This window comes from Ictidomys tridecemlineatus, chromosome 4, assembly GCF_052094955.1.
Source record: "Ictidomys tridecemlineatus isolate mIctTri1 chromosome 4, mIctTri1.hap1, whole genome shotgun sequence".
Lineage (NCBI taxonomy): Eukaryota > Metazoa > Chordata > Mammalia > Rodentia > Sciuridae > Ictidomys > Ictidomys tridecemlineatus.
This window is the reverse complement of record NC_135480.1, coordinates 62093522-62237700: the sequence shown is the minus strand read 5'-3', so window position 1 is coordinate 62237700 and position 144179 is coordinate 62093522. Positions and strand designations below refer to the sequence as shown.

Below are 144179 nucleotides of genomic sequence, written 5' to 3'. Positions count from 1 at the left end.
GGGTCTCACTGAGTCGCTTAGCATCTTGCTTTTGTTGAGATTGGCTTTAAATTCTCAATCCTCCTGCCTCAGCCTCCCAAGCCACTGTGATTACAGGCATGAGCCACCGCACCAACTTAAAGGCAACATTCTTAAAAAGAGTCCTGATAATTTAAAACAATATTTCAGGGAACTCGGCGCTGGGGTCGTGGCTCAGAGGTACAGTGCTTGCCTAGAATGAGGCACTAGGTTCAATCTTCAGTACCACATAAAAATAAAATTGAGATATTGTGTCCACTTATAATAAAAAATAAATATTAAAAAAACACAATATTTCAGGGAACTAATCCACTCTAGGCATGACAGTAACATACTATGAATAACACTTCATGCTTCTTTGCCACCATCACCTCTGAGTAGCTACCCCTAATCCTTGTCAGTTGAAAAAACCCTTCATTAATTATGAATAACAATACATTATTTAGAGTGTTTACAATGTGTCAGTATCTGTGCCAAGTGCTGTAGTGTACTATCCTATTGAACTTTCAGAACTCAAAGAAACAGAAAAATTATCATCCTCAATATATAGATAAGGAAACTGAGGTTCAGAATTTCTCAAAGTCATTTTACTAATAAGTGGTAGAGCTAGAATTTCAAGGCAGACAGTTTAGTTCTAGACCTTGTTATTCCAACCATGGCCCTTAGACAAGCTACCAGTGAGCAAACTGTCATCAGTCCACAACAAGAAGTACCAGCCACTAAACACATGTTAAGTCAGGTATATTTTAAAATTTATTTTATTTTATTTTATTTGTGGTGCTGGGGATTGAACCCAGGGCCTTACGCATGTAGGCAAGCATTCTGGGCTATATCCCCAACCCTCAGGCATTTTTTTTTTTTTAAACAGCAAGTCTTTCTTGATGAAGGAAGCAAAGTATTAATATACATTTTGGCATAAACTCCTCAGATCTTCTTGAAGTGGAATTTTGAGAATCATCATTCTAAATTACTATGCTACTCTTCTACTTTGAACTGACAATACACTTTATCTTCCATGTACAACCTGCCGTATTATAAATATTTCTCGTTGTGTATGTATGCATGTATGTGTGCATTGTGTGAAATCACCCTAGTATCCATCCCTCCAGTGAGAATGTCTAGTGTAGTACCCACCAGGAAGCAAGATTTTTAAAGTAATTAAATCAATCATTTCAATTAATTAAAAGCACTTTCATTAAACTTTAGGAAATGTATACCCCACAGCTGGACAGTGTAGTAGTCATATGCAAAAGTCTGAATGACTCCCACGTGGCAGTCCTTGTACTAGGTGCTGAAGAAACAAAGAACACAATCCCCATCTGGAAGGAATGCACAGTCAGACAGAAGGGGAACTGACACTTGAACAGATCATTAGAGCCCAGAGCTCTGAGTGACATGACAGAGGTACATGTCAAGTGCTGAAAGAGCAGCCAGCCCTCTGGGGCATCAGAAAGAGATAAAGTACATTTTTAGGCTTACGAGTATTGAAGTACTGTCAGCTGTGAGAGCTAAAGTCACAGCATATTATCAAATCTTCTGAAGAGCACTTTTTGCATTTGCACTCTAAGTTATAAAGGTTTTAAAAGTTCAAATTGGGCTTAAAGACTTAAAATAAGACCCTATATAATTAAAAATATGAAGTCAAGTAGACTCCCATAAACAAACAACTTAATTGGTTCTGTGAATTTTGGCCTTTTCAAATCTCTGGTTTCCCCGTCTATAAAATAGGAATATACTAATATTTTAGGTATAAGAAAGTGTAATTTTTTCATATAATTTTTACACATACCATGCAGTGTACTACCTTTCCAGACTGGCAAACTAGATAAACTATTATTTATTAAACATTTTTTAAAAATCAACTCACTGTTTTAAAATATTTTTTTAGTTGTAAAGGGACACGATATCTTTATTTCTTATTTATTTGTTTTTATGTGGTACTGAGGATCGAACTCCGGGCCTCATGTGTGCAAGGAAAGTGCTCTACCACTGAGCCACAACTCAGCCCAAATCAACTCACTTTTTTTTTTTTAATTTTATTTTTTTTGTTTTCAGTGGACCCAACATCTTTTTATTTTTATTATTTTTATGTGGTGCTGAGGATCGAACCCAGCGCCCCGCACATACCAGGTGAGTGCGTTACCACTTGAGCCACATTCCCAGCCCCTCAACTCACTTTTTTAATAAGAAACTTGAGAAGTAAAACAACTTGGAACTTTATGTATTCTTGATGAGAAAGTAAAATGGTATAGCCACTTTGGAAAAGTTTGGAGTTTCTAAGAAATGCAAACATATACTACATTTGCCCCAGCAACCCACTTCCAGAGAAATTACTTCATTCATAATTAAAAAAACTGGAAACAACACAAATATCCTTCATTTAGTGGATGGATAATTTGCGGTACATTTTTCAGTGAAAAGCTACTTAGCAACACAAAGGAACAAATACTTAACACAGGCAATGACATAAATGAATCTCAAATACATTATGCTAGGTGAAATAAGCCAGACTCAAAAGGAAAAATGATGTATTTTTCCACTTACATGACATTCTGGAAAAGCAAAACTATAGAGATAGAAAGTAGATAGTAGTTAGCCAAGACTAAGGGCAGAAAAGGGATTGACTACAGAGGCAGGAAGGAACTTCTTGGGGTGATAGAACTTTCATCATATTTTATATTTATTATCATATATTTCATATTCATAATCTTGACTGTGATGGTATTTACTGTGTACATTCGTCAAAGATGATAGAACTACTTACTAAAACACTGCATTTTACTGAATGTAAATTATACCTCATTAAGCCTGACTTTATATTATGACTATAAATGGAAATCAGCTGCTATAAATTGAAAGGTTAGTTAAAAATAAATACACAGGGCAGGGGATATAGCTCAGTTGGTAGAGTTCTTGCCTCACATGCACAAGGCCCTGGGTTCAATCCCCAGCACCACCAAGAATAAATACAACAAAAACAAAATAAAGTTGTGAAATTCTAGCTAGATACTAGTGCTTGCCAAAAGATTCCAAGCCTGAAGTCCCATGAGTTACAAAGATTTTGAAGGGCTAGATCACTGTTCAGGACATACCCCCAAACACTCTGGGAATTTCTCCTTGATACAATTAGATTGAATGAGAATTAAAAGGGAAGAAGTTTTAACCATGTTATTTAATGTTATTTGAGGCAAACCACAGTACATCCTATACCGTTTTGAAACACTGAGATAAGATATGTAAAGTCCCTGGCCTGAAGGAAAGAGTAAATATTAATTCTCTCCTACAGTTTCCTAGGAAATCCAAAGCATACATGAAAAGAAGAACTGGCAAAGAGTACCTAAATAAATGGAGAAAAATACCACACTAAGATTTCAATTCTCCCTAAATTGATTTAAAGATCAAGGACAATCCTAACAAAATTCCATCAGGCAGTTAGTAGAATGAATTGAACATTACATTTCTATGTTCATATATGAATACATGACCAATGTAATTCCATATCATGTACAACCAGAGAATGAGAAGTTGTACTCCATATGTATAATATGTAAAAATATATTCTACTGGAAGGTATTATTAAAAAGAACAATTTTAAAAATTCTATCAGGATCTTTTTCTCTAGAAATCAACAAGTTAATTCTAATTTTATTTATTTATTTATTTATTTATTTATTTTGGTACTGAAGATTGAACCCAGGGATGCTTAACCATCGAGGCAAGTCTCCAACCCTTTTTTTTGTGTTTGTGTGGGGGTTCTGGGGATTGAACTCAGGGGCACTCAACTACTGAACTACATCCCCAGCCTTATTTTGTATTTTATTTAGAGACAGGGTCTCAATGAGTTGCTTGGCACCTAGCCATTGATGAGGCTGGCTCTGAACTCACTACAGGTGTGTGCCACCATATCGGCTCCAATCCTTTTTATTTTTTATTTTGAGACAGGGTCTTGCTAAATTGCTTAGGACCTCACTAAATTGCTGAGGGTGGCTTTGAACTTGTGATACTCTTGTCTCAGACTCCCAAGCCACTGGATTCTTCTATGGAAAATTAAAGGACCTGGAATAACCAAAATAATTTTGAAAAAGAACAAAGAGTTTCAGTAATCAAGCCAGAATAATCAAAACAGTGTATTAGTGTAAGCACTGATGTATAGAGCAATGTAACAGATGTATAAATCATGTCCAGAAATCAACCTATACACATATGGTCGATTGGCTGCTAAGAAAGGTGCTAAGATAATTCACTGGAGAAATCTTTTTTTAAAAATTTTTTTATTTATTTATTTTTTTCAGTTGTAGATGGACACAATACCTTTATTTTATTTGTTTTTATTTTTATGTGGTGCCAGGGATCAAACCCAGTGCCTCACGAATGCTAGGCAAACGCTCTACTACTGAGCCACAACACCGGCCTGAAGAAATCTTAATTTAAAAAAAGAAAAGAAGCAAGTGTAGTGGTGTATGTCTATAATCCCAGAGACTCCGGAGGCTGAGGCAGGAGGATTTCAAATTTGAGGCTAGCCTGGGCAACTCAGCAAGACCCTAAGCAACTTGGTAAGACCCTGTCTCAAAATAAAAAATAAAAAGGAATAGGGGTGTGGCTCAGTAATAAAACACCTATAAATTCAATCCCCAGTACCACCCCCCAAAAAAGAAAAAAAATATTTTCAACAAAAGGTGTGAGAACAAGTAGATAACCATATGAAAGAAGAAAAAAGAGGAAGAGAAGGAAGAGAGGAAGGGGGAGGAAGAGGAGACAGACGTAATCTCACACTATATACAAAGGTAATTCAAATGGATCAGAACTAACTATAAAACTTAAAACAACAGAACTTCTGATCCAAGCATGGTGGTAGGATAGGTCTGTAAGTCCAGCTATTCGGAGGCTTAGGTAGGAAGATTGCAAGTGCCAGACCAGTTTGGGCAATTTAGCAAGACCCTCTCAAAATAAAATATGAAATGAAATTGGGGCATGGTGGCACAGACCTGTAATTCCAGCAATTTGGGAGGCTGAAGCAGGAGGATTGGAAGCTCAAGGCCAGCCTCAGCAATTTAAGAGGGACCCTTAGCTTTTTAGCAAGACCCTATCTCAAAACAAAACAAAAATAGGACTGTGAATGTAGCTCAGTGGTAATGCATCCTTAGTTCAATCCCCAGTACTAAAAACAAACAAACAAACAAATAAACAAAAAACCCAAAATGGGCTGGGGATATGGTTCAGGGATAGAGTTCTTGCCTAGCATGTGGAAGGTTCTGGCTTCAATTCCTAGAGCCACATTTACACACACACACACATACACACACACTTTTAAAAAGAGAACAATATAAATTAAAAAAGGAAACTATCATTTTTTTGTAGTTGTTATTTTGATACTGGGGATCGAACACTGGGATTATAACCATGGGATACCATGCCCAGCTAAGAAACTGGTATCTAAATAGATAAGGAATTTTCATAACTCAATAACAAAAAAAGTCATTTTTAATAAGAACAAAAGGTCTGAAAAGATATGCCACCATAGAAAATATACAGATATCAAATAAGGATATAAAAAGATATTCAACATCATTAGGGAAATGCAAATTAAAACCACTATGAGATACCACTACATACCAACAGGGTTTCCTTAAATTGCTGATACTGGCCTTGAACTTATGATCACCTTGCCTCATCCTCTTAAGTCTCTGGGAATACGGTGTGCAACACTGTACCCAGCTTAAGGGACTTTTTAAAAAACTGGCAATATCAAGAGCTGACCAGGATGAAGAGTTACTGGAACTCTTACATTGCTAGTGGAAATACAAAATAGTGAAGCCATTTGTTAGTTCCCTATAAAGTTAAACAATCCAAAAATCACATTCTTAGCTACAGAGCCAAGAAAAAAGAAGACATATGGTCCTTGGAATTTTATACGAGAAGGCTTATTTTGGCTTTATTCATAATCACCATTCCAACTTATTGGTGATTCCTCAAGGAAGTAAGCCAAGTGTCCAAATGTACATCAACAGACAAATGGATATGACAGTCTAACCATTTAATAGAATATTACTCAGCAATAAAATACTTGTAAAAATTTGTATACCTATGAGCCAGGTGCAGGGGTGCATGCCTGAGGCAGAAAGGATTGCAAGTTCAAAGCCAGCCTCAGCAATTTAGCAAGGCCCTAAGCAACTCAGTGAGACCCTGTCTCTAAATAAAATCCAAAAAAGGGATGGGGATGTGGCTCAATGGTTAAGTACCCTGAGTTCAATGCCAGGTACCCCCCCTCAAAAAATGTGATACTTACATTCATAGCAGCATTATTTACAACAGCTAAAACAGGGAAGTAAGCCAAGTGTCCATCAACAGATAAATAGATAAGCAAATCGTAAAATATACATACAGTGAAATATTATCCAGCCCTAAGAAGGAAAGAAATTCTGACATATGCAACAAAATGGATGAATTCTGAGGACATTACACTAAGTGAATTACGACAGTTACAAAAAGACAAATACTGTATGATTCCACTTATATGAGGTAAACAGTCAAAACACAGAGACAGAAAAATAGTATAGTAGTTGCCAGGGGCTGGGGGAAAAGGGGAAAGGAAAATTGTTATTTAATGAGTATAGAGAGAGTCTTCATTTTACAAAATAAAAAAGGTTATGGAGATGGTTGGTGGTGATGGTTCATATCATTTTTTGGTACTGGGTACTGAATTCAGAGATGCTTAACAACTGAGCCACGTCCCCAGCCCATTTTATTCTTGACTTTGAGGCAGGGTCTCACTAAGTTGCTTAAGGCCTCACTAAGTTTAAAGCTTTAAACTTTCAATCCTCCTACCTCAGCCTCCTGAGTTGCTGGGGTTACAGGCATGTGCCACTATGCTGGGCAATGAACTGTACATTTGAAATCAGTTAAGAGGTTAGGTGGTAGAGCAATTGCCTAGCATGCATCAAGCCCTGGGTTCAATCCCCAACACTGCAAAAATAAAAATTGAAAAGTTAAGATGGAGCAAGGTGTGGGTGGCACATACCTATAATCCCAGTGATTCAGAAGGCTAATATTCCCACACGACAGCCCCCTGGGAAAAACGGAGTGACAGTGTGGCTCAGGAGGAGGGAGGGAATTAGCCAAACATTAAACCTCTCCCAGAACCTCCTTTCCCAGTAACAATGGGACTCAAAGGAAAAAGCAAACTTTCATCCCTTCCTGGGTTCATCCCCAGCGTCTCCACAAAAAGCAAACATTCATCCCTCGCAACCACAGTGGGTGTCCTGAAGAGAGGAGGTAGATACAGAAACGCTGGGCCCTGGACTTTTACCCTTTCCCATTGCCAATGAGTCCTAGAAGGAGAAAAGCAAATAGTGAAGCTCTAGCTAACAATGGGTCTCAGAGGAAGGAAGATAAGCAATGAAAACCCAGTTCTGAGCTATTCCCAGTGACAAACTTTTTACAACTGCCTTCCTAAGTTAAAATTTTAACCTGCACAACTAGGTCGGAACAGCACCTCTGTAGTCTTCAATGATTAATTCACCCTTATTGTAAACTATAAAACTCAAGACTTCTTCTGTAACCCTGGGGCCATTCCGAACCCAGAAAATGAGCCCTCCCAAGCCTGACTGATTGACTTCACTGTAGAATAAAGGAGAGCTTGCTAATCCATTTGAGGTGCTTCCATCCTGGTTATTTGTGTTTTCATTATAGTACAAAAGCTGTGTTGGTTATTTTTGCTTACAGGGAGGATCACAGATTTGAGGTCAGCTTTGGCAATTTAGCAAGATCCTGTCTCAGAATAAAAACTAAAATGGGCTGGGGATGTAGCCCAGTGGTAAAGTGACCCCAGGTTTAATCCACAGTATGCAAAAAAAAAAAAAAAAGTTATAATGATAAACTTTATATGTATTACCAGAATTAAAACAATAAAAACTTAATCCAAGCTACTTGGGAGGCTGAAGAAAGAGGATTATAAATTTGAGGCCAGCCTCAGAAACTCAGCAAGACTATCTCAAAATAAAAAATAAAAAGGACTAGAGATGTAACTTAGTGGTAAAGCATACCTAAGTTCAATCTCCAGTACCTCAAAAAATAAAAATAAATTAAAACTTGACACAGAAACAGAAAAATAGTATAGTAGTTGCCAGGGGCTGGGGGAAAAGGGGAAAGGAAAATTGAATAACCATGAATAACTCCCAAACACATCATGCTAAGTCAGAGGCCAGAGAAATAGCTACATACTGTGTGATCCCATTTACGTGATATTCTGAATAAGTTAAAACAACAGGGACAGAAAATCAATCATTGGTTGCCAGGGAACTGAGTAGGGCAGGGGAAGGAGACTGACTGACTATACCAGAGGACATGGAAAATTCTATGCTAATGGAATATAAATTTTGATTGTGACAAACTATATATCTAAAAAAAAAAGGTGAATTTTTCTGGGCACAGTGGTGCATACTTGTAATCCTAGTGGCTTGGGAGGCTGAGGCAGGAGGATCGTGAGTTCAAAGCCAGCCTCAACAAAAGCAAGGTGCCAATAAGCAACTCAGTGAGACCCTGTCTCTAAATAAAATACAAAATAGGGTTGGGGATGTGGCTCAGTGATTGAGTGCCCCTGAATTCAATCCTCAGTACCAAAAAAAAAAGTGTGTGTGGGGGGATTATACTACATGTAAATTATTCCTCAAAAAACATGATTTAATGAAAAAGATAGAGGGTTGGGGATGTGGCTCAAGCAGTAGCGCGCTCGCCTGGCGTGCGTGCCGCCCGGGTTCGATCCTCAGCACCACCTACAAACAAAGATGTTGTGTCCGCCGAGAACTAAAAAATAAAAATATTAAAAGTCTCTCTCTCTCTCTCTCTTTAAAAAAAAAATGAAAAAGATAGAGTATGCTACATCAAAAACATCCACCCAAAGGCTCCTTTCATACCTTTCCTCGACTTTGATGAAGAGATGGTTGCAGAGGTTATGAACATACTGGGCATAATTCTCTGCCAGGGCCATGTCGTATGCAGTTAAATGAATGTTTAAAACCCCATATTCAGAATCTGTCCCCAAATTAATGGGTCTCACTTCCACTTTTCCCTTCTTCTTCTTGGACTGGACCGAAAACAAAAAGAGAAAGAAAATAAATCAAAGTATTGTACAAGAAATCCCAATCATACCATTTGGATCTTTTTTAAAAATTCAATCATTCAAATAAATTTGTTCACCATTTTTCTCTCAGATTACCCTACCTACAAGCTGAAGTTCTCTTGGGAAGGAATGGGTGGCTTCCCTTAACAGTTTGGGTAACAACATCAGGAGAGAGAAAATTACTGGCATTATTTTAACAAGAATACATGTGACTGTCTTCTGCCATTACCTTGTTTTGAGACTCTCTTCCCATTTCTAGTTCTGTTTCTCAATTTGTAAATTGATGTATTTATATCAGATTTGTACTGGGGATTAAACGCAGAGCCTTATACATGCTAAGCATACACTCTACCACTGAGCTACACCTCTAGTCTAGATTAAAAGATCCAGAATCTAGACTTCATATATGAATTAAGAGGTATATGAATTGAGCCGCAAAATATATATGCAAAATTTTACATGTACATTTTTCTGAGAAGAGAATCCTCAGCACTCATCAAAATCTTGAAGACATCAACAGCAGGGAGTCCCAGCATTCATTCTCTTGCAGACCTCCTAGTTCTTAGATTCCACAACTGTCTCTACATCCTTCTTGCTGAGAACTGAGAGGCAGAATAACTATTTTAGTTCTACTTTTATCCTTCATATAAAGTATTGCCTAAGTACATATCAACTTGTACAGATTGTTTTAAAAAGATAGAATGAGGCCTGGGAAAAGATCTTTACCACACCATAGATCAGGATAAAGAATGCTTCTTTACTGAAAATAATCTAACCTAAATGTGCATCAAAAGAGACTTGTTAAATAAATTAATCTGCATCCCCAGCTCCTTTTTTGAAATTGTTATTTTGAGGCAGAGTTTCACTACATTGACATCCTCTTGCCTCAACATCCAGATAGCTGGGATTATAAAGATGTGCCACATGCCTGGCAGGAATTTTTTAATATAATAATATAGAAAGACCTTTAAAATAAATTAAATGATAAAATCACACTGTAGAACAGTGTGTTCAAAATATTGCCACACATATAGTGTGGGTAGGAGAAAACAGATGTATGTATTTGCGTGTGTGTATAATTACATATATACTTGTTTGCTTCTATATCCAAAAATTATCTCTAGGGATGTTCAAAAATAATTATATTATTGGCTTCCTGTGAGGGGACTGGGTGGCCAGGCTATAGTGGGAAAAAGAAGCCTTTTTAACTGCTTTTCTTCTATATTTAAAAATTGGGGGCTTGGGATTACTTGCCTAGCATGCACAAGGCCTTGTATTTGATCCAAGCCATTGAAAAAGAACAAAAAAAAAATCTACTACATTTTGGAAGATTTTATTGCAACATAACATTTGTACCCCAAAATGCATAAATAAGTATACAGCTTAATAAATTTTTACAAAGTGAAAATATCTGTGTGATCAGTATTCTAGACAATAAACAGATCTTTTCTGGTACTCCAAAAGGTCTCCTCCTTTTCCCAAATTGGTAATCATTCTTCTATTTATATAACCATATGGTTATTTTACCTAATTTTGGATTTCATGAAAATGAAATGGTATGCTACATTCTCTTTTATGTCTGGCTTCTCTCATTATGTTTGTAAATTTTGTCATGCATTATATTAAACAATAATGGTCTTTCCTTCTCAATGATCTAGCAGTCCACTGTACAGATATACTAAAATGTATTTACCCTTTCTACTCTTGGTGGGAATGTGGGTTGTTTCTAGCATGAGGCCATTATGAACAGCATTGCTGCCAATGTTCTTGTATTTATCTTTTTTTTTTTTTGTAGTTGGACACAATACTTTTATTTTATTTATTTTAATGTGATGCTAAGGATAAAACCCAGCACCTTGCATGTGCTAGGCAAGTGCTCTACCACTGAGCCACAACCCCAGTCCTTGTATTTATCTTTTACTGAAAGTATATATGTGTTTTTCTTGGGAATATATATGGGAATTGAAATACTGACTCATAAAGTATGCATATCTTCACTGTTAACAGATAGTCTCAGACAGTTTTACAAAGTAGTTTTCAATTTAGTCCCCTACCAGCAGTGTATGAGAGTTTTAGTTGCTCTGCATTCTTGTCAAAACTTAGAAAACAGTACAGTAAGGCTTTCTGGTTGGTTTGTTCACTTTAGTCACTTTGGTGTATATGTAGTGGTAATGCACTGAGGGTTTTTAAAATTTTAAATGTTTATTTTTTTTAGCTGTAGTTGGACACAATATTTTTATTCCATTCATGTATTTTTAAGTGATGCTGAGGATCAAACCTAGGGCCCCATGCATGCTACGTGAAAACTCTACCACTGAGCCACAACCCCAGCCTGCATTGAGGTTTTGACAAACATTTCCTTTATGTTTACTGAGCCTGAGTACCTTCTTATGTTTATGGCCATTTGGATATTATCTTTTATTACCTGCCTACTCATGTATTTTGTCCATTTTTATTTTCTGGTTGCTAGGAATTGAACTCAAGGCCCTGCAAATGCTAAGCATGTGCTCTACCACTGAACTAACCACTTTGTTCATGTTAAAAATTGAGTTGTCAGGGGCTGGGGATGTGGCTCAACCGGTAGCACGCTCGCCTGGCACGCATGTGGCCCGGGTTCGATCCTCAGCACCACATACAAACAAAGATGTTGTGTCGGCCAAAAACTAAAAAATAAATATTAAAAAAAAATTGAGTTGTCTTTCTCTTATTGATTTATACAAGTTCTTCATATAGTCTAGGCATAATCACTTGCATGTATATGCAAATATCTTTGCTTTCTCTCTAGCTTTCCTTTTTACTATTTTGTATCTTGATGAACGTTCTTATTTTAAGTTAGTCCAATTTATTAATTTTTCTTTTATGTTTATAGTGACTTTATGTCACTATGTATAGATATTCTTCTATTTTGTCTTCTAGCAGCTTTATTTATTTATTTATTGTGGGGCGGGTACCATGGGTTAAACTCAGGGGCACTCGACCACTGAGCCACATCCCCAGCCCTATTTTGTATTTTATTTAGAGACAGGGTCTCACTGAGTTGCTTAGCACCTCCCTGTTGCTGAGGCTGGCTTTGAACTCACAATTCTCCTGCCTCAGCCTCCCTAGCTGTTGGAAATACAGGCATGTGGCAATGCACCTGGCTCTAGCAGCTTTATTTTAACATTTACACTTAGATCTATGATTGATATTTTTTTTTTTTTGGTGCTTGTGATTGAAACTAGGGATCTGTGCAAACTAAGCACATGCTCTACCACTAAACTACACCCTCAGCCTATAATCCATTTTTAAGTGATTTTTGTTTATAGTATGAAACAGGAATCAAGAGTCACTTTTTGCCAGGTGAAGAGGTGCTGGTAATTCCAGCAGCTCAGGAGACTGAGGCACGAGGATTTCGAGTTCAGAGCCAGTCTCAGTGAGACCCTGTCTTTAAATAAAATGCAAAAAAGGGTTATGGATGTGTCTTTAAATAAAATGCAAAAAAGATCATTTTTTTTCCCTCATAATCATCCAGCCCAAATGACGGAGTACCACTGTACTGCAGTATTACCTTTGTCATATACTAAGTGTCCTAAGTGTCAATAGATATGTGGATCTATTCCTGTAGTCTTTATTTTATTCCCTTGGAGAATTTGTCTATCCTGAAACAATGCCATATATTTTTAAAAAATATTTATTTTTTAGTAGTAGTTGGATACAATGCCTTTATTTTATTTTTATTTATTTTTTTGTGGTGCTGAGGATCAAATCCAGGGCTTTGCATGTTCTAGACAAGCGCTCTACCACTGAGCCACAACCCCAGCCCCTGAGACAATGCCATATTGTCCTAATAAATGGAGATTTATTTAGTCTTACTATTGACAGAAATACTTTTTTAAAGAGAAAATGGGCACTGGGGATGTAGCTGAGTGATAAAGTGCATGCTCAGACCTTAGTTTCAATCCCCAACACCTAACAAAACAAACAAAAAAAGTGGGGGAAGAAAAAAAATCTGTCTCTACTTATGTCTTAAGCCACCTCTATCTAGGAGCCAATAGCCTACAGGCTGCCAGAGCATCTGGAATGGTCTCTAGCAGCCGAAGACAGCAGGAACCCAGTTTGCACTAGCACGGGGAAGACACACAAATATTCCATTCACAAGGCTAGTAATACTGACAATAGACCTGATCTCGAAGGGATGTTCTGAGAATTGAACAAAATACTATATGTAAATCTGTGACACATATTTAAACATTCAATAAACATTAATTTACCCAGGGTTTGAGCCCCAGTGCTGGGGAGAGAGGAACATGGAGGGTGAGGTGGGAGAGAGAAAGAGATTTTTGTCCTGGTTCTTCATTTTGTGTAGACAGAATATAAAGCCGTGAGAGATTGAGAATGTCTTCCAGAGTCACACAGGCAGACAGCATAGAGCCCAGACCTTTTCAATACATCCTCTGAAGTTGGTTTTTTGTTTGTTTTGCAGAGGTGGTGGGAAGGGGTAGCCAGGGGTATTCTATTATTCAGCTAAATCCCCACCCCGCCTTAAAAAATTTTTTTTATAGTTGTAGATGGACAGCATGCCTTTATTTGTTTAGTTTTGTATGCGGTGCTAAGGATAGAACCCAGTGCTTCACACATGCTAGGCAAGCACTCTGCCACTGAGCTATAGCCCCAGCCCATCCCAAACTTTTTTTTATTTTTTATTTTGAGACAAGGTCTTACTAAGTCACGGTGGTTGTTCTGGAACTTGCAGTCCTCCTGCCTCACCCTCCCAAGTTTCTGGAAATACAGGCATGTGCCACCACACCCAGCTGTATTAGTAAAGTTTTTAACAATGGTGACCAGACCAGGGTGCTAATTTCTAGAGAGATCAGTCATCAAGGTGCAGGGCCTTGTTCTCTCTTGTTCATAGCCCACCAAGCCCAAGGCCAAATACAACAACAGGACTTCTCACTGTGACAGCACTGCAGTTGAGTTGTGAAGAATTCTAAAGTCTGAATGCAATGAGGAGAGGCTAAAATTTTTCAACAGAGAGGAGAGGAACTTCCCTGAAGTCCTAGAAGGCTTTTCTAATTAAGGAAAATCCTAGGGCTCTTCAAAGATGTTGTTTTGGGTGAACAGAGAAAGAAAGCTGATTCCAGTGTCCCTCTGAACATCTCACATGCTTTTCCATGATGGCCTAGATTTGTTTGGACTGATCTACATCATCAGGAGCTCATTGTTATATTATTATTGCTCAGTTCTAAGCCAGGGCACAGCATAGCCAGCAAGAGCTTAACTGCATATAACATCAGGTTCTAGTTTCTGTAATTTTACCTGTACAAGTTTTCTCACATTCATCCCCTCCTTTGTTCCTACTGAGTTCACACCTTCATGAATGCCACAGGGAGTTATTAAAGATATTTTTGCAAGGGATGTACATGAAACAGGGCTGTGTTTTGGGAACCCCACACTGACTGCATATAGAAGATAGCCAGGCAGAAAAGAAGGAAGGCTAGGAGAAAGGTGGTAGGAAAGATGGGCTACTGTCCACCATCAAACCTTCGAATTCCTATGACTGGCCTGGATTTATTATGGGATGGCCTATGGTAGCCATTCTTAAGACCCTGCAGTATTATATTATGGACCTCTAAATGAACTCTGGGATAAATTACCACTTTTATACAGAAATGTTCACATTATTTTACACACACACACACACACACACACACACACATGTTACAATATATAAGTATATATGTGTACACATATAAGGTTACAATAGTAAGGAAATGGCAAAGGTAACCCGTTTATGTCCAGTCAGGGCTGGAAAGTGGGTCTGTAAACCCAACCCCAGACTCTCTCTGATTTCAAAGTGAAAGATGAGAGTATGTCTATTACTATTTTCTCTCTCTCTCTCTCTCTCTCTCTCTCTCTCTCTTTGTGATACTAAGGATTTAACCCAAGTCCTCCTGCATGCTAGGCAAGTACTCCAAGTATTCTACCACTGAGCCATATCCCTAACCACAGGTGGCACTCTTTAGGGTGAGAAAATTGGAAAGGAATTGCATCATCCTAATCCTCAGACCAAAAGCCTGATATGCCCTGCAGCATACTCAGTTTCCAAAAGTTTTGGTGATAAAAATTTTAAAATTTACAATTTGGGACTTGAATGATTTGCTGATGGCACTCTGAACAGTCCATAATGAACTGTGAGCATGTTTATGACTCAATGTCATACATACATATATACAGAAGGCTTGGCTCTGATTGGGGTGGCAAAGTGGCACAACTTGTGGCTGCATCAAGAGCACCAGACTCAGATGGTAGCCAAAGAAAATCTGGACTCAAATCTTAATTATCTGCTTAGTCACTCCATGACACTGAGTGGCCACCTTAGACCTCAGTTTCTTCATCTGTTACAGCAAAGGTTATTGTGAAGCTAAATATAGTGAATTAATATGAAATAGAAATAGCATAGACATTAGATGGATTCTGAGCAAATACTAGTTTTGGAAATCACTAGTCATTTGGGCAAGTCATTTCATCTTGCTGCATCTTAGATTCCTCAAACAGGGACTTTAACAACCATAGAAATTCTGAGGATTAAATTAAACATATTGGGCTGGGATTGTGGCTCAGAGGCACAGAACTTGCCTCACACATATGAGGCACTAGGTTTGAGCCTCAGCATCACATTAAAAAATAAATAAATAAGTAAAATAAAGGTATTGTATCCATCTACAACTAAAAAATCATATTAAAAAATTAAACATATCAATTATAATAGTGTAAAATGAAATGATGTTTTTAAAGCCTGGCACATAGTAGTTATAGCACCTGGTATAGAGTACTCAATAACTGAAATTTTAAAAATAGTAATATACACAGTTGGGCATGGTGGCTCATGCCTATAATCCCAGTGACTCAGGAGGCTGAGGCAGGAGGATCACCAGTTCAAAATCAGACTTAGCAATTTAGTAAGGCCCTAAGCAATTTAGGGAGACCATGTCTCAAGATATAAAATAAAAATGGTATAGAGATGTGGCTCAGTGGTTAAGTGACCTTGGATTAAATCCCTGGTACCAAAAAAAAAAAAAAAAAAGGAAAGAAAGAAAGAATCACAAATAGTAAAACCAAACCACATTCTTTTTAGTGTGATAATCTGGCCTAGGGACAAGATTGGACTCTTACAGAAATATCTCAATCTAGATAATCCCAAATTAAATAATGAGAGAACTAAGAGACAATTCCCCTTACTTTCTAGTTCCAATATTACCCATCCTGTGCATATATGATCTTCAAGTCTTTGCAAAGGCTGCATACTCCCCTTTTCTAATGGATTCTCCTTACCCCTTACCTCTGGTTCTTTAATTAGGTGCTTATATCTTCCAATCCCATGAGTGGGCTTTGTTTTATAGGGCCGGCTGGTAGTCAGTAGAATGCCATCTAAAAGAGAAAAAATAAAACAAGCCTATTTCTAAGCTCTTCCAAGGACTGACAGATCATATTATAGGAGGCAAATTATCCACTGAAGGACAGAAAATATTTGGGGCCAGAGAGCAATTTGTTTGTTTAAATAACCATAGGTATTTCTTGATTCTAGACAAATTCTATTTGCCCTCCTTTTCTCCCCTTTTAGCCCATGGAATATATCCAATTCCCACCACCCATCTTTCTTTTGAGAAATTCTCTCCTGCAAAACTCATTGGGGATAGGAGAACAAAATACATTTTCATAGGGCTCTCATCTCTTCTTGTTCCTTAATGGCAATAACCTTTTTTGTTGGGACTTTATAGATACAGAGACAAGTAGCGAAAATGTTCAGTAAAGAAGAGAATCACCAAGTTCTATAAAATTTATAGAGCACCTGCATAACATGCACAAGTTCCTGGGTTCTAGCCCCAGCATCATAAACAGAAATCATCCAATTTGAATTATTTGTGTTAATATGTTAAGTGAACAACAATAACAAAAGACAGAATAGTGTACATGCATGCTACTACTAGGTTAAAAAAAGGAGGATCCCTAAACCGGGAGAGGTGGTACATGTCTGTAATCTCAGCAATTTGGGAAGCTGAGGCCAGCCTAAGCAACCTGGCAAGACCATCTCAAAATAAAAAAGACCAGTGGTAAATCCTCAGTACCAGAGAGAGAGAAAGAGAAAGAGAATATCCCTATATACATACTTATTGTGGTAGAGAGGTGCCACCAAAATTTTCCTTTAAGGAAGTACTTGCTGACCACATCTTGCTTCTTGCTTTCATATAAACATATTACACATACAAACATTACCTTTTAATCTTATTATCCTCATTTACAAATAAAGAAGCAATGGTAGCTCAAAAAAAAAAATGACAAAATGACCAGCAAATGATACAGGAAGAAAGAGACAGAACTGCCATTTAAATCTAGGTTTTGGGGCTAGGGATGTGGCTCAAGCGGTAGCGCGCTCGCCTAGCATGCGTGCGGCCCGGGTTCGATCCTCAGCAGCACCACATACCAACAAAGATGTTGTGTCCGCCGAGAACTAAGAAAAAATAAATAAATGTTAAAAAAAAATAAAAATAAATAAATAAATCTAGGTTTATCTGACTGCACAGCCAGTGTTCATAACCAATAGATTAAAACAACTGAATTTCCAGAATACAAAATCTGGCTAGATCTGACCTTTCTTGGCTCTGGTCTCCATTCCTTATCTCTCCCCATTCACTGGAACTAGCCATGCACAGGTCTGCTTGTCTGCCTGTCTTTTCTGCTGTCTCTACTCTCTGGAGAAGCCCTCGTCCTAGGTTCCTGCTTCTTTTCCTTCTGGCTCCTGTAATCCTGTCCTCATCTCCTCAGGGTCATCACTCTATCAGGTGGTAACAAAAATGATATTGAGAAGTCTGACATCAAGTGAAAAGGTTTCTTAGGTCCCTATTTTTTGTTTCTATTGTTGTTATTTGGTACCAGAGATTGAATCCAGGGGCATTTAATCACTGAGCTACATCCCCAGTACTTTTTATTTTTTATTTTGAGATATGGTTTCACTAAATTGCTGAGGCTAGCCTGGAACTCATGATCCTCCTACTGCAACCTCTTGAGTCACTGGGATTATAAGTATGCACCACTATACCCAGATAGGCGGCTGTTTCCTAAAATGGGCTTCCAAGGAGGTCTGTTCTGTGCCAGGTCAATCAGAGACAATCCTTGTTTCTAGGCTTTCTTGAATTTACAATCTACATTCTTTTACCAAGATATCCCTTGGTTCCTTTCCATGATTATGGACTAGTCCATATTTACAATTACATGCCAACAATTGTGTAGACACTGGGACATTACAAAGGTAAATAAAATATGCTGCTTTTTCTTGAAACATTCAAGGTCTCCTCAGGAAGGATGAGGATTTGTATACCATAAGGGGGGTATACTTTTAAAATATTTTTTAGTTATAGTTGGACACAATACCCTTATTTTATTTATTTATATGTGGTGCTGAGGATTGAACCCAGGGTCTCACATGTGCTAGGCAAGCGCTCTACCGCTGAGCCACAACACCATCCCTACAAATTACTTTAATAGAGATGTGCGCAATGTTGTAGGTACACAAAGGAAGGGATAATTAACTTTGCTTTTGAGGTAGGGGTACAGGGTGCAGGGGAATAGGTTCAGAAGACATAATAGCTGTGTTCTTAAAAGAGGAGCAAGAGTTTACCATGCAAAAAGAAGGAGATCTTTCCTTGCTAAGCTGGTGAGCTGGCTTCAGACTTGGGCCAGCTTCCTGAGTAGCTGGGATTACAGGCATGTACCACCACACCAACCTGAGGGAGGTGTTTTCAGCTAGAAATTCCCAAAGAGTAATGAACATAAATGAGGTATGTCCTAGGCTGCTGCCCCAATTGTATCTCTCTGAACATAAGACCTTTGAGGCTTTGAGCTCTAGATCCTTCAACCTGGGGCTCCACCCAAGAGGCTGATATCAAAATTTCTTTAATGGGGACATGATGATCCTCAGATCAGAACCTTAAAAATGAGTCCTATCTAACATAATTTTACTATCTCAAAATATGACGTCCTAAAAAGCAATGAACTCTCTAAAGTATGTTCACTCACTCAATGAATACTTATTATTATGCATCCAGGTAGCCAGTGACAATTGTAACATCAGAGCTATGTAAATGATACACACGAATTGTGAAACTATGCAGTATATAACTAACCTACTATGTGTGGAGATCTGACTGGTACCAAGCACTACCCCAGAAGCCAGAGTTGAAACAATGAACAAAGTCCATGCAATACAGAACCTATCATCTAGGGAGACAAAGAGTACATCAATGTCGGGTGATAAGGGCTATCTATGATAGGACCTGCACATGCAAGGAAGGAGCACTTTAGTTGATGAGGGATCAGGAAAGGCTTCTTGGAGCAGATGATTTTTAAGTAAAACTTGAAGGACAGGAAGGATTTAGCAAAGAGAAAACAAGGTATAGAGAGGAGAAGGACCAGAAAGAATTTCAAAGCAGAGCATGAGGAACAGGATGTTAAAAGATGAACTTAGACAAATAACCAAGGCTTAGGAAGAGCTTATTTATTTATTTATTTTATTTTTTTTTAAGAGAGAGTGAGAGAGAGAGAGAGAGAATTTTTTAATATTTATTTTATTTTTTTAGTTATTGGCAAACACAACATCTTTGTTTGTATGTGGTGCTGAGGATCGAACCTGGGCCGCACGCATGCCAGGAGAGCACGCTACCGCTTGAGCCACATCTCCAGCCCAGGAAGAGTTTAATTATTGAATACTTATGATATTGGATACAACAGTGAACAATGCCAACAAAACTCTGTTTTTAGAGCTTACAGCCTAGTGGAATCACTAGTGGAATAGTCACAAAATAAATATAAGATACAAATTTTCATAAGTGATAAAAAAAGAAATCATAGACAGCTATGACAACACAATAAACATATCTATTTTAGAATGGAATATCAGCAAAGGTTTCTGAAAAAATGACATTTGAAATGAGACCAGAATTCAGAAGAAAATGGTTAACAGTGATTATCCTCAAGTGGAGAAAGTAAGTGGCTAGAAGGAAAAGAGACTAACTTTTTAGTTTCTTTTGCACCTTTTAAATTTTGTTCCATGTAGATGTATTATCTATTCAATAAAATAAAATAGGGGATTTAACAGGCAAATAGTTTATTGGATAAAAAAAATGGAGGATGAAATTTTTGAATAACAGCATGTGAAAAGACCCTATTATGGGACATAACTAGGCATATTCAAGAAGTAAAAAGGCCATCAGTGTGACTGAAGCAAAGAGAGAGGGACACACCAAAGAGAATAAAGTGAGTGGTGGGTTGGAACCAAAAATGCTGGGCCTTATTAAGCGTTTAGATTTCATCCTGAAAAGAAATAAACAGGAAATCTTTATGCCTGGTATGCTTTACAAAGATCCTTCTGGTTACTGTGTGAAAGGAATGAGGAAAAGGAGTATAAATCGAAGAGTTGAGAAATTAGAAACTGGAGCAAAGTAATTGTTGTGGATCTCCCTGTACCCACATGCACTCCATTCCATCCCCTAGAACTGACAAATTCTTCTAAAATACAAATCTAATTATGTTGTTTCATAAATTCAACCACTTATACACTGCACATACATATTTTTTAATTTTTTTAATATTTATTTTTTCAGTTTTCAGTGGACACAACATCTTTATTTTATTTTTCTGTGGTGCTAAGGATCGAACCCAGTGCCCCGCGCATGCCAGGCGAGCACGTTACCGCTTGAGCCACATCCCCAGCCTGCACATACATATTTTTAAAGTACTTAATATATGTTTGACATTACAAAAATAACAATGAGTGAAACAGAGGTAGTCTTCGCTATATTTTTCAATGTTTGAATGTTTGATGGTTTTCCACTACCCAAAGTGGGAAGTTTTAGGTAAGCATTTAAGAATCTTGATTCTAAGGTCTGTTTCAACTCATTCTCCTACTCTCCTAGATCTTTAGAATCCTGTTCTTCAGCCAAAGAGCTACACTTCTTACTCTTTATAAAAACTGAAGTTTTCTTGTCTCTTTGTCTTCCCGAGCTGTTCCCTTACTCAAGGATTGTACCTCTCTAACAGTGAAATTCTACACAGACTCTGAGGTCAGCTCAAATGTCACCATCTCTGTGAAACTCTTCTTCTGCCCTAACCATACAAAGATCAAGAGTTTACCTCACTATAATAGCTCTCATGTCTGAATTACATAATAAAACATTTTGTGTAAATAGAAAAGAGAATTCAAGCAGGGCATGGTGACACACACCTGTATTCCCAACAACTTAGGAGGCTAAGACAGGAGGATTGAAAGTTTAAGGCCAGCCTCAGAAACTTTGCAAGGCCTAACCAACTTGGTGAGACCTTGTCTGAAAATAAAAAGGGCTAGGGATGGGCCTGGGATTGTAGCTCAATGGTAGAGCGCTTGCCTAGCATGTGTGAGGCACTAGGTTTGATCCTTAGCACCACATCAAAATAATAAAATAAAGGCATTCTGTCCATCTACAACAATAAAAAGGGCTGGAGATGTGGCTTAGTGGTTAAGTGCCCCTGGGTTCAATCCCCAGTACAAAAGGAAAAAAGAATTCAGAGTTGCTAGTCACCCTCTTTAAGTACATAAAAATTCAATCATCCAGTGATTTCAGAAAGCAGAAGGAAAACTGATATTTGAGATAATGATACATCTGAAGTTGAAAGGGCCACAAATGCTTGACTCAGTCTCATCTGCAAGAATTCCTTGGCAAGGAGACATTTTCAAATTCAGTTTGGGCAATTCCTATAATTAGAGCAGCTGGTTAATTAAAAAGCTGGTTCAAACCACTGTTAAATTAACCATTTTCCTCCTTAAATGAAAGGTTTGTTTCAAATTACCAGTGGTTAAACTGTTTAATTAGCCAGTTGTTTTAATTGTAAAATGTGTAAGTTTGAAAGCCTCTGATTTCCTGTAAATTCAACTGGATTCTTTCCCCTTGCTTGAGTCCTTAAGCTGGGTTTCCTTCAGTCACTTTAACATTGCAACCTCATGAGAAAAAAGAGCAATCTTCACTGACAAAGACATAAAATCTCATATCTCAAAAAGAGGCTTTGAAAAACTTTCAGTTACTACAATTACAAGATACTGATTTCTCCCACTTGGCTTCTTTTTCTTGTATATATGCCAGAGAGAACTGTCCTTCAATATCTTTGTTTTCTAGACTAAGAATTAAACCTGTCAATCTAGAATGGAAATAGACAACTTTGTTTAATTATTTCCCTTTTGAAAATGGAACAAAAAATTTTAGATTTTAGCAGGGCTATGCAGGTAGGGAAAGGGGGAAAAAACTGGGATAGCCCCAGCCAAAACTCTAATTACAGGATATTCTCTCTATCCATTAGACTATAAGTCCCTCAAGGGCAGAGAGAATGCAAGAACCTGGCAAATGATGTATGCTGTTAGTATATATTAAAATAAATAAATAAATAAATAAACACCATGAATGGTTCTTTTTACTTGTATTGAGCACGTATCTTTATTTATTTGTTTGTTTGTTTATGTGTTGTTGGGAATTGAACCCAGCATTTAACACATGCTAGGCAAGCACTCTACCACTGAGCCACAACCTCAGCCCCCATAAACGGTTCTTGAGTTAGTTAAGAAGATAATCTGCAATGATTTGCCCTTGGCAAATTTCTCCCTGCAGCTGCCCAGTTTTTTCCTTCAAAAATTATCCATACTCCTTATAGTTCTAATGATTTGGATTTGAATATACCATGTCTCTCTGACTCTACCTTTTTGCTCACACTGTGATAAGAGCACTCTAAGAACTACTCATTTTTAGCCTCTTCAGACCTTTTTTAATATATTTACTTCTACCTGTCTACTGTGCTTAAATTAATAAGAAAAATATGGTTATCAGTACCAGGCCTATTTATGGTTTAGATATGAGGTATCTCCCAAAAGCTCCTGTGTTCATGCAATAATGTTCATAGGTAAAATGACTGGATTGTGAGCTGTAATCTAATCAGTTCATACTAGTTTGAATGGACTGACTGGCTGGAAACTGTAGGCAGGTGGGGGGTGGCTAGAGGAGGTGGGTTGCTGGAACCCAGGAGTTCATCTGCCTTCGGGCCCCTACCACCCTCCTCTTTCTGCTTCCTGGATGCCATGAAGTGAGCAGTTTTCTTCTGCCATGTCTTTTGGCCCTGACCTGCTGCCTCTCCTTAGGCCTAGAGCTATGAATTCAGACATCTATGGATGACACCTCTGAAACCGTGAACCCCCAAATAAACTTTCTCTCCTCTAAGTTGTTCTTGTCAAGTATTTGGTCACAGGGGTGCAAATCTAACTAACACATGGCCCATCCATGTGCAAACCTAACTATCCACATGGCCCACAAACAGAGGCAGCAGGAATGGTACCCACGGACCATATATACAGAGTAGATGAATAAATGTAAAATTAGGATACTGCTCTCTACTCTTCTTTTCTGAATATCTTGTAATTCAATTTGAAAATTTCTGGTGTTAAAGATATCCTAAAGAACATAGGGGCTGGGGATGTGGCTCAAGTGAGTAGCACGCTCGCCTGGCATGAGCAGGGCACTGGGTTCGATCCTCAGCACCACATAAAAATAAAACAAAGATGTTGTATCCACCGAAAACTAAAAAATAAATATTTAAAAAATTATCTTTCTCTTAAAAAAAAAAAAGAACATATGAAGGGGCTAGGAATGTGACTTAGTGGTACATCACTTCCCTAGCAAGTATGAGGCCCTGGGTTTAATATGCAATATCCCCGCCACCACCCCATGCACCCCCCCACCAAAAAAAATGTATATGAATATATATGAAAAATGGCAGGATTGGGGTAAAACAAATAAAAAAGCCAACAATGCTATCTTCTCTCAAGTAGAATTACCTTGGCAAGCCAACAGTGGTTAAGTTATTCTGGGCCATAGGGCTGGGGTTGTGGCTCAGTAGTAGAGCACTTGCCTAGCAGCGTGAGGCACTAGGTTTGATCTTCAGTATCACATAAAAATAAATAAATAAAGATATTGTATCCATCTACAATTAAAAATATTTTTTTAAAAAAAAAAGTTATTCTGGGCCTTGAAGCCCTCTAGGAACTGGTATTTCCTGAGCACAACTTAAAAAGAGCAAAAAAAAGGATAAATGGCCAGTAATATATGTTGAACCAACTAATAAGTAAAGGCATACAAACCACAAATAGTCTTTTAAAACTTATATTAGTAAATATTAAAAGTAATAATACTCAGTGTTGATGAGTATATGAAAAGATTCTCAAATATCAAAGTAATATTAAATGATACAATCTTTCTGGAGAACAATTTGGTACTATAAATCAATAGTTCTAAAAATATACATTTCCTTGACCTAAGAGTTCTACTTTTAGAAATGTATCCTAAATAAATCAGACAAGGGCACAAAAATTAGTGTACAAGGATGTTCTTCATAGTGTTGTTTACACAGCAAAATCTTAGACATAACTTAAATTTTTCCAAATAGGGAAATTTTGAGTATATTATGCAATTATCCCCTACCTTTTTTTTCAAAAGGATCCCTATTAGATTTATTTCAATGGCACTTTACATGCCATTTGATCTCAGCTTTAAAAACAAAACAACTGGGTGGTAGAATGAGACAAACTATATAGATAGATAGATAGATAGAGAGATAGATACACACTCACCATATATACACTATATATACACTATATATATATATATACCCTATATACATGTATGATTACACTACTGGTGTGACTCAGCACCATGTACAGTCAGAGGAATGAGAAATTGTGATCCATTTGTGTACAATGTGTCAAAATGCATTCAACTGTCATGTAGAACTAACTAGAACAAATTTTAAAAAAATAAAAAATTAAATAAAATAAAATAAGCAAAAAAACCCCAAAACAACCTCAGAATTAAGTAGCAAACAGATACTAATATATACAACAAAACTATGTATAGGGGGCTGGGGTTATGGCTCAATGGTAGCACACTTGCCTGGCATGAGTGAGGCACTGGGTTTGATTCTCAGCATGATATGTAAATAAATAAAGGTCTACCAACAACTAAAAAAATTATTTTAAAAAAAGCTATGTACTGTAACTAACAAGCAGTTTGATACTGACATCCAACATACAGAACAATGAAACAAAGTTAAAAAATAGTCCCAGATCTATATGAAAGCTTAGTATATAATAAAGGTAATTCTTAAACCAATAGGAAAAAATTGAATAAATGTTGAAACAACTCACTACCCATTTTTTGGGAAAAGCTTCTAATTCCAGATGGACCACCTATTTAAAGGAAAATAAAATACCAGAAGATAATATGAAAGATTTTTTTAAAATAATCTTGGAAATCAAAGATTACCTCTTAACTATATAAAAATGTAAAACTTCTGCAAAAATCAAAGTGAAGGGAAGGTGGCTGGCAAAAATATAAAGCATATAAAAGATAAAAATAATAATTTCATTAATATATAAAAACTATATTAAAAGTTCTTACAAATCAAAAATTAAAAAGTAAACAGTTCAATAAAACAATGGGCAAAAAATATAAACAGTCTGGCCTGGGGTTGTGACTCAGTAGTTGAGTGCTTGCCTAGCATGTGTAAAACACTGGGTTCAATTCTCAGCACCACATAAAAAATTAATAAAATAAAGATATTGCTTCCATCTACAGCTAAAAATATTAAATATATATGTGTATATATATATATATATACTATATATACATATATATACACATACATATATATACACACACACACACACACACACACACAGGCAGTTCACAGGGAAAGAAATTAAAATTAAAATGACCTATAAACATATGAAAAAATGACAAACTCTCAAAAAATGCAAATTAAAACAATGTGACATGGGGCTGGGGCTCAGTGGTACAGCGCTTGCCTAGCACATACGGGGCACTGGGTTCGATCCTCAACACCACATAAAAATAAAATAAAGGTATTGTGTCCAACTACAACTAAAAAATAAAATATTTTTAAAAAAAACTAATGTGACATAATATTTCACAAGCAAAAAATTAAATAAAATGCTTTGTAAAAGTCAAATTGGGCCACAAAATACAAATATAAATTAATAGTTTTCTAAAGAGCAATCTTGTAATACTTACCAAAGTTCTTAATTCATAATCCATTGACTCAGAAATTGCAGTTCCAGGAATTTATCTTATAAATATAGAGACACAGTTTACAAAAGTATATGTAAATGGTTGTTGCAGCATATTTTGAAGTAGCAAAAAACTAAAAATAACTTAAGTGTCCAGCATTAAGACACTGTCATACATAGACACAATATACATCTTCACATATGCATTAAACTTTCCTGAAAGACATACGAGAGGGACTCCTGAGTACAGTCAAACCAATAGGAAAAAAAATGAATAAATGTTGTAACAAGTCACTACCCATTTTTGGGAAAAAGCTTCTAAATCCAGATGGACAACCTATTTAAAGGAAAATAAAATAGCTCAGTGGTAAAGAACATGCTTAGAATGTGCAAGATGCTGGATTCAATCCCCAGCACACACATACACAAGATATATAAGAAACTAATATCAGTGGCTACTACTGACTGGAAAAGACAAAGAATATTTAATTTTTCATCTTATTCTGTTTTTGTTTCATTTATATTTACTTTTACCATGTATCCATTTCATATTTTTAAATTTGTTCTAACTAGTTATATATAACAGAATATATTTTAACACATTGTACACAAATGGAGTATAACTTCTCATTCCTCTGCCATGTAGGTGCTGAGTCATCCCAATATTGTGATCATACATGTATATAGGGTAATAATGTCTGTCTCATTCTATCCTCCTCCTTCCCATTCCCACTGCTCCACCCCTCCCCTCATGCCCCTCTGCACAATCCGAAGTTCCTTCATTCTTCCCTACCCTTCTCCAATTTCATATTTTTAAAAGTTGATCATTTAAATAGTAATTTTTTAAAAAATCCTTCCTCAGAATATTTATTTGTTCCAAACAAAGTTTGCCTCTGGTTTAAGGATAAGAGATGAGTCTAAGGAAAGGGAATAAACAAGATTTGAATATAACTCTTGTTGTTTTGTTTTTAATACAAAAATTAAAAAAGACAACAAAAATCTGACAAAATGTTAATAGTTCCCAATACAGGGGTTTTTGAACATATGACCATTTTTACTTTTCTACAGATTTAACTTTCAAATTAAATTAATAAAAACAACCACATGTATGTGCACGCAGAGTACGAGCATGCACACGAACACACACACACACACACACACACACACACACACACACACAAATCCTTCCCTCAACCCCATATCCCTCTCCAGCTCCTGAATCTCTTTTCCAATTCAATCTCACTTCTTAACATTGTTTATAGTGGCTTTCTCTAACTCCTGAACTTTCATTCACTTGTCAACAAATTCCACCCATTCTATCTACACAGACTCCTCTCCCTAAGGTCACCAATGATCTCTATGTTGTTAAAATGCATACAATATCTTTCCTGGTCTCTCAGCACAAGAAATTGAAACTGTGACATAGTTGACCACTCTTTCCTTCCCAAAACACTCCTCCTGCCTGCCAGGAAACTATACTATCCTGTTTTTTTCCATCCTGGTTTTTTCCAAATTTCTTCATTAGCCATCTTTCTCAGGATCTACTAATCCATCCTCTGTCTTTTCTCCTCAGATGATGTTATTCACTCTCATGGCTGCAATTAAAATCAACAAAATGATGACTTCCAAACTTATAGTTTCAATCCAGACCTACAGTTTGAACTAAGAATCAGCATTTCCAGTGTCCTACTTAATACCCTCAAAGGCACTCCAATTCAACATCTTCAAACTCAAAATTTTGCCCCCATTCAAATGCAGCCATTCAAAATAATAATGTAGATTGTTTTAAGTATAAATATGTTCACCAAAGTGAAAAATAGAAGATTAGGCTGGGCATGGTGGCTCATGCCAGTAATCCCAGCGGCTTAGGAGGTGGAGGCAGGAGGATCACAAGTTCAAAGCCAGCCTCAGCAATTTAGCAAGGCGCTAAGCAACTCAGTGAGACCCAGTCTCTAATAAAATACAAAATAAGGACAGGGATGTGGCTCAGTGGTCAAGTGCCCTTGAGTTCCATCCCTGGTAGCCCTCCCCCCTCCAAAAAAAGAAGGTTATAATAATGTTTCCATTGTTATAACACACACAGAGAATAAGGAAAAAATACAATATGTTGTGACAGAAAAAGAGCAAGCAATCTGCTAAGATATATGCCAATTGTGGTTCATCGGTAGATCGCTCGCCTAGCACATATGAGGCACTGGGTTCAATTCTCAGCACCACACGATAATAAGTAAATTAAATAAAGTTATTGTGTCCATCTACAATTAAAAAAGTATTTTTTAAAAAAAGATATATGACAAAATGTTACATAATAATCTTCTTTTCTAGTTTCTTCCTGAGTGTGGTATGGGTGCGGATGTGTTCTCCATATTCACAAAAGAAATGCTTTTTACTTTCTTTTTTTTTCATTAATGGCGATTGAACCCAGGTGTGCTTTACCACTGAATGTTATCCCCAGCCCTTTCTACATTTTGAGACAAGGTCTTGCTGAGTTGCTGATTCTGGCCTCAAACTTATGCCCTCCTGCCCCAGCCTCCTATACAGCTGGAACTACAGTGCCCCAACATCTGGCTGCTTTTTATTTTTATTATTTTTAATATTTTAAAAAATTTTTTAGTTTTCAGGGGACACAACATCTTTGTTTGTATGTGGTGCTGAGGATCGAACCCGGGCCGCACACATGCCAGGTGAGCACGCTACCTCTTGAGCCACATCCCCAGCCCTGCTTTTTAATTTTATAATCATATAGTCTCAGTTTTTAAAAATTCTCCTGATAGGATGCAATATAAAATTCAGAGTATCAGCTATGATGTTTTCATTCTAAAACTGTTGGAACTGAAGCTTTTAGATCTAACTTCCAGTTTGTAGGAAGGGGGCAGAAGAACATGTTATGCCATGCTATGAGAAAATAGACAAATCAGAAGAAAGGATATTCTTTAAGATAAACAGTCAAGTCTCATCAAAAACATCACTGTTGGAGTTGGCATGGTGGTACATGCCAATAATTCCAGTGACTCTGTAGGCTGAGGCAAGAGAATGGCAAATTCAAGGCCAACCTGGGAAACTTAGCAATACCCTGTTCAAAATAAAAGTTAAAAGGACTGGGGATGTAGCCCAGTGGTAGACTGCCCATAGGTTCAATCCCCAGAACTGTTTAAAAAAAAAAAAAACCACTGCTGGGCCAGATGTGTACCTTAGTGATAACCAGAACACCTGTCCATCGGGTGTAAGGCCCAAAATTCAATCCTCAGTATTAAAAAAAACAAAAACAAAAAACACTATTATCAGAGAAGAAAAGTGGCAGAACTGTTTTAGATTAACAGTGACAAATGGCAAAATGCAAAATGTGAAATTTCAATCACTTTTGGTTAAAAACAACACCCAGAAAAGAAATTTGAAGGACAAATGAGAAAATGAATAGAATGCTAGATGATATTATGGCATTATTATTAACTTTTTTTGAGAGAGATAATAACATTATGTTTCTTCAACAGAACACAGAGAATGTCCTATGCATGCTAAAACATTTAGGGATGAAATATCTGATAAGGAAGGTTAACATGACAAAATATTGATAGCTAAATCTAAGTGGTGGGTATTGAAGTGCTCACTGTATTATTCTTGAGAGAAAAAATATTTCTTTTTTTTCCAATTTTTTTTAGATGTTGATGGACCTTTATTGTATTCATTTATTTATATGTGGCACTGAGAATCCAACCCAATGCCTCACACATGCTAGGCAAGCATTCTACCACTGAGCCACAACCCCAGCCCTAAGATTATTTCTTACAAGACTGTAAGCTTCTAAATGGCAAGAAATAACTATATCCTTGCTTTTTGTTATTGTTTTTGTTTTATTTTTTTTTAGGGGTACTGAGGATCAAATCCAGGGACTTGCACACACAAGGTAAGTATACTACAAGTGAGTATACTACCATGCTACACATCCCCCCAGACCATATCTTCTTCTTCCTTTTTTTTTTTTTTTTTTTTTTGTGTGTGTGTGTATGTGTGTATGGTTCTGGAGATATTGAACCTATGGGTGCTCTACCACTGAGATATACCTCCAGTTCCATTTTTTTTAATTTTTTTTTTTTTTGAAACAGGTTCTTACTAAGTTGCTGAGGCTGGCCTCAAACTTGTGATTCTTCTGCCTCAGCTTGCAGAGTCACAGAAGTACAGGGATGCACCACCATGCCCAACCTCAGCCCATATCTTCTTAATTTTGTATCTCTACCACCTAAAAACACCTTGATACAATATATGTTTACTGAGAGAATGAATAAATAAAACCCGTATTTTGAGATACTAGGCTTTGGGTCCAGTAGCAGTAGTGGTTCCTCACACATTTTTACTATCCTTTAAAATAATTAACATGGGCTGGGGTTGTGGCTCAGCAGTAGAGCACTCACCTAACACATGTGAGACCCTGGGTTCGATCCTCAGCATCATATAAAATAAATAAAGAAAGAAAGAAAGAAAGATATTGTGCCCACGAATAACTAAAAAAAATAAAATAATTAACATATTGTAAAGCCTCTTACACTGTCTTGCCTAGCAGGCACTGAGTCAGTCAGTCCCCTTCCTCACTTACACATACCTTTATCTCTAATACTATTCAGTCATATGACAGATAGCATTAGACTCTAACAATTGCTTTGAAATTTGCCACATGCTACACAGTAAAAATGGAAAGTAATTGGGTTGACACAGAGAATGAAATTAGCTGAGCTGGGAGCTGGGAATATGGCTGTGATAGAGTGCTTGCCTAGTATGCATGAGACCCTGAGTTCAATCAACAGCATGGCAAAAAAAAAAAAAAAAAAGAAAGAAAGAAAGAAAAAGAAAAGAAATTAGTTGAATTGGGCTGGAGATGTAGTTTAAAATGGTAGAGCACTTGCCTAGCATGAGGTCCTGCCCTGGGTTTGATCTCTAGCACCACAAGACAGACAAAAAAAGAAGTTAGTTGAATCAATCACATTAAATGGACATTAGTTCTAGATAAAATATTTTAAGAAAAACCTTAGCTGGTAGATTGTGGGCCTCGAAGATAGGTCTGAAACAGTAACATTATTAACAGTAACAACAGAAGCTAAATTTTTTTGAACACTTAAAAAAGTTAGCTGCTATTATTATTATGCATTTTATTTCATTGAATCTTCAAATAGTTCACTGCAGTTTTTTCTAGATTTATCCCCATTTTTTTTAAATGTGGAAACAAGCTATAGAGAAGTAGCCAAAGATCACAGAATTAGTATGTGATACAGGTGGAATACAAACTTACTATAGCACACTCACTCTTAACCACTACTTCAGGTTTTCCTTCATGGTTCATTCTATGCAAGGGGTGGGACTTGGTCTCTACTACTATTCTCAAATATGTGGTAGGCATCCTTCTAGGCAAAATTATTATAGAATGCTAGAATAGAAGGTCACTTAAAGTAGGCAGACCATACAAGGAAACAACCACTTACCTGCAGAATAAGTGGGATTCTCTCCCAAAGCTCTGAATCTAAAGAGAAGGAGAAAGTATGTTTAATCCAATTAGGTATCCACATTTATTTGTAAAGTTATCAAAACTTCTATGCTCCTCAGGATATGCCAATGCTAGATCTTTCCTTATTCCCTCTTTCTACAAACATTATTACACTTCTATCATTATATGCCAAAGTGGCAGCTCCCAAGGATGCAAATATAAGTAAGATATCTGTGTATGTGGGAATGATGTATGGACATAAATGCGAATATAGTACTGATCCAGAACAGAAACATGGACAAGATTCAGTACAAGGACTAGAGAGATGTGGCTCACTGGTAGAGTGCTTGCCTAGTATGCACAGGACTTTGGACTCAATACCTAGCACTGAAAAAAAAAAAAAAAAAGATTCAATAGGACACACAAAGCAAAGTATGGTCACTTCTACCAGGGAGGCAGAACTATTTGAATTGAGTTTTTAAAAATGAGAAACTATGAATGGAGTGGCACAGGCCTATAATCCCAGTGAGTCTAAGGCAGGAAGATCCCAAGTTCAAGGGGCAGCCACAGCAATTTAGCAAGTCTCTATTTCAAAAAAAATGAAAGGGCTGGGGATGTAGCTCAGTGGTTAAGCACCCCTGGGTTCAATCCCCACTACCAAAAAGCCAAAATAAAACAAAAATAAGGAACTATGGGCTGGAGGAATAGTAGATCACTTGCTTACCATGCGCAAGGCCCTAGATTTAATCCCCAGCACAGAAATAATTAAGTAAATAAAAAGGAACTGTTGCCACCGGGCGCAGTGACGCATGCCTATAATCCCAGCAGCTGGGGAGGCTGAGGCAGGAAGATTGCAAGTTCAAAGCCAGCCTCAGCAAAAGGTGAGGCACTAGCAACTCAGCGAGAACCTGTCTCTAAATAAAATATAAAATAGGGCTGGGGATGTGGCTCAGTGGTTGAGTACACCTGAGTTCAATCTCTGGTACCCACCCCCCCAAAAAAAAGAACTGTTGTCAGTTATTTAGCATTGCAAGAAAAGCATTCTAGGCAAAAATATGAAAGGGTATGTTTGGGGAACAGCAAGCAGCAGGATATGAATGGAATTTAAGCAGTAGGGAAGGAGGCAGGGTGAAAAGATAAAATTGGAGAGGTATTCAGAGGCCAGGTTATGAAGAACTCCATATGCTATGCTAAGGAGTTTGGTCTTTACTCTCTATAGGCAATGAGATGCTCTTGCAGATTTTAAGCACAGGAATGATATCGACCTTGAATTTGGAATAGGAAGCAGATGAGTGATAGAACAGGAAGAAGTAAAACTGAGTCAAAGAGAACAAGTGAGGTGGTTCTTGCCATAGCCCATTATTAGAACAGGCTGAAGGAGGGTGTGGTTGCATACACCTGTGATCCCAACTACTTGAGAGTCTGAGGCTAGAGGACAGCAAGCTTGAGAGCAGCTCAGGCAATTAAGCAATTTAGGGAAACCCTGTCTCAAAGTAAAAAAGGGTGAGGATGTAGTACAGTACTGCAAAAAAAAAAAAAAAAAAAAAAAAAAAGTAATGACAGCTGAAGCCAGACTATAGGAAAGAAAATAATTTGGCTGTGATTGGCTGACTAGGTAACTGGAGTATTTTAGTTCCACCACCTCCTAGGAGTTTTTTTGTTTCTGTTTTTGTTTTTTGCTTGTTTGTCTATCTTGTGGTCCTGGGGATTAAACCCAGGGTCTTGTGCATGCAAGGCAAGCACTCCACCAACTGAGCTATATCCCCAGCATTCCTCCTAGGAGTTTTAAAACTAAATTATGGTATAAATTGAAGAAAAGCAAATCTGTGACTGAATGCTGACTCAACCATTCCCAAACTGAGACCTTAGGCAAGTTGTTTAATATCACTGTAACTCAATTATCTTTTCTTCACAATATAAATAATAATAGTACAACCTCATGGGACTGAAAATTTATCTTAAGCTCTGAGTCAGTTTCCTCTATTGTGAAATGACAATATTTATATCTGTCCTGTTAGTGTTTTTGAGAAAGTTAGATGTAACATGTAAAGTGACCAGCATGGCCTTAGTAAGCGCTTATCAAATAGTAGCTGAATGACTAATGATGAAAAAACAGATTGAAACAGAAAAGAAATAAGAAAAAGGATTTGATAAAATGTGAGGACTCCTAAAATCATCAAGTCTTGCGAATGTCCAGAAAGATAAGCAATTCATTGTTTTACATCCTATGCCTACTACTCATAAGACACTTGATAATTATCTGCTGAATAAACTACCAAATGCAGTTCATGAGCATCTAGAGAAAAACAATGGGGAGGATGTACTCTATAAGCAGTTCAGTAAAACAACAATTTGGGTTTGAACCCTAATTCTGACTCATATTAGCTATGTCATCTTAGAGAAAGAGATTGACTTCTCTGGACCTCAATTATTTATGTAAAAAATTCAGATACTATTACCCCTTTTACCAGGTAAACATTTAACAAATATTTGTTAAATGTTCACTACCAGACTTCATTCCAAGTCTTAAGAATTAGGCAATAACAAAACTAATGAAGACTTTATCCCAATGATGTTTATATTCAGGGGAAGGGTACAGAGAGTTTTTTAAAAATTATATGTGTAGAATACATTAAGGAGTAATATCTGCCATTAAGAAAAATAAAGCAAGGTAAAGGGATAGAGACTGATAGAGGTATTTTACATACAGTGTAACAGAAGACTTCTCTGATGAGATGATGTTCAGGCACAAATCTAAATAAAGTCAGAGGGTGAGTCATATGGATATCAAAAGAAAGAATCTGCAAAAATCTGGGGTGGGAAAGTGCTTAGATCATCCAGGAATAGGAAGGCACCAGTGTGGCAAAGCTGAATAACTAGCATAAAATGAGGGAACAGATTACATAAGGCCTTATGGGCAATGGTAAGGATTGTAGATTTTATTTTGAGTAAGAGGAGATACCACTGGAGAATTTTGAGCTGAAGAGTGGTAATGTAAGCTAACTTGGTTTTGAAAGAATCACTCTGATTTTAGTGTGAAGGAGAGAAGTTAAAAGTAAACACAGGGAGATCAGATAGAAAGAAGAGTGATGGTAGCAAAAGTGATGTGAAGATAAAGAGCTGCTCCCCAATGGTTTAGCAAAACAGAAAGCATTAGGCTAAAAACTGGAGGTCAGAAATGGCTTGATTTAGCTGGGCACCATGCCAAATGCCTGTAAACCTAGGAATCTGAAGACAGGAAAATTACAAGTCTGAAGCCAGCCTCAGCAATTCAGAAAAAAAAAACAAAACAAAAAAAAACATTTTTATAAAGGTTGGGGATATGTAGAGAGCCTCTGGGTTCAACACCACAAAAAAAAAAAAAAAAAAGTCTTCAACAGGTTTTGTTGAAGAATTGGGTATAAAATAAGAGAAATAACAGTGACAAGGATTACAATCAGATGACTGGAACTGCCTTTAGCTGAAAATGGGGAAGAAGTAAGATGGTAGGGGATTAAAGATGCTTAGTAGGGGCTGGGGATGTGGCTCAAGTGGTAGCGCGCTCGCCTGGCATGCGTGCGGCCCGGGTTCGATCCTCAGCACCACATACAAACAAAGGTGTTATGTCTGCCTAGAACTAAAAAATTTTAAAAATAAATAAATAAATAAAGATGCTTAGTAGTCATAGAAGCAGACATGAAGAAAGAAAAATGCTATGTGAACTATGAATGCTACTGTTAGCTATATTTGTTACTAATATCCTTACCTCAAGTGGGAAAAGCCTTGCTTAAAAATGGTATTGTTCCTCAGGCACAGCACCTACAGCAAAACAGCCATGTTAGGACAATCAACCTTGCACAGGACTTCAAGTTCCTCTTTGCAAAGAGGCTGGAAACCCCTAGTACACAAACCAAAACATAGTATCCAAAGTTTCTTACCTAGCAAAGAAGATAGCCTACAGTTAATGCCAAACATGCAAGCAACCAAAGTAATCATCTTTCCTAAATGCTGAAAAACAAAAGTCCTCTCCCCTTTGCTTTCCCATCCTGTTTCCCCTCTACAATTTGATCCATGTTTTTCTAATATCAACCAACACATATTAAAGAGGGGCTTTTAAAAATCTTTAATTCTCAAACACTACAAGACAATTTTATAAATGAGGCAATTGAGGTCCAGAAAGATTATATTCCAAAAAAATTATGGTTGATAAAGAGGCTAAGAGGACTCTCATTCCAAAGGCTATGCCTCTATTACAGCACATTGTCTCTTTCAAAAATAATTATAATAATAACAATACTGAGAGGTGACAATAGTAACAGCTTTCCTCCTTTATTTAAATCTCACTCTAGAGCCTGGAAAAATGGCTCAGTGGTAGAAAGTTTGCCTAGTATGCACAAAGGCCCTGACTTCCATCCCCATCATACACACACACACACACACACACAAAAAAAAAAAAAAAAAAAAAAACTCATCCTGCCCAGCAGCACTCATTTGGAAGATCAGAAGTATCCTTTTTTGATACTGGGGAATTGAACCTGAGACACTCTACCACTGAGCTACATCTCCCCAGCCCTTCCCCACCATTTTTTTGTTTGTTTGTTTGTTTGTTTTATTTTGGTTTTTTTTTTTATGCCAGTGATTCAACTCAAGGTTGCTTAACCACTAAGCCACATCCCCAGCCCTTCTTATTTTATATTTTGAGACAGTCTCATTAGATTGTTTAGAGTCTCGCTAAATTGAAGTTGGCTTCAAACCTGCAATCCTCCTGCTCTCAAGTTACTGGGATTACAGGCATGAGCCATCATGCCCAGCCCCTAGCCCTTTTTGTTTTTCACTTTGAGACAGAGTCTCATTAAGTTGCTGAGGGCCTAAATTGCTAAGACTGGCCTCAAACTTGTGATCCTCCTGTTTCAACCTCCTGAGCTATTGGGATTACAAGCATGTCCCATTACACCTGGATCAGTAGTATCTTTACTAAAGCAATATTTAACATATAGTAGGTCTCTTTGTGAACTAGATAACAAATACTAAATGTCTATCCTTAAGGTCCCATAGAATAAAGAGAAAATTCTGCCCACTAGGAGAAATAATTCATTCAACATGTATGTGTGAAAAGCTCATTATGCAAAAATGAAAAATCTGAGAAATTTTTCTAGTCAAGTGGAACCTAAGGAAACATGATGACTACATATAATATTCTAGATGGGATCCTGAACCAGAAAAAGGTAATTTTCAACTTAGGAAATCTGAATAAAGCACAGACTTTAGTTAACTATAATATATCAATATTGGTTCATTAATCATTAAAAATGTATCCTACTAATGTAAAATATTAATAATAGAGGATACGCGTTATCGCATTATATATGAACTTTACCATTGTTGCAGCTTTTCTGTAATTAAAAACTATTCTAAAATAAAGTTTGTTTTTAAAAGGCTTTTATGTGTCAACTACTGTGCTAAGTTTTTCTTTCTTTCTTTCTTTTTTTTTTTTTTTTAGTTGTAGATGGACACAATACCTTTATTTTATTTGTTTATTTTTATGTGGTGCTGAGGATCGAACCAGTGCCTCACATGTGCCAGGCAAGTGCTCTGAGCTACAACCCCAACCCTACTGTGCTTAATTTTACTTTATTTTATTTTTTTTTTAAAGAGAAAGTGAGAGAGGTGGAGAGAGCGAGAGAATTTTTAATATTTATTTTTTAGTTCTCGGCGGATATAACATCTTTGTTTGTATGTGGTGCTGAGGATCGAACCTGGGCCGCATGCATGCCAGGCGAGTGCGCTACCGCTTGAGCCACATCCCCAGCCCACTGTGCTCAATTTTAAAGAGAATATAAAAACAAAATGTTAACAACATGAATGAACTTTGAAAACATATTAAATGAGAAGTGGGGCATAGTGGCACATGTCTGTAATCCCAGAGGGTAGAGAGACTGAGACAGGAAAAGCGCATGTTTGAGGCCAGCCTCAGCAACTTAGTGAGGCCCTCAGGAATTTAGTGAGACTCTGTCTCAAAATAAAAAATAAAAAGGGCTGGGGATGTAGCTCAGTAGTAAAGCATCCCTAGGTTCAATCTCCAGTACCAAAAAGAAGAAGAAAAACTAAACGAAAAGAGCCAGTCACAAAGGACCAAATATTATATAACTGCATTTCTATGAAACATCAGATGAGGCAAATTTATAAAGAAAAGTTGTATATAAACAATTGTCTATGGCTAGAGAGTATGGGAGCTGGGATGACAACTAAAGGGTAAAGAGTTTCTTTTTGGAGGGATGAAATGATACCCTTATTTTAAAGAGTGAAGCAATACCACCTATTTTACGTGCAGTCAAAATAGGTGACATGCCCAGTTATCCCACTCCTCAGTTTATAACCAAAGGACTTAAAATCATACTATAGTGACATGGCCACATCAATGTTTATAACAGCTCAACTCACAATACCTAAACTATGGAACCAATCTAGATGCCCTTCAACAAATGAATGGATAAAGAAAATGTGGTATATATACACAATGGAATATTACTCATCTTTAAAGAAGAATGAAATTATGGTATATGCAGGTAAATGGATGGAGTTGGAGAATATTATTCTAAGTGAAATAAGCCAATCCCAAAAAAACGAAGACCAAATGTTTTCTCTGATAAGTGAATGCTGGTCCATAATGGTGGGGAGGTAGGAAAGAATGAAGGAACTTTGGTTGGGAGAGGGGAGTGAAGGGAGGGGAGTGGTGTGGGGTGGGAAGGACAGTGGAATGAGTTGGACATTATTACCCTATATATATGTGTGTACGTGTGTGACTGCACCATGTACAGCTGGAGGAATGAGAAGTTGTGCTCCATTTGTGTATAATGTGTCAAAATGCATTCTACTGTCATCTATAACTAATTAGAACAAATTTTTAAAATTAAGAGGAAAAAAATTGATGTTATGAACAATGAGCACACGTGGCATAATATCCAGGTGGAGATAGCAGAAGTTCTTAGTTCTTGCAGTGTTATAGGCATAGCTAAGGATCTGCTCAAAATCATGAACCTTCTTCCTAGACAAATGCCTATAGCATGGTTATATAAAAAGTTCCCATATTACTTCAAGAAATTCACTGAAACTCTTAACTTCACCCAAGGATCTCTATGCTACACTAAGAGACACCCACAGGCAAGGGTCACCTCTCAGGCAATGGTGCACACTCAATCAAAGTTTGTTTTGGTAAAGAGATAATTAGAAAGTAGTAAATGAATTATAATCATTGCTACTATTTACTAAGCACCAATATCTATTTTGTTCCTAACTTAACTCTATCTATGAATCATAATAACCTTAAAAGAAATATTACTGTCTCCATTTTCTAGTGGAGGAAAGTGAGATTAAGTAATTTACTCAAGTAATTTCCTATCAAACCTATGTAGGATTATCAGTTTCTCTGACTCCAAAGTCCATAATTTCTCCTCTATTTTATACCATCTCTCAAACAAATGAAGGGGTAATACTTAGGAAATCATAAGGGCAAAAGATCAAACTTAAGAAAAGTCTCTCAGTGAACATGAGGCCATTAGAATTGGGAAGGACATGAACAGATAGAATGAAAGGCAAAAAGCACAAATGTTCCAAAAAAGCACAATTAAATGACAGACCAAAGACTTTTCAAGTGTGTGTGCAATATTTTTACCTCCTATTAACAAGCATAACCCCTGGAGAGCCCCTGGAGAGCGCAGGTGGCTGCCCCATTACAGGCCACACTTCAAAGTGACAACAGATAACTCAAAAGTCCCTTCAGGTCCAAGACCATGACAAACAGAATAGAAATCAGAGTGAACTGAATATATATTTTAAATGGGTCATTTTATACTGAAGAGGCACTGTATAGAAAGAGCCAGATGAGTCTGCTTTCTCCTCATTTTAACTGTTCAGATTTCTTAGTCTCTAGCTAAGGATATAATTATCTAAAAGCTAGACTTAAACAGTTGACAACTTTCTGGAAGACATTCAAATTGTGGTGTGAACTCTTCAGCTCTGGGAAATGTGCTTCCTTCCCTCTGCTATGCTTGGCATTATTTATTAGGACAAAAGTAATCTATTTTGAGACTGAATCCACAAATACTCCCTCCCCACAATCAGCAGATGAAGAGCAGCTCTGGCTCAGCAAGTGGAAGAAGAGGTTTTGTGATGCCAGTGAATGAATGAACGAGGACACAGCTGCCACAGTGGGTTACAAAAATAGTTGTACCATGAGCTCTGCAGCCAGGAACCAAGAAAGGACTGCACAGCTACCAAAAAACCAAAGTCACAGGACAAAATCTATAGCATGTGGGTATCTTCAAACACTAGAGCCTACAGAGTGTCATGAATACAGTGGTTCAGGGGTCCTCTGGGCCAGCAAATGAGAGATGTTTAACAGAATATATTTGTGGGTTTTTTTTAATATTTATTTCTTAGTTTTCGGCGGACACAACATCTTTGTTTGTATGTGGTGCTGAGGATTGAACCTGGGCCGCACGCATGCCAGGAGAGCGCGCTACCACTTGAGCCACATCCCCAGCCCTATGCCAACCTTCTGATTGATGCAACTAACAACTGCTTCTATTAAGGAGAAAAAAAATAAAGGTAAGTTGCCCAAAGTCATAGGGCTGGTAAGAGGTGCCAGGACTTTAAAACCAGATCTGCCTAAATCCAAAGTCCATGTCTTTCATTCTGCCACACTGCCTCCCAAAACAGTGACATCAACTCACACTAGTAAAATTCATGTTAATATTAATAGCCTCAATAATCCTACCATTTGTTGAGGACCTGATGCCAAACATCCTCTTATTTAATCCTCACAACCATTTGGGGAAGTAGATATTTCTACCCTATTTATAGTGAGGAAATCAAAGCTCAGAAAGGCAAATTAATATACCTAATACACACAGCTGATAAAGGATTGTGTTCTAGATGACCCAGCAATTGAGAGTCTTTCCTCTAGCAAGTTCTGATATTTCATGAAGCTTTTATGTTCTTCCCTGACCTGAACAACATCTTGATCTGCATTCCAATTTTTGCAATGGCAGCATCTTAGCCATCCTTGAAAACAACAGTCCCTGTCGGGGTTCATCAGAAGCTTCAAGTTGACCTAGGCCCACTGGTGCTCACCTGTAATCCCAGCTACTTGGGAGGCTGAGCCAGAAGGATCACAAATTTGAGGTCAGCATGGGCAACTTAGTGAGACCCTGCCTCAAAAAAGAAAAAGGGTTGTTGATGTAGCTCAGTGGTAGAGCAACCTCAATTCCCCAGTATGGTTAAAAATACACACACACTGGGCTGGGGATGTGGCTCAAGCGGTAGCTCGCTTGCCTGGTATGCGTGCGGCCCAGGTTCGATCCTCAGCACCACATACAAACAAAGATGTTGTGTCCACTGAAAAGTAAAAAATAAATATTGGAATTTTCTCTCTCTCTCTCTCTTTAAAAAAAAAAAATACACACACACACAGAAAAGGCTTCAAGTTGAGCTGAGGTGAACACCTATAGTCCAAGCTACTTAGGAAGCTGAGGAAGGAGAATCACTTGAGACCAGGAGTTTGAGGCAGGCCTGAGTAACATCTCAAAACAAACAAAAAGATGGTACACACCTGTAATCCCAGGGTCTTGGGTGACTGAAGTAGGAGAATTGAAAGTTAGAGGCCAGCCTCATCAACTAAGCAAGGCCCTAAGACTTAGCAGGATCCTGTCTCAAAATAAAAAATAAGTAACTCCACATCATGTACAACCACAAGAATGAGATTAGGGGCTGGGGTTGTGGCTCAATGGTAGAGTGCTCGCCTAGCCTGTGTGAGGCACTGGGTTTGGTCCTCAGCACCACATAAAAATAACTAAAATAAAGGTCTTGTGTACACCTACAACCAAAAAAAATTTAAAAAACAAAGACTGAGAAGTTGTACTCCATGTGTGCATGACAGTCAAAAATGCACTCTGCTATGATATATATCTAAAAAGAACAAATTTTTAAAAATAAAATTAAATTATAAAATAAAAAGGGCCAGGCACAGTGGCATAAGCCTGTAATCCAAGCAGCTCAGGAGGCTGAGGCAAGAGGACTACAAGATCAAAGCCAGCATCAGCAACTTAGCAAGATCCTAAGCAACTCAGCGTGACCCTGTGTCTAAATAAAATATTTTTTAAAAGGACTGGGGATGTGGCTCAGTGGTTAAGCACTCATGAATTTGATCTCTAGTTCCAAAACAACCCAATCACACAGAGAGAGAGAAAAAAATCCAGAAGCTTTAGGTTCTTTTCATAATCATGAGTTTCCACCACTACCTGTCTTACACAAAGGAACAAGGCTAGCCCCTCTGTCCATAATGATCCATCTGCTACTGAAACCTATCTGGACCAGAACTGAAACATCTGCAGATGTCACATGTAGAAAATCCAAACCAACTTCCCCAATAACTTCCATAGTTTTAACCTACTTCCCCACTCTGGTATGACACAGAATAAGTTCAAAGCTTATTTTTCACAGGAGCACCTCAAGTATTTAGAGGCAATCATCACTGTTTCCAGCTTCTCTCTTCCCAAGTTCTTTCAAAATGGCTTTTATTTCTTGTTTTTCCTTTGGCTATACTTTTCTTGAACATGTTTATGTCAATGATCTACATCTGATGTTTTATATATTTTATTGCTACATAATAATTATAAAGAGTAGCAGGATTCATTAGGCAATATTCATACATACATATAACAATTTGGTCAGTCTCATTCTCTAGCACCTTCCATTTTCCTTTCCTTGTCCCTCCCTCATCAGTTTGCTCCACTCTACTGATCTCCCGCCTATCATTATTTTAGTGTGTTATAATTATATTATTGTGTTATATGTATGTATATATGTGTGTATGTGTATATGGAACTCATTATAGTATGTTCATATGTGGGCATAACATAATTTGGTGGATTTCGTACTCCAATACTTCCCCATGTCCTTTTCTCCTCCCTCCCTCTTGATTCCCCTTCCACTACTCTATTGGTCTTCCTTCTATTTTTCTGAGATCCTTTGTTTTAGCTATTTATTTTTTTATGTGGTGCTGAGGATTGAACTCAGTGCCTCAAGCATTCGAGGCAAGTGCTCAACCACTGAGTTACAACCCCAACCCTATGAGATCCTTTTTTAGAAATTATTTTCCCTTCCCACCCTCCCCTCTTCCACATAAGAGAAAATATTTGACTCTTGAATTCCTGGGTCTGGCTTATCTCACTTATGATGTTCTCCAATTCCATCCATATACCATTAAATGACATTTCATTCTTCTTAATAGCTAAATAAAAGTCCAATGTATATATATATATGCCACATTTTCTTTATCCATTCATCTGCTGATGAGCACCAAAACTAATTCCATAATTTGTCTACTATGAACTGCACTGCTATAAATACTGTTATACAAGTATCACTACAATATGCTGATTTAGTGTTTTTGGATAAAACAAGGATAGCTAGGTCATATAATGGTTTCACACTTAGTCTTTTTAAAGGAATCTGCATACTGCTTTCCAAAGTGGTTGTAATAATTTGCAATCCCACCAAAAAAAAAAAATGTGCCTTTCCCCCATATCCTTACCAGCAATTATTATTTGTATTCTTGATGACCACCATTCCAACTGACAAGAGATGAGTATTCCTTTGGGTGTAGTTTTGATTTGCATTTCCCTGATTGCTAAGGATGTTGAACATTTTTTTCATATATTTGTTAGCTATTTGTATTTCTTCTTTCAAAACATGGAACTTTATTTATTTTTATGCAATGCTGAGAATCAAACCCAGTGCTCACACATGCTAGGCAAGCACTCTACCACTAACCCATTAGCTTTTTAATTTTATGACATCCCATTTATTGATTCTTGGTTTTATTTCTTGAGCTTTAGGAATCTTATTAAGGAAGTCTGTACCTGTGCCATTATGTTGAAGTGTTGACCCTATGTTTTTTTCTAGCATTTGCACAGTTTCTGTTCTAAATCCTAGGTCTTTGATTCATCAAAGCTTGTCTCTGCACAGATCCTTCTGGCAGTTAAGAACACAAGTTTTATAATCACACTGATTTGAGTTTCCTTATCTCTTGTGTCTGCCAGGATTATCTCATAAAATTGTGAAGACAAAATAAGATCATGCAATTGATAGCAGTTTATTAACTACAGAATATCAATATTCTTGCTTACATTATCCTTCACACCTTACAAAGTACCTACTCCTACTAACTCTATCCTCTAAAATTCTGACAACAATTCTATGTGGTAGGTATCATTATCTATATGCAATTCATAGAAAACTGAAGCACAGAGAGGTTAGATAACCTGCCCAAGGTCATATACCTAGCAAAAGATAGAACCCAGGTCAGATGTGAATCTCATGAGATTTTTCCATAAATGTAAAGGATGAACTTATACTTTAAGATAGCCCAAAGTAAGGATGGTCACAATGTTAAGGGACAGTTAGATAAGAATGGCTGGAACATAAGGATAAGAGAATAATTCTATAAAATGGGCCCACTGAGTCAGTCACTGTGGCATATGCCTATAATCCCAGGGGCTCAGGAGGCTGAGACAGGAGGATCACAAGTTCAAAGGCAGCATCAGCAAAAGCAAGGCTCTAAGCAACTCAATGAGACCCTGTCTCTAAATAAAATACAAAATAGGGCTGGGGATGTGGCTCAGTGATTGAGTGCCCCTGAGTTCAATTCCTGGTACCACCAATAAATAAATAAATAGGCCCACTGTTCTGACCCCAAAAGTAATTTGCCTACAGCCCCACTTAGTCTAAGTGGACAGGATGTGTCACATTCCTCAGTAAACTGAGGCATGGACAAAGGTCAGAAAGTCAGCATAGGTGATAAAAGGATGGGGGTTGAAAGAAGATGACATCTTTTTTCAAAGAGAGAACAATGGGTTACTAACAGTTAACCTCAGTGCTCCAGCCTTTGGTCAAGGACATGGGGGAGAGAAAAAAAAGACAATAATTAAAGAGGGGGTTCTGTGATTTATTAGAAAGCAAGTCTCATCCTGTCCCATGGGCTTTTTGTTTTGAAGGCCCCATTTCTCTTCAGAGAAGTCTGTCTCTATCTCCCTTTCTCAAATAAAACTTGCTCTCTATGTTTGCCTTGGGTCTGGGGTGTTTATTCTTTAAAACTGGGGAACAAGAACCTGTACCCAAGATCAGTATCAATAACACCACACACAATCAGGTGTCAAAAGATAATACTAGCTAGGAGTTCAGGAAAAAATGGGCACTTGAGCCAGAATGGTCAGAAAAGTTTTATGGAAAAAAAGAAATGTGAGCTGGGTCTTGAAGAATGGAGGTTCCAATAGGTGGTGCCAAGGAGGAGGATATTCAAAGAAAAAAGGAATCACAAGATTAAAAATCAGGAATTCAGGGTTGGGTCTGTAGCTCAGTGGCTGAGTGCTTGCCTAGCATGTGTGAGGCACTGGGTTCCATTCTCAGAACTGCATAAAAATAAACAAATAAAGGCCTTATGTCCATTTACAACTACAAAAACAATTTTTTTAAATCAGGAATTCAGCATTTGAAAAATAATGAAAACCAGGCAAAATTGGTCCTCTCCTATTGTCCCAGATACTTGAAAGACTAAGGCATGAGGCTCACTTGCAGCTGGGGACAAACCTTAGCAACACAGTGAAAATCCTTCTCAAGAAAGAAAAATAATGCGAAGAATAGCTGGTCAAGCAGAATGAAAGAGTAAAGTAAGTAACAAAGGAGTCTGGAAGGGATCAATTAGACTTGGAGGAGTCCTTGTATTTGTTAGATTGTGGCCTTAGAAGATTTCCTTAGGCTCTTTTGGAGGAAAGAATGGAAGGAAATTGTATTCCTTGAAAAATGATCAGGCAGGCATTCCACAGAATCAAGGCAAACACAGCAGAAGAGTAGTCACCAATGTGACCATCTGTAACAATGGAATTTTCAAACTTTCTGATTATCTTACATTAAATTTACATCAGATCTGGCCAAATTTTCACAAATCGGCTGAGGTGAACAAGTGAGTCAGTTCATAAAGAATTGAGTAAGGGAGGGCCTCCAGAGAAACTCAAACCTAGAGACATTCAGGGGCAGCCCCTAGATAACTACACACAAATCATGAACAGCAATGAGTATGCTGACTTGTGTATTATGGAGTTACAGTCTCTACAACTTAATGCCTAAATTTTTAATGCAAATTTCAAAACAAACACATTAATTTAAGCAGCATGATACAACTGAAAGAGCCCACCCAATTGAAACCTTAAATCTGTTAAAAGAATGGGCAAAGCCAAGCCAGTGGTGAATGTGTTATTCCAGTTACTCTACAGCTACTCAGGTGGCTGAGATAGGACTGCAAATTCGAAGACAGGCTCAGCTACTTAGTGAAACCCTTTCTCAAAAACAAAGCAAAACAGGGCTGGGGATGTGGCTCAAGCAGTAGCGGGCTCCCCTGGCATGCGTGCGGCCTGGGTTGATCCTCAGCACCACATACAAACAAAGATCTTGTGTCTGCCGAAAACTGAAAAATAAATATTGAAATTCTCTCTCTAAAAAAAAAAGCAAAACAGGGCTAGGGATGTAGCTCTGTGTTAAGAGTACCCTAGGTGGAATCCTCAACATGGAGGAAGGGGGAATGGAATGCAATTTTAAGAATGGAGTTTCAAACGATTCTGCAATAGCCACTTAAAGTTTTGAAACAAAAAGTGCAGTTTATCATTACTCTTCCCTTAATCACCAGGTAGCTTCACATCCCAACCAATTCAGCAAGACCAAAAAAAAAAAAAAGAAAATCAGCATAAGAATTCTGTAAATTGATTAAACGCAAAATAAAATAAAATGGCCTGCCCAAGGTCAGAATATTTTTGGTAACCATATATCGGTGTCGGCTTTCTCTTTGTGGGCTCTCCCCTTCCCAGGCCCGGAGTGACAAGTGTGGCAAGTGGAAGGGGCGTGGCGTAGGTCTGTGCGGCCCAGGGAGCCCAAGGCCGAGGAAGCAGAACATCCCCTTTGACTGCGAGCCCGCACAGACTGCTGGGAAGGGCCTATTTCTCCTCAGGTCTCATACCCGGATGTCTGCAAGCCTCCATCCCCAGCTCTGCTCTCTCTACTCCTTTCCCCAGCGCCCTGCCTGGAATCTGTGTTACCTTCCACACGGTTCCGTTCATCTTTTGCTGCTGTGACCTCTAAAAGTGTAGACCGAAGATCCGCACCAGCAGCCGCGACCCCTTTGCGTCTGAAAACGCTGACGGAACGGCCTTGAACAGGTCCGGTAACAATATCCCACCGAGAATCACTCCACTACCGCAGCACCTTGGTTCCGGCAGCTTCCGAGACTCAACGTCGGGAAATGCCCCCAGACTCCACTTCTCGCTACAGCTTGTGTCACCTCCACTGCTGTTTTTCCAGGCAGAATCAGTTGTCATCTCTGTGTTAGACAGGTGTTTTGCACACAGTTCTGGCATCTCCTCTGCTGAACTATATTACTTGTTTTACCATCTCTGCCCCATATTTGATCGAGTTCCTTAAGGACTCAGACCCCGTCTGATTCATTCATTCCAGCGTCTAGCACGGGACGGGGAAATCTTGACTTCTGACCTCTATTTCAGAGCTGACTGACCCAATGTGAACCTGACATTCAATTGCCTTATAATTGGCAACTTTTATCGAGTGGCCACCATGTGCAATAGTTTATACTCACTATATCACTTTATTCCTCACAACAATCCTATTAGGGAAATATCACTCCATCTTATAAAGATATCGATGCATCAGGAAGTTAAGGGAGCTGGGGCTGGGGTTGTGGCTCAGCGGTAGAGCGCTTGTCAAGCACGTGCGAGGCCCTGGATTTGATCCTCAGCACCACATTACAAAATAAATAAATAGATAAATAAATAAATAAATAAATAAATAAAGGGAGAGAGAGAGAAAGCGAGAGGTGTGGTGTTAAGGGACTTGTCTTGGGACAGTTGAGACAGAGCTGAGTTTCAAAATCGGTGTGGTTTTGTAAAGTGTTTTATCTCTGACACACCCCTTCTTACATGAGATAAAATCACTTCACACGTTTACTTACTTAACTCTCAGTAAATCAACCATTTGCATAACACACTTTATGCCAGCACTTCGGTAGATTCCTGGGAACACAAAAATAAGTATTAAATGGCCCCTGACCTTTAGTAGCATATAGAAATTAGTGGGGAAGCCAAGTCATAAACAAGCAAATTAATGAGCAATTATGAATTCAAGTTACAGCAATATACATATAAACTGTGTACAAAGGGAGTGCGTGACAGGTAAAGTCAGCATTATGTGAAATAATAAATATGCAAATTTGAAATACATTGTTTTGTTCAAAAACAATGAACCATTGTTGCTTTTGCTTAGCTTTTATTATTGTTATTGGCGAGGAAATGTGTAAAATCAGAAGAATATGAATGAGGTTTCAATGATAGGTTAATTTGGTTTATTGCCAAAATCCCTATCCTAATATTTTATCAATGCTTCCTATGATGAAATTCTAAGGAGCCACTGAGAGAAATTTATATAAATCTACTTCTCCCCAAAGGTAGCTCTTCTCCCCTCTGTGGCAGATCTGCTAGGAGACTATGATTGTTAATTGTATGTGTCAACCTGACTAATGGGGTGTGCCCAGGTAGTTGGTGAAACATCATTCTGGGTGTTACTGTGATGTTATTTTGAGGTGAGACTAATTTTGGAGGGGTACCAGTGATTGAACCTAGGGGTGCTTAATCATTGAGCCACGTCCCCAGACTTTTTTTATGTTTTATTTAGAGACAGGTTATCGCTAAGGGCCTTGCTAAATTGCTGAGGCTGGCTTTGAACTTGAAGTCCTCCTGCCTCCGCCTCTCCATCTGCTGGAATTTCATGCTTGTGCCACTGCACCCAACTGAAGTTAACATTTATATCAGTGGATTTAATAAAGCAGAATGCCCTTGGGGCTGGGATTGTGGCTCAGCAGTAGAGCGATCCCTAGCAGGGCGAGACCTGGGTTCGATCCTCAGCACCACATAAAAAAATAAAGGCATTGTGTTGTGTCCATCTACACCTAAAAAATAAATTAAAAAAAAAAACAGACTGCCCTACCTAATGTGAGTGGGCCTTATCCACTCAGAGATCTGAACAGAACCTCAGCAACTTAGTAAGGTCCTCTGCAACTTAGAGAGACCCTGTCTCAAAATAAAAAATAACTTTTTAAAGGTCCTCTGTTCCCCTCTATGATGGGCAGTTTCACATCCTCTGTGTTTTTGTTTTGCTAGCAAAAAAATAAAACTTCTTTTTCCTTTTTCTCAAAAAATAAAATACAAAGGACTGGGGATGTGATTCAGTGGTAAAGCATCCTTGGGTCCAATCCCCAGTACCAATAAAATTTAATTTAATTTAATTTTTTTAAAAACCTATCAAATGCTGTGTGTGTTGGGGGGGTCAGATGAGATCTTTCCAGGTGTGTGGTTTCATTTAATCCCCTCATTACCTCTGTGGGGCTAAGGATCCTTAAACCAATTGCATAGATAAGAAACAGAGACAGGAAGAAGGTACCTAGTTAACAAAAGGTCATAATATGGAACTGGAGATGTAGTTCAGTTGGTAGAGTCCTTGCCTCTAATGCATAAGACCCTGGGTTCAAATCCCCAGTACCGGGCTGGGGATGTGGCTCAAGCAGTAGCGCGCTCGCCTGGCATGCATGCGGCCCAGGTTCGATCCTCAGCACCACATACCAACAAAGATGTGTCTGCCAAAAACTAAAAAATAAATATCAAAATTCTCTCTCCTCTCTCTCTCTCTCTTAAAAAAAAAAAAATCCCCAGTACCATTAAAAAAAAAAAAGGTCATGATCAACTCCTGTGTTCCCCCTGCTCCATAGGATTGTGACTGTAGGCTTGCAAAAGGGACAAATGGACTAAGACAAAGAGTTGTTGTCCTTGTCCAGTTCAGATAAATACAAATCTATCTTCATGTTGTTCATAAACTCTGAAGAGTAGGGAAAGTGAAGGGAAAAAGAAGGAATAAAGGAAAGGTTCTTTGTATATATGTAAAAGGATTCCCAAGGCAACTAGAATATTTCAAAAGGTCAGAAAATCTAGAACCCTAAATGGAGGTAAAATCAGAATCTATGGATAAAAAGATATCTTATCAGTATCCATGAATCCATTGGAATGAACATTATTGTTGCCAAATTCTACTGCTGATGTCATGTGTTATGAAGGTATATGAACTTACTCAACTTCTCACATTTTTCCATATTAAATGTGACCAGAAATCCTTATATATCCTTCATTCTTTAGCTACTGACTAATTTTGTGTCTAGCCTCTAAAAACTAAGAATTTATTTTATTTATTTATTTATTTATTTATTTATTTTAGTTTTCAGCAGACACAACATCTTTGTTTGTATGTGGAGCTGAGGATTAAACCTGGGCCACACACATGCCAGGCGAGCTCACTACTGCTTGAGCCACATCCCCAGCCCCCTTTTTTTTAATTTTTTTTTTTTTTTTAGATAAAAGCTAAGAATTTCTTGGGGAAAATAAAGACAGCTTGACATAGGCCACTTTCCAGGTACAAGACTTCTGCTTTTTTACTTCATCCTTGAGCTATCAAGGACAAGTGTGAAGTGTGTGTGTGTGTGTGTGTGTGTGTATGTGTGTGTGTGTGTGTGTGTGTGTGTGTGTGATGCTGGGGATTGAACCCAGGGCCTTATGCATTCAAGGCAAGCAGTCTACCAACTGAGTTATATCCCCAGCCCAAGTGTGAACTTTTTAAAAATATATATAGTTGTAAATGGACAGAATGCCTTTATTTTATTTATTTTTATGAAATGTTAAGGATCAAACCCAGTGCCTTACACATGCTAGGCAAACGTTCTACCACGGAGCTATAGCCCCAGCCCCAGCCGAAGTATGAACTTTTTATGTGCTTTATTCATCTTTGCATCCTAGCATTTAGTCCAGAGCCTGGCCCATGGTATTATGCATCTGGCAAACTGACTTAATGTTTCTTCTTCTTCTTTCTCCTTTCTCCTACCTGTAACTCATCTCTACTATGACATTTCCTGTTTGTATCTTCACAGGTGGCATAGTAGAGACAAAAAAGGGAGAATGAACATAGAATATGAATTCAGATTCAATCCTACTTCTGTCATTTATCCACTATGGTTTTGAAAAAGAGAGTGGTAAATGCTTTGGGGATTTCAAGTTTGGCTAAAATATAGATATATAGAGAAAACTGGTGAGAAAAGACATTAGAGAGGCAAGATAGTGTCACATTGTTAAAAGCCAAGGGGAAGCTTTGATCAGTCAAGACCAGTGAAGAATGGAATAATGGAGGAAAGAGTGGAGTCAGGGAGTCCAGCTGGAAGACTAAGATGGTAATTTAAGTAAGAAGGAAGAATTTAAGTTAATTTAAGTTAAGGAGGAATCAATATGAGAGATGTTTAGGAGGTGGAAGACAGACTTTGGTAACCAATTAGATGTGAGCAGTAAAGGACATTCTGAGTTACAATATAAGTACTGAGCATCAGTCTTTTGAGTTTTTTTAGATTTTTTTTTAGTTGTAGATAGACACAATATCTTTATTACTTATTTTTATGCGGTGCTGAGATTCAAACCCAGTGTCTCACAAATGCAAGGCAAGTGATCTACCACTGAGATACAACCCCAGTCCCTGAACATCAGTCTTTAACTAGGTAGTAGATTAACCAGTTTCACTTTCTCCCAGGCATGCCCTTTCTTTGTTTCAGGAATGCCTGTAGCCATCAACCTAGAGTACAAAATGGATTGAGGTTCATCCAATCCCTCCTTAACTTCATAGGAAAGATAGAAGAAAAGAGGATGGAATATTTGGTTGCCACTGCTGCCTCAAGTCAATCCTTCAGGTCTAAATTCTGGATGATTTTGTCCTTCATGATGAGGAAATATTGGAAGAAAATCAGCTATGATAATAGGGCTAACAAAGAGAGAATCACGTAGTAATTTATGATCACTTCACTTTAAAAATGATTGGACTTCCAGGCGTGATGGTGCACACTGGTAATCCTAACAAATTTGGAGCCTGAGGCAGGAGGATATCAAATTTGAGGCTAGCCTCAGCAACTTGGAGAGACCTTGTTTCCAAAAAAAAAAAAAAATGCTTGGTAGAACGCTTGTCTAGTACATGTGAAGCACTGAGTTTGATCTATAAAAATAGATAAATAAAATAAAGACATTGTGCCCATCTACAACTAAAAATAAATAAATAAAAATAATGGTGTGGGATGTAGCTCAGTGGTAAAGTACCCTTGGGTTAAATGTTCAATCTCTAGCACCACAAAAAAAAAGAAAGAAAGAAAAATAAAGAAAGAAAGAAGAAAAAGAAAAAAGGACAAATCCCTTTCTTTTTCTCCTCCATGCCATTTTTCATGCTGCCATCAGAGTGAAGTTTTGTTTTTGTTGTTTTGCTTTTGGTACCAGGGATTTAATCCAGAGCACTTAGCCACTGAGCCACATGCCTAGCCCTTTGTAAAAAAAAATTTTTTTTTAAAGAGAGAGTGAGAGAGAGAGAGAGAGAGAGAGAGAGAGAGAGAGAGAGAGAGAGAGAGAGAGAGAATTTTTAATATTTATTTTTTAGTTCTCGGCGGACACAACATCTTTGTTGGTATGTGGTGCTGAGGATCGAACCCGGGCCGCACGCATGCCAGGTGAGCACGCTACTGCTTGAGCCACATCCCCAGCCCATGTAAAATTTTTTTAAAATTTTGAGACAGGGTTTTAGTAAGTTACTTACAGCCTCTCTAATTTGCTGGAGCTGGCTTTGAATTTGAGATAACTCCTGCCTCAGCCACCTGAGGTGCTAAGATTACAGGGATGTTCCATCATGCCCAGCCAGAATATTGTTTTTTTATTTGGTACTGGAGTTTGAACCCAGGGTCACATTATCACTATGCCATGTTACCAGTCCTTTAGATTCTTTGTTTTAAGACAGAGTCTTACTAAATTACTGAGGGTCTTGCTAAATCGCTGAGGCGAGCCTTGAATTTGTGAACCTACTGCCTCAACCTCCTGAGTTGCTGGGATTTCAGATGTCTGCCACTGTGCCAGGCCAGAGTGATAGTTCTAAACACAAATATGATCTTGATACTCATCTGCCTAAGGTTATTTAATGTCCCCACCCATGCCAATTAGCAGTGCTATTCAACAGAACTTTCTGCAGACATGTAAAAAAATATCTGTTCTGTCCATAGGCAGCTACCAACCACAGTGGCTATTGAGCACTTGAAATTAAACTAATCTGACTTAGAGACTGGATTCTAAGTTAATGTATTTAATTAATTTAAGTATAAATCTAATGTGTCTCCCTTTAGTGGCTTATAGGATCAAGTCCAAACTCCTGAATATGCATACCTAGTCCTTTATTTTCTAGGTTCTATTTCATTTCCCACCCTTTCAACAGCCAAATAAAATCCTGTAATTCTGTAATCATAATATAGTCTATCACATCTCCCTGTTTTTGCACTCTCTGCTGAGATGATATTTCTTTACTCATTCATCTGGAAAATTCATATTCTGCTAGCAAGACACAGGTTAATAATACCTTTCTAAGCAACTTTTTCCAACCACTGTACAGGAATGATGTATTCTCTTTTCTGTACTTCCACAATCTCTTTCTCCTGCCCCCAACACAGACTACTGTAACTATTTCCTTATTTATATATCTTCTCCATTGGGTTATAAGCATTTTTAGAGAAATATTCTTTAATTTTTTTTGTATCCTCAGCATTTGACATAGGTCAAAGGACATAATGAGGCTCTAACAAATGAATGAAATAATGAATATGTACATATTGAAAAGTTGCTAGATAAAACTATGGATTTTAGATTTTTCCCGGATCTTGCAACAACAACAACAACAACAAAAAAAAAAGGATGGAGATACCTGGCATTTCTGGATTTATTTTCACAAGCTAGACTTTCTTTAAAAGCTTTAGGGGGAAGGGGGGAACCACCCTGCTCCAGTCCTCAGCATAACCACATCAGAGAAAACCTTAGGGAACAAAAGAAAAAAAGAGAGGCCCTTTATGTTTGATCAGGTTAAACTTCCTTTAAAGTAATCGTTCTATACTCACCTATAATATAAAGTTTCCCAATTGTGTCAAAAAGCTCTAATTTATGGCTTAAGTGAAAATATATAAATTAAGCTTCCTCAAATTAAAAAGTATTTTATCTTCAGTAGGATTTTTCTGCTTCTATTTTTTTTTTTTTTGGTTTAATTTTGGTACAAAGGATATCATACTTAAAAGGAACAACAACATAAAAGGTCAGAGGCAAAAGAGGCTGGTCACCTAGGAAAGGACAGAAAGATGGTGCTCACTCCCAGCCTCTTCTTAACCTATTTTCTGTTTGTACAGGTCTGGGCTGAGTGAGTAGTGATTACCTAACCCTGGAGAGGCACCTAAAGGATGATGAAAGTGATTGAAAAAAGGAAGTTCAAGTGGGTAGTGAAGTCGTAGTAGCCATCAGAATGAGGAGAGAGGGTGCAGTGAACCACTTACCAGGCAACTATGTATGCAATTCAGACAAGAATTTTTCTAGAAGCCCCAAACCTGTGTTCTGGTTGATCCAGGTTAGCTCAGCTCCAGCACAGTAATACTAGAAGAGTTCCTGCTGCATAGAGTTCCTCCAGCATAGAGATACCAGGATACCTGTAAACCTGAGATTCTATCCTCATCTACCCTCTCATTGTTACCTCATTTTATAATTGTTAACTAGAGACCCATATTCGGGCCAGTTCAACATTATTGCAGAGTCCCTGAGCAGTCAGTCTCTCCTTCCCCAGGGCCACATGGAGAGGATCAAAAGGAATTATTTCTATGCATCAAATAAATAAGTGAATAAACCCATGGAAACTCCCTCCACTGGGCATGTGGTGCCTGACTGTAGCCACAGCTACTTATGAGGCTAAGTCAGGAGGATCCCTTGAGCCTGCAAGTTGAGGTCAGTCTAGGTAACATAGTGAGACCCTGCCTTTAAAAAAAAAAAAAAAAAAAAAATGTTGTGGATATATGGAGCTCAGTGATAGAGTACCCCAGGTTCAGTACCCAATCCCAATATGACCAAAAACAAATCAAAACAAAACAAAACCTCTGCAGTTGAAGCTGAACCATATTTGGATACCTAGGAAATCTACCTGGGAAGGTGGGGTTAGAATTCTAACTTCTTTATTTTCTTCTTTCCTTCCTTCCTCTCTCTGACTTGGAATACAGCTATGAGGCAACACTCTAAACTTAAGGAATTCAACTTTGAGAAGGTTCCTATACTTTCGTAATCCTACTTCAAAGAAAGCTTCCTCCTTTCTTCTGAGGTATTTTCTAGTCCAAAATGTTATAATTCTTGAGTTTCTCAAGACTGTACTACTCTAGAATCCTAGTATCATAAAGACTAAAATCTTCTAATGCCTGTGGAACAACTTTCAAAGGGATGGTGAAGTTGTGGAATGGCCAGTTCTTAGCAGCTCTCCTTTCTTACCTGCCTCACCTCCAATCTGCTATCCACTCGGTTCAGTGTTTAAATGCTCAATTGGGAAATATAAAAATTATGGCACATTCATCCACGGAATACTTTATCCTATGGGTTTTGATTGAACCCGCAGGCAGCTTAATCACTGAGCCACATCCCCAGCCTTTATTATTTTTTATTTTGAGACAGGATTTAGCTAAATTGCTGAAGGTCTGGCTAAATTGCAAAGGCTGGCCTTGAACTTCCAATCCTCCTGCCTCAGCTTCCAGAATTGCTGGGATTACAGGCGGGCATCACTTTTAATGCACTCTATTAAAATGATAAAAAAACAGTATTCAACCAACAAATATATATTAGTTTGTCCCAATGTATTAAAAAAGATTAACAGAAAAATAATGACAGCAGTTAATCATGGTTTTCTTTTTCTTTATTTTCAATTGGTGGGTGACTAAATCATTACTCTTTTCATAATTTTTCAGTTTTCTAAAATATGCATGTACGTTTATAATCAGAAAAAAAGATTAAGTTCAAACGTGTCAGGCCACACCTGGCGCCGCCAATTCAAAGAGATGAGTCATCTCAAAAGAGAGGGAAGAGACAACACGGCTGGTAAAAGGAGACTTGAAAAGGAGGGACAGGCACAAGATAGAGTGGGGACTGAACAGCTCAGCCACAGTTCAACCCGGAAGCGCTGACGACTGCACAACATAGAACAAAACTCAGCAGCAAAAACTGAAGATAACGTGGCGACTGCAGACTCCCAAGGCCAGCCAGGACCAGCTAACCCCGCCGCTCTCCAGCCAACCCGGATAGCCCCACCCCTCACCGCTCCCCATTGGTCCGCTGAAAGTAGTTTGAGTACCAGGGCCCGCCTCCCGCCCTGCCAGTGAAGGGGCGCTCCTCCTCCAATAAGACTGGGGCGGCCATGCCGAGTGTGGTCCCCCATTAACGTGTGCGGCGGTTTTCTTTCTCGGCCTCCGCTGACTCGGTCCCTCGTATTTTGCCATAGTTTCACCTTAATCACGGGCTCTTGAGGTCCCGAAGGAAACATCTGGTTTTCTACTAAAATGATCACCTGGGAGCTGGGGTTTGGGTGAAGTGCTCACGTCTCCAGCCCTGCCTCCAATTTCCTGGAGGCCTATGGGTTTTAGTTTCTTAGAGGTGACGTCATCACAAAAACCTTTCTGAGGTCCTAAAGCCCGATGTTAGAATCTCATAGCTCTGGTAATTCACTGTTCAAACTGGGACTGCTATGAGAGTGTTTGCAAAGTTCATCCATGTTGAAAATACCAATAGTTTATTCTGTTTTATGGCTGAACAATATATCTTTGTATCCATCTATTGTGGACACTTAGGTTGTTTCTGTTGACTATTATGAATAATACCATGAATATTGTGTACAAACATTTGTTTGAAGGTTTCAGTTTCTCAAAATTCTTGCCAACACTTAAAAAATTTTTTATTTTGATATTTTAAAGCCATCCAAGGACTCTGATATGGTGTTTTACTGAGGTTTTGGTTTGCATTGCCCTAATGAATCATGATGTCAAGCCTTTTTTCATGTGTTTTTGGTCATTTGTTTATTTTCTTTTTTCTCCAAAATATTTTTTTAGTTGTAGATGGACACAATATCTTTTATTTATTTTTATGTGGTGCTGAGGATCGAACCCAGTGCTTCACACCTGTGAGGCAGGCACTCTACCACTGAACTACAGCCCTGGGCCCCCATTTGTTTACTTTCTTTGGAGAAATGTCCATTAAAGGTCTTTGCCCATTTTCAAAATGGATGGTTTCTATTTTTGTAGTTGAGTTGTAGGAGTTCTACATGTATATCCTGGATATTACTTCTTTTTTAAAAAATATTTATTTTTTAGTTGTAATTGGACACGACACCTTTATTTCACTTGTTCATTTTTGTATGTGGTGCGGAGGATCGAACCCAAGGTCTCGCTTGTCCGAGCTGAGTGCTCTACTCCTGAGCCACAACCCCAGACCCTACTTCTTTTTTTAAGTATTTTTTTAAGTTGTAAATGGACCTTTATTATTTATTTACTTATTTATTTGCAGTGCTGGGAATTAAACCCAATCCCTCACACATGCTAGGCAAGTGCTCTACCACTGAGCCACAATCCCAGCCCCGGATATTACTTCTTTTCAGATATATTGTAAATATTCACATGTATATGTGTATATGTATATTTATTTATTTATTTATTTATTTATTTATTTATTTATTTATTTATATTGGTTGTCTTTCCACTTTCTTTGTAGTGTCTTTGGATACACAAACATTTTTTAAATTTAATGAAATCTAATTTATCTACTTTATTTTAGTTGTCTGTGCATTTGGTGTCATATTTAGGGAACCATTGCCAAATCCAAAGTCATGTAGTCCATCTCATTTTACAAGCATAGAAATTGAAACCTTCAGGGAAAAGGCCTAAGGTCTCAAGGTCACTGGAAGTTAATGACAGCTGGAACTAAGACCCAGATTTCTCTTCACAACCAATGCTAAAAAACAACTTTTGAAAAAAATCATTGAGTCAAGGTTTATTTGCAATAATAAAATGTTATAATAGAGTAAAAACCTTCAGAACAATTTTCCTCCCAGAATAAACAGAAAAGGTTTTATATTGTTCAAATTATTGTGACAGTGGACAACTCTGATTGAATAATATTTGCTCAGTAAATCAGCAAACAAACTAGGTTGTGATCTTTGTTGTAGTTGTTGTATGCAGGGGGCTAGAGATTGAACATAGGGTCTCGCCCATGCTGGGAAAAGGCAAGTGCTCTGTCACTGAGCTACATCCCAATTCAAGTTGCTGAATTTTTTTTATACTTTATTATTATTTGGGGGGTATTGGGGATTAAACTCAGGGGCTGTGCGACCAGAGCCACACCCCCAGCTCTATTTTGTATTTTTTTATTTTTTAGTTGTACACAATACCTTTATTTTATTTGTACACAATACCTTTATTTTATTTGTTTATTTCCTGAGGATGGAACCCAGGGCCTCTCACGTGCTAGGCAAGCGCTCTACCACTGAGCCACAACCCCAGCCCATCTATTTTGTATTTTATTTAGAGACAGGGTCTCCCTGAGTTGTTTAGTGCCCCACTTTTGCTGAGGCAGGCTTTGAATTTGTGATCCTCCTGCCTTAGCCTCCCAAACTGCTGGGATTACAGGCTTGCGCCACCATGTCTGGCTTCTTTATTTTATTTATTTTTATGTGGTGCTGAGGATCAAACCCAGTGCCTCATACATGCCAGGCAAATGCTCTACCACTGAGCCACAAACCCAGCCCGCAAGTTGTGGTATTTGATATCAAAATAAACAGAATCCTGGCTTACCTCGGGACACAAAAAGTTTATAGAATGACCCTTTAATTCTATAAATGGGTTGAGATACTAGGATTTAAAAAAAAAAATCTTTCCTAGAATAGTTACCTGAAGGGTTCCCTGTCTGAAGCCAAGAACCAAAATGTCAACTTCAAAAAAGTTTTTCAACATTATGCATTAATAGAAATGTCCTAACAAAATTTGGTTTTAAAAATTTTTGAAAAGATCATCAGGTCTATTAGAATTTTTATTCTTATTTTATCATTACTTTGAAAATAAATCACTAGGATTTTTTTTTTTTTTTTGAGATTTAGGGCCTGAACAAGACTAATCCTTTTCTCATGTCAAGGTGAATGTAATTAACAACAATGCTTCCCATGAAATTCATTAATGAACATTTAAAATAGCATCATTTTAGCTGCATAAAGTGGTAAATGCTTATAATCTCAGCAACTAGGAAGGCTGAGGCAGGAGGATTGTCTCAGAAATTTAGCAAGACCCTCAGCAACTTAGCTCAGGGTTAAAGTGCCCCTGGGTTGTATCCCCAGTCCCATAAATACATACATACATAAAATCATTATTTTTCCTTCAACATTATAAAGTTGGGTATAGAGAGAAAATAACCAGAAGTTACAAGGACAGGAGGGAGGAATGTAAGATCCTATACTAATGTGAGTAGGTTGTAGTGATTCCCACATTCTAGTAAGCTTTTAAAAATAGTACATGAGAGCTGGGCACAGTGGTGCACACCTATAATCCCAGCAGCTCAGGAGGCTGAGGCAGGAGGATTGTGAGTTCAAAGCCAGCCTCAGCAGAAGTTTATATGCCTGAAAGCTGATTGGAAATGAAGAAGCCATGTAGACATTCTCCGAGCTCAGTAGTTCTGGAAAATGGAGTTTCCCCAGAGATCAAAGAGGGGGTCTTCATATGCCGTGAATTGCTTCAACCCCCTGCCCACCTATTGTGAAACCTTCTATTAAGCAATTTGCTGTAACTCCTACTCTAAAATAAAAAGTAATATTTATCTACATCTAGCTATTGGATTCTCACTTCAAATGGAATATATGAAAAACTAAACTCATTATCTTCTTCTCTTTATAGATGTCCTGTGCCTCTTTAGGTACTTATATTTTTCATTCCTTCCCTTAGAATCAAATTCCTTAAATTAAAAAAAAAAAATTCTTGCCTCCATTTCTTCATCTTGAATTTACTTCTAATCCAAATAAGGTTTCTGTCCTAATTACACCATTGATATTTCTTAGACCCAGGCCACCAGTAACTCTTCAAAAAAATAACACCTTTTTAAGGTATAATTTCTATGCCATAAAAATTACTCATGTTAGGTGTATAATTCAGTCATTTTTAGAAAATGTTCAGAATTGTGTGATCATCACCACAATCCAATCTTAGAACATTTCTATAACCACAAAAAGTTCCCTTGTGCTCATTTGCACGTTATTCACCTTCTGATAGCAATTCAGTGAACGTTTTCACTCTTCGGATTAGTTGCTCTGATGTGTTTAATGCTGCAGAGACCTTATCTTTCTTTCTCTTTTGGGAGGCAGGTACTGAGGACTGAACCTAGGGACATTTTACCATTGAGCTATATCCCCAGTTCTTCTTCTTAAGTTTTTTAAATTTTGAGACAGGACCTCATTAAGTTATCCAGGTTGGCCTTGAACTTGCCATCCTCCTGCCTTTCAGTGTGCAGTCCTCATCTTTCTTTTTGAAAATTATCTTCCCATGTTGGCTTTCCTGTCAACATTCTTTCTCTTGATATTCCCCCTAACTGCCTGGAATTTCTTTACAGATTATCTTCTCTTTCTGAGTTTAAAGATTGACGGGCATGGTAGTGTACATCTATAGTCCCAGCTACTCAGGAAACTGAGGTTGGTGAATCACCTGAGCCCAGGAATTCAAGGTCAGCCTGGGCAACATGACAATCCCATCTCATAACAAAATAAAAACAAACAAACAAACAAAAATCCACTTTGCTATTCTATAGGATTTTGGCCTGGCCTTCTTATCCTCCACTCTACTTAAGTGATAATGATCCATCTTCATTACCACAACAAACATCGCTAAGATGATGACTCAAAATCTCTATCTCCAGCTCACACTTCTGTCCTGAACACCAGACTGATATGGTATAGTAATGCAAATATTTATTACCAACAGTGGTTCATCTCTTGGACTTTAGCTATAATAAAATGTAGGTAAAGCCAGGTGCGGTGTGCATGCCTGTAATTCATTCTGGAGAAGAAAATTAAGATTCACCCAGATCTTACTAAGTTTTTAAAGTGGTGTTTTAAAGTGGTGGATGAAGTAGTAAATGTATGTATGATATCTGCAGTCTATCAACCATAATATACTCTTACAAAATCTAAGTTGGAAGCCAGGTATAGTGGCACACACCTATAATCCCAGTGGCTTGTGAGGCTGAGGCAGAGGATCACAAGTTCAAAGACAGCCTCAGAAACTTAGCAAGGCCCTGAGCAGCTCAGCAAGACCCTGTTTCTAAATAAAGTACAAAATAGGGCTGGGGATGTGGCTCAGTAGTTAAGCACCCCTGAGTTCAATCCCTGATACTCCTCCCCACCAAATCTAAATTGGAGTTGTAAAGTAGTTGTACCTCTATTACCCAGGTCATTTTTTTTTTTTCAGTCCTGGGGATTGAACCCAGGGGCATTCTACCATTTTTTTATAAGGAGGAAAAGACAGAAAGTGACATTGACAGTCCAATACCGATGCTTTCTATAGTCAATTTTCAGTATGTTCTGTCTTAAAATATTTAGTTGTTCATTTATTCCTTCCACAAGGAATTTGACTACTGCATATCAGTAGTTTTCTGTTGGAAATACAAATTTGACTACTGCATATCAGTAGTTTTCTGTTGGGGAGTATATTGAGGGATTCTGGGATTTTTTTTTCACATATAAATAGAGATACATATGGGGTTGGGGTTTGGCTCAGTGGTAGACCACTTGCCTAGCATGCGTAAGGCACTGGGTTCAATTCTCAGCACCACATATAAATAAATGAAATAAAGGTTCATTGACAACTAAAGAATATTTTAAAAAAATAGAGATTTTTTAAAAAATATTCTTTAACATAGAGGCATCTCCTTTTTCTGTACTTGATAGTATCAGTATGTGTCAATTTTAACTATGGCAGCCAGCCATCTTATAATTTTTCAGGAAACAGTGCCTGAACAAAGTCAATATTCTTTTTTTTTTTTTTTTTAGACAGAGTGAGAGGAGAGAGAGAGAGAGAGAGAGAGAGAGAGAGAGAATTTTTAATATTTATTTTTTAGTTCTCGGCGGACACAACATCTTTGTTGGTATGTGGTGCTGAGGATCGAACCCGGGCCGCACGCATGCCAGGCGAGCGCGCTACAGCTTGAGCCACATCCCCAGCCCAAAGTCAATATTCTGAAGAAGGCAGAGCAGAAAGACAGAAGAACCTGGTCTTTGTTGATATGTCTGGGTGGTAATTTACCAATCCTGAAGATGTCCTAGCTTGTGACTCCTTTTTTAATCTACCCTATTGTTTAAACTAATTGAGGTTGGGGATTCTGTTCCTCACAGATGAAAGTTTCTTTCTTTCTTTCTTTTTTGATACCTGGGATTAAACCTAGGGACACTTAACCACTGAGCAACATCCTCAGCCATTTTTTATTTTTTACTTAGAGATAGGGTCTGGGTAAGTTGCTTAGGGCCTCACTAAGTTGCTGAGGCTGGCTTTGAACTCATGATCCTCCTGCTTCAAACACCTGAGCTGCTAGGGATTACAGGTGTGCACCACTACACCAGGCTCAGATGAACTGTTTCTAACTGATAATGTTAGTAAATGTATCACATAGCAAATAAACTGTGTCCCCACCATCACAGCCAGTGGAATAACCAGTGGAAGACAGTGGATTAACCAGGCTCAGTGGTGTATACCTGTAGTCCCAGCCAGTCTGGAGGCTGAAGCAGGAGGATGGTAAGTTTGAGGTCAGACTGGGCAATGTAGCGAGAACTTTTTTCTCCTTTGGTGTATGTAGTAGGGCTCAAACCCAGGGCTTTGTGTATGTTAGGCATGTACTCTATCACTGAGCTACATACAGCCCAAAGACCCTGTCACAAACAAAACAAATAACAAAAAAAATGTTGCATGTGCATAAATAGCACAAATCAACCTTGCCATAATATCTGGTGTCTGTGTTGTACTAGGTGTAATATAGATGTTTTTGTAAGCCTCCTCAGTGAAGGCTATACACTGACCTTGATAGTCTCAGATGTGCACAGTGGAAATAGCAATTAGTATGTCAGGTGAAGTCAGGAAGACAGATAATAGGATCAGTGATAATAAAATCTTATTTTTTTCTACACCAGAGTTTGTCAGAGCTGACAAATAAAGGCCATCTCTCCATAGATAAAGAGAGACCATAAAATCTTATTTTTATGGATGAAAATAATGAGAATTTTCAACTGACTCTACCACCAGCAGCTGGCATTTTATACCCTAAGGGGAAAATCCCAATAGTAGTAATTTTCAAGTTGGTTGATAATACATTGTTTCTTTGCTGTTATCATAAAGCTTTTATACAAATTTTAATATACCTATCTTTTCTCTTTCCCTTTTATCTACTCAAATTTTGCCAGTGTGCCAACAGACAACTGAGATTTCACCCTTGTCATAACTTCTCTAATCTCTTAGAGGACTTTGTTCCTTGTTTAGCAATTGTTTGTGCAACATATTGTGAGATCTCTATTATTTTGAAATGTTCAAATATTTATTATTTAACTTTTCACATGGATTTCCTCTTCAACTAACTCCTCAAGGGAGGGATTAATGTTAAGGTATCACACACAAGCACTTCACCTATTGGATAATAAATTATTAGTTGATTAAATTGTCAAATGAACAAATAATTTTTTTCACATTTTAACTGATGTATTACAGTTATACACAATGGTGGGATTTGTTGTTGTATATTCATACATGCACACAATATAACAATATAATTTGGCCAGTATCATTCCCCAGTATTTCCCCTACTCCCCACCCCCTGTCCCTTTCCTCTATTCTACTAATTTCCCTCTTCATGAGATTCCCCATCTTTCTTTTCCTTTTACCTCTCTCGCTTCCACATGAGGGAAAACATAACGACCCTTGACCTTTTGAGTTTGGCTTATTTCACTTAACATAATGTTCTCAAGTTCCATCCATTATGTTGAAAATGACATAATTTCATTTTTCTTCATCACTGAATAAAACTCTACTATGTATATATACCACATTTTCCTTATTCATTCATCTATCGATGGACACTTAGTCTGGTTCTATAGTTTGGCTCTAAATTGTGGTGCTATAAACATGGGTATGTATGTATCACTATAGTATGATGACTACAATTCTTTAAAATAAATACCAAGAAGTGGTATAGTTGAGTCATGTGGTGGTTCCATTCCTCCATACTCATTTCCATAGTGGTCATACTAATTTACAATCCCACAAACATTGTAAAAGTGTTCTCTTTTCTCCACATCCTCTTCAACATTTATTATTATTTGTATTTTTTTTTAAATTTGGAGAATACTTTATTAGTTTCTGTAATCAAACCTATATAGATAAGAACTTATATATTTAATACAGTGTGTTACCCCTGTACAAATGGGAAAAAATGAAGTTTAATGTTTCTAGACCAATATGACTGTTAATTTCTATACAATGCCAACTCAACATGGTAAACTGGGACACTTTTTCCAAAGTTGATTATTATTTGTATACCTGATGACTACCATTGTGTCTGGTGTGAGATGAAATTTTGATTTGCATTTCCCTAATTGCTAACGATGTTGAACATTTTTCACATATTTGTTAGTTATTTGTATTTCTTCTTTTGAGAAGTGTCTGTTTAGTTCATATGCCTATTTATTAACTGGGTTATTAGATTTTTTTGGTGTAAAGTTTTGTGAGTTCTTTATATATTCTGGATATTAATTCTCTGTCAGAGAGTAGCTAGCAAAGATTTTCTCCCATTCTGTAGGTTCTCTCTTCAAATTCTTAATTGCTTCCTTTGTTGTGCAGAAGCTTTTTAATTTCATGCTATCCCATTTATTAACGCTTGGCATTATTTCCTGAGCTTTAGGGGTCCTATTGAGAAAGCAGTTGTCTGTGTCTATATGTTGGAGTATTGATCCTACATTTTCTTCTAGGAGTTGCATCATTTCTGGTCTAATTTCTAGGTCTTTTTAAATTTTAACTTATAATATATGACATCAGAATGCATTACAATTCACATTACACAAATAGAGCATAATTTTTCATATCTCTGATTGTACACAAAGCAGATCACATCCTTCTTGTCTTCATACATGTACTTAGGATAATGATGACCATTGCATTCCACAGTCTTCCTACCTTTATATCTCCTCTCTTCCCCTCCCTCCCCTTTGTCCTATCTAGAGTTCATCTAATCCCCCATGCCCTCCCTCAACCACACTATGAATCAGCCTCCTTAAATCAGAGAAAATATTCGGCATTTGTTTTTTTGGGATTGGCTAACTTCACCTAGCATTATGTTCTCTAACTCTACCCATTTACCTGCAAGTGCCATGATTTTATTCTCTTTTATTGCTGAGTAGTATTCCTATGTTGTGTGTGTGTGGTGTGTGTGTGTGTGTGTATCACATTTTCTTTATCCATGTATCTTCTGAAGGGCATCTAGGTTGGTTTCACAGTTTAGCTATTGTGAATTGTGCTGCTATAAACATTGATGTGGTTGTGTCCCTGTAGTAATTCCTAGTTCTTTGATCTTTCGAATTGATTTTGTGCAGGGTGAGATATAAGAATGTAATCTCATTCTTCTTCAAATGGATAACCAGTGTTCCTAACACCATTTGTTAAAATTGTTTAAATTTTGTTAAAATTGCTTTTTCCAGTGTATGTTTCTGGTGACTTTGTCAAAGATCAGATATCCGAATTTCTGTGATTTTGTCTCTGTGTCTTGTATTTTGTACCATTGGTCTATGTGTCTGTTTTTATTCCAGTATCTTCTGAGTTTGGCTTATTTCACTTAACATAATGTTCTCAAGTTTCATCCATTTTCAGTTTTTGTTACTAGAGCTCTGTAGTATCTTTTGATGTCAAATATTCTGATTCCTCCAGCATTACTTTCTTTGACTTGGAACTGCTTTGGCTATTCTCGGTCTTTTATTCTTCCAAATGAATTTTAGGACTATTTTTTTCCAGTTTTGTGAAGAATGTCATTGGCATTTTTTATATTTATTTTTTAGTTGTAGTTGCACACAATATCTTTATTTATTTATCTTTTATGTGGTGCTGAGGATCATACCCAGGGCCTCCTACGTGCTAGGCGAGTGCTTTACTGCTAAGCCATAACCCAGCCCATGTCATTGGTATTTTGATAAGGATTGCATTAAATCTGTAGAATGCTTTTGGTAGTCTAATGGCTTTTCTTTGGTACTGGGGATTGAACTCAGGGATGTTCAGCCACTGAACCACATCCCCAAGCCCGCCTTTATTTATTATTTTTAAAATATTTTTAGCAGTAGATGGACACAATAACTTTATTTATTTATTTTTATGAGGTGCTGAGGATCAAACCCAGGGCCTCCCATGTGCTAGGCAAGCACTCTACCAGTGAGCCACAACCCCAGGCCCCAGGCCTTTTTAAATATTTTATTTAAAAACAGGGTCTCTCGGCTAGGGATGTGGCTCAAGCGGCATCACGCTCGCCTGGCATGCGTCGTGCGGCCTGCGTTCAATCCTCAGCACCACATACAAAGATGTTGTGTCCACCAATAACTAAAAAATAAATATTAAAATTCTCTCTCTCTCTCTCTCTCTCTCCTCTTCTCTCTTTAAATAAATAAATAAATAAATAAACAAACAAACAAATAAATAAATAAAAACAGGGTCTCACTGAGTTGCTAAGTGCCTCACTTAAGTTGCTGAAACTGGCTTTGAACTCTTGATCTTCCTGCCTCAGCTTCCTAAACCATTGGGATTACAGATAGGCACCACCATGCCTGGCTACCTAATGGCCATTTTAACAATGTTAATTCTACCTGTCCATGAACATCTTCTGAGGGCTTCAATTTCTTTTTTTAGTGTTGTATAGTTTTCATTGTAGAGGTCTTTCACCTATTGGTTAGCTTTATTTTTTTAGGCTATTATAAATGGGAATGTTTTCCTAATTTCTTTGTCAGCAGATTCACTGTTGGCATATAGGAAAGCTACTGATTTCTGTTATGTTTATTTTGTAACTTTGTTGAATTTGTTTAGCTCTAGCAGTCTTTTGGTGGAGTTTTTTTTTATCTTCTAAGTACAGGATCATATATATATGATCTTTTATATATATATATCTTTTCTTTTTTAGTACTGGGTATTGAATCCAGATGCACACTACCACTGAACTATATCTCTAATTTTTTATTTTGAGACAGGATCTGGTTAAATTGCCCAGGCTCACTTCAGACTTGTAATTCTCTTGCCTTTGCCTCTGGAGTTGCTGGTATCACAGGCTTGTACCACCACACCCAGCATTCTTTGATATTTCCTCAATATTATATTCCAACTCTTTCATTTTACATTATTTTTTAAATCTATGTATTTATTAGTACTGGGGATCAAACCCAAGGCTTGTGCATTCTAGGCAAGCACCCTACCACTAAGTTATATTACCCAGTCTATGAACTGATTTTTATATTGAAGGACCTCAATATTCAGGATTTATAGGCCTTTCTCTGTAAGGTTTTAGTTCATCTTAATGAAAAATCTGTTAGTCTCTTTCTGGGCATATGTGACTGGCTGTCAGTGTTATGGAAGGTGCTTGAGTGCTTAAGAAGAGATGATTAGTTCTCAGTCTCCCTATCCTCTGGCAGCACCTCATCCTGGTACTCTACTATACCTGGTTCACAGAGCCTACAGCTTCTTGTGGCCAGTTCCTCCACAGAGAGGGATAGGTTTAGAACTGCTGTTTATATAATCATTGATACAATTTCCTTGTTTTTGGCCTCTTGTTTTTTGGCCACCCCTGCCTTATGTGGTCCCTGGTATTTCACACTCCTGAGCCTTTCTGTGTTCTGCTTGGTTGATTGGCTTGCTTCCTACTACATTCTCCTTTAGTAACACTCTGTGCTCTTTTTAGTTATCACAGCTCATTTTTTGTTTCTCAACATATACATATATACAGTACTAGGGATTTAACCCAGGGTTGCTTAACCACTGAGCCACATCTCTAGTCCTTTTTTTTTTAATTTTGAGACAGGGTCTCACTAAGTTGCTTTGGGGCTTGCTAAATTACTGAGGCTGGTTTTCAACTTGCAATAATCCTGCCTCAGCCTCCTGAGTTGAATATAAAGTATTTTGATTCTGGATTAGAGATGTCAAAACTGGAGTTTGCATTTTAACTTTTATTCTTCTTTTATAGTGGTTTCAGAAAAGGAAGGAGGCAGAAGTATCTTTATCATCCAAAACTAGAAGTTTGTTCAAGTCTTCCCCATGGCATTGTAACTTATCTCACTGGATAGTTTGAACTATGACTCCTATAATGATTTTGGTATCTTTTGTTTTTACATCTATAAAGTCCTAGTCACTTTGTGCCATTCAAAAATCTGAGGAAATGTTCAGAAAGACTATTTTGGCTTCTTTGGCAGGTTGCGATTTGATTGTATATTCTGGTGGTATTTCAGCACAAGCAGTGTTGGTCTCCCTTTTTTGTCCTAAGATGCTGTTTTTTATAGAAACAGTCATAGAAGCAGTTCTCTTTTACTCTGAAAGTGATTATCTCTGAGTAGCAGGTGGAGTGATTCATTCTCCTGTACATCTTAAAGGAAAATTTATTATTTGTGGGGGATAGCATGCAGAGAGAGGAGAGCTCCAGCAATATGTTAGGTATTACACATAACAAGCATAAAAAGAAGCAAATTCTTCCCCCACTGCAATTTCAAAGCCTAGAAGTAACACTCCACTTATCAGTCTCTGAGAAATCACATTATTCATAACAGGGACCATGATTCACATGAGTAGAGCAAAATGGAATTATCAAAAATAGATTTTGGAGATCAATCTGTAGCAAAAATATCTCTGACTTAGCTGTAAATTGGCTATAATTATAGGAAGGACCAAAATTCCACTTAAGTTCTACCACCTTCTCCTCCACTTTGACTAATAACCTTTATTGGTCTCTCACAGTATCATTATAGGTCAATGTATTTGGAAAGCAGGATTTTTTTGGAGGGGGGTAAGCTTGGAGAATAAGTTGAATTTTTTCCCCTTTTTAAAAAATATTTATTCATTTTTTTAGGTGTAGTTGGATACAACACCTTTATTTTATTTATTTATTTTTATGTGGTGCTGAGATTGAACCCAGGGCCTTGCATGTGCTAGGTGAGCACTCTACCGCTGAGCTACAACTCCAGCCCCTCCTTTTTTTTTTTTTTTTTTTGGTACCAGGGAATTGAATTCTGGGGCACTCAATCACTGAGCCACATTCCCAGCTCTATTTTATATTTTATTTAGAGACAAGGTCTCACTGAGTTGCTTAGCGCCTAGTTTTTGCTGAGGCTGGCTTTGAATTTGTGATCCTCCTGCCTCAGCCTCCCCAGCCACTGGGATTACAGATGTGTGCCACCGCATCTAGTAAGAACAGATTTTTAACATGAGATACTTCCCTGTTTTTATGGTCCTTACCAAAGGAGACTTACTTAGAATGTGAGGATGATCTGGCTGTGATTGTCAAGAGTTGATCAGGCTGATCTGTGTCTTCTTCCTCCCTTACCACTGCATTTATGTCCCTCCCAAAGCTGAGAGTTGGGTGGAAAAGATATTTGTATTATAAAGACAAACTTCCCTGACAGAGGGCCATTCTTTGGTAAAGGGTATAAGAGTAGCTGCACTCTCCTGCTAGAACCTCCAAACTCTAAAAATGAAACTTATACATACTTCGTATTAACTGTGCTCATTCAATTAATCACCTTGGGTTGAGCATTTTTCACTTTTTTGCTTCATATATTGACTATTATTTTTAGTAGCAATGATTAACCTGTAGAGTGGGCTAGAAGAGCATCACATTTGATGGAATTTGAATTCATGCCAGACCTATTATTTGTTTCAAATATGAACAATATGATTTTGGTCCTTTTACCTGGTCAGTTTTTCTCTTTTTATTGACTTTCTGCCTCTCTAAGAGCAATAAATTCTTTTTAGGGAATAGTAAATAAGAAAAACCAGCTCAAATTTGATAAGTACTACTGTATCTATTACACACACGTAATATTCAATGTCTAATGTTCAAGGAACTATGGAAGGTGGTTTTTTATTAGTTGTAGGTAGACACAAAACCTTTATTTTATTTATGTATATGTGATGTTGAGGATTAAATCCAGGACCTCACATGTGTAGGTGAGCACTCTACCAGTGAGCCGCAATCCCAGCCCTATGCAAGGGTTTTAAGGGACGAAAAGATTAGAATGCCTGCTGCTTTCAGCTATAACAATAACAGAGAAATAAAAACATATTTGTATTATAAAGACATTAGTAAATATAATAAATTTATTATTTTACTAAAGAGAAATCTAGTATAGGGTTGGCTCATTATGTCTTTTACTTCTTTGCTTCTCCATCCTCAATGGGTTAGCATTTTCCTTTAGAATTATAATGTTCACAAGAACTGTTTTAGCCCTATCATATCTTTACACAATCACATCAAATAGCAGAAAAATGGCAGTTTTTCCTCAACATACACCTTTTCACCAAGGAAGAAAATCTATCTCAGAAGCCTCTAGCATATTTCCTTCATTTCCCACTGGTTCAGATTGAGTTATGTGTCTATACCTTAACTTAAGGAAAACTGGAAAAATATCTCTCTCTGTATTTGTGTGTATCTTGTATTATTGGATAGAAAACTAATAATTTCTTCCACTAAGAATGAGATGAGATTTCAGTGCTCCTTCAGAAGCTTTGTGTCTCTCAGGGCAGAAGACAAGTTATACTTTTATTGCATTTCAGTGTAGTAGATTCCTGGACACACTTATGGTCATCAAATTAGAAATTCCCTTTAAACTGATCAAAGAAAACTGAATTTGTAGCTGCCAAGGCTGTTCTCTCCCACTGTTCCCAGTTTTTTGTTATGAGATCCAGTCTGGGCACCTTTTCATAAATAATGTTTAGAAATCAAGTATCATTTTATATAACATGTTTTTGGGCGATGTTCTTTTTCTTCAAAATGCTCTTACCTTTCCTTCTCTGAATGTCCAAATCCCATCCATCCTTTGAAGATAGAGAAATAATAATTCTTATATCACTTAAACAAAATCCGTTGCATGCTTATTATGTAGCAAGTACATCGTAGTACTCTTGAAGTTTCAGGAGTTGGGAGCTCCTATCTCAACAAGCCAAGAGCACTGGTCTCATGGAGGTTAATGGTAAGTAAGACGAACAATTAATGAGGACTTATTAAGTGATGGGAGAACAGGCAAGGATACTCACATTGTTGGTGGGAATGGGAGCAGAAAGGAAACCTTCTTGAAGATATCAGTGGGCTGAATGTTTGTGTACCCTATAAGTTGATATGTGCGGAAATTCTAATTGCCAATGTGATGGTATTAAGAGGTGGGCCTTAAGTGATTAGGTAATAGTGAATGGAGCCATAGTGAATGGGACGACTGCACTTATAAAAGAGATCCTAGAGAATTCCTCGCCCTCTTTCTGCCATATGAAGACACAATGAGAAGATGGTTGCCCATGAACTAGGAAACAACCCTCACCAGACACTGAATCTTCTAGCATCTTGACCTTAGACTTCCCAGTCTCCAGATCTGTGAGGAGCTTTGTTGTTTAAGTCCTCCAGACTATGGTATTCTGCTGTTGCAGCCCAAAGAAACAAAGAAAACATCTTCTTCTCCTTTTTTTTTTTTTTTTGGCACCAGAGATTGAACCCAGGGGCATTTAACCACTGAGCCACATCCCCAGCCTTCTTTTATATTTTATTTAGAGACAGGGTCTCGCTGAGTTGCTTAGGTCCTTGCTAAGTTTCTGAGGCTGGTTTTGAATTTGCGATCCTCCATCCTCAGCCTCCTGAGCCAGGGAGATGGCTAAGACAACTTCTTTAGGTGGTAACTGAAGGAGTATGAATTGGTCTCTTTCAAATAATAGGGAAGTGCACCATCTGTCTTCATGACTATAGAGACCAAAGCAGGAAGAAGGAATTAATTCAAAAAGCTCTGGAGAAAGCATAAATAATTATAGTTCCAATCTTTAGATGCTGCTTTAAAGGCTACTTCAGAAAACAGCTAAACCTTGTCTCAAGAAAGAGAAGGAAGTTGGATGTGGTGGTGATTTAGGCATCTGAGGCAGGAGGATTGCAAGTTCAAGGCCAACTTGGTCCATTTAGTGATACCCTGTCTCTAAATAAAACTTAAAAAGGACAAGGCTGGGAATGTGGCTCAACAGTAGAATGATTTCCTGACATGTATGAGCTCCTGGTTCGATCCCTAGTACGGTAAAGGGGAAAAGAAAAAAAAAAAGCAAACTTTAAAAACTTCAAAATATTTGGGTCTTCCATTGGGAAACAGAACCACCTGTCTAGGTGACTAGGGTACAAAGCAGCAGGGAGGAATTGATTCATAAAGCTCTGGAGGAAGTATAAAGTAATTATAGTTCCAATCCTGAAATTTTTCTTTAAAAGCTTTCAGGAAGCATAATGAATTGGTACTATAAGATCCTTGCTTAGCATCTTGGACTGCCATCTTAAGTGACTACTGTCATTTTAAGGAAAACTTCCACTTTTCCTGCCCAAAGACATTTCTGTGAATGGGTCACCACTTCCTCATACCAACCCAACCCCTAACCACCGGGGCATTAGGACCTGCCCAGCTCTGATTCCTAAGCCTCCCCCATAAAAGTCCCAGAACTCAAGCCTCTTTTGCCTGTCTTTCCTATAGACAGATAGCCTTTATTTGTTAGCTCTGACAAATAAACTCTCATATGTATCTCTGCCTGGTCTCTGTCTTTCATTTCTTACTTACCTGTCTCTCATTCCTCGCTTTCCTTTCAGAGAAAAAAAGAAAAGAAAAATTAACTTTTTTTTGTAAGAGCTTTTTAAAAATACTTTCTTTGTATTGGATGTTCTTTGTGTGTCAGGGTTCTAGGTTACTGTTGGGGACAGCACTGTCAAACATGAAAAGCTATTTGTAAATGAAATATTTAAAAAAAAATCAATGGCCATGTCATGCTTCAGGTTTTTATTATGTCACTTATAGCTGCATGTTCCAAATTCATGAAAGCAGGAAGGGATTTTGATAGATAAGAAGGTTTTAGGATATGGTTGTTGTCTTGATAAGCCAGAATAGTTGATATTTTTAAGAACTTCAGTTCTGGGCTGGGGTTGTGGCTTAGTGGTAGAGTGCTTGCCTAGCATGTGTGAGGCAGTGGGTTCCATTCCCACCACATATAAATAAATGATTAAAATAAAGGGATCTTGGCTGGGGTCTTGGCTCAGTGGTAGAGCACTCGCCTAGCACATGTGAGGCCCTGGGTTCAATCCTCAGCACCACATAAAAATAAAGCTATTGTGTCCAACCACACCTAAAAAAACCTTAAATAAATAAATAAAAGTCCATCAACAATTAGAAGAAGAAAAAGAAGAAGAAGAAGAAGGACAACAACAACAACAAAAACAACTTCAATTCCTCTCTTTAATTTATTCTAGGCCAATAATTCATCCCAGGCTTGAGAGGCACTTATTTGATCTTGTCATCCTGAGAGTTAATTAAATAATAACTATCAAATCATGAGGAAATGTATATATGTGTTTTATAAATGATAAAGATACTATACAGGAAAGTAAAGACTTTAATTATTAGGAAGCTTTTTTTTTTTTTTGCTAAGACTGGCCTCCAACTTGGATCCTAATGCCTTAACCTTCACCTTCTGAGTCCTGGGATTATTACAGGCATGTACCATTTCATCCAGTTTGGGAAGCATTTTTTTAAAATCTTCTTTTAAATTTTTCAAATTATAGATGAACATAATATCTTTATTATGTTTAATTTTATTTATTTTTTATGTGGTACTGAGGATTGAACCCAGTGCATGTGTTTGAGGCAAAGTGCTCTGCCACTGAGCCACAACATTAGCCTCTGGGAAGCATTTTTGATACCAGTTTGTTTTTGTTTTTTGGGGAGGGGGTACTGGGGATTGAACTCAGGGGCACTTGGCCACTGAGCCACATCTCCAGCCCTATTTGGTATTTTATTTAGAAACAAGGTCTCACTGAGTTGCTTAGCACCTCACTTTTGCTGAGGTTGGCTTTGAATTTGTGATCCTCCTGCCTCAGCCTCTCAAGCTGTTGGGATTACAGGCTTATGCCACTATGCCCGGCTGATATCAATTTTTATTTTTACTCATTTATTACTTTTTGCAGTACTGGGATGCTCTACCACTGAGCTAATAAACCTAGGCCTTTTAATTTTAATTTTAATTTTTTATTTTGAAACAGGGTCTTCTTGTTAAATTGCCATGGGTGGCCTCAAAATTGTGATCCTCCTGCCTCAGCCTTCTGAGTAACTGGAATTACAAGTATGAGACACCATGCCAGGTTTTGACATCAGTTTTTTAAAAGGTCTCTCTGAGTACAGAGATTTCTTTTCTTGAATTTTATTCCATCTCCCTTGTGATGTGGCTGAAGTTGTATGATGGCAAATTCTCTAATTTGATAGTTTTTTTTTTAAACCCCCACATCTATTTTGTAGGTGTAGATGGACACAACACAATGCTTTTTTTTTTTTATGTGGTGCTGAGGATTGAACCCAGGTCCTGCCTGTGCTAGGCAAGCACTCTACCGCTGAGCCACAATCCCAGCCCCTGATTTTTAAAAAAAAATACATATATGTTTTAGTTGTAGATGAACACAATATCTTTATTTTTATTTTATTTATTTTTATGTGGTGCCGAGATTGAACCCAGGGCTTTTGGGTAAAGCATGCAAAGAAAGTGCTTTACCACTGAGCTACAACTCCAGTCCATAATTTCATGATTCTTAACCTTGTGTTTTTTCCTTAATAGAATTTATTTAGAAACTTTTAAATTCATTAGCAGACTTTAGAGTAGTTTTAGATTTGCAAAAAAATTACACAGGCTATAATATAGCAAGTTCCCATATACTCCCGCTTTCCTCTATTAAAATATTACATTAATATATTTTTTAAAAAAATTTTTTTAAAGAGAGAGAGAGAGAATTTTTTTTGATATTTATCTTTTAGTTTTCGGCCGACACAACATCTTTGTATGTGGTGCTGAGGATCGAACCGGGGCCGCACGCATGCCAGGCAAGCGCGCTTCCGCTTGAGCCACATTCCCAGCCCCACATTAATATATTTGTTACAACTAATGGATCAATATTAATGAAAGATTTCCTTTATTTTTTGTATTAGGTTCATTTTATGTTCCAGGATCCCATTTCACTGAAAAATTATATTCATGTTTAGTAGGAAGGATTGAACTCAGGACAGTTAACCACCAAGCCACACCCCAGTCCTTTTTATTTTTTATTTTGAGACAGGGTCTTACTAAGTTGCTTAGGGCCTTGAACTTGCAGTCCTCCTGCCCGAGCCTCCCTAGTCTCTGGGATTACAGGCATTCTTCACCACTCCTTACTGAAAAATTATATTTAATTGTTCTGCCAATTGTCATGTTAGAATCATGTTAATGTGTCATGTTAGTTGTTCACATTACACTTAATTGTCATGTCTCTTAAGGTTCCTCTTGGTTGGGCCATTCGCCTCCAGTTTTTTGGATTATGAATCAGATTGAAAATCTGATAAAAGCTATGGATCCTCTCCACATAAAAATTCACATGCTTCAGATAGCTAATATAAGGGAGGTCCACCCATATTCAGAAGCACTCCTTTAGGAGGAAAGGATGATTTTTAAAATATTCCCTTACCCAGATTTGGGTTCTAGTTCAGGCTTTCCCTCGGATTTGTTCTGTGACCTTTTGCTTGTTGCATGAGCCTGTTTCGTCAACTGTGATCTGATATCTAAACCAATTTCTAGCAAGGTAGAAGATGAGCATCACCTAGAGTTATCAACATCTGAGGAACAAGGGTATGTAACAGAGGACCAAGAAAAGTTAGGCTGGGGAAGTGGACGGGTTCATCAATAAGGTGGCCGCAGTTCAGAAGAGAAAACCTAGGTTCTATTTCATAGCTTTGTGGATTTTGCAAGTCATTTCCACCTTCTGGGCTTCAGTTTCCTCATCTCCAAAATGAGCAGGCCCTGTTTCTGGTAGTTACGAAACTCTGGGAACAACAGAGAATGATATCCAGTAAGATGCCTTGTGAAGAATTATGATGAGAAAGAAGATGGAGAAGGTAGGTGAAGGGTGATCTGAGGAAAGTGACGCCAAAAACTGACAGCTTAAAAAAAGACACCTATTACACACCTTATGGCTATCCAACTCCACCCATGCATCCTTGGGTCATTCCACCTCCTGGCCCCGCCTCCGCCCCACCTTTCTTCCTTTCCTCTCTCCTCCCCTCAGGGTGCAAAGCGCCACACTTCGCATGGCTGCCGTAGTATCCCGCTTTTCACCGCTGGAGGGTCGCGCGCGCTCTCGCGCCGCCACCTCACTCCTGTCCGGGGCCGCCCTCGATCTTTTCTGATTGGATCCTAGAGTAAGTGATGTAAGTGCTCCATTTTTTTTTTCCACCCCCTCACTTACCCTGACTTGCCCCGCCTCTTTGCTTCTCCCGACGCCAGTCGAAGTCCTGCCAGCCCTAGTCTCTGCGGTGCGGGAGGAGCTGAAAGAGCCGCTACACCAGGAAGGCGCTGGCGGTGGCGCGCACGCATTCACGCACGCACGCCGGCGGCCGGCTGGGCGACTGGCTCGCGCCCGGGCTCGCCCCGCGCCGCGCCAGAGGCTCGCGCACTCAGCAGGTTGGGCTGCGGCGGCGGCAGCTGTGGGAGTCGGGGCGCTGCGTGTGAAAGGTCCCAGACGCGTCTGCGGTTCCGGCCCCGCCACCCTCAGCCTCTCCCACCTTAGTCTCGGTGCCGAGTGCTGAGGGAAGAGACGGCGCTAGCCTCGGGAGCCCCGCGCACACCCCTGGCTGCCTCCGACACCGCCCTCCTTCCCTTCGCTGCGGCTGGCCTCGCTCGGTGCTAGGCTACTCTGCGGGAAGGCGGCGTCGGCGGCGACGGCTGCGTGCTGTGGAGAGTCCTGCTGCCCTCCAGCCTTGCTCCTTCGCCTGGCCCTGCAGGGGCCGAGAGAGCTTGGCGCCCGCCCTTCCGCTCGCCTTCTTCGTCAGCCGGTTGGAGCAGCGTCGGTCCGGGAGGTCTCTGGGCTGAGGCGGCGGCAGCTCCTCCGGCTCCATCATGTCCGCGGGCGGAGACTTCGGGAATCCGCTGAGGAAATTCAAGCTGGTGTTCCTAGGAGAGCAGAGCGGTGAGTGCGCGGCTCCCCCCTCCTGGCAGCCAGCCGCTGCCTCCCCGCACCGCCCCCAGTGCGGCCCTCTGTCCGCTGAGCTCCCTGCTGGCCTCGCATTGGCGCCGGGTTCCATCCTAGCCTGTCCCCCGTGCTCCCCGACTCCTCGCCAGCGTGAGTCGGTCGGATTTTATCCGGGTCCCCAGGCCCTTCGGTCCTGACTCGGCTCTGTCGCGTCGGTCGTCCTCGCTCCCCAGTCCTCACCCCGCCCAGCCCTGGCCTCCCGTCCATCCCTTTCTTCCTCTGGTCCTGGTCGTCTCCCCTACCCTGGCCCTCTCACTCGAGCCCCACCCTTATTCTTTGCTCCTTCTCAGTTCTTCGGCTATGTGAGGCCCACTCCGAGAAGCCCCTCTGCTTCCAACCGGCCCTCTTCAACCTTGGGCAAGGAGGGTGGGATCTGGGCGTTGTTTTCCCCAGAGGCTTGGCCCTAAGAAGTGCGAATCTCCTGGAAGGTGGGAAGTGATAGGAAAAAAATTCTTGGATGGTTTTCATCTAGGTTGAGAATTAGTTTGAGTTGTAGAGGAAATATGTCTGAATTGGAGGCGACTTGAAAATGGGGTGAGAGGGGTGGCGTTAGCAGTAACGATTTTTGCCCCTTGGGTTGGGCTGTGGCTTGTTGAAAAAGCTCATTTTCTTCTCTTGACTTTCATCACTGAAAATTCTTTTGGCAGTGTTGATGCTTTTTCTGTCTCTGCCAGATGCTATGTCATGATCATTTTACTTGAAATTTTTAACATCTCACCTCTCCTTATTCTCGTTTTAACATGAAACAGCGTTGGATTTTCCTCATGGTGGTGCAAATAGGAATTGCTGTGGAAATATTAAGTCATTTCTTCTTGAGCATTTTCCAATTTTATGTTTAGGATTCGTGTGAGAGAAGGCTTAGAATAACGAACATCTTTGTTTTTGTAGATTTTCTTTGAGTACTGTAGTAGAGTAGGGACAGGTTAATCATCTGGTTATCTAAATTAGATTTAAATATCTCTTGGGCTAAATGATTCTATAAAAGTATACCTAATATTTTGTAATATCTAATTGAGTGCAATTGTTATGTCATTTACCTGGTCAGGGTTTGCTGTTGCTTTACTTTATATTAGAAGCAAGATTTCAGTTTGTAATGGTTGTCTCTAAGATTATTTGTAGAAATAACTGTTTTATGCTATATTATACAAACTTCGAACTAATTCTGAAATTATCATCCTTCTTTGTTTTTCTTACACTTTTCATGACCATCTTTAAAATTCAGAAACTTGAGGTTATAGAAAACATTAGTTATTTGTTTTGACTAGAAGGTATATGTAACTGATGTAAATTCAGAGTTTTGTTACTATCTTGAACTATTTGTATTAATTTGTATGGCATTACAGCAGGTTAATATTAGTTGCAAAACTACACCTCCAGTTGGACCTGGGAAATAAATTTTTTTCTTCTTTTTTTCCTTTTCTCTACTGTGCATTGAACCTTAAGAAAGTACACTACTATTGAGCTAAATCCCCAGTCTTTTTATTTATTTATTTTGAGACAGGATTCCCAGAGGCTGACCTTGAACTTGGATCCTTCTGCCTCACCTTCCTGAGTTTCTGGGGTTACAGGCCTGTGCCCCGGTGCCTGGCTAAGGCTAATTTTCTTTCTTTTTGTCCATGCCTGGTTAATAGAATGGGAGGATACAGTCTTCTTTGCTTATGAGTTTTCTTTAAGTATAAAACTATTTCCTTAGGTGAGTAATTTAGTAAAACCTATGGAGTTGATTTTGGTCCAGCTACAAGTATAATAGATGGTGGCAATTATAATTACAATTATAGTTACAATGGCAATTTCAGGACAATCCCATACATAAAATATAGCTTATTGGTCATTATTGATAAATATTTTCCAACGTGCTAATTGTGTACTCCAGGAATACTATTATCTACTATATGTTGTGATGCTGTGCTGTTTAATTTGCATGAAAAACCCATTAATCTGTCTAGGAAGTTTTTATGAATAGAGATGAATAGAGATCTTAATTTCCTAAGTATCTACAGGTCTTTGAATTTTGTATTTGTGTTCCAAATCATATTGTAGTTTTATGGCTTCTCATTTCTTATTTCTTTAATCTATTAACTCCTCCTCTTCAGTCCCTTTTACCTGATATTCCTGAACCTTGTTAAAGTTAAAAGAAAAAAACAAACTTTTTTAAAAAAAATATTAATTTAGTTGTAGATGAACACACAGTATGTATTTATTTTTATGTGGTGCTAAGGATTGAACCTAGTGCCTCACGCATACGAGGCAAGCACTTTTACCACTGAGCTACAGCCCTGGCCCCAACTTTTTTTTTTTTTTTTAATTTTTTTTTTTAGTTGTTGATGAACCTTTATTTTATTTATTTGTATGTGGTGCTGAGAATTGAACCCAGTGTATCACACATGCTAGGCAAGCACACTTCCACTGAGCCACAACCCTGGCCCTTTTTTATTTTTTTATTTTTTAAGACTAGTTTTAGAGCTGGATGCAGTGGCACCAGCCTGTAATTCCAGCGGAATTACAGGCAGGAGCATTGAGAGTTCAAAGCCAGACTTAGCAAAAGTGAGGCGCTAAGCAACTCAGTGAGACCCTGTCTCTAAATAAATACAAAATAGAATTGGGGGTATGGCTCAGTGGTGAGTGCACCTGAGTTCAATCCCTGGTACCCTCCAAAAAAGAATAATTTTAGATTTTCAGAAAAATTGAGATAGTACAGAGGGTTCCTGTTTATCCCTATGCCCAATTTCGCCTGTTATAAACATCTTACATTAGTAAGGTACATTTATTACAGTTAATGAACTCATATTGATGTATTATTATTAGATAAACTCCATAATTTATTCAGATTTCCTTAGTTTTTACCTAATGTCCTTTTTCTGTTTTAGCTCTCCATTCAGGATACCACATTACATTAAGTTGTCATATCTCCTCAGCTCCACTTACTTAGTTTTTCTTCAGGATTGTGTTTGCATGCTTTTGCCTGTATGGAACTATGAGATTGATTATCTTTTGAGGTTACTATGTTGCTAAGTAATTCTATCCAATAGCTTTGACAAGATAGATTGATCCCTGTTTTCATGGTCAGTGTCTTATGCATTAGCAAAGGTCTGTAGAATCTATGTCATGTTGATGTAACTCTTCATGAATTATTTATTTTTAGGTCTGTTGGAATTCTGCAGTTCAGCTTTCAAAAACTGTAATCTGTGACAAAGACTTGTATATTTCCTTAATAGCATTTACCACATTTATAATTATCTTATCATCCTTCCCCACCTACTGGGAATTGAATCCCATGACTTTTTGCTTGCTATTGCTAGGCAAGGGCTTCACCACTGAATTACATCCCCAGTGCCCCCCAGCCCTGTGCTTTTTAAATTTTTTAAAAAATATTGTTTTTAGTTGTTGATAGACCTTTGTTTTATTTATGTATATATATGTAGTGCTGAGAATCAAACCCAGGGCCTCACACATGCCAGACAAGTGCACTACTACCAAGCCATAGCCACAGCCCCCACTCCTGTGCTTTTTTAAAATTTTGAGATAGTCTTGATAAATTGTCCAGACTGGCCTTGAACTTGTGATCCTCTTGCCTCAGCTTCTTGAGTAGCTGGAATTGCAGGCATGTGCCTCAGTGCACCTGATTGTTACTGCCACAGCTGCTGCCACCGTTGCTGTGCTGCTGTGCTGTTGCTGCTGCTGCTGCTGCTGTGCTGTTGCTGCTGCTGCTGCTGTGCTGTTGCTGCTGCTGCTGCTGCTGCTGCATATTATTTTGTGGTTCTGGAAATCAAACCCAGGGCCTTGTGCATGCTAGGAAGTGTTCTACCACTGAGCTACACCCCCCACCCAGTCTAATTATCCTTTTTATATATATATGTTTATTTTTTTAGTTATAGTTGAATGCAATATCTTTATTTTATGTGGTGCTGAGGATCAAACCCAGGGCCTCACACATGCTAGGCAGGCACTCTACCGCTAAGCCACAACCCCAGCCCAATTATCCTCTTTTTTTAATGTATGTGTTTTTCTATTTCTCACGGCAGAATGCAGTCACATGAAAATAAAAGCTGTCATCTTTTTTGTAATGTATCCCCATTGCTTAGCATGATACCAGGTTCATACTAACTGCTCAGAGATATTTAGTGAATGATGAATGATGGTTGAATCTAATAGTAATCAAAGCTAGTGACCTATATATACTGTGGTGAAATCTATTTTTTATTTAATAGTTTAACAATAATATTTTGTGTTTATATTATTTGTTTGTATATAGGATGTTCTAGATGCTGGGGGATGAGATAGGGAAACCAGTAATTTAAAGGCTTACCCAGTTCACTTAAAAAAAAAAAGACTAATCTTCATTTTGCATATATTTTTAGTTGAGCAAAATTAGTCTTGCTTTATTAAAGTTATTATTTGCTATTAGACTCTTTTGTAATTTCTCTAGTAAACATGGTTTAACAAAAGAATATTGAAATAAGTAATTCTTGAAGTTTCCTTCAGGTATCTCTTTTGTTCCTACTTCTGACTCTTGTCTTTTTTTTTCTTTTTTCCAGTTTTTTAGTTGTAGAGGTATACAATATCTTTATTTTATTTCATTTTTTAATGTGGTGCTGAGAATTGAATTCAGTGCCTCACACGTGCTAGGTAAGTGCTCTTCCTCACCCTCTGACTCTTGTCTTGAATTACAGAGGTCATTAGAAAGGTCAATAAGTGGTCTGTAGTAGGTTTTATTATATAGATAAGTGTTATTGATTATTAATTTGAGAATGTAATATCAGGGAGAAGTGCATACCTAGTACTACTGCTTCTTTTTTTTTTTAATAAGGCTCAATCCATCTTTTTTTTTTTTAAATTGGGCTCCCTCAAGCCCTTTTATTTATTTATTTATTTAATATTTATTTTTCAGTTTTTGGTGGACACAACATCTTTGTTTGTATGTGGTGCTGAGGATCGAACCCGGGCCGCATGCATGCCAGGCGAGTGCGCTACAGCTTGAACCACATCCCCAGCCCCAGTACTGCTTCTTTTTTATACTTTATATTTTCTTTTAATTTACATCAACTCTTAAATTGCAGTATGCTAGGTAGGGAAAAGTGTCTGTCCTAGTGTCCTAGACCAGTAGTACTGAGCAGTTTATATATATAAATACTTTTATATGTGTGTGTGTGTGTATATATAAATATTTTAGTTGCTGGTGGATATTTATGTATGTATGTATGTATGTATGTGTGGTGCTGAGGATTAAACCCAGTGCCTCATACATGCCAGGCAAGCACACTATGTATGTATGTATGTATGTATGTGTGATGCTGAGGATTAAACCCAGTGCCTCATACATGCCAGGCAAGCACTCTACCACTGAGCTACAACCCAGCCCTGAATAGTTTATATTATTATTCACACTATCTTATATTAGGTATTATATATGTTTTCCTGATAAATTCCCTGTATGTTTCTTATGAGTAGACTCTATCAAACCACTTAACTAGTAGTTTTCAATAAATATTTGTTAAATTATTTTAAATACTAAGTATTTTTCATGTGCCAGGCTCTCTCAGAAAATTTTTACATTTATTGACCAATGATAAGTACCATTATTATCTTTATTTTATTAATGAAGAAACTGAAACATAAAGAGATATTGAGTAATTTGCCAAAGGTCAATGGCCAGTGCTAACATATGAAACCCAGATTTGTGCTCTTAAACATTAACTCCACTGTTTAGCTTTAAGGTTTTAAAACAAGATATGGAGAACATTCTTGAGTGTCCTTACTTGCAGTACGAATCCGTGGAAATGGCTCGATACTATCTAATTCACTAGTTCTGAAAGTGTGGTCCACTGATGCCCTAGTGATCTCTGAAGATCCTTCAGGGGGCTCCACAAACCTCCTGGGGGAGAGGTCCAAACTGTTTTCATAATATTAAGATATTATGTGATTTTTTTTCCACTTTTATTCCCTTACGAGTGTGTATTCGAGTTTCCAAGAACCTACTTGACAGTGTGTGATCTTAAAACAGACTGAAAGCAGAAGCATCTATGAGCATCTAGCTGTCTTGTATTGTCAGACATTAAAGAGCTCTGAAAATATATAAAAAACTCCACTCTCTTACTAAATTTTTGTTTGCAAAATACCTCTTTTTCATTAAAAAATTATTGTTAATATGATAGATTTATTACTTTGAATGTATTAAGCATTTGAAAGTTTTCCTAGTTAATTCTCAATATAGTAGATATTGACATATATTTATATTATAAACTGAACTCTTTAAGGGTTTAGAGAAGAAAAAGTTTTAAGAACACCGATCTATATAATACAATAATATAAACTGTATTACTGACTCTCATACTTTTTCCCTATTATTATATTACAATTCAAAAGAGTTGATCTAAAAAAATCAATAAAAAGTAAAAAAAATACTAGTTGTGCACTTCTTCCTGCCATTATATTTCTAAATTAATAATTTATAACACTTGTATATATATTAAGATCTGTGAACTATTCAGTGATATTCCTGAAAGGACAATAATGTCCTTTTTCTATTCCACGATCTTATCTAGAATATACTACATTAAATTCAATTAGTAGATCTCCTTGGGCCCTTGTCTGTGACAGTTAAACTGGACTACTTTAATTTATTGCATTCTATTTTAAAAATTTGCAAGAAAACAAATTTTATTATTTATTTTTACAGCCTGGGTGTTGAACCAGAGGCACTCTACCGCTGAACTACATCTATAGCATCTCCCCCTTTTTCAAATTATAATTTTGAGACAGGGTCTTGCCAAGTTGTCAAAGCTAACCTAGAACTTGGGATTCTCCAGCCTCAGCTCCTGAGTCTTGGGATTATGGGCGTGAACCATGATACCCTGCTAAATTTTATTTATTTATGAGGTCTCACTATTTTGCCTAGGCTGGTCTCAGACTTTTTGGTGGGGGATACTTTGACCACTGAGTTACATCCCATCCCCAGCCCTATTTTATATTTTTATTTAGAGACAGGATTTTACCGAGTTGCTTAATGCCTCATCATTGCTGAAGCTGGCTTTGAATTTACGATCCTCCTGAATCAGCCTCCCAAGCTGCTTACTGTCAAACTTGATGGGCTCAAGTATTCATCTTGAGGTTAAAAATTATTAAATTTAGCTGAGTGAGGTAGCACATAACTATAGTTTTAGCCTATAGTAACTCTTAGTGGGCAAAAGTAATCCTCTGCCCTCAGCTTGCGTAAGGGTTGGAACTATAGGTATGTGCTACCATATTCAGCTAAATTTAATAATTTTTAGCATCAAGCTTCCTTGTTCAGAAATTCTTAAATCTATTCTTATTTTGTCTGGTTGAGCTTTTCTTATTTGGAAGGCATTATATTGTGATAAAGATGGCTTTTGAGACAAAGCTTTGCTTGTATTTTTTTATCCCCATTATTTTTTTTAAAGAGAATTTTTAAATATTTATTTTATTTTTTTTTAGTTTTCGGCATACACAACTTCTTTGTTTATATGTGGTGCTGAGGATCGAACCCGGGTTGCACGCATGCCAAGCGAGCATGCTACTGCTTGAGCCACATCCCCAGCCCATTGATCCCCATTATTTTTAACATGTTTTTCAACAATTAAAAAAATTCTTCAGAGCTAACTCCTTTTGCTTTCTAATGTGACATTACTAATCTCATAGTATTTTCTTTATCCTCTGAATATAAATATTTTGTTTGGGTCAGATCAGTGTTTAATCTTTACATTACTGTATTAGGAAAATGATAGTCATAGTTGAGCCATGTAGCATACTGATAACTTGTACTCATAAATTTTTGTTTTCCTTTGCCTTGCTTTTTTCCTATGTTTAGTTCATATGCTTATTGCTGATTATTCCTAAATTCTTTACCAACAGTTTAAGGCCTCTTTCACTATGTAAGAATGCATCAGGTTTTTATTCATTTTGATCTTCTTGGGACATTATTCTAGAACTTCTGACTTATTTTAATCTATACTAGTTATCCTTCATGACTGGCATACAATTGTTAATTTGGGATTTGTCTTTACCATCAGTCTGAGGTTTTTCTTTATTTCTTTTTTTGTGATGGTTGGGAATTTCCTAGATTACACATTTCCTTCGTTGTTTTATTTCCTTGTTATATTGAACATACTCACCAGTACCTAATAAAGGAAAATGGGAGGAAAAATTTCTTGAGACCCTATGTATCTGAAAATGTATTCATATAACCTCACAGAAGTTTGAAGACATTTGTTACCATTCTGACCCTGCTCTTTTGACTTTTGACACTGTGTATCTATTTTCATTTTCTGTCTGGGTACTAGTTTTAAGTTCTTTCAAACTAAGGACTCATGTCCCTTAGTTTTTTTTTTTTGTTGTTGTTGTTGTTGTTGTTTGTTTTGTTTTAACAAAACTTTTTTAAAAAAAGAATTTTTTAGTTGTTGATGGACCTGTCTTTTATTTATGTATGTGTTGCTGAGAATTGAACCCTGTGCCTTATGCATACTAGGCTAACACTCTACCACTGAGCTACAACCTGTCCCTTAGTTTTAAGAAATTTTTTTGACTTACTAATGAGCTATCTTCTCCATTTTTAGATCTCTCTGGAATTCTTATTAAACTTCCTGGATTGGTCTTGTGATTTTGTATTGTCTTGTCTGTTTTCTTTTTCTTTTGGTGGTGTTGGGGATTGAACCCAGGGCCTTGTGCATGGGAGGCAAGTACTCTACTAAATGAGCTATATCCCCAGCCCCTTTACCTGTTTTCTATTTATTTTTCTATTTAGTTCTAAACAAAATTTTTCCAACTCTTCTTCTATTGTTTTATTTCCACTATCATGTTAAAGAGCTTTTCGCTTTCAGAAGCATCTTTTGATTCCAGTATCTTCTGTCATTTTTAGGATATTATAATATATGGCTTTTTTCTGCATGCTCAGTTTTTTACAAATTGATTTTCACCTGTTTTAGTTTTTCTGTTTCCTGTTTGATGTGGTTCTCAAAAAACTATTGATTCTTAGCTATTCTATTTAAAAGTTAAATACTAAAAAATTTATTTTAGCCTTCATGTGAGTCTATGGGACTTCACTGTAGGACAATTTGTATTCTTTTTTTGGAGGTGGAGGAATCTCTATTTTTTTTTTAATTTTTATTTATTTATTTATTTTTTTATATTTTATTTTTCAGTTCTCGGCGGACACAACATCTTTGTTGGTATGTAGTGCTGAGGATCGAACCCGGGTCGCACGCATACCAGGGGAGCGCGCTACCGCTTGAGCCACATCCCCAGCCCCCATATATATATATATATATATTTTAAATGTTAGGTTTTTAAGTCTTTTGCTGACCACATATCCTGAAGAATTGCTCAATGTCCTATTGGAGAGAATGATCCTGGTATAGTCTCTCTGAATGGAGAGAGGGTTTAAAGTTATAAGTGAATGGATCTAGTCCCCCCCCCATTTTCTTTTCTTTTTTTGGGGGGGTGGGTGGTGATGATAGCGGTGTGGTGAACACTAAGCACACCCCAGGCTCTATTCTCATTGTTTTTAGTTCTGTTTGTACTCTGTATTTTTAGCCTCATTTGTACTCTCAGTCGTACCTTGTTTTCTATAGTCCAGAAATCCTTTTTTCCTCTCAACAGGAAAGTTCTGATTTTCTGATGAAGTAGAGCAGGAACCTGATTGTTTGGAATAGAGAAAGGGATGTAAGAGAGACAGTCTACCTGTGAAACAGACCGATCTTCCCTTTCATTATAGGGCCACTTTCACCCTTATTTCTGTGTGTACTTGGTGCCAGCAGTTCTCTGGCACAAATTAGAATGTTTCTCAGCTTCCCCACTATCAGTTTTAAATTGATCTTTATGTAGTTTGTTGGGCAATACCACTTCTCCATTTGCTTTTGAGCTTCTATTTTGGATGAATTCGCTTTTTTTGAAAACCAACACTTACATGTAAATATTTAGAATTAGATGTTTCAGAGTTTCTATTTTTTTTAAAAGCACATTTAAAAAAATTAAAACCACCTGTTTATACTCATGCTCATAGTAGCCAAAAGATGGAGGTAATCAAGTGTCCATCTGTAGATGAATGGATAAACAAAATGTGATTAGAGGGGCTGGGAGTGCATTTCAGTAATAGAGTGCTTGCCTATTAGAAAAAAAGTGATATATACACATGATAGGATATATTTAGCCCTAAAAAGATAGGAAATTCTGACACATGCTAGAATATGGATGGACCTTGTGAATGTTATGCTGGGTAAAATAAGCCAGTCACGGAAGGATAAATACTACATGATATTTATGGTTAATAAGTAGGTCGAAATCACTGCTATCTTGTTCTGCCATTATGAGGTTGCACAAAACTTTGTCCAAACACACCACATAGACTTCTCTTTTGAGATGAAGTCTAAAACTCTTCTGTGTAAGTTAGTTTTTCTTTTTTTCTTTCTTTTTTTTTTTAAGAGAGAGAGAGAGATTTTAATATTTATTTTTTAGTTCTCGGCGGACACAACATCTTTGTTTGTATGTGGTGCTGAGGATAGAACCTGGGCCTCACGCATGCCAGGAGAGCACGCTACCGCTTGAGCCATATCCCCAGCCCCATAAGTTAGTTTTTCATCATCCACTTTTTACCCTCCTTACTATTATTCACCCATCTTTTCTTATTACTATAATAATTGAGCCTTTTTGGCAGGAGGTTGTGATACCAGGGATCAAGGGAACCCAGGACCTCAAGAATGCTAAGCAAGGGCTCTACCATTGATCTACCTCCACAGCTCTAATATGTTTTATAAATCATCCTTTAAGGTGTGTGCTATATAGAAGACTGCTTTTTAAATCTTCTATTTTTTTAAAAATCATCCATTCCTAAGAATCATGTAATCTTAGCAGTTAATTATCTATTTAACTGATACTCATTGTACACTAGGTTCATTATAATGGGTGATATGGTTGTTAACAAATAATTTCAGTCTCTGTCCTCTTGTATACAATTGATAACCGGGAGCTTTATAGCAGATTTAAATTTTTTATGTTACTCTGTACCTTCCAACCTCTGTCTTTGAACTTCCCCTTCAATTCAGCCTTCTACATTGATATCAGAGTGAACTTTATAAAAATGAAAATTATAGAAACGTTTTTTTACCTTCAAAACAAAAATGTCATGGCTGGGTGTGGTGGTGCATGCCTCTAATCTTAGCTATTCAGAAGCCTGAGCCAGGAGGATAAGTTCGAGGCCAACCTCAGCAACTTAGACCTTGTTTCAAAATAAATAAAAAGGACAGGGGATGTACCTCAATGGTAGAGCACTTGCCTTGCATGTGTGAGGCCTTGAGTTCAATATCCAGTATTGCAAGCAATAACAAAAAATGAAAAATAGAATATACAATAAAATAAAAATTTAACAACTAACTAAGGGGGGAGAAAGATTTGATATCCCAAATATCTCATATGACTCTATAATCAATAGCTCATATTGAGGAAAATGGTTTCTCAGAAAAGACCATTGGGTTTATCAAGAAACTAAGTGATTTTTCTCCCTGGGTACTGGGGATTGAACACAGGGGTAGTCTACCACTAAGCTACATTAACATTCCTTCTTCTTTTTCTTTTGAGACAGGGTCTTGGTAATTTGCCCAGGCTAGCCTCAAACTTGGTATCCTTCTGCCTCAGACTCCTAAGTTGCTGGAATTATAGCTTAAATGTGCATTACCCGGCCTTGTCTAATGAGTAATTTTTAGAAAATTTTGGGAGTCAAGGATTCAGAAGTAGGCAGTGGGAATAAATGGCATATTAAGAAATTAATTTACTCATGTATAACTAATTAGAACAAATTTTAAAAAATAATTTGTACTTTAACCAAGTACTGTGATTTGGAGTCCTTAAGATAGTTTAAGATTTCAAACTTATTATAAACCCCCACTATAATTCTTCCTCAGCAGTGTCAGTACTTACCAAATATATAAAGCCTCCACCCTGGGCTGGGGATGTGGCTCAAGCGGTAGTGCGTTCACCTAGCATGTACAGGGCACTGGTTTCGATCCTCAGCACCACATAAAAATAAAATAGAGATGTTGTGTCCACTGAAAACTAAAAAATATTTATTAAAAAATTCTCTCTCTCTCTCTCTCTCTCCCCCCCCCACCTCTTAAAAAAAAATAAAAATAAAACTTCCACCCTTGTGCCAAAGTGAGTTATTTGACACATATCCAACATATTTTTTTCAGTATTTTGACATGGTTGCTAAAAGATTAAAGATCTTATTTAGCTATTCTTTTTTTAAAAAATATTTGTTGATTGACATTTATTTGTTTGTTTGTTTATTTATTTGTATATGGTGCTGAGGCTCCAACCCAGTGCCTCACGCATGCAGGCAAGTGTGCTACTGCTGAGCCATAACCCTAGCCCACTTATTTAGCTATTCTTGTGTATAGATGTAATTACAGAAACCTTTATTTGGCAGTAGTCTCTTTTATGTGTTTTTGGGTTATAATATTTCAGGTTCTCTAGATTATCAACTGGACGAATAGAACTTTCTGAGTTGGCAAAAATGTCCAATGTCTGTGCTTTCTAATGTGGTATGGCTAGAGAATTGACTTTTAAATTTTATTTAACTTTTAACTTCAGTAGTTTCATGTGGCTACTTAACACTGTTTTTAGTCTTAATCGTTCTCTTAAAACTGAAGAATATTCCAGAAATGCATGTATGTTCCCTTTAAATTATTTACATGGTCATGGTGAATTAAGTGGAATATAATAAAGAAAATAAGGAATGTGGTGTCTCAGATTTTAGGCTTGCTCTGGTCTAAAGATATTGTGATCTGCTGGGTGTGGTGGCTCACGCCTATTATTCCAGCAGCTTAAGAGGCTGAGGCAGGAGGATCATAAGTTCAAAGTCACCCTCAGCAAAAGTTAGATGTTAAGCAACTCAATGAGAGCCTTTCTCTAAATAAAATAGAAAATAGGGTTGGTAATGTGGCTCACTGGTTAAGTGCCCCTGGATTTAATCCCTGGTACAAAAAAAAAAAAAAAAAAAGAAAGAAAATATTGTGATCTGTAGTATTTAATGATACAACAACAAAAAAATCTAGTCTTAAACCTTTTAGATCTGTTTTTTTTTGTTTAGCATAATGCCTATATAGACAACCATAAAATATTGAATTTATCCAGTCATTTGAATTTCAAATATTGAATTTGTCCTATTTATCCTATAGGTACGTGTCTTTTCCTTAAGAAGGTGAGGGAAGTATCATCACAGTATTGTTTTTTTTTTTTTTTTTTTAAAAAGGTAAAAGACTAGATGATTCCTGAAGTTAATGATAGGATATTATTCTTCATTTGTAAACCTTTTATGTTTATCAAATTATTTAATATGGAGCATTTCTTTCCTTTGGCCTATGAAACATTTAAAATTTATTGTGATCTAAGTGGGTAAATCCTGGAGTAGTAGTTAGGAAAACTAAATGACACTTGAGTGTGGAGCTGAGGTTGTGGCTCAGCTGTAGAGAACTTGCCTAGCACGTTTGAGGCCCTGGGTTCAATCTTCAGCACCACATTAAAAATAAATAAATAGAATAAAGATATTGTTTCCAACTTCAACTAAAAAATAAATATAAAAAAAACCTTGAGTGATATTTACCTATTTATTTATTTATATGTACATACATACATACTAGGAATTGAGCACAGGGGGCTTAACCACTGAGCAATATCCCCATCTCATTTTTATTTAAAAATTTTTTTTTTAGTTGTTGATGGACCTTTATTTTATTCATTTATCTATATATGGTGCCGAGAATCGAATCCGGTGCTTCACACATGCAAGGCAAGCATCACACCACTGAGCCACAAATCCCAGCCTCTTATTTTTTGAGACAGGGGCTTGATAAGTTGCTGAGGCTGACTTTGAACTTGTGATCCTCTTACCTCAGCCTCCCAAGCTGCTGGGATTACAGATATGTGTCACCATGCCCGGCTTACCCATTTATTTTAAAAAGATGCAACTGAGAAGAACTAGATGGAAAAGGTGCATAAGACAAGATATGGGGAAGGTAGAGGAGGTTTCCATGCCCACTCCAATCCTCAGTGTGTTCAGCAACTCAGAAGCTCTCTGGATCTTGTCTTTAGATTTTATGGAAGCTTCTATGCTTAGGCATAAATCATTGACTGTTGGTGATTAGCATAAACTTCAGCCTCTGTAACCTTCCCTAGAGGTGGGGCTTGAAAGTTTTAACTCTATAATTATATGGTTGGTTCTTCCAACTCTGTAACCATATAATGACATGGGTTGGTTCTTCTGGCTACCAGACTCCCATCCTTTAAGGATTTCCAAAAGTCATCTCATAAACAGATATGATTAAAAGGGGTTTGTTGTGAATATTAAAAGATGGAAGGAGCTGGGCATGGTAGTGCATGCCTGTGATCCCAGTGACTCCAGAGGCCAAGACAGGAGGATTACAAGTTCAAAGCCAGTCTCAGCAATTTAGTGAGGCCCTGTCTCAAACAAAACAAAACAAAACAAAAAAATCTGATAGTCCTTTTCACTTTTACAACTTATATAAACAGGGAAATGACTAGAGCTTTAATAGCTATGTGTCAGAAACTGTGGGATAGACCCAAATATGTATTTTTTCTTTCCTATGCAATGCATTTTATTTACTGACCTCTCTGAAACAAGCCAAAATTCTTGTGGCTAATGGAACTTTCTGTGCTAAAATGTTCAACAGGACAAATTTCTATCAAAAAAAAAATTAATGTAGTGCTTTCACTTCACTCTTGAGGAATCAACATATGAACATTACATTTAGATGGTAAAATCAAATTAAAAATATAGGCTAGCCGGTCGCAGTGGAGCATGTCTGTAATTCCAGTAGCTTGGGAGGCTGAGGTAGGAGGATTGCAAGTTCAAAGCCAGCCTCAGCAAAAGTGATATGCTAAACAACTCTGAGAGATCCTGCCTCTAAATAAAATAGGGGCTAAAGATGTGGCTCAGTGGTCAAGTGCCCCTGAGTTCAATCCCCAGTACCCCCCAAATGATGTAGGATAAATATGAAATCATGTCATATTTCTGGTTTCCTAGAAAAGAAAACAACATTTGTGGCAGTCACCTTACTTAACACCTTGGTTAAGTAAGAAAAGAAAATGAGCAGGGGTGTTATAGAGGTATACAAAGATTAAACAGTTCAAATTATCCTTAGCCCTTCTGAGAAATATGGGAAATATATAGCAAATATTCTGTAATATGGTGATTTCGGTCATTATAGTTATCATTTTGTCCAAATATATTTCTTATATCATAATATCACATTTCCGAATTCATATTTTGAAGATATAACCTTTAGTAACTCAGAATGTGGGTGTGTTGGAGACATAGTTATGATGAGTTCGTACTGGGGTATGATTCTAATACAGTATGGTTGGTGTCTTTATAAAAAAGAGGAAATTTAGGCATAAATGTATGGAGAATGCCACATGAAAATAGAGAGCAGATTTCTGCTTCTATATACCAAGGAATGCCAAGTATTGCCAACAAACCACCAGAAGTTAGGAAAGAACATTGGAACAGATTTCTTCACAGCTTTCAGAAGGAGCCAGTTCTATTGATACCTTAATTTCAGATTTCTAATTGCTAGAACTGTGGAGCAATAAATTTCTGTTGTTTACATCTCTTGTGGTGGTACTTCAAGGCATTTTGTTACAGCTTCCCTAACAAGCTATACAGTGCTTAATATCCTTTGCAAACAAATATAAAACTCGAAATAGCAACTTTTTTTTTTTTGAGAGAGAGAGAGAGAGAGTTTTTTTTTTAATATTTTTTAGTTTTCAGCGGACACAACATCTGTGTTTGTATGTGGTGCTGAGGATCAAACCCGGGCCGCATGCATGCCAGGTGAGCATGCTACCACTTGAGCCACATCCCCAGCCCTCGAAATAGCAACTCTTGACAAGTATAATGATTAATGTTTATGTGTATTTCCTATGAGACTACTAAGTTTTTTTTAAATATATATCTTTTTTAGTTTTCGATGGACATTTATTTATTTATGTACTTATTTATATGGTGCTGAGACTCAAACCCAATGCCTCACAAATGGTAGGCAAGTCCTCTACCATTGAGTCTTAACCCCAGTCCCAAATTTTTTAAAATAGTTGGACTACCTTTATTGTTTTGAGCAAATTCATTTTTAAAAAATTTTTGGTTGTTGATAGATCTTTATTTTATTTATTTTTATGTGGTGCTGAGAATCAAACCCAGTGTCTCACACATGCCAGGCAGTTGCACTACCACTCAGCCCCAGCCCCAGCCCCAAGCAAATCCATTTTTTTAGTTGTGGATGGACACAATACCTTTATTTTATTCATTTTTTATTTTTATGTGGTGCTGAGGATCCACCCCAGTGCCTCACACATACTAGGCAAGTGCTCTACCACTGAGCCATGACTCCAGCCCCTGCAAATTCATTTTTTTTGAGATAATTTCCAGATATTGGTATGTTTGTTTTCACATGTATAATAATCAGCTAACATTTAATTACTTATTATATATCATGCCTTGTGTAAATGCTTTATGGTTTTAATTCATTTGATTCTTAAAACCAACACTGTGAGAGCCAGGCACAGTGGTACATGCAGAAGAATTACAAGTTTGAGGCCAGCCTTGGCAACTTAGTTAAGACCCTATCTCAAAATAAAAAAAGTCTGGTGATGTAGCTCAGCTCTAGAGTGTTTGCCTAGCACACCTTGCCCTGAGTTCAAACCCCAGTACCGGCAGGGGTGATATTGGATTGGATTATAACTGATGGAATTAAAATATTCATTTACAGATCCATACTATTATAAATAAATAAGAGAACAGAGAATGTTTTTTTCTTATTAAAAAATCTCAATTAGAACACTACAGTAATAATTGTAGCATGTGAGATCATTTTGATGAGAGTTAAAATTAGTGGGCAGATTTTTGAGAATGAACATTTTGCATAGCCTCAAAGTATCTTCCCCAGTCTGAAGAAGAGGGGGCCTTAAGCTGAAATAGTGAAGTCAAGTTATATGTGTGGAAGAATTTCCTGATTAAAGATAACAGATTGTGGAAATATTAGAGTGAGTCATAAAATCACCTGGAGAATATTTTTTCCCAATTAAAGAAGTGATTGTTTGTTTTAAAACACTTTTAATTGTAGATGGACATAATAATTTTATTTATTTTTGTATGTGGTGCTGAGGATTGAATCCAGGGCCTCACTGAGTGATAGGCAAGCACTCAACCACTGAGTCACAATCGCAGCCCAAAGAAGTGGGTTTGGAAAAAGCTAAACGTGTTCAGATGAAACCTGGAGTATACCTACAACTCTTAACGATTCCTATTTTGTGTTCTGTAGCATAATATTTGTTGATTAAATGTTCTGTTCCCTAGTTTTAGTTTTCCTTCCTTGTCTTGATATAAGCCCCCACCATTGACTCCAGATGTGTTTGTCTCTTGAGCTATTATATCCTCAGACCTTTTTATTTATTTTGAGACAGCCTCACTAAATTGCTGAGATTGGTCTTGAAGTTGAGATCTTCCTCCTTAGCATCCTAAACATCTGGGATTTTAGGCCTGAATCACTTCACCTAGCATGAACTTCCTTCAGGTTTCTTTCAGTCTCTATTATATAAATCTATGTGGTATTGGTGGGAGGCCAGATAGGGAGAAAAATGGTAGAATGAATACTATATAATGTGTTTGCCTAGAAGTAGTAGAGGAAAATATAAAAATAAAAAATGAATAGCCATACTACCCATGTTAAGATTAATTAGTCTCTGATTGAAATGATCAATTACATTTTAGGGCTGAGAGTGGAGCTCAGTGTTAATGTGCTAGCTTGATATATTTGAGGTCCTAAATCCCCAGAACTATTAAAAATTAAAAAATCTAGATCTCATTTTTGGCACAGTATGTTCCAGCACCTGGGTTCAGTTCCCAGAACTGCCAATGAATGAATGAGTGAAATTTCTTTATCTAGGAGAATATAATTAATGCACTATTAAAGATTTTGAGAATAAGCTTAGCTAAAGAGCTTTGAATGAATACAGAGGACATGCAAATTAGGTTTTAAATTTAGATGTTGCTAATCTTGCTGGGGAAAGGAGCTATTTTAACTTTGGAGTCTGATCATAAATGGACAGGAATTTGTGAAAAGATGCTGAAGTGTATCCTTGAGTGGACAGTATGAAGAGTAGAATGTAACTCCCTTTTTCTGGAATTTTGGGGGTAACTTCATTATAAGTAGGAGGCATTGGCTTGAATGCTGAGCAAGTGAGAGAGAGATCCTGATCTACTATTTGGGGGTTCTCCTTTTTTTAATATTAATTTTTAATTGTGGATGAACTTCTATTTTAATTAATTAATTTATTTATATGTGGTTCCAAGAATCAAACCCAGTGCTCCACACATGCTAGGCACGCTCTCCACCACTGAGCCACAATCCCAGCCCTGGGCAGAAATTAAACAAGGGGTTGGGATTGTGGCTCAGCGGTAGAGCACAGGCAGGCCCAGGTTTGATCCTCTGATCCTCAGCACCACATAAAAATAAAGGCATTGGGTTGTCCATCTACACCTAAAAAAATAAATATTAAAAAAGAAATTAAACAAAAGCCAACCTGCCTTGAACTAAAATACAGAAAAGTTTATTCTCTCAAAATGATATATTCCTATATTTTAATGTTTTTTGCAAATTTAAAATTCCATGAGACTTGTGACTTTCATTTACTAATTGTGAATTTTTTGGGGGGTGGGGTGGGAATACTGGGAATTGAACTAAGGGGTATTCAACCACCAAACCACATCCCCAGCCACCCCAACCAGCTCTAGTTGTGAATTTTTTAAAACTGGTGTTGTTTAATATTTGTTCTGCTAGAATTGGAGGGAGAATATTGTCAAGCTTTGTGTTTCTTCCTTGGATTTAAATTTTTTTATTATTTCATTATTGTGATATCCAGAAGTATTTTTCTTTTTTTTTTTTTTAAACATCCTCTCATATTTTATTTATTTATTTATTTATTTATTTATTTATTTATTTATTTTTAAAGAGAGAGTGAGAGAGAGGGGGACAGAGAAAGAGAGAGAGAATTTTAACATTTATTTATTTTTTCTTAGTTCTCGGCGGACACAACATCTTTGTTGGTATGTGGTGCTGCTGAGGATGGAACCCGGGCCGCACGCATGCTAGGCGAGCGTGCTACCGCTTGAGCCACATCCCCAGCCCCCTCCAGAAGTATTTTTCAAGTTTGAAAGTTATTGGGTTAAAATATGCCATCAGGTGAAAAGTTAATGTGCACATAAAAGAGATTCAGTCATTTTTTTTTTGAGAAACAAAAAGTTAAACAAAAAGTTTTAACAGATGCTATTGCTTCATCCTCTCCTACAAAGCATGTGTCCAAAAGATGTACATGTTTTTCCTAAGCACATCAACCTGCTTGCTTGATTTTTGTCACTCAGTAGCAATTTTTTCATAAACAGAAAGTGTTAAATGTTAATGTAAATAAATTTATCAGTCTTTTCTGTATGATTAGAGATTTTTGTGTCCTAATTAAGAAGTTTCACAGTGTTTGGTAGTGTATGCCTATAATCCTGGCAGCTCGGCAAGCTGAGGCAGGAGAATCACAAGTTCAGTGCCAGCCTCAGCAACTTAGGGAGACCTTGTCTCTAAGTAAAACATAAATAAAAAGGCTGGCACAGACACTCACTATAGCAGCAGCTTCCCCAGCCTGTTGCGATGGCACAAGCCTGTAATTCCAGTGACGGGGGAGGCTGAGGCAGGAGGATTGCAAGTTCAAGGCAATAACAAGACCCTGTCTTAAAATAAAAGGTAAAAAGGACTAAAGATGTGGATCAGTGGTTAAGCACATCTGGGTTCAATCCTAGATACAAAACAAAAACAAAAAGCTTCTTCATACTTAAGTAATGAATTAGTCTTTTCTCCCTCTCTGTGTCTCTGTATATATAGATATAGTGTGCATGTGTGTGTTTTCTCCCCCACATCTCCCTACATAATACGTAATAGGGTTTCCACTTAGGGGTCCTTTATCCCTACCCTTTGTTTATTTTTTGTTTTCCATGTAAACCTTTTGTTTTCGTGATTTTTAAATCACATTTACAGATAAAGGAAAATTCTAGGTCCAAATAGATAACAATGAAGGTACTACTGCTAGAAGAAATGCATGCCCCACACCTAAATAGCAAGGGACACCATGCATATCACCATGTAGACTAGGTAATTAGAACAATGAAAAGAACAGGAGACTTGGTATAGTCCATGCAGTACTTTCTGACCACTCCCCTTCATGCTGCAGAACCAAATAAAAACTGTAGTACCTCAGATGAACCATAATTGGGTCCTGATCACACTGAAAGAACCACCTCCCATTGCTAATATTAGGCCAACGGTGTTAGTTACAGAAAGATATCCATTAACAAATATAAATATCAAAACAACAACAGTTTTGCTTCTTTTAAGTATAGCAGTGGATTAATTTCACCTCCCAAGGGCTTAGTCCTAAAACTTCCTATTGGCATTTGCACCAAACAAAGCTCCCCATATTTCAGGCATCATCTGCTGGGCTATGAGATCCAGCTGGCTTTCCAGGGTGTTGGAACCCTTTATTTTACCATCCCCATTATAGATCTTAACTCTTAACTCCACTAGCTATTTCCTCAGGCAGGGTATAGGCCTCCTGATCGATCAACATCCTTCTTGGTGACAATTGTGTGTAACCTTTACCAGAGGAAAACCTTGTTTCCTGCAGTGAACAGTCATTAGGGGCTCCAACAACTGGTACAGAGCTTGGAGGACCAGCTGATCCAGCAGCACTTGATATCTGGTTGTATCTTTTACCACCTTGCTGACTCTCTGTTTTGCTTCATTCAGTAAGTCAATGATAAGGTCACCTCTTGCTCAAAGGATTGGGACTTGCTTGATTCATCAAATTGGACATCTAAATTTTTTTCTGCTGCTCAATTTGTTTGTCTTCCTTCTCATAGTATTACATAATATCCAGGTTTTGGGTTTTCACAAAATGGCTTTTCTCAATGTTGAACTCTTCTTCTGCCTTCACATCTATTTCTTCTGCTTTCTCATTGGCTTCTTGTTCAGTGAAAGCCATCATGTGCTTTAGTGGAATGGTAGTTTAATTCCACTGAGACTTACCTGATTCTGCATGTCAGCATCACTGAGAGCCATGACAAAAGCAATGCTAGGCCAGTGGGCAACGGAAAAATTAATCCAGTGCTCTTTTATTTTTTGAGAGAGGGTCTTGCTAAGTTGCCCAGACTGTCTTTGAACTTATGATCCTTCTGCTTCAGCCTCAATAACAGCTGAGATTATAGGCATGTGCCATGTTTGGAATTTATTATAAATTTTATAGTGGTTTTTAAATTTGTTTTGCTTTGCCTTTTACATTTAGGTTATAATCCACAGAAATTAGTTTTATGTGTACTGTGAAGTAGATGTCAGGTTTTTTGCCTTCTTTTAACTTTCACTTTTTTATTAGAATAATATATATATTATTATGCATATATGTGTGTGTTATAGCCCAGTATGGATATATAATTATCCCTACATTATATATTTTTTATTTGTTTTGGAGCTATAATTTTGAACCTGGGAACATGCTCTAAATCTGAGCTATACTACCAGCTACCACATAATATTTTGATTGATTGATTGATTGATTGTGGTGCTGGGGATTGTATGCTAGGCAAGAGCTGTGCCACTGTAGCCCCACTGTATTAAGATAACCTTTTCCCCCGTGCTCTAACATGTCACTTTTGTAATAATTGTGTATAAATTTATTAGTCTGGTTCTGGAATTCCTATTCTCCTAATTTAGTTTGTCTACCCTTTCAGCAGTACCAGACTATCTTACTCACTATAACTATATATAACTATATATAACTATATACAAGTTGCTGATTTCCCAGAGAGCAAACCTCCTAACTTTTTCATTTATTCAAAAGTAAATCTTAGCCTTTTGCCCCTATGGGGAAGATTTTTAAATTAAGGTTTTGTTTCAGTCAGCTTTTGCACTGCTGTGACTAAAAGGACCAGATCAGAACAGAGGAGGAAATTTATTTCGAGTCTCGCAGTTTCAGAGGTCTCCAATCCGGAGACAGCATGCTCCATTCCTTGGGACTCAAGGCAAGGCAGGACATACGACATCATGGCATAAAAGTGTGGCAGAGGGAACCAGCTTACATGATCAGGAAGTAGGGAGGGAGGACTCCACTTGCCAGATGCAAACATGCCCCAAACCACCCCTCAATATCCACCTCCTCCAGCTACACCCTACCACTCAGTTAATCTCAATCAGGGGATTTATCCAATGATTGGGTTAAAACTCTAGAACCCAATCACTTTTCCCCTGAATCTATGTACATTGTCTCACACGTGAGCTTTTGGTGGACACCTTATAGGTCTTGTTGGTCCTTCTCCTTGTGTATTTGTCTCCTGCTTCCTTAATTTCTTGTTTCTTAGGGTCTATTTTTGTTGATCTTTTCTAATTTTTTGAAAGATATACCTAGCTCATTATTTTTTTTTGCTTTTTGCACCCTAATACATGCTATATATATGTGAGTATAATTATATAAAATTTCCCTTTAAGTGCTGTCATTAAATTTGAGATTTTAGGGACTGGGGATGTGGCTCAAGCGGTAGCGTGCTCGTCTGGCATGCGTGCGGCCCGGGTTCGATCCTCAGCACCACATACAAACAAAGATGTTGTGTCCACCAAATACTAAAAAATAAATATTAAAAATTCTCTCTCAAAAAAAAAAATTGAGATTTTATGAATATGTTTTGGCTACCTGAAAATAATGTGTATTTTGCATTTGTTAGGTATAAATTCTGCATATAATTACTCAGGGTTATTTTGGGGGGAGTACCAGGGATTGAACTCGGGGCACTCGACCACTGAGCCATATCCCTAGCCCTATTTTGTATTTTATTTAGACACAGGGTCTCATGGAGTTGCTTGGCACCTTGCCATTGCTAAGGCTGGCTTTGAACTCACAATCTTCTTGCCTCAGCTTCCTGAGCTGCTGGGATTACAGGTGTGTGCTGTCGGGCGTAGTTTAGATCTGTGTCCTTATTGAACTTTTGTCTGTTCTGTTACTGAAAGAAAAAATTTTAAAATCTCTCACTGTGAGGGGCTGGGGTTGTGCTTCAGTGGTGGAGCGTCCACTAGCATGTGTGAGGACCTGGGTTTGATCCTCAGCACCACATAAAGATAAATAAAGGTATTGTGTCCATCTACAACTAAAAAATGTTAAAAAAACAAAACAAAAAAAACCCTCTCACTGTGATTGTGCCTCTATATGTTTACATTTATATTGTTTTCATTTTTATTTTATGTGCTATTAAGATTTTAATGTTTGGCATACATCTTTTTAATTGTTATATTTTCTTGGTGAGTTGTGTTTTTTTTTTTTTTTTTTTTTGTGTGTGTGTGTGTGTGTGTGTACCAGGGATCGAACCCAGCAGTGCTTAACCACTGGGTTAAGTCCTTTAACCACATGCTGGTTTATATTTTATTTAGAGACAGGGTCTTGTCAAGTTGCTTAGGGCCTTGCTAAATTACTGAGACTGGCTTTGAACTGTCAATCCTCCTGCCTCAGTCTCTGAGCCACTGAGATTACAGGTGTGTGCCACCATGCCTGGCTTGTGAATTGAATCTTTGATCATCATCTCAGGTGTTCCTCTTTATTTCTAGTAATTCTTTTTGCTCTAAAGTTTTCTTTAATTTTCTTAAAAATATTTTTTTAGTTGTAGATGAACACAATACCTTTATTTAATTTATTTATATGTGGTGCTGAGGATCGAACCCAGGGCCTCACATGTGTTAGGGCAAGCACTCTACCACTGAGCCACAACCCCAGCCCTTACTTTAATTTTTGTTTTTTTTGCTTTTATTCCTTTTTTTTTTTTTTTTGAGATAGGATCTCAATAGGTTGCCCAGGCTGGTCTCAACCTGGGCTCAAGGATGTGACGGTGCACTATAACCTCATGGATTGCCAGGGTTGACTGAACTGATCTTGTGGGCCAGGAGGGTGTCCCCTTCCTCCCTCGGTACTCCAGGTCCTACCCTCCCAAAGCTACATGCTTGATCAAAAAGGTCTTCTCCAGTAGAGAAGAAACATTCTCAGGTAGCTAGGTTTTCCTATTAGAATCTCCAACCAAGCTTTCAAAAGTGGCCTCAGGTGATCCTCCTGCCTCAGCCTTCTGAGTTGATGGGACTTCAGGAATGCTACTGCATCTGGCTTTACTTTTTTTTTTTTTTTGGTATCAGATTGAACCCAGAGGTGCTTAAGCACTGATCCACATCTACAGCTCAGCTCTCTTTATTTTTTGAGACAGGGTTTTGCTAAATTGCTTAGGGCCTAATTAAGTTGCTGAGGTTGGCTTTGAACTCAGGATCTTCCTGCCTTAGCCTCCTGAGGCCCAGAGATTACAGGCATGTACCAATGTTGTGCCCACTGGCTTTACTTTGATAGTAATATAATAACATCGTTTGGTTGTGTTTTCTCTCTTTATTTTCAGCCTCTTTATATTCTTAGGTTTCAGATGTCTTAATAAGTAGCATATAGTTTAGTCATTAGTTAGGCTTTGTGCTTGTCCAATCAGATAAACTTTTAAAAATTGAAACATCAGTACACTTACATTTAATATAATTATCAATAAACTGGGTACAGTGGGGCATGCCTATAATCCCAGCACCTCCAGAGGCTGAGTCCTTGCTCTCAAGTTCAGGGCCAGGCTGAGCAGCTTAGGGGGCTTCTGTCTCAAAAATAATAAGAAAAAGAAAAAGGGGTCGAGATGTGGCTCAATGGTAGAATGCCCTTGGGTTCAACCCTCACCCAATTGGGGCAGGGATTATGAAATGATTTTCAAAAGACTACAAATTCAAATAACACAAGAAAGGGAAAAATTGTCTAGGAAAAAAAATCACATTAAGAAGATAGTGGATTTATTTTAAAACCAAATATATATAAGTTTGTGTGTGTGTGTGTTTGTTTTGTTTTTGTAATACTGGAAATTGAACCCACAGGTCTTTGACTAAGCTACATCCCCAGCTCTTTTTTTTTTTTTTTTGGTGCTAGAGATGGAACACAAGAGTGCTTAACCACTGAGTGACATCCCCAGCCCTTGACTCATCTTTTATCCTTATGATACATTGTTTTTTGGGGGGAGGGGGGGTTTACTGGAATTTGAACTAAAGGGCACTCAACCACTGAGCCACATCCCTATCCTTGTTTTTGTATTTTATTTAGAGAAACAGGTCTCACTGAGGCTGGCTTTGAATTCACAATCCTCTTGCCTCAGCCTCCTGAGCTGCTGGGATTACAGACATGGACCACAGTACCGGCTACATTCTTCTTCTTCTTTTTATTTTTTTAATATTAATTTTTTTAGTTGTAGTTGGACATAATACCTTTTAAAATTTATTTTACATGGTGCTGAGGACCGAATCCAGGGCCTCGCACATGCTAGGTAAGTGTTCTACCACTGAGTCACAACCCAGCCCCCTTCCCACATTGTTAATGTATAACTTGTGCTATCTGAAATACTTTTCAAGACTTGAGGCTGAATACAATTTTGAAAGACAATTTAATTTTTTCTTTTCTTCAGGCATAACCATATGTGATAACAAATGTATAAGCTCATAATGTAACCAGGAAAGAGAAGTTCCACAAAACTACATTATATGAGAAAAGGATCAGGCTCCAAAGTACATAGTACACTTGGAGAAAAAGTAATAGCCTTCCATGATTGGCAAATGGTGTTAATGTTTGTCAAGGGTGGTAGATGAGTCTAGAGGCTAGGCTCAAGTTTGATTGTAAAAGTCTTTAAATACCTGCTAAAGACTTGACTTTATCTTATGGATACTGGGGAGCCCTGGAACGTTTTATAAATTGAGAAAAGGTTAATCCATCAGTCCATAGGTTAGGCACAGCACAGTGCTTCCTTCTCTTGTTCTCTTTTGTATGTATGCATGTTTATTTCCTTCAGTGGTTTGTAAACTCATTTTAGATACAGACCTTATTTGTTTTTGCATTCTCATCTCTCAACTTCCTTATTTACTAGCAATTAATAGTTTTGGAATGGAGTAAGAAAAAATATTAGTCATGTAAGCATTATAATATTTATTTACTTTTTATCTTTGGTAAGAATATCTAGTGGATGTTTATATATTTGCATCTTTCTTGTTTTCAACTTTAATGTGAGTAAAAAAAATTTTTTTTTAATTTAGGGTTTTTTTAGATCAATTTTAGGTTCATAGCAAAATTGAGAGAAAAGCACCATGATTTCATATACACTCCTTGCCTACGCAAATACTTAGTCTTACCCTTTTTCAGTATCCACCATTAGAGTGGTAGATTTATTTAAAATGATGAATCTACATAATTTATCTAGAGTCCATCATTTATATTAGGTTTCACTTCTGTGAATTTGGACAAATGTATAATGATATGTATCCATCATTGTTGTCTCATACAGAGAGTTTTCACACTTTTAAAAAACACAAAGTTTTGCAAAAATAAAAAAGAGATAATAATTTGGTATGAACATACTTTATATAGAGAGTTACAAAAATTTTGCTGTGAATGGATAATTATGAATGTAATTATGAATGTAATGCACTCCACTATTGTCATATATGTAAGAAATAAATAAAAAAAGAAAAAGTTTTAAACATCTTCTGTCCTCTCCCTGTTTATCCCTACTTCTAGCCCCTGGCCAGCTAATATTTTTACTGTTTCCTTAGTTTTGCCTTCTCCAGAATGTCCTATAGTAGTTGGAATCATACAGTCATTTTAGATTGGCTTCTTACATTTAGAATCATACATTTATGGTCCCTACATGTCTCATGGTTTTATAGTTTATTCCTTTTTAGTACTGAATAAATTCCATTGACTGGGTAAACTTCAGTTTGTTTATCCACTTACCTACGGAAGGACATTTTAATTGCTTATAACTTTTGGCAGTTATGACTAAAGCAGTAACATCTTTGTGCCACTTTTTTTGTTTTTTCTTTTTTCCTGTGGTGTTGGGAATTGAAACACAAAGTGTTCTCTACCTCTGAGCTATATCCCCAGTCCCCCATATGCATGCTTTATGTGTAGGTAGGTTTTTAGCTCTTTGAGTATTACCACTTTTATCATCTTGAAACTCGGAGAATCTAATAAATGTTGTAAAGAAATAAAACACCTTTACTAAAAGGAACTTTGGAGTCATAGATACGATGTTATTTAATTCAACAAATATGTGTAACCAAACTCATTCTCTTTATTTAAATATATGATTATATAAGTGTGGTTTTTGTTTCATAACTTTAGGAGAAACAAAATCTTTATTCAGTGTAGGTCTAGAAAAAGGCTGCTATGTTACTAAACTTCAGTGTTATGGACTGGGTTAGCAACATTAAAGTAGTCTAGCTTGGTTTAATTGATTTTCTGTTTTGCTATAGAATTGCATCACCTAGGGGAGACATCCTTGGATATGATAGTGCAGTGAAGTTGGCTTGCAGCTGAGTTTTTCTACTGTGATCCCCAGGTACTTTTCTCAGCTGTCTTTGTTATAATGATGGAACAGTGACTATAAATAATGTTTTTTGCTTAGCTGTGTTCTTAAAATCATAGCATATTATTTAAGCTGTGATTATGATAGTGCATTAATATTTTATAGCAGTGTCTGTGATTTAAAAAATAAGTAGAAAATTATAAATATCTAATTGGTCAGATTCAGTACTATTTGGCCTGTATGAAGTACTATTTGGCCAAGAATTGTGAAGTGGGTCATAATTTGTTATGGGTTGCAGGATAATTGAAGTTTCTTCATTTGTACAAACACTAGTCTTACATTCTTTGAATCCTGGGTATTCTTTACAAATCCTCTGTAGTTTTTTGGTTTTACTTTTTATTTTTTGCTATTAAGAGGTGTTTTTTTTTTTTTCAAAAGCTGAGGGCTTTTAATTGAACGGAAGATACAATTTTTGATGAAAGTGATCCAAGCGTTCAATGCATGAATTTAATTTTCTTGCATACGGCAAGGTAGGTGAGCCACAGAATTCCCACACACCATAATATAACAAAGAAACAATGCTGTCAGAGAATTATCTTCTGGTGAAGAAGTTTAAATTGAGTAAGAAATACACTATACATGGGCTGGGGATGTGGCTCAAGCGGTAGCGCGCTCGCCTGGCATGCGTGCGGCCCGGGTTTAATCTTCAGCACCACATACAAAGATGTTGTGTCCACCGAAAACTAAAAATAAATATTAAAAATTCTATCTCTCTCTCTCTCTCCTTCTCTCTCTCTCACTCTCTCTTTAAAAAAAAAAAAAGAAATACACTATACATAAACATACCCACTAAAACTCAGGTTGTGACAAAGGGACCTACAACTGAAACAAATAAAATTTGAGAAAAAAAAAAAAGGATTCAGGAATCTTTCTTTTTTTTAAAAATTAATTAATTAATTTATTTATTTTTAGTTTTTTTCGGTGGACACAACATTTTTGTTTGTATGTGGTGCTGAGGATCGAACCTGGGCTGCATGCATGCCAGGCGAGCGCACTACCACTTGAGCCACATCTCCAGCCCGGATTCAGGAATCTTTACAAATAATCTTAAGAGCAGACATTTCTGCATCAGATTGTTAATGACTAAAACACCCCAAAACTTTCAACAGCATTTTAGTGTAACCATGTAGATTTCCATGAAATATTATTATTTTTTGCTTATTTCCTTTTTCTTTCTCAAACTCAGCTATCTGATTAAATATATTGAGTAAATTTTGAGGTAAATTTTTTTTTAACTCTGCTTTCTGGTTGCTCTTTGCTATTTAGTCCATCTTCTTCTGGAATCTCTGTTTTGTTATCTTCCCCAGAATTGTCCTCTCTTTCATATTCTTGATTTGTATTTACCCAGTATCTTTGCTCATGTCTACTGAAATCATGTGATCCAGAATAAATGTATTTTTTGTGTTTTTCAACTGACTTCCAAGAATAGTCTAAACTTGCTGGTGAAGTTGAATACCTCACAGAACCTGGCTCCCACCTTCTATAGTGCTCTTTTCTTCCTTCTATGTCTTTTTCAAATCTCCTGTGACCATACATTTTTATCTTGTCCTCTGAATTCCTATAGAAGGAATCTGAGGAATTTCTTCTACTTGAAAAATGTCTTTCTGATTTACATGGCTTTTCAGTTTTGCTACTACTTGCCTGGGTTTTATAGCTATTGTAAAAATCTCTTGGATCTTCAGACCTACCTCCAAAATCATTTGGTATTTCAGCTGAAGAGGAAGAGAGAGGGCACTTATCTTTCTCTTTTACCTGTGTCTTTTGATATTGAAACCTGTCTTGCTTTTCCAGTAGTTTTTCCACTTCTTGTTTTTGGTTAAGAAAAGATGCAGAAGTATTACTTGGAACTGGATAGCACTCCTCTTTCCTATTCTGATCTATCTGACTTGAGGATGCCCTAGATGAATGCCTTTTGGAACTGCAAGAAGACTCTGACCAGTTCCTCTTTCTTTTCTTTTGCCTTCTGTGATCAGAAGAGAAAGAAGATGAGGAAGAAACTGATTCATCAGCAGAAGAAACACTTGAAGAGGAGGGTGATTTTCTTCTTCTTTAGCCTTTTCTCCTCTTTTAAGAGCTTACACAATATTTTCTTTGTTTTCTGCTTTTCTTCCTTTTCAGCTTGTTTTTCTCTGCATGTATTTATGAAGTTTCTACAAAGCATCCTCTGCATCTTTAAAAGTCTCATCCAAAGCCAAAGCTTTCTTATAGTAACTTTCAGCATTTAAAAACTTTTCTTGGGGTTGGGGTTGTGGCTCAGAGGTAGAGTACTCGCCTCACATGTGCGAGGTGCTGGGTTCGATCCTCAGCACCACATAAAAATAAACAAATAAAAATAAAGGTATTGTGTCCACCTGCAACAAAAAAAAATTTAAAACAACAACAACAAAAACTTTTCTTCTTCTTCTAGCTGTCCTCTTCTTTCTACAAGTGTTTGGCAGAGGTATTTTCTTGCATTTCTGTGAGTTGGACAGTTTTCCAATGCAAGCTCAAAATCTTCTATTGCTTTATTCAGACTTCCTTTTGTTGCATATAATGCTCCACGAGCTACCAAAGCTTCCACATTTTGCTTATCTATTTCCAGAGCTTTATTGTATTCATTCATAGCATCCACATGGCGTCCAACCTTAAAATAAAAAATATGGAACGCTTCACGAATTTGCATGTCATCCTTGCGCAGGGGCCATGCTAATCTTCTCTGTATTGTTCCAATTTTAGTATATGTGCTACTGAAGCGAGCACCTATTAAGAGGTTTTTAAAAAAAATTGTGATAAAAGCCAGGCATGGTTGTGCATGCCTGTAATCCCAGTGACTAGGGAGGCTGATGTAGGAGGATCACAACTTGACCAACCTGGGCAAGTTATTGATACCCTATCTTAAAATAAGGTATAAAGGGGTAGGGACATGGGTCAATGGTAGAGCACTTACCTAGCGTGCATGAGGCCCTGAGTTTGATCCCCAGCTCTGCAAAAAAGAAAATTAAAAAATTGTGCTACATAACTTATAACAAAAGTTACCATTTTAGGCATTTTTAGGCTTATAGTTCAATGATATTAAGTACATTCACAGCTTGGTATGGTGACACACACCTGTAATCCCAGCAGCTCAGGAGACTGAGACAGGAGGATCACAGACAGGTTCAAAGCTATCTTCAGCAATTTAATGAAACTTAGTGACCTTGTCTCAAAAACCTGAAAAGGACTAGTGATATGGCTCAGTGGTTAAGCTCTGTTGGGCTCAATCCTTGGTACCAAAAAAAAGTATATTGACATTATTTATACCACTATCACCACTATTCGTCATCCATCTAAATTTTGTGTGTGTGTGCGCGTGCAAGCACACATGTGCGAATGTTTTGGTTTTGGGGCAATACTGGTAATTGAACCCAGGGCCTTGTGCATTCTAAGATACATCCCCAGCCCTTTTCTTTTAAATTTCAAGAAAAGGTATTGCTAAGTTGTCCAGACTGGCCTCTAAATTGCAGTCTTCCTGCCTCAGCCTCCAGTAGCTAGAATTATAGTTGTATAATACCACACCTGGCTCCATAAGTTTTCTCTCTCTCCTCTCTCTCTCGAAACCAGGGATTGAACCCAGGGGCACTTAACCACTAAGCCACATCCCCAGCCCTTTTTAATTTTTAGACAGGGCTTGGCTAAGTTACTGAGGTTGTCTTTGAAGTTGGAAACTTCCTGCCTCAGTCTCCTGAGTTGCTGGGATTATGGGTGTACACCACCACGCCCAGCTCCCATAAGTTCTTTAACAGCTTTATTGAGATAGAATTATATAATTGAACCACTTGAAGTGTGTGTGTGTGTGTGTGTGTGTGTGTATGTGTGTATTTATATATATAAATAATATGTGCCATTTACTGTATATTATTATATTTTATATATTATATTTACAAAGTGGTGCAACCTCAAAAAGAATCCCTGAATCCTTTAGCTATCATTCACTATTTCCCCCTCCCCAGATGTAAGCAATCACTAATCTATTTTTTCTTTCTATATTTGCCGGTTTTAAACATGTAATAAATGGGATTACATATGATCTTTTTTCAAAATATTTTTTTTAATTGTAGTTGGACACAATACCTTTGTTTTTATGTGGTGCTGAGGATCGAACCCAGCAAGCGCCTTGCACATGCTAGGCAAGCACTCTATCACTGAGCCATACCCCAGCCCCCATATGATCTTCTTTGACTTGTCTTTTAATGTGGTGTTTTCTTTTAGTAGCAGGTCTCAGTACCTCATTCCTTTTCATGACTGAGTAATATTCCATTGCATGAATAATCACTTTTTGTTTATACATTCATCAATTGATGGACATTTGATTTGTTTCCACTTTTTAGCTATTTTGAATAGTGCATACTTTGTTAAAATTTCATTATCATGCAGTTCAGATTATTTTTAGTAATCTGTGACTTTGTAAATCCAGGGGTTACAAATAATACTTCTTGGGTTGCAGGGTACAGTGCCAGAACAGAGGGTTCCATTCCCAGCACCACAAAAAAAAAAAAAAAAAGAAAAGAAAAGAAAGGAAAGAAATAGCTGGCACAATGTCTGACTATCACAGTGTATCCCATTATTATATATAATGTACCAATAACCTTTTTTTAAAGGAAAATAAAATAAGTAGCAGGCATAGGTGTTATAATGCTATAATCCAGCTACTTTGGGACTCTGAGGCAGGAGGATAACAAGTTCAAGTTCATTCTGGGCGGCCTAGCCAGATCTTGTCTCAAAACTAATACAAAATTAAAAAGGGCCAGGGATGTAATTCCTTGTGCAAGGTCTTAGGTTCAATCTCCAGTGTTTAAAAAAAGGAAAGGGAAGGAAAGAAAGGAGGGAAAGGAGGAACAGGGCTGGAATTATGGCTCAGCAGCAGAGCGCTTGCCTCGCACGTGTGAGGCGCTGGGTTCGATCCTCAGCACTACATAAAAATAAAAAATAAAATAAAGGTATTGTTTTATCTACAACTAAAAAAAAAGAAAGGAACAAAGGAGCGAGTGAGGATGTTATCATTATTTCCAAGCATTTCAGGACTTTCTAGATTATCTTAGGTATACATTTCTTGTTTAGGTTCACTGAAGGCAGAGAACATATTCTTCATGATTTCAAAACCTTGAAGTTTATTAAACCTGCTTTATGGACTATACTTGTTTTGTTTTTTATTTTGGCAGTGGTAGGTTTTGAACCCAGAGCCTTTAAGCAGGCTAAGCTCCACTACTGATTTATACCCCCACCTGCTAGCACTTGTTTTCAGTTAAGAGATACCTTTGTCTTGAATTATCTTCAGTTTTCCAGTGAAATCTTAGATTGAGAAAGGGGACTATCTTCTAAAATATTAATGGCTTACTGCATTCACTGAGCATGGCCAATCATATTAAGCACTTTGCTGGTATTAAGCAATCAAGATAGGAAATGTTATCCTTATTTTATAAAATTGGGATGATTAAACTGTACAAGTTACATAGGTAGTAAAGTTGATAGGTAGAATAGACAAATCCATAGAGAGGAAAGTAGATTAGTGGTTACCAACGTCTGGGGAATGGGAGAAATGGGAAAATGGGAAATTAAATGGTTGTAGGAGGTTGTTGTTTTTTTTTTTTTTTTGGAGTGATGAAAATGTTCTGGACTTGTTAGTAATGGTGGTTGCACAAATGTCTGAATATACTAAAAATTATTGATTTTTTTTGCCTTAAAAGGGCAAATTTTGTGGTATGGGAAAAGTAGGACTAGAATTCAAATCCAGAAGCTGTCTCCTCAAATATTGCTTGTTCCTCAGTAAGAAATTGGGATAGGTTTAATATTTGAAGTAAAAAACTGAAAAGAGTATCTTAAACTATCTTAACTGTATCTTAAAGTAATATCCTGCATATGGTTCATTACAAATTAGCTTTTCTTACTTGACTTCTGTTAATCTCAGGTAGAGTTACAGATTTAAATTTGTTACGTTCTAAAAATAAGTTTTCTGATACAGGGAAAGCCATGAAGTTTGTTAATTTTTCTGACTAATGTCTCCTTCAGATCTCATCTATAAAGTCATTATTCTCTGGGAAGTTTTTTCTTACCATCCAGTCTCATTATAATAGAAACTGTTCCCTTCCCATAACATAACTTCTGTACTTTTTATAACATCACAATAATTATTTCTGTCTTGCACACTTAACCTTGACAGGACTAAGTTTTAATTGCTTTTATATTCATTCAGTCCCTGGCTTTTAGTATGTGCTTGTTCAAATGAAGAAATATGTGAGTAGGTTCAGTTTTGCATTATATTTGCTCTGGGCTACACGTATTTCAAAGATACAGCCCTGTCATTTGGATTAGGTTTCATACCTGAGTTGTTTGCTAGTGTTTGTTGTATACTAAGATGAAATAGGAATCCTACTGAGATCGTTGGAATGCAAGTTCTTACGTAGAAGTGCAAGATGGTATAATTAGTATGTTAAAAAAAAAAACATGGTTCAGTTTCAGAAACAGTATTATAAATGCTGAAATTAGGCTAGCATGTCAGTTTTATTTCACTGAAGAGGCATTGTGAATATTATTGTAAAATTTTATAGATTATTTACAAAAAGTCATCCCTTGATCTCTTCTTGTTTGGTTCCAGGACCCCTTGGATAACTAAATGCATGGATACTCAAGTCCTTTATATAAAATGGTTTAGTAAAACCTTGTGTATATCATCCTGTATGCTTTTTTTCTTGCCATGTACTTTAAGTCGTTACTTATGATATTTATCATTACTTGTAATACCTAATATAACGTAAATGCTGTGTAAATAGTATACTGTATTTTGGAGGGAATGGTGACCCCCCCCCCAAAAAAAAAAATCAAGTCTGTACATGTTTAGCACAGACATGTTTTTTTCTTTTGGGGGCGGGGTACCAGGGATTGAACCCAGGGATACTTCACCACTGAACCACATCCCTGGCCCTTCCTTCCTTCCTTCCTTCCTTCCTTCCTTCCTTCCTTCCTTCCTTCCTTCCTTCCTTCCTTCCTTCCTTCCTCCCTCCCTCCCTCCCTCCCTCCCTCCTTCCCTCCTTCCCTCCCTCTTGAGTTGCTTAGTAATTTAGTGAGGCAGGCTTGGAACTTATCACAATCCTCTTGCTCAGCCTCCCCAGCCACATGGATTACAGGCATGTGCCTGGCCAAACATGAATTTTTTAAAAGAATATTATCAATCCACACTTGGTTGAATGCTCAGATGCATGACAAACAACATACGTTTTAGAATGGTATGTTTGAACATTGCATTGCACTCTTGTAAACCAAACTAGACTATTTAGTTGTCTTTTGGGTGAAAGTATAGCTTTTTGTATATGGAACTACTGCTGTATGAAGGACTTAATTAGATAGACAGTAGTGTTGTGTTGGTAATGATTGATCAACCAAGACTAATGTAATGGTATAATGATGACAAATTATACATATTTTAAATATTTATTTATTTTGTGGTGCTGGAGATCAAACCCAGAGCCTTGTGCATGTTAAGCATATGCTTTACCACTGAGCTGTAGCCCCAACCCTGAACTTCTTATTTTAGTTAAAACACAAATGAGCATACATTCGGTAATTAATGTAGGAACAAGGTTTTTCCTTCTTCATGGGTCAATAATTGCTTTTCAGTTTGTTAAATGCATGAATCTTAACAGTTTTAGTAGTTTTTTTTTTTTTTTTGAGGGAGGTGCTGGGCTTCATGCATGCTAGGCACTCTGAGCTACATCTGCAGTCCCCTCTTCTGACAAAAAAGTAATTTACATGACCTAACAGTGTACAATATCATTTATAATTCATGGTTTTTGCTACTGTTAGTAAGATTTCCTTCCTTCCTTTATTCATTCTGTTGTGTTTTTTGGGGGAGATGTGTGTACTGGGGATTGAAATCAGAGGCACTTGACCAGAGGCACATCCCCAGCCCTATTGTGTATTTTATTTAGAGACCGTCTCACTGAGTTGCTTAGTAACTCGCTTTTGCTGAGGCTGGCTTTGAACTTGCCATCCTTCTGCCTCAGCCTCCCAAGCCTTGGACCACTTCGCCTGGCTGTTGATTCTTTGTACCAGAACAATGCGTATCTTTTTATTTTTTTGTAAGGTACAGTTTTTATGTAAATCAGGTTATCAACAAAAACCCCTGCATCAGCTAAGGATAACAAGTTCAGAAACCTTAAAGATTAGATTGGTTGTGATATTAGATTTATTTTGAAACCCAAATAGCTCCATATATGTAGCTTCAAAATGAAACAATTCTAATAATGTTCTTGTGGTGTTGCAATTCTAATGTTTGCCTTTGTCTATTCAAAATTTCCTCTTATACAAGCACTACATTGAATTAGGATCCACTGTAATCCAGCGTGACCTTATTTTAACTTGATTTCAATGTAAATTGAAACAGGCAAGAATTTATATCCCTGTAAGGTCTGGGTGAATGTGAATTTTGGGGGTATGGTATTCAACTCAGTTCAGTAGCCTCTTAGGGAGGAGGGAAAAGTTGGGATGTTTATGTGTTTTGTTGATCTGATTTAAGGTGGCTACTTTAATATGAGAATTGGAGCCGGGCACTATAGTGCATAACTGTAATCCCAGTGACTCAGGAGGCTGAAAAAGGAGGTTCTCAAGTTCAAGGCCTGCCTCAGCAATTTAGAGGCCCTAAGCAACTGGGTGAGACTCTGTCTCAGAATAAATAATAAACTGGGTGCTGTGGTACATGCCTGTAATCCCAGTGACTCTGGAGGCTGGGGCAGGAAGATTGCAATTCAAATCCAACCTCAGCAATTAATGAGACCCTGTCTAATAAAATAAAAGGCTGAGGATGTGGCTTGGTGGTTAAGCACTCCTGGGTTAAATCTCTAGTATTTAAATAAATAAATAAATAAGTACATAGGTAGGTAGGTGGTAGATAGATAAATAAATAAATAAATTTGGGATATATATTATAGCTCAGTGATAAATTGGCCCTAAGTTAAATCCCCAGTTCCCTCCCATCCCCTGCAAAAAATAAACTTGATTAGGATTGGGTAAAGATTTGTTACAGTAGCTGGATTTGTGAGTATAATAACAAATCTAGTGTTTTGAGGCAAGGTTGAATGAATCTTGGAGAGTAAAAGGAATAGTTTGTCCTTTCCCTCCGTCCACCCCTTCTTTGTCTTTCAGATTGAACCTAGAGGTTCTACTACTCAACTACATCCCCAACCCTTTTTTAAATTTTTTATTTTGAAACAGTGTCTTGGTAAGTTGCTGAGGATTTTGCAGAGTTCTCCAGGCTGACTTTGAACATGGCTATTCTCCTGCCTCAGTCTTACAAGTTGCTGGAATTATAGGTGTGCAACACCACCCCTGACTGGAGAAGTCTTAAATATATGACTTGTTGGAAATTGAACATATCTATATACCCCCGTAACTGCCACTCAAATAAAAATATAAATCATTTCCAGCATTCAGAAGATTCCCTGGCCCTCTTTGCCAGTTAGAAACCCCTGACTAAAATTTGCCAGGTTTGAATTTATGTAACTGGAATTATTCAATGTATATTCTTTGAGTTCTCTTTCCTTTAACTCTATGTAGTGTCTGAAATTTATCCATGTAGTTTTATATATTAGTAGGATATGTTGACTTTTGCCTGTGTGAATTTTATGGTGATGCCACAATTTATACATTCTGTTATTGGTAGGTATTTGGATTGCTTCTGGCTTTTTGCCATTATGAATAACCCTGATATGGCTCAGTGCAGAGCACTTGCCTAGCACATGTGAGGCACTGAGTTCAAACCTCAGCACCACATAAAAATAAACAGATAAAGTAAAGGTATTGTGTCCATCTACAACTAAAAAAAAAACTTTTTTTAAAAAAAAATCTTCTTTATGGTTTTTGCTTCAAATACCATAAACTGCCTCTTTTCTTACTGAGCTTTAGATTTTTTTTAAGAAAATAAATGTTTTGTTATTTGCTGTTATGCTAGAACTGTTTTCAGAGGTATTAAATGTTTAATTTGTTATAATATCAACAATTTTTTTACTAGTTTCACTGGGAGTGTGTATTTGTAGCACCTTACACTGTCAGGCTGAAACTATTTCCTTGGTCAGATATTTCCCATTTGGAGCTTGCCTTTTCAGTACTTTAATATCACATTGTCTTATTTACTGATAAATCTTAAAATTTAGTAGTATAAGTTGCCCAGTTTTGTTCTGTAAATTTGCCTTGGTTATTCTAATTTACTTTTTCCTCTCCAAGTAAAATTTTTTTTGATGCAGGATGGAACCCAGGGATGCTTAGCCACTGAGCCATGTCCTCAGCCCTTTTTATATTTTATTTTAAGACAGTTTTGCTAAGTTGCTGAGGTTGACTTTGAACTCACTATCTTCCTGTCTCAGTCTCCTAGGTTGTGCCACCGCCACTAGAAATATAATTGATTTTTGTATACTGGCCACCTATACTGAGAATACTTTTTCCCCTCAGGTTTTTTGTTTGTTTTTAAGTTGTAGATAAACATAATACCTTTATTTGTTTATTTTTATGTGGTGCTGAAGATCAACCCAAGTGCCTCACACGTGCTAGGCAGGCACTTTACCACTGAGCAGCAACCCCAGCACCTCCCTGTCAAATTTTCATAGGGCATATGAAAAGAGGGAAAGGTAGAGGCCAGAATCTGGCCTCTAAAAATTAGCTTAAAATCAAAAGTTTAAGTAACTTTTCATACTAAAATGTAATGTAATTTATGTAATACATAATAAAATGTAATTCATACTAAAGTGGAAATGACTTGTTATGGATTTTATCCTCTCCAAAAGTATTTACATTTTGGGAAGCATTAGAGACTTATTTATCCAATGCCTTTCTAATTGATAGAATTTCTTGCATTTATTTAATACTTAGTCTGTGCCAAGATAGAAAAATAATTTGGTATGTTTTTGCTCTTGGAAATCATGCTGATTACTAAGGAAATTTACAACTTTTCACTATTTTTGGCCTAGTGGTCCTTTCCTAAAAATACCAATACAGAATAGAATTGTCTTTGTGATTTCTCTGTGTAAGTAGTGAGATCAGATTCTTTTTTTAAATTATTATTATTTTTTGTAGTTGTAGATGCACAAAATACCTTTATTTTATTTATTTGTTTTATGCAGTATTAATGATCGAACCCAGTGTCCCACACAGGCTAGGCAGGCATTCTGCCACTAGGCTACAACCTCAGCCCGAGATCAGACTCTTCATTTTCCTCAACTCTTAACTAAACACTCTTTCCTGTCACTGTTGTTCTACTGGAAATGGAACCCAGGACTTCTTATATGCTAAGCAATCACTGAGTTACATCCTCAGCCCTTTCATTTATGTATGTATGTTGAGATAGTGTCTCACTAAATTGTCCAGGCTGACCTCAAATTTGTGATCCTCCTGCCACAGCCTCTGAGTAGCTGGGATTATAGGAAGATACTACTAGTACATGTGCTTTTTTTTTTTTTTTAATTTTTTCCTTTTAGTTATACATGACAGTAGAATGTTTGGCATATTATGCATACATGAGTATGGTTTATTCTAATTAGGATCCTATTCTTGTGGTCATACATGAGGTGGAGTTACCCTGGTAGTACATTCAAATTCAAGACTAGGAATGTTATGTCCCATTAATTCTACTGTCCTTCCTATTTCCCTCCCCACTCTCTTCCCTTCATTTTCCTTTGTCTGATCCAGTGGATTTCTATTCTTTCCTTCTCTACCCTCCCTTGTTGTAGGTTAGCATTCACATATCAGCAAGAACATTTGGCCTTTGGTTTTTTTGCGATTGGCTTATTTCACTTAATGTGATATTCTCCAGTACCATCCATTTACCCACAAAAGCCATAATTTCATTCTTCTTTATGGCTGAGTAATATTTCATTGTATATGTATGCTGTATTTTCTGTATTCATTCATCCATTTAAGGACACCTATAGTTCCATGTAGTTTAGCTATTGTGAATTGAGCTGCTATAAACATTGTTATGGCTGTGACTGTAGTGATTTTAAGTCTTTTGGGTATAGACAGAGTAGTGGGACAACTTGGTCAAATGGTAGTTCCATTCCAAGTTTTTTTTTTTAAGGAATCTCGATACTACTTTCCATAGTGGTTGCACCAATTTGCAGTCCCACCAGTGATGTATGAGTGTACCTTTTCCCCCACATCCTCACCAACATTTATTGATATTTATATACTTGATAATTGCCATTCTGACTAGAGTGAGATGGAAACTCCGTGTAGTTTTAATTTACATTTCTCTAATTCTAGAGACGTTGAACATTTTTTCATATATTATTTGACCATTTGTATTTCTTCTGTGAAGTGCCTCTTCAGTTCCTTTGCCCATTTATTGATCCGGTTATTTCTTTTTTTGGGTGTTAAATTTTTTGAGTTCTCTGTATAACCTGGAAATTAATACTCTAAAATGCTGGTGATAAAGATTTTTCTCCTATTCTGTAGGCTCTCTGTTCACATTCTTGATTGTTTCCTTTGCAGTGAAGAAGCTTTTTAGTTTGATTCCATCCACTTATTCTTTTTTTATATATATTTTATTAGTTGTTGATGGACCTTTATTTATTTATATGTGGTGCTGAGGATCAAACCCCAGTGCCTCACACATCCTAGTTAAGCACTCTACACTGAGCCACAAACCCAGATCCCCCATTTATTGATTCTTGATTGTACTTCTTGTGCCATAGGAGTCTTGTTGAGGAAGTTGGTTCCTAAGCTGATATGATGTGGGGTTGGGCCTACTTTTTCTTCTAGTAAGTGCAGGGTCTCTGGTCTAATGCCTACTAAGTCCTTGATCTACTTTGAGTTAATTTGTATGCAGGATGAGAGATAGGGGTTCAATTTTATTCTACTACCTATGGATTTCCAGTTTTCCCAGCACCATTTGTTGAATAGGCTATCTTTGTTCCAATATATGTTTATGGCACCTTCCTCTAGTATGAGGTAACTGTATTTATGTGGGTGTGTCTTTGTGTCTTCTATTCTGTTCCATTGGTCTTAATTTAAAGAGATTGTTGTCTTTAACAACAATATTGGCAAACTTGGGGGATAATTGGTTTTTAATTAGGATTAGTAGAACCATTTCAGATTTTCTCCATAGAATTAAATTGCAGTTCTTCATAGAATTGCCTGAGAACACAATGTGTTAACTAAGCAAATATGTTTTTCTTTTCAGTTGGAAAAACATCCTTGATCACCAGATTCATGTATGACAGTTTTGACAACACTTATCAGGTAATTTGTTTTTATCAATTTATGATAGTTTTCTATTCTGTGTTAGAAGTAACATTCAAGATATTTTTAAAATTTAACTTGTAATATTTACATGTATTCATGAATGTAGAAGCACTTTCTGTAATGTGTAAAATACTATATAAATACACACACACACACACACACACACATATATGATCATATATATGCTTTTTCTCACAGTTCTCAACCTTATTCAATTTGTATCCTCTCCTAAACTTTATTGGAAGATCATTTCTATACCATCAGGGAAGGAATTAGAAGTGATAGTGGATGTTTTCTTATAGAGAATTAATCCAAGTCTAGGAATTCTATAACATTTTGATCTATACTTGAAATCGAATAAATGAGTTAATGAAATTAAAAATCATTAACATAAGAAATTTGAGAAATTCATAGGTGGAATTAAACAGTATACTCCTTAATAAATGTCAAAAATGAAATTATAATAGAAATTAGAAAAAACTTTGAGATAAATAAAAAGATAAAACACAATATATCAAAGCTAATGGAAATCAGCTTAAAAGCAGTACTATACAGAAAAGATTAAACTAAAAACTTAATCTTCCATCTTAAAAAGCTAGAAAAAGAAAAGCCAAGTAAGCTGAAGGAAGAAGTTACTTTAAAATTTAGGTTTTATTATTCAGATATAGTGAACCCAGTAACTAGATCAGGAAATGATTGACAGAAGGCAGGGCTAACCTTAAATGGGAAAAATTAGGTTTTTTTGTTTTGGTGTTTTTTTCTTTCTTTTTTGCAGTACTGAGGATTGAACTCAGGGCCTTGCACATGTTAGGCTAGGCCAAGTGCTCTGCCACTGAGGTATATCTCTAGCTTGGAAGGCTAGGTTATTATTATAGAGTTTTAATGTTTCATTATAGAGAAAAGATTAATGGTTGAGGAGATAGATAAGCTAATTATCTTGCTATCATCATTATACAGTGTAAACATATATTAGAACATCATTTTGTACCCCCTAGACTTGTACAATTTTTATTACTTTTAAAATACATACACACTCAACAAACTAGAAATAGAGGGGAACTTTCTCAGAATAGTATCATATTTAATGATGAGAGACTGAATGCTTTGTCCTCTTTTTGGTACCAGGGATTAAATCCATGGGCGCATACCCACTGAACCACATCCCCAGCCCTTTCTATTTTTTATTTCTAGATAGGGTCTTTCCAAGTTTCTAGGGAGTCTCACTAAATTGCTTAGACTGACCTTGGAGTTGCAAAGTCCCTGGGGTTATAGGCTTGTGCCACTGTACCCAACTCAAAAGCTTTATTCTTTTGTGATTATTATCATTTACCATTTAGAAAAACATTTCATCTTTATGTCTTTTGAAGACTTTAAGTGTTGTCTCATTGTTTTCTTCTTCATACTAATCCATCACCATTTGAGGCATTAGAAATTGTTCACATAGAAATCTGTTAACCTCCTGTACTTTCATTTTTATTTTCCTTTCTGTGTTTTCATATCCAGGATCAACCAAAATCAATGATTTTTATGTTATGTTTAGTAGAACCATTACAGATATTCTCCATAGAATTTTCTTCTTAGACTGTCAACTTCTATCCTATTTTTTTGTTCAAGTACTCTTATTATAATTACATAAAATTTTCTGCCAGCAATTTAGATAAAAACCTCAGATCCTCTAATTCTTTCATAATATTTGTAAACATCAAGTTCTGTTTCCTTCTAACTTCTACTTTCCTACTTTTCTACATTAAATTCCATGGGAAACATTGTTAAATGTCTAGACTCCTTTTGGTTCAGTTCATCATCTGCTGGCAAAATCCATATTGTAATTGAATTCATCATTTTTTTTCTCTTTTTGAATATGTTAGTGTTGCTAGTATCAGCTGGGTTATATAAATTCTACTGAGTTTAATAACTATTTTATATTTATTCTATACTCCTCAAACCTGATCTTTATATCACTATAACCACTATTCTTTGGCCCTTACTTTGAAGACCATGTTTGTTAGGGAAATATAAGTTAGTGAACAGGAAAACTCTTATTACTTTTTTCCTTACATCAGCTCTAGATAGGTAATTATACCAATTCTTTCATTCTAATATGGGAAAGGTCTTCTTCCCATTGAAACGAAAGCCAGTCCCAGCCAGGATATGGTGGCACACACCTATAGTCCCAAGAGCTCAGGAGGCTAAAGCAAGAGGTTCAAAAGTTCAAAGTCAGCCTCAGCAATTTGGCAAGGCCCTAAGCAACTTAGTGAGACCCTGTCTCAAAATTAAAAAAAAAAAAAAAAAAGTAGGGGAGGGCTGGGGATGTGGCTCAGTGGGTAATCTCTGGTACCAAAAAAAAAAAAAAAGGCTAAATCCACAGGCACTGTTTTATATCCTGGGTACCAGCAATGAACAAATAGACCAAGCCTTGCTCTCAGAGAACTTCTAGTGGGGAAAAATTGTACAAGTTAGCAATCAAATCATTCATCTAGTTAAAAATGCTATGAAAGAACTTCCTTAAAGTGCTGGATTTGTAGCTCAGTGGTAGAGCACTTGCCTCGCATGTGTGAGGCACTGGGTTCAATCTTCAGCACCACATAAAAATAAGTAAATAAATAAAATGAAAGTATTGTGTCTATCTATAACTAAAAAAAAAAAAAAAAAAAAGTACTGCCTTAAAGAATGGTCACAGTATGGTAATGACTTTGATCTATATAATGCCCAGCCCCAATTTGCTATTTTTAGAGGAGGAAGAGGGTACCCTTTTTGACTGTTACATATCATGAAATTTATTGGTAGTCAAGTTTTAAACTGTTGCCTGTTAACATCAGTGCATGTCCTTTTGTTTGTTTGTTTGTTTCAGTTAGATTGACGATTAAACCCTCTGGTATGATATTAATTAGAAGCAGAAGAAGACGACATACATGTCTTTTTTCTATGCAGTGCTTCTGTTTCTTTTCAACAGAGGGCCCACAAATGCCAGGCTCAGGGACTAAAGAAGTGTTGAGGTTATTGGGCCAGATATGAAGAATTCCTGAGGGTATAAGCTTGAATCTGTGAGAGCAGAACCAAAAATCACAGCATAAAAAATTTGAACTAAGCCTTAAGAATTGGAAGCAAAGTCTGTAGAGTTTTCTGGATGTATTAAAAGTACTTTAATTATACCCAAATTCTCTGAGAAATTAAGGAGACCTTTTAAGCATACCAAAAGTGCCATTGATGGAATGAGGTTATGTGGAATTTGACAGGTAAGGAAAGATTTTGATTCTTTGTGTTAAAGTTGCTAAGGAAGCCCAATGTTATGTACTTTGGCACTAAGAGGAAAGGCTAATTTATGATTATTCTGGGGGCTGGGGATGTGGCTCAAGCGGTAGCGCGCTCGCCTGGCATGCGTGCAGCCCGGGTTCGATCCTCAGCACCACATACAAACAAAGATGTTGTGTCCACCGAGAACTAAAAATAAATATTAAAAACTCTCTCTCTCTCTCTCCTCTCTCACTCTCTCTTTAAAAAAATAAAATAAAATAAAAAAAAATAATTTATGATTATTCGCTATGATTTTTTTCATAAGAAGTACAGTACTAGATCCAAAGATATAAATCTATCAAAGAAAATTTGTGTGACATATAGCACTCTACATTCTTACTTAGAAAAATTGGCTTTAAATTGTATCAGGTATTTTCTGTGTGTGTGTGTTTATGTGTATGTTACTGGGTTCAAAACCCAGGGATGCTCTACTACTGAACTAAATCCCTAGCCCTTTTTCTTTTTCATTTTGAGACAAAGTCTCACTAAGTTAGGAGGTGCCCAGGTTGGCCTTGAACTTGCAATCCTCCTGCCTCAGCCTCCTGAGTAGTTGAGATTACATGTATACACCACTGCACCCAGCTCAAGTATTCTTTGAAGATCAAGAATTGACCATATGTATGTGGAAGTGATTCTCTTAAGTAGCTCTTGTTTTTCACAAGTCTTTTTCTTTTTCCAATTGTAAAACCATAGACTTATCTAACAGTTTCAAGTTTTAGTTTGAACCATATTGTTACAATTTGTATAATTTAAAAATAATAAAACATTTGCAATTTTTATATAGTTCAATTTAATATAAGCTCAGGAAAAATTTCCACAGTTGGAGTAAATTCATTCTTTTTTAAAAAAATATTTATTCTTATTTGTTATACAAGATGGCAAATGCAATTCATTGCATATTTCACATATAGAGCACAATTTTTCAAGTCACTGTTGTATACAAAGTATTTTCACACCATTCATGTCTTTATACATGTACTGATGTCTAACTCATTCCACCATCATTCCTGCCCCCTTCCCCCCTCCCATTCTTTCCTCCCCTTTGCCCTATCTAAAGTTCCTCCATTCCTTCTATGCTCCCCCGCCATTGCCATTATGAGTCAGTATCCTCATATCAAAGAAAACATTCGGCCTTTGGTGTTTTGGGATTGGCTTGCTTCACTTAGCAATATATTCTCCAACTCCAACCATTTACCTGCCAGTGCCATGATTTTATTCTCTTAGGAGTAAATTCATTCTTGAGCAAGATAATGTTGCTCAGAATAACTTCTGAAATTATTTTAGATTTAGAGGATTTATTATTCCAAAGGATATTAGAGATTATCAATAAATATAAGCACAAGATGGCATAGATAAATCAGTAAGTTTTAGGCACATAAGGAACATTTTCAGAAAGATGGTGGTAATTGAATTTACCCTTAACCCTTTAAAGTTAAAGCTCTAAGCCAGGTGCAGTGGCACACACCTGTAATCCCATCGGCTCGGGAGGCTGAGACAGGAGTATCTATTCAAAGCCAGCCTCAGCAATTTAGCAAGTCCCTAAACAACTCAGTAAGACTCATCTCTAAATAAAATACAAAAAAGGGCTAGGGATGTGGCTTAGTGGTTAAGTGTTCCTGAGTTCAATACCGGGTACAAAAAAAAAAAAAAAAAAAGCTCTAGATTGTTCTACACAAAATTCTAGTGTCCTTCCAACAGAAATAAATAAAATCCCAACTGGTTGAACCACTTTTCTTCCTTTCTTCCTCTATAATCAAACCCAGCTTGTGTATAGTAGACATTCATTGAGCTATACCTGTAGCCCATGAACCACTTTTCTGATTCAGTGTTTGATTTCATGTTTTTTAAATATGCTTTAATTTTTAATAACTCATTTAGAAAATCCACAGTCTACCTGGTTTCTGTTCTGCATAATACAACACAAAGATATTTAGGGGGAAAGTAGATAAGGCACACACATGTACATAAAAATACCTAAGCACATTTACTAATGGGATGATTATATCTTCTGTAGTAGAATTTGCATCAGTATACTTTTTCTGGGTCCTTTGCCACCTTTTTCTCCCCTCTCTTTTTTTACCTCCCAAATTTAATTTTGGATTCTTCTTAAACTTATCTACTTTTTCCCTTCATTGTTCTAGTCTTTGCCTTTTTCCTACTCTTTCACTGTTTCTCCTCCCCCCCCCTTCCTTGATGGGCAAAGTAGCAGCCAGATAACAGAATATTTCATTATTTGGATCAAAGAAGGAAGCTGATAATCATTGTGTAGTATGAGGAAAAAGTTTTCCTTGCCTAATTTTCTTTTTCAAAATATTTTTTTTAGTGGTAGATGGACACAATGTATTTTGTGTGTGTGTGTGTGTGTGTGTGTGTGTGTGTGTGTGTGTGTGTGTCTGGTGTTGAGGATTGAACCTAGTGCCTTACATGTGAGGCGAGCACTCTGCCACTGAGCCACAATTCCAGTGTCTAATTTTCTTTCCTTTTTTTATATATCTTTATTTTATTTATTCATTTATTTATTTTACATGGTGCTGAGGATTGAACCCAGTTCCTCATGCATGTGAGGCAAGTGCTCAACCACTGAGCTACAACCCCAGCCCTGCCTAATTTTCTTTTATATTGGAAAAACTATCTCTTTTAAAAATCATATTTCTGGGTCTCTGGAAATCTGTGGCATTAGGACAGTTGACAAGCCATTATATAGAAAATTCAGGCAGAACAGCAATTCTCATCAGCAATATTGTATAAAATTACTAGTGGAACAAATAGCACCAACCTGCCTGGGGAATATTCAGAATAATCTTCAAACTAGGGTTTAAATACAGATGTTTGAATATTCAAATATAAATATGCAAACTAAAATTCTTTGGTCTTGTTATCTGTAAAATGAGAGAAACAAGGATGAGAATAAGTTACCTTGCAGGAATGTTTGATGATTAGAAATGATCATATAAAGAGCCTAAAGTAATTCCTAACAAAGAGAAGTGCTTAATATGTGGAAGCCATTATTACTGAAAATTTTATTTCTTCTTACTTGGCTATAGTGTATCTATTTGTTGTTTCTTCTACAATCATAAATCCCATTTGCACCTTAACTGCTGGCCACACCATTATTTGTTAACTTTGTCTTGTTTTGTTTTATAGGCAACAATTGGCATTGACTTTTTATCAAAAACCATGTACTTGGAGGATCGAACAGTGAGTAATGCTTTCAATGTGCAGTTTTCTCCAACACTCCAGGTTAGAAAACTCAGATAAACTATAATCAGTTACTGTCACCATCAGAAGTACTTAGCAGTTACCAAAGTTGGTGTATAGGCCTTGAGAAAAACTGTTATTACCACGAGTTGTTCTTCACATTCTGACTTCTTATACCCAATTGAAGATCCAAAGAGGAAGAGAAAGTCAAGTGTTTTGTAAAACACTAATATCCTTAGCCCTATTAAACAAAATTTGTTGTCTTGATTTGGAAAAATGACAACAGAGAGCTTTAAGAGAGAAAAGAATTTTCACGAAGAAATCAGAGTTGCTGAAGACCTTTGGAATATCATTTGAGACATTCAGAAATCTATCATTTAAATATTATGCTTTTGTTAACTTCCAAGATTTTCTTTGTCATAATAGGATATGTACCAAAATGACTAAATAGGAAGAAATAATGTATATTTGCACTTGCATATTTATCTTCCATTCTTTTTGAGTTTTCCCTTTTAAATACAATGTGAATTCTATATTCTAGCTTACTCTTCCTTGAAATGATTCCTGTCACCTAAATAATAAATAAGTTAGATGCAATATTGCAAGACCTGCATCCCCCCAAAACTGTTTTATCTCAGTGTTATTTCTTATTAGTGTGAATTTTTTCTTTTGGATGTTTTTTTTTGTTACCATTTCTTAAACCCTGAAAGCTGGGAAACTGCTTTACACTGGTAAGAAAACTTGATGCTTGTTTTCACACTTTTCATCTTATAATGTAGATGTGAGAAAGTAAAGAAATTTTTATGTAGGGTTGCAGAAAGATATTTCTCCTTTTTGATGCATTACCTATAATGTTCTGGGGAGAAAGAAGTACAGTAGTGAAAGACCCAATATCAGAGCTGGAGATGTGGCTCAGTGGTAGAGTGCTTACCTAACATGCAGAAGGCCCTGGGTACAGTCGCCAGCACTGCAAAATAAAAAACAAAGCAAAACAAAAAACCATGCTTGTAATCCCAGCTACTCCACAGGCTGAAGCCAGAAGAGCACAAATTCAAGACCAGCCTGGGCATCTTAATGAGACCCTGCCTGAAAATAAAATAAAAAGGATTAGGGATATAGCTTAGGGGTGAAGTGCTGGTTTAGCCCAGGGTTCAATCCCACTACTGGAGGTGGGGAGACAAAAAAAAATCCATTGTTCTAGACCCAGTGGGAAAGACGTTTTAGCTTCAGAGAGGCTTTCAAAAAGCTTAATTCCTTTACTCTTGTTAGCTTGAGCTGCTCATTGACATTTACCTTCATTTTATCTATTATGTTTAGTATTTGAACATCAGTAGTCTACTCTTTGTAATCTGGAAGACAGGGATTTTAAAAGATTATAAGGAGGGAAAGAAGTGAATTCTGGTTCTGTGTCATCTTTCACAGTGGCATTTTTCAGTCATGTACCTTCACAGCGAGCAAATTTTTCATATTATATTTTTTTGTAAAGGGAGTTTTATGTTAATTTTCATTCCTTACTTCCTTGCAACCTCTTGCATGAGTCTTCTTTCTACCTCTCATCCTCCCCCTTTACAAAAAACATTATTTCTTTTTTTTCTTTTCCTTTTTTTCCCCAAGTTTTAGTTTTTTTGTTTTGGTTTTGGTTTTTTTTTTTTATTTATTTTTTCCCATCCCACAGATCAGGCTGCAGCTGTGGGATACTGCGGGTCAGGAACGTTTCCGTAGCCTCATTCCCAGTTACATCCGTGATTCTGCTGCAGCTGTAGTAGTTTACGATATCACAAGTAGGTATATTGCAACGGGTTGACCTTTCTTATTTTTCTTGCTTGTTTGACTGATTTTGTTGTTAGGTACGATTGCAATTATGGGACACAGCAGGTCAAGAGCGGTTCAGGAGCTTGATTCCTAGCTACATTCGTGACTCCACTGTGGCAGTTGTTGTTTATGATATCACAAGTGAGTGGGGGGAATTATGCATTTCTGATCTTCTTCAACCTCTAGCTTACCTGCATGCATGTTCTTGTCTTGTGCTTGTTTTCCTTACTGGCATGTAAAAATAAGTTTTGTCATAGCAAACTTTATCACAGACCAGCCAGGTCAGAAATACTTGCTTTGGTGTTTGTACCAATATGCTTCATATCTACTGTGCCAAATTTTTCACCCCAGAATTGTCTTTCAGGTCCAATTATGAATCTTTTAAAAATATTTTCTTAATATCCTATTGTCCCTAAGCCATGCCTTAATTATAGTGGAATTATAGTTTCCTTTTTCATTTAATTTGATCTCAGATTTCTCTAATATAGAAGTATTCTGCATCTAAGCCTCTTGCAAAGTTTTCCAAATCTTACCAGGCTCTGTTGAGGCTATTAAAAGCTTCTGCTAGCCAGCTTTTCTCTGCTTCCTCCTTCCAGCCATTCTTTCTTTAGTGAGGAAGACAGAGAAAACATAATGTGCACTTCTCTATTGATGATTTTTGTTTGAGCCATATCTAGATTCTTTGACATACTTTGCTGCTAACAAATTACACTTAGGTTTCTCTTCAAGAAAAATGTTTAAATGGGAAATGAAACAAGTAATGTTCTTTTTCTTTTCCCCAAAGACTGAGCAATGCCTTTGACTTTTGAAGTGACTAAATTTTCCATGGCGCATTGGAGACTGACAGGAAATGCCCTGTGATTGAAATTGTCTTTGTAAATTGGTTTATCTATATACATAAGGCAATGTTTAATCATTCCATATAGTGGTCCATACTTTATGAAAAAAACCAAGATTATATAGCATCTTGGACTTCTTTAAATTATTTTTATTGATTTGAGCTGGTAATAATATTACTAGATATCTTTGTATATTTGCTCAGACATCATAGCTACTAAATAGTAATTGCAATGGCAAGATTAGAACTTAGAAGATTGCATCCAGGGATTTTTTTTTCCTTTTTTTTTTTTTTTGATAAGTACTATATGCAATCTTTATTCTCTTGCAGCTTTACTTTGGGTTGCTATTTTTTTTTTTAAGTATGTTCATTGTTATACATTGGCCAGTTTTGTAGCTTTGACATGTTTGTGCTCACTTTAACCAAACCAAATGAAACTTGGTATATTTTTCTTTAAAAATTCCATAGATATGTTAAAATATTAGTAAATTGTTTTCTTTAGCCACTGTGAAAAAGATTTTGAAGTACTCTATTTAGAACCTATTACTAGCACCATCCCAAAAAAAGAAAAAAATCTAATACTGGAAAAGATTAATTCTTTTAGAAGTGATTCTAGTGCATGAAACTAATAAACTTCAGGATAAAGTGATCACAAACTGAATAAGCAACACAAACACAGTGGTGTTGAAAGCTATTTGAAGGCTTTACAAATTTTTCTGGATGTGTTGGGACTTACTGGCTGACATACTTTTGGAAATGCTTTCTTTGTCATATTTGGTATGTGTAAGTGATCAAAAAAAGCATTGTGGCAATATAACACCATATTATCTGCCATAGCTGTCCTTACATTTTAAAAAGTTTAAAACTTTTTTCCAATTATATACTACATTGTGCTCATTTGATTATTATTTTTAAAAAAGTTTAACTTACTATATAAAAGGAACCTTGAGGATTTTATTATTCAGATTTGTTTAGATGATTGACAGATGTAATCAGATAAAATGGAGTTATGTTGTAGGCACATTAAAAATGGGTTCATAATGTGCCATCCCTCTTCCGACTTGCAGGATATTTCAGGGAGTGCTGTCTGTCACTTAAGGAGCATTTCAGTAACACTAATCTCTCTGTCCACCCTCCTATACCAGATGTTAACTCATTCCAGCAAACTACAAAATGGATTGATGATGTCAGAACAGAAAGAGGAAGTGATGTTATCATCATGCTAGTAGGAAATAAAACAGATCTTGCTGACAAGAGGTATGAAGTGGGGTTTTTTTATGAGAATCTGAAATATTTAATATGTAAACACTAAACTCAGTACTTACGGGAAAATGAGTTATTTTGTGGAAGCCCATGTAAAAAAATCTCTTGTATAAGATTGTTTAAACATGAAACCTGTACATATTTTTTATTTTTATAAAGTCTCTCATAAGAGACTTTTAAAAATTATGATTAAATATACACACTTTATAATCTCATTTGTTAAATTCAGTGGTATAGGCTTTTTTATGTATGTGATTTTGTTTTATTTTTTAAATTTTTTAAATTGTATGATTGAGCCAGACTGTGTAGTTGAACTGAATATCTTAATTGTGGAAGTCAAAAGTGCAAAGCCATATTGAAGCCATAGGATACAAAGTATATTTACATATACTTTGTTAACTTTGTATAGCCACAGGATACAAAGTTTCAAGAAAAATATTTCTTAATTTAATTCTTTATTTTTGCAGTACTGGGGATTGAACTCAAGGGCGCTCAACCACTGAGCTTCATCCCCAGCCATTTATTTTATTTATTTATTTATCTTTGATGGACACAGTATTTTAATGTGATGTTGAGGATTGAACCCAGTGCCTCACACATGCTAGGCAAGCATTCTTCCACCGAGCCACAATGTCAGGTGCTGCCCCCACCCCCCTTTATTTATTTTTGAGACAAAGTCTCACTAAGTTGTTGAGACTGACCTCAGGTTAGATCTTCTGCCTCAGCCTCTTTAGCCTTTGGGGTTACAGGTATGTGCCACTGCACCAGACTAAAATCTCTTAATTTAAAAGTAAATTCAAATATGACTTTATCTTTTGTAATCAAATTTTTTGTACATGAATTGCTTATGATGCAAATTTGGCTTTTTTAGTGTATTCAGTATGAAAAGTTGAAGATTATATTGTTAAATTTACTCAAATTCCTAAGTACCTTTATTGTTATGTAGAAAGATATAGGACGATTGTACGTTTGCATTGTTTCTCCTTTATAGCCAGAGTCATCTATGGAGGATGCTTTTAAAAGTGTCTGTTCTTGGGCTGGGGATGTGGCTCAAGTGGTAGCGCGCTCGCCTGGCCTGCCTGCGGCCCGGGTTCGATCCTCAGCACCACATACCAACAAAGATGTTGTGTCCGCCGAGATCTAAAAAATTAATATTAAAAATTCACTCTCTCTCTCCTCTCTCACTCTCTAAAAAAAAAAAAAAAAGTGTTATTTTATTGCTTTTTTTTTTTTTTTTTTTTTGGTAGTAAGGATTGAACCCAGGGAGAGCTCTATTACTGAGCCATATCCCCAGCTCTTTTTATTTTTTGAGACAGGGTCTCACTAAGTTGCTGAGACTAGCCTCAAGCTTTGTATCTTCCTGCCTCAGCCTCCCAAGTTGCTGGGATAACAGGTCTGTGCCACCACACCTGGCTATTACTTAATATTTCAATTGCACAAATGCTAGAAATTTTAATAATTTTCTTTAATGTAATATTTGTCAACAGCTTTGGGGTTACCAGCTTTTTTAGTAATTTTAGCCAGAGTATCACCTCTCACCTTTTAATTTTTCCAAGAATAGAGCTTGTTCATTATACTAAAATGACTTCCATATGAGTGAAAGATTTCGCTGTTTAGCAGAAATCACTAAAAGAAAATGTTTTGGTCAATGTTTAATAGAAAGGGTGGCCTTATATAAGCATGACATGAAATTCTGAAGCCATAAAGGAAAAGATTGTTCAGTTTGAATACATAAGGGTCATATTCATTTATAAGATTGACAATAATTCAGAACATTGATAATACACAATATTGACAAAAGTTTGAATAAGCAAAAACTCTCATACACTAAAATGTAGCTGTTAATGGGAGGGGCAATTTGACAATATATCATTTAAAATACTCACTGACTCAAATCTACCTCTAGTATTCCTTAGAGAAGCCCACAAAACACTCAAAGATGACCATATGAGAATTTTATTGCAACATTACTATAATGCTAAAAATTTTAAACAGTTCAAATGTCTTTCATGAGCAGATAGGATATATAATTTTGGGAAGTATTGAAAATACTTAGTAACCATTAGAAAGAAAGACAAATTTATTAATAATAATCTACCATATATCTAACACATGAAGTTTAAAAAAGCACTTGATGGGTATATCTAATATGAATCTTTCTGTTTAAAAAGATGGTAGAGATATTTATTTGCTTAAAACAATTTTAGATAAGAATACATGAAAATTAACCATAGTTACCTTTGGGAAGGAAGCGAGATTATGGTGGATTTTATTATTGATTAATCTTTTGTAGTACTGGAGATTGAACCCGGGAGCACTCTACCACTGACCTCCCCAGCCTGTCCTTCCTCCCTTCCCTCCTTTCTTTCTTCTGTGATTGAACCAGGAGCACTTTACTACTGCACTAAATCCCTAGCTCTTTTTATTTTTTATTTTGAGACAAGGTAAGATGCTTAAAGCCTTACTAAATTTCTGAGACTGGCCTCCTCATGTCTCAGCCTCCTAAGCTGCTGGCCTTTTCCTTTTTAATTTGAGATGGAGATGTAGCTCAGTGGCAAAGCACTTCCCTAGCGTTCCTGAGTTCCTGGATCCCCAGTACCACAAAAAATAAATGAAGAACATGACTGTGCATGGTGGCTCAGGCCTATAATCTCAGTTACTCAGGAGTCTGTAGGTATGATACTCAAATAAATAGTTATGAGGAAGGGAGGGTTGATGTATAATGCTAGGAATAGTGGCTTATGCCTGTAATAAGTGATTGTGGAAGCCAAGGCAGAAGGATTGCTGGTTTGAGGACAGCCTCAGCAATTTAGCAAGACTCCATCTCAAAAAGTAAAAAGGACAGGGGAAAAGCACAGTAATAAGGCACCCTCAGGTTCAACCCCCAGAAACGAAAGACAAATATGGTATATAATATACAATTACATAATAAGAATATACTTATAATGATTTAAATAATATGTTATTTGCTATATATTATTATTACATGCATATATATGTATATATAAACTCTAGATAGTGATTTCAACTTATTTTAATGCATTTGTGTCAATTTTTTTTTTTAAATATCCACAGATTAAAAACTTAGGACTTAATGGGTTAAGGGAGAGAAGTAAACCATTAAAAAAAAAACCAGGGGGCTGGGATTGTGGCTCAGTGGTAGAGCGCTTGCCTAGGACGTGCAAGGCCGTGGGTTCGATCCTCAGCATCACATTAAAATAAGTAAATAAAATTAAATAAAATAAAGATGTTGCGTTTAACTACAACTAAAAAATAATTTTTTTAAAGTAGGTTATTAAGTTTTGGTTTTGTGGGGTTTGGGAGGATTTGTTTTGTTTTTGTTTTGTGGTTCTGGGTTATCAAACCCAGGGCCTTTACCTCTGTCATTGAGTCTCATTCCCAGCCTGTAAGTTTTTGTTTGTTTGTTTGTTTGTTTTGTTTTGGTACTGGGGATTGAACTCAGGGACACTCAACCACTGAGCCACATCCCCAGCCCTACTTGTATTTTATTCAAAGACAGGGTCTCACTGAGTTGCTTAGTAATCTTGCTGTTGTTGAGGCTGACTTTGAACTCTAAATCCTCCTGCCTCAATCTGCTGGGATTACAGACATGCACCCCATACGTGGATAAGTTTGTTTGTTTGCTTTTACTTTATTTATTTAGTTTTTATGTGGTGCTGAGGATGGAACCCAGTGCCTCAGGCTCCACCACTAAGCCACAACCCCAGCCACCCCTCACCCCCAAGTTTTCAATTGTAAAAAAATTACAGGATGAGTGCTGGGTTTGTGGCTCAGTGGTAGAGTACTTGCCTAGCACTCGTGAGACACTGTTATTTATTTTAAAATAAATAAATAAATACATCTACAACTGAGTCCATCTGCATCTGAAAACAACAATAACAAATACATACACACACACACTCAGAGGATGAGCCAGGTGGTATATTCCTGTAATCCCAGCTGCTCAGAAGGCCAAGCAAAAGAATCTCAAGTTTGAAGCCAGCCTGAGCATCTTAGCGAATTTTTTTAAGTTTGTATTATTATTTTTTTAATATTTTTTAGTTATAGTTGCCAATATCTTTATTTAATTAATTTATTTATTTTAAATTTTTTTTAATGGACAGAATGCCTTTATTTTATTTATTTATTTTTATGTAGTACTGAGGATAGAACCCAGGCCCTTACACATGCTAGGCAAGAGCTCTACCGCTGAGCCACAACCAGCCCCAGCCCCAAGTTTGTATTATTTTTAAAATAGTTTAAAAATAATTTTTTTAATGTCTGGGGATATAGCTCAATGGTACAGCATCTCTGGGTTCATTCCCAGTACTACCAAAACAAAAGAAAAATGTTACCAGACAAATAAAAACAAATCTGTTAAAAAAAAAAAAAAATCTTTCAAGCTGGGTGTGGTCACAGATCCATATAATCCCAGCTACTGGGGAGGCTAAGGCAGGAGGATTGCAAGTTCAAGGCCAGCCTGGGAATTTAGCAAGACTCCTATCTCAAAATAAAATTTAATGGCTGTGGTTGTAGCTCAGTGGTGGAGCACTTGCCTAGCATGTGTGAGGCACTGGGTACGATCCTCAGCACCACATAAAAACAAATAAAATAATGTTTGAAGCATGATGTTCCCTTTTAAAAATAGATAGATAAGGGGTTGGGGCTGTAACTCAGTGGTAGAGCACCTGCCTTGAACATGTGAGGCACTGGGTTTGATCCTCACCACCACATAAAAGTAAATAAATTGTGTCCATCTACAACTAAAAAATATTTTACAAGAATAGTTGTAAAAATAAATAAATAAAATTTAAAAGAGATTGGGGATTGTAGCTGAGAGATAAACTGTTCTGGGGTTAAATTTCCAGTACAAAAAAGAAAATAAGCGTGTGTTTATACCTTTTTATTGATTAAACAGGGTACACAACTGTAATCCCATCTGTTCTGGAGGCTGAGGCAGGAGAATGAGAGTTCAAAGCCACCCTCAACAGTCTAACAAGGCACTAAGCAACTCAGTGAGACCCTGTTTCTAAACAAAATACAAAATTGGGCTGGGGATGTGGCTCGGTGGTTGAGTGCTGAATTCAATCCCCTCTACCAAAAAAAAAAAAAGTTAAATATAACACATACACACACAAATGTACAAAGTTTAAGTGTAGTGGATATTTTTCCCCCCTTTAGTTTTTGGTATTGGGATTGAGCCTAGGAATGCTTTACCACTGAGCTACATTCCCAGTCCTTTTTTTGAGACAGGGTCTTGCTGAGTTGCTTAGGGTTTCACTTAAGTTACTGAGGCTCACCTCAAACTTTGATCCTCCTGATTCTGCCTCTAGAGTCCCTGGGATTATAGGAATGAGTCAATGCACCCAGCCCACAAATTTTTAGATTAATATTGCCTGTATAACCATCATCTATATGTAGAAAAGTTATTTTCAAAACTCTGTTTATAATCTTAATAATGTCGTATTTCAAAAGTAAGAATTTATCTTTTTTCTACAGGCAAGTTTCAATTGAGGAAGGCGAGAGGAAAGCCAAAGAACTGAATGTTATGTTCATTGAAACCAGTGCAAAAGCAGGATACAATGTAAAGCAGGTACATGTCCATTGAGTATTAAAAAACATGAAATAATTGCATGAGTGTTCTGTTCTATAGTGTATAGTTTTCATCCAGTTAGTAACAAGGCCTCATGAATTAGCAACATTTCAGATAGTGAAAAAAGTAAAAATGAAGCATGGGAAATGGGAAAATACAAACTTTTCAGATTATACACAGGGCAACTCTTTTTTTGATTGCAAAGTTGTAAACTTACCATACTCTTACTATATTCCTACTTGAAAGTAAGCTTTCCTAGTTTCAGAGGTGGCAAGATTGTGATAAATGAAAGTAATTATTCATTGTCAGTTTTGCATGTGGTAAAAGTACATTTTGGTGAATTTATTCTTAATAAACTGCTGGTGTTTAAACAGTGTTAACAACTGGAATGTTTCAATGGAAGAGAGCAAGAAAATATAGAAATCTCACATTACAAAGTTTTTGTTTTTTTTTTTAAACAAGTGAGAAAGTAAAATCCTTTCAATTAGGATGAGCCTCATGGGGAAAAAAAATCTCTATATTGTTTTCATTTTTGCACAGTATTTTCCATTCCCTCCTTGTCTTGTACTATTAAGATGTCAGGTACATCTCCTCTGACATTTCCTACCCTACCTCCTGGCTAGGCTAATAATTTTGTGTTTTCACAGACCCCTTGCTCCTGTGAAATCACTATTATGGAATCTTACCACAATGTATTGAAAATCAGTCTCTTTATCTCTCCCCATCCCCTTCAAAATTACATAGTCACAGAACTTAGCAATGTGTGTGGAAGTATAGCAAATGATAAGTAGTTGAACCTGTAGAAGTCACGGACAATTTAAGATTTTGAGTAATAAAAGTTACTACAATATTATAATGAGCCAGTGTTCCAGGAAAAAGCAGTAGGTAACTTCATCTGAATTTCTCTATTAAAAACATTTTGATAAGGTTTTGAACTAGTAGCTTTTATGTCATGCTACAGAATATCTTTTTTTTGGGGTTAATGTTTTGAAGTTCTAGGATCATCAGCAAATATAGAACACTACTGATAACTAGGATCTTCATGATGTTTAATCACTCCCAAATTAACAGCTTTATTTAAGTATAAGTTGTATATCCTAATCCAAAGTGCTCCAGAACCTGAAGTGTTTTGATCACCTACCAGATTTCCTAAGTGGAAAATTCTACACCTGACCTTACAGGTACATTCAAATTATTGCAATAAATTACCTTCAGTCTGTGTGTATAAGAAACATGAATGAATTTTAGATTTGACTTGAGCCCCATACCCAAGATGCCTTATTATTTATATACAAATATTCAAAAATCTGAAATCCAGTCCCAAGCATTTCAAAAAGAGATATCATATGATTTATATAATTATATGTAACATATTATTTATATACTGTGTTTATATGCCATAAATTTTGCTTAGTTTAAATGTACAGGTCAATTATTTTAGTAAATCTATGGCATTGTACAACTATTGCCACAATCTGACTTTAGAATATTTTCATCACCAAGCGCATGATTTTTTTCTGAAAGCCTTATCAATATAGACAGATATAACTATATTCTGATAATGAAGAGAGATTTATTTTATAGAAGTATTGTCCTAAATTCAAAACCATTTACTACTTTGTTCTTCTTATTTATATGGTATGTGTGAACATCTGGTTTTGCTGAAGTTCCTGATTCTATTGGGACTTGATATCACCATTCTTTTAAATGTACATATAACGAAAATTACTTTTAAATTTTTGGAACAGACCTACCTTTATTTATTTATTTACTTATTTTAGCTTCCATCTTTTTTTAATATTTATTTTTTAGTTGTAGTTGGACACAATATCTTTATTTCATTTTTATGTGGTGCTGAGAATCAAACCCAGGGCCTCGTACATGCTAGGCAAGAGCTCTACCCCTGAGCCACACCCCAGCCCAGCTTCCATCTTAACTCACAAAAACCATTACCTGTTTTCATTTTATAGGGATAGGATTTTATTTCAGTATTTGGAGACCATGCTTTGTTTACTTATATAATTCAGTCAAGGTAGAAAAATCCTGGAACCCCCAAATGAGAGAATGAAATAAAAAAGAAACTAAAATCTTTATAATAGACATTTAAAAGGGGCTGTGGCAGCACCCATCTGTAATCCCATGAACTCAGGAGGCTGAGGCAGGAGGATCATAAATTTGAGACTGACCTCAGCAATTTAGGGAGACCTTATCTCAAAATAAAAAACAAAGGGATGGGGAAGTAGTTCAATGGTAGAGTACCTCTGGGTTCAATCCCCATTACTGAAAAAAAGCACATTTAAGTAATAGATTAAAATCTTTTCCCTTGCAACTAGCAATGATTAATCATGTAAAATTTATTTCTGTCAAGAGAAAGTGACTTGTTAATTTGTCATATTAACTAAGAAATACATTGCCCTTTTTCCCCCCTCCCCTTTTATTTTTTTGGTACTGGGGATTGAACCAGGGGACTTAACCACTGAGCCATATCCCTAGATCTCCCCCTCCCTTTAAAATAAATAAATATATAAAATTTAGAGACAGGGTCTCCTTGAGTTGCTTAGGGCCTCAATAAATTGTTGAAGCGGGCTTTGAACTCACTATCCTTCTGCGTTACTTAGCCTCTCAAGCCACTGGGATTACAGGCATGTACCACCATACCCGATTGCATTGTTCTGAGGGGTAGGCAAGGGCTACCAGGGATTGAATTCAGGGGCACTCAACCACTGAGCCACATCCCCAGCCTTATTTTGTATTTTATTTAGAGACAAGGTCTCACTGAGTTGCTTAGCATCTCACTTTTGCTGAGGCTGGGTTTGAACTTGCAATCCTCCTGTCTCAGCCTCCTGAGCCCCTGAGATTACAGGCCTGCACCACTGCGCCCAGCCTCACTGCATTATTTTTTATTATTTTTGATGGTTCCCTGTATGTTGAATTTTTTATAACATGCCACCTCTTTTCTTTTTTTTTTTTTTTTAATAATTTTTTAGTTGTAGATAGACTCAACATCTTATTTTTATTTATTTATTTATTTATTTTTATGTGGCGCTGAGGATTGAACCCTTGGCCTCACACAGGGGAGGCAAGTGCTCTACCACTGAGCCACAACCCAGCCCCATCATATGCCACCTCTTTTCATTCATTCTCATCTCTCCTGAAATCAGAAATGTTCCCAATATACATTTTGGATAGATGGCCAAAATTGAATATTAGTATATAGAATGAATTTCTGAAATACAAAAAAAAATCTAAAACTTTATCCTAAAAACATAATCAGAATTTTATATAGTGCCATATTGTCAGTTACAGTAATTTTTTTTAACTACATATTTTTATATTGGTGAGGGAATGCTAATTTTTGCTTCTTATTTTCTATAAAATATGTTTTCCACCACACTTTATATTATTTATCATAAAATCAACGGATACTGGAGATTTTCCTGATGCATGAAATTTTGAACTGACAAAAGTTGGTATTCTTTTTTTTTGATACTCTACTTTTCACTCAATGCTAATATATCATAACTTGAAAAACATTAGAATTAGATAATTTTGTACTAATTAATTTTTAATTTAATATTTTTTTTGTGTGTGTGTGTATGGTACTAGGGATTGAACAAGAGACAGGGAGCACTATACCACTGAGCTACATCTTAGCCCATTTTTTAAATTTTTATTTTGAGACAGAGTTTCCCAGATTGAATTTACTATCTATCTCTATCTCAGCCTCCCAAATCTCTGGGATTATAGAGGTATGCACCACTGTGCCCGGCCTAATTAAATTTTTATTATCACCTATTGGGTTAAGAAAGGCATAATCTTCCTAAAGTTATCTATTATATTGTGTCAATCTATTCATTTAGCTTTTGTAAATTTTTACTTTTGTTTATAATATTAGCTTTCAGAGTCATTATTTATTAGAGTATTTTTATATCTAAAATGTTTACCTATATTTGGAACTCCAAATAGGCCCACTACCTTATATAATTGTTAAATTGATTTGATATGTTAGTAATTTGTAACACTACATGATCTTTGATTTTGCCCAATTTCTGGCATATCAGAAATGATGTTAAGGTAAGCATTCTACAGTTTGGAATGTGATAGTCGGTTTGGGAAAAGTAGTGAGGCAGATGCCTAATTTGGTACCTACTAAAATCCCCCTAAGCCTTATAGAACCAAAACAATTAGTCTTTTCCTTTCTTCCCTATTTCTGCCCTATTGAACTGTTGTCTAACAGATAAAATCTTTAGTTTGCTCTTTTTGTATACTTCTTTGCTGCAAACATTTTACACACAGATCCAGTTCCTCATCTCTAGCTTTTCATTCATTCTGTTTCTTCTCGTTTTTAGCAACATTTATGTAGTACTTAACTCTTTGAGATTTTCAACCAAGGGATATTTTTGGGGGGTGGGTACTGAGGATTTAATCTAGGGGTGCTGTAATTGAGTCATATTCCTAACTATCGTTTTATTTTTTAAATTTATTTATTTTTTTATTTTTTTAGTTGTAGTTGGACACAATACCTTTATTTTATTTATTCATCTTATGCGGTGCTGAGGATCAAACCCAGGGCCTTGCACATGCTAGGTGAGCACTCCACCGCTGAGCCACAACCCCAGCCCCTCTTTTTTTATTTTTTATTTTGAGAAGGGTCTCACTAAGTTGCTTAGGACCTTGCTAAGTTGCTGAGGCTTTCCTCAAACTTGGGATCCTCCTGCCTCAAGCTCTCAAGTCAGTGGGATTACAGGCATGCGCTATGATGCCTGACGAGCCAGGTAAAATTTTAAAACTGCATTTAAATCCCAGCTCAGATGTTACCTCCTAAGAAATTCTCATGCTCCTAAGTAGGGCTTCCTTCCTTTGTTTTTTTTAAACTAAGGATTGAACCCAGGGGTGCTTAAGCACTTGGCCACATCCCTAGCCCCTTTTATTTTTATTTTGAGACAGGTCTCACTAAATTGCTTAGGGCATCAGTAAATTGCTAAGACTGGCTTTGAACTCTCCATCCTTCTGCCTCAGCCTCCCAAGTCATTGGGATTATAGGCTTGTGCCACCATGCCCACCTGAGGAGGGCCTTCTTAAATATATATTCTCATATCATTTCCTACTTCTTCTGTTTGTAGTGACTCATTACATTGTGACATAAGGAATTGTTTGAATCTGTGCTTTGCCACATTGCAAACTGATGAATTAAAAAAATTTCTTGAGCTGGGCACTGTGGCACATATCTGCAATCCAGCTACTTGGGAGGCTTAGGCAGAAGAATCACAAGCTTGAAACTAGCCTGAGCCACTTAGTGAGCCCTATCTTAAGATAAATATTAAAAAAAAAAAGAAAAAAACTGAGAAATGTAGCTCGGTGGTACAGTGCTTGCCTAGCATGTGTTCAATCCCTGTACTACCAAAAAAGAAAAAATTATATCCCTTAAAGAGTCTCAGTGCCTTAAGTTAGTAGGCACATGGTACAAGGGAGTTACATCCTATAGAAATTCTATACTACATGCCTAACTAAAAGAGAAATAATTGAAATGATCAGGTGGTTTCTTATGACATTCTGCTTGTTCACAGTGTATGCCTAAGATTAAGTACAACATAAGAATTATGAATCTGTTGTTCCTTTAGTCAGTATCTGTTCCCAGGTACTTCTCAAACATCTCACCAGGATTGGGTGTTTTCCTATTGAAGATAACTTTTTGTAATCCTTTCCTCAAACACAACCCAGCCACTTTCTCTGGGCTTATTCACATGATCTAAGAAAGGCCAGCTGTGTTGGATTTGAGAAGTCTTATGTTGATCTCTAAAATAGTACTTTTCTAAGTAATTATCAAAGCTAATTTTGACTAACCTCACTTTCACTATGTATAATACACTGTCTTTAGAACCTAACCCTTTGTGAAAGAAAAAAATTCTACTATATTATCTTACTAAGATGAATAAGATGAATGAGAGGGCTGGGGATGTGGCTCCAGCGGTAGCGCGCTCGCCTGGCATGCGTGCGGCCCGGGTTCGATCCTCAGCACCACATACCAACAAAGATGTTGTGTCCGCCGAGAACTAAATAATAAATACTTTTAAAAAGATGAATGAGAAATTTCACTGTACTATTTTACTAGATGAACATGAGTTTCTGTAGTACCATATTTCTATGACTCAAATGATATTTTTGCTGCCTGTTGCACAGCTATTCTTGTTTTGTCTCACCTGTTGGAAAACAGAAATTGTGTCTTTGTTCATGGTTGGTATTTAGCATGTTTTTCATATGATATTCATTTATAGGATGAATAGACACTTTAATATGCCTTAATGATGCTTAAGTCTAAGTGAAGAATAATCCAAAAACTATAGCCTTTCACTCATTACCCCCTGGTCATCCATCTTACTACCACCTCTCTCCTACAGCTCTTCCGACGTGTAGCAGCGGCTTTACCTGGAATGGAAAGCACACAGGACAGAAGCAGAGAAGACAGTATCCTTTTTTTCTTTTTCTTCAGAGAAGAAAATTTTTATTGTTGATACTAGTCTTCAGATTTTTCCTTTGCTGGCTAAGGAATATTGTGCCATTTCTTTTTACAGCTAGGGATTGATGACTCAGATAGATAAAAACTCAAGAGGTCTTCTACACAAATGAGGTCTACTATATAAAGTATCATTTGCAATGGCTGCTCACTATAATTATTCAGTGAGAGTGTAGGTTTTTTATTTGCTTTTTAATAGGTAGGAAACTTTTAGAATCTCAATCTCCTGCTTCTTTTGAGTCCCATTGGCTCAGGACTTTTTCCCCATAAGCTATCATTTTCTTTTCCTACCTTTTCTAAGATTCAAGCTCTGTTCTAGCATAGGCAATAAATAACTCAGAATGCAATTTTATCATACTCTACTTTCAGAAACAAAACATAATGAAGCACATCTAATAATCAGTTATTTCCAAGGATTTTTTATTTTTTTAAAAAAATTTTTCTGTAGCTGTAGATGGACAGAATGCCTTTATTGTATTTTTATGTAGTGCTAAGGATCAAACCCAGTGCCTCACACGTACTAGGCAAGCACTCTACCGCTAAGCTTCAGCCCTACCCCCAAGGATTTTGAATTTTAATGTTTCATTGTTTTATATTTTATCTTTAATATTTTTCCATATGTAGACATTTTTATTAAACCATAGAGTTCATAAAATTTTGTGTTCAACCCTTCCCACTTCTAAATATTTCATGTTTTTTCAAGCCACCTTTATTTTCATGGTATAATGTATTCTACTGAGTTGAAGTGGCATTACTTATTAAATTTCCCGTTATGTGAACTCTTGTATACTATTGTCAAACGTTTATTATAGATGATTCTATAGGGAATATCATCTTTGTATTTTCTTACTCCTGAAGAATGTTATCCTTAGGATAGATTACTATGAATCGAGCTTGTATTTCATTCTGACTCTTGTTGCATGTAATAGACAGAAGCAAGTTTTTTCCAAATGATTACTGTGTATGGTGGGGTAGCTATATAGAATATATAGCAACTGTGTAGGCTCTGAAGTCAAATAGGGCTATAAGGGGCTTGCCAAAGATGTCAGAGTAAACAAGAATTAGAATTGTGCTTTTCTGTTTATGGCTCCTTAAATTTTGTTTCAGTGATTGACATTAAACTGGAAAAGCCTCAGGAGCAACCAGTTAGTGAAGGAGGCTGTTCCTGCTAATCCCTCATGGCATCTTCAACCCTTCTCCAGAAGCTCACTGCTTTGGCTCCCGTACTCTTTCATTGACTGCAGTGTGAATATTGGCTTGAACCTTTTCCCTTCAGTAATAACGTATTGCAATTCATCATTGCTGCCTGTCTCGTGGAGATGATCTATTAGCTTCACAAGCACAAAAAAGTCAGTGTCTTCATTATTTATATTTTACAAAAAGCCAAAAGATTCTAGCATATTCCAGTGATAACCTTAAAGATCAGATACATTTTCTTAACATTTTTCTTTTTTTAATGTTATGATAATGTACTTTAAAATGATGGAAATTTCAACAATATGAGCATGGCTTGGTTAAGGAGCAGTATGTTCTCAGCAGCATTTACCTACCTACTTGATCTTTCCCTGCTTTCCTCACCTCTCTCTTATCTGCATTCCCTATTCTCACCCTCCCACAAAGCAAACAGGAGGTGGCAATGCAGCAAACCCATTGGAATTATCTTTCAATTTTATAGATAGCCACTTGCTCTAGGCCAAGATTTCCAAAATTATTCTTGAGCACTGATATAAATTACTTAGACCTTCTTTGAGGTCAAAACTTAGCCATCATGGTGGGCAATGCTTAAATGAGGAAAGGATTCTGGTGTATCCTCAAAATGAGTACTAATGAACATACTGACTACTTACAAGTAGATGAGCATAAAATTTATTTCTGACCAAGACAAATGACAAATGACCCTTTCACATGTACTCTGGGAGAAAAAAAATAACCAAATGCTTCAGAACAGGTTTTTAATGTTTAATTATTCTTGATAAAATCAGTTCCAATTAACTCTTTCTCCCAAGGTTTTTAAAATTGTTGAGATAGCTATTGTTTGTTTTAAAACAAAAAACTCCACCCTCACCCTTTTGAGCAATAGATTTTGCTTGTATTTTCTTTCTTTTAAAAAATGCTATGCAGGCAAGGCATTGTGAAAATCAAATTCCTTTAAGAAACAGTGGAAGAATTTAAATTTGATGACTTGATCAAAACTATAACAAATAGAAATAATGATATCTAAAGCTTACCCACAAAAGAACCCTCACAGAATAGCAAATACCCTACTCTGAACATTTGAAGTCAAAATTAAAATGGAAATAATTTTCTTGTAAGCCCCTAGAGGCAGATAAGAACATTGAAAAGGGAAAGGAGAGAATGGAAACAAAAGTCAATATTATGCAGATTTATGCCTTATTTTTTAGCATTTTTTTAAATGTTGGGTCTTTCAAGCTGGTTTTGCTTTTTATTAGATCTGTATAGTTTGGTTAATTAACTAGTGATTTAGTTTTATATTTAAGCTACAATTAATCTTTTTCTTTGGTGATATTTATTTCTTTGCCTTTTTTTTTTAACTTTGAATTTTTAGATGTTTTGGTGAATCTTTTTAGAGCTTCATCACCATGGCAATATGCATTTCCCTTAAAACACTGCAAACAAATATACTAGGAGTGCACCCTTTTAATCTTTACTAGTTATTGTGAGATTGCTGTGTAAGTTAATAAACACATATGTAAATACATTGTTTGCAGGGAGAAAATTTCTGAGTTAAAGCTCAGGAAAAGCCTGCTGAATTTATGTTGTAAGCATTACTTAACACAGTATAAAAATGAAAAGACAACAAAAATAACTTCATACTTCCTCGTCTTCTCATTGCTACAAAACCCTTAACTCAGAAAACCTTGCTCCCCCTCTATTCCTCTTCCTCCTTCACTTTTCACTTATTGTCACCTTGTAATATTCAGAGAGCACTTGGATTATGGATCTGAATAAAGAAATGTTTTCAGGTAATCATTAGCCCACATACCTGTAACTTATACTCAAAGATGAGATGAGAGTTGTAAAGTGCTTTTATAATACAATATTATTGTTAAAAGCAAGGATTGACTCTTTTTGTTTTATTTTGACATGGCATGTCCTAAAATAAATATCAATTCAATATGGCAGATGGATCATATTCTTTATTTGAAAGAAGTTGTGATTTCTGAAAAGTCTTCCTACACTGTTGCATTTGATTCTTTTTATGTATCTTTAAGAAAGTAACCAGTATGCTGCTTTTAATATTGGTCTTTTTGTTTGGCTTGGGGTTCTTTAACTGAAGCAGTGAAGTGTGTTCATAGTCTAGGCTTTTTTTTTTAATAAACACAATTTTGCTGCCAAATATATATAAATAAAACACTAAAGAAAACAATTGTTGACTTGGTTTCCCATTCCTGCCAAGGTGTTGAATTAGCATATGCTCTTAGAACTATAAGAGGAACATGGAAGTCAGAAAAATAACAAGAAAAAATGTGAAAAACCATTGGGGAGTCCGAAGACTTTTCAATTGTTGGAGGAGTGGGAGAGTGGCTGCCACTTGAAAGATGGCTCTGGTAAAGTCAGTAATAGGATTATAGTTATGTACCCCATAATGACATTTCAACCAATGATGAATCATATACAGTGGTGGTCCCATAAGATTTTAACAGCCAGAAAAAATTCCTTTTGGCTACTGATATTGTTACTGATACCCTAGGCCAAAGGCCCTGCTGGAGTTCTGATAGACTGGATTCAGTTGCATTCCCATA

General features: G+C 36.9%; 2 protein-coding genes, 1 long non-coding RNA gene, 2 other non-coding genes and 2 pseudogenes across 8 annotated transcripts in view; 2 read left to right on the top strand and 5 right to left on the bottom strand.

Annotated features, from left to right (window-relative positions):
* Positions 1-47011, bottom strand: part of Mrpl48 (mitochondrial ribosomal protein L48) — a 56163-nt gene extending 9152 nt beyond the window's left edge. Inside the window, exons 1-5 of the mRNA XM_040284931.2 lie at positions 46866-47011; positions 31739-31776; positions 31166-31196; positions 16455-16543; positions 8931-9100 (exon numbers count right to left, since the gene is read on the bottom strand). Coding sequence (XP_040140865.1) covers positions 8931-9100; positions 16455-16543; positions 31166-31172 — 266 coding nt within the window. The 5' untranslated portion in view covers positions 31173-31196; positions 31739-31776; positions 46866-47011. The remainder of the gene's footprint in view (positions 1-8930; positions 9101-16454; positions 16544-31165; positions 31197-31738; positions 31777-46865) is intronic.
* Trnav-cac (transfer RNA valine (anticodon CAC)) lies at positions 2905-2977 on the top strand. The gene has a single exon. It is a non-coding gene; the product is annotated as a tRNA-Val (tRNA).
* A 25793-nt stretch (positions 47012-72804) lies between the features above and the next one.
* On the bottom strand, positions 72805-76433 carry LOC144377133 (uncharacterized). The gene is made up of 2 exons (XR_013437794.1): positions 76299-76433; positions 72805-75876 (listed from the first exon to the last, which is right to left on the bottom strand). It is a non-coding gene; the product is annotated as an uncharacterized LOC144377133 (long non-coding RNA).
* Positions 76434-76878: 445 nt separating this feature from the next.
* Positions 76879-143558, top strand: Rab6a (RAB6A, member RAS oncogene family). Of its 4 annotated transcripts, none has more exons than XM_013357693.3 (9): positions 76883-77018; positions 104549-104634; positions 117842-117900; positions 124342-124395; positions 126243-126348; positions 128191-128302; positions 133808-133901; positions 140300-140366; positions 141523-143558. In XM_013357693.3, the coding sequence occupies exons 3-9, from the start codon at positions 117871-117873 to the stop codon at positions 141585-141587; spliced, it is 528 nt and encodes a 175-aa protein (XP_013213147.1). In that variant the 5' UTR covers positions 76883-77018; positions 104549-104634; positions 117842-117870; the 3' UTR covers positions 141588-143558. The 4 variants fall into 4 exon arrangements, with proteins under 4 accessions (XP_005323235.1, XP_005323234.1, XP_013213147.1 ...); XM_040284930.2 differs by lacking the exon at positions 126243-126348 and adding an exon at positions 126071-126176; XM_005323178.3 differs by lacking the exon at positions 104549-104634 and having other exon boundaries at positions 76879-77018.
* LOC101972851 (V-type proton ATPase subunit E 1 pseudogene) lies at positions 97535-98459 on the bottom strand (annotated as a pseudogene).
* LOC144377446 (tetratricopeptide repeat protein 14 pseudogene) lies at positions 105723-107962 on the bottom strand (annotated as a pseudogene).
* LOC120890227 (U6 spliceosomal RNA) lies at positions 107294-107400 on the bottom strand. Its single transcript, XR_005734468.1, has one exon. It is a non-coding gene; the product is annotated as a U6 spliceosomal RNA (small nuclear RNA).
* Positions 143559-144179: the final 621 nt, after the last annotated feature.

Bases quoted from the DNA above. Each gene is read 5' to 3' on its own strand.
- Rab6a (XM_005323178.3), top strand. From the start codon at position 76,949: ATGTCCGCGGGCGGAGACTTCGGGAATCCGCTGAGGAAATTCAAGCTG. The intron at 124,396-126,242 runs GTGAGTAATGCT...TTTTGTTGTTAG, and splicing joins TGTACTTGGAGGATCGAACA to GTACGATTGCAATTATGGGA. The intron at 133,902-140,299 runs GTACATGTCCAT...TCTCTCCTACAG, and splicing joins CAGGATACAATGTAAAGCAG to CTCTTCCGACGTGTAGCAGC.